Source organism: Anguilla anguilla, chromosome 5 (genome assembly GCF_013347855.1).
Source record: "Anguilla anguilla isolate fAngAng1 chromosome 5, fAngAng1.pri, whole genome shotgun sequence".
Classification (NCBI taxonomy): domain Eukaryota; kingdom Metazoa; phylum Chordata; class Actinopteri; order Anguilliformes; family Anguillidae; genus Anguilla; species Anguilla anguilla.
Window position 1 is genome coordinate 22,448,304 of NC_049205.1, and position 121,896 is coordinate 22,570,199.

General features: G+C 40.6%; 1 protein-coding gene across 1 annotated transcript; it reads left to right on the forward strand.

Moving 5' to 3' along the window:
* Positions 1-56,734: 56,734 nt before the first annotated feature.
* LOC118226735 (repulsive guidance molecule A-like) lies at positions 56,735-121,695 on the forward strand. The gene is made up of 4 exons (XM_035416570.1): positions 56,735-57,342; positions 65,606-65,721; positions 89,402-89,904; positions 120,842-121,695. Exons 1-4 carry the CDS (start codon positions 57,329-57,331, stop codon positions 121,538-121,540), a joined length of 1,332 nt encoding a protein of 443 aa, XP_035272461.1. The 5' UTR covers positions 56,735-57,328; the 3' UTR covers positions 121,541-121,695.
* Positions 121,696-121,896: the final 201 nt, after the last annotated feature.

A 121,896-nucleotide genomic window follows, 5' to 3' on the forward strand; every position in this document is an offset into this window, starting at 1 on the left:
AAAGAAATGCTGGTTCATGTGGAGTGCAAGGGAGTCGTGAAATGGGTACGAATACCAATGAAGGATGACAGCTACGATTACTTCCAATTCATTCAAGAAGGTAAATAAAGGGGCAGCCCACCGATTTTTCACATCACACCTATTGTTGCATATGAGGGAAGGACGTGTCAAAAAAACGTTTCCCATGTATTCTGTGTCAGAAGATTTTGGCGCTGACAGATGGGCACTTTTGCCCAATAGTGTCATATGATGCATTTTGCATCACTGTTGACACTCGGTCATTGGGCAGAAGTGGCCACCCTTCAGGCCCAGTATCTCCTGACACAGAATACATGGGAAACTTCTGCACATTTTTTTTGATATGTCCTTCCCTCATACACATAAATAGGCTTGCTGTGTAAAATAGCTAAAAACGCTTTGTATTGTCAAACCTTTTCTATTACATTTCTCTCATGAATGCAGTAAAAGCAAACGCATTGGGTGTCTTTTCATAGTTCACACATCTCAACTTAAAGGGGCAGGCCACTGATTTTACACATCAAGCTAATAGGAGAGCTAAAAGATGGCCAATGCTCGTATGGAGCATTTTGAATACCCCATGGTGCATTGCATGTATATTCCTGCTAGTATGAGTACGTGTTTTGGCTCTCAGTTTCAGCTAAATTCAACTTGCCAAATGGAACCGATGTGGACCTGAAGGACTCCTCAGGAGTTGATGTGGCTGCTGACATTTTTGATGAACTAGTGAGATCTGCTGCAGTATCTTTCAAGGTGTTCACTGAGGACTCTGGTAAGAAACAGAAACGGCCCTCTCATTGCATTTACATTTAGACGCTTTTATCCAAAGCGACTTACAAAAAGTACATTTGTCAGTAGGAAGAGAAACAACAATATATCACTATCGGTACAACTGTGGATGTTAGAGAGCAAAACTGCAGGATCGTGCCACTGCGGTGATGTTGCCTTATGCAAAATATATTAAGCAACTGAAGCTCTCTCTCTCTCTCTCTCTCTCTCCACCCCCCCTTCCTCTCCCTCCCCCCTTGTCCTCTTAGCTGAGAATGAGGTCTCTGAGGTCTCCTTCTGCTCAGATGAGGGGTCATTGTCAGCAATTGAGTCTGTGAGCTCCACGGCAAGTTCAGGCTCCACTGTACTTACAGAGTGCACCAAAGCACGGAGAAGGCAACTGGTAGAAGGACCACCTGACAGTAAGGTGGCAAAAGATGTGAGTTGTTCTTAGGTTGTTGGTAGAATGTTAAGCATTTTCAAAATGCACAGCAGGTTTTCATGTGATCTATATTGCAGATGGTCTACGTAGCTCTGCATCAAAAACCAGGGGGTGAAGACATTCAAAGAGTACAACAAAACCAAAGGCCTTTCTGATCAAACAAAAAAGAAACTCGTCAACATCTTGGTGGCGGATATGATAGAGAGTCATGGGTAAGTGACCAATAAAATATAGTCCACTTCATAAACTTTACTTTATTCAGTTTATTTTTACAGTGACAGTGCGCATTAATAAACATTTCTAAAATATTCATCCTCTGTTCTCAACCTTTTACACTGGTCATGTTAAACTTGTTTGAACTACATTTCAAACTGACCTTATCTTTAATCTGTGTCTTGTTATGGTGTAGGAGAGTCCCACCAGTCAATGTCCGCCTATTACCTATGCCCTTGGAATAGTCACCCTTTTCCCCAATTTGAAGGATAAGTTTTCACCAACTGGTTATGTGAGTATTACCCATAGCTTCACAATTAACTACACTGAAATGAGTTCTGCTGACTTGTCACATTTATGCTTTGATGGATTTTAATATTGACAGTGCGTCTTGTCTGTTTTCTTGTTTGACAGGAACAGTACTATGATCCTCACAGTTGGCCAGGGTTACCTGGCCTACAGATTGAAAACAGTTCAGCGCAACACCAGAAGTGACTCCAAGAGGAGCTCCTAGTCTGCTTATCAAGATGGCCCTAAGACTCGGTGTGAGACATCAACATCTGAGCAGCTGTCAGGTGATGAATGCAGAGAAGCGATGTCCGTGATTAAGCATTCAGCAGACCAACCAGTTGTCAAGGAGAAAATGAAGGCAACGTTCAAGCACCGACAGAATATGCTACACGATCCAGATGAGTCTTCACTCATCCTAGATCATTTCCCCCGTTTCTTGGATACACCAGGCTTGGTAAGAAAAATAGAGACTACACATTCATCCAAAAAACTGTGTATGGCATTGATGTGGGCACTGCAAAGGAGAGTCCAAGGGTCAAGGAAATCAGAGTGAGACTTCATAACATTGAGGTTTGGAAATGTTCACTTGCACAGCACTGAAATTGTTCAGCATTTTTTCAACATTTGAAGTTCAGTCATGCTTTGTACCCAGGGTGTACATTGCATTTGAAATGTGGCGAACATGGGTGTTCATCTGTTTTTTACACGTATTGTGGATTCAAGAAACATTTATTGAGAGTACATGGAGACTGTGTAGCTTCAGGTTCTGTTGATAATTTGGACAATGTTGACAATGTTTGTGTTCCTGATTCACTGCTAAGTGCAGATCCTCCCATCAGTTACCCAGCTCCTTTTGAAAAAAGGCAGTTACTGGATATGTGTAGCTCTATTATTGCTCAAGTACAAGCATCTGGAGTCTCTGAAAGTACTGTGCAACCCTTAGTTGGTTCAATGGAGGAACTTTTAAATGACGTCCGTATCAAGCACAGGACGCTGTTCTTAAATGTCTTTCATCAGAGGTAACTGAACAAGCCCTAGATAAAGTTAAAGACTGTTTTGAGCAGCTTGAAAATCCATTCTCACTCCTCAATACCGAAACTAAAAGGCAAAGACATTTTGAGAAAAAATGGAAAATCATTGAACCAGTAGAGCTTGTTCTTGGTGTGCGTTATGATGTGCGCAGAGATAGAACTACTGGTGTGTACAGTCAAATTCCAGTCAATGACAAATTCATGTATGTACCTATTTTGGGAACTCTTGAGTCAATGTTTACCAACCGGGAACTTAGCAGCTGTTTCCAGCAAGTAAAGCTTCATGAAGATGGCATTTTCAAAGACATTAATGATGGTTCATACTTCAGAAATCACACATTATTTGCACAGCAAGAACATGCGCTGCAGATTCAGCTTTACTATGATGATTTCGAAACGGCCAATCCGCTCGGATCTAAAAAGGGAATACACAAACTTGGCTGTATTTACTTTATTTTAAAAAATTTGCCAACCAAGCTAAATTCGGTTTTGATGAACATTCATCTTGTGGCGCTTTTTCATTCAGAGGACTTAAAGAAATATGGTTTTGGTGCAATCCTACAGCCTCTTGTTCATGACTTAAAAGTTTTGGAGACACAGGGAATCCAGGTGCCCTTTTCAGATACACCATTGAAGGGGTCTGTCATTCAGTGCAACTTACTGTTGCCAATTTTGTTTAACAGACAAAACAAGTTTGCAGACTGTCTTTAGTGAGGATGACCCAGACTTAATTATTTGCACAAAGGAGCTCTATTCAGAACATTGCAATTCCATGGCACAAAATCCCACTCTAGTCTACTCATTTGGTGTTAAGAGAACCTGTCCTCTAAATGAACTGCAGTTTTTTCATTCCTCAGACAATTATGCAGTGGATATTATGCACGACCTACTAGAAGGTGTTGTACAGTATGAGTTAAGTTATTTTTCAGTACTTGGTGAAGGATTCCATATGTTTAAACACCCTTTCACAAAGGATTCAGAGCTTTAACTATGGATATAGTGAGAGAAAGAACAGACTGAGTGCAGTCAAAGTTGATGACAGTAGCAAAGACCTTGGCCTCAATGCTATTCAGTCATGGTGCCTCCTGCGCAATACTCCTTTGATTTTTGGAGATCTAGTTGACCGGGACAACAGTTATTGGAATGTCATTCTACTTTTGATTTAGATCGTCAACATTGTATTCTCACCAATCATAACAGATGGTATGACTTATTATTTGAAGCACTTAATTTCTGACCATCACAAACTTTTTAAGTCGGTGTTTACAGATAAGAGGCTGATCCCAAAGCATCATCTGATGATTCATTATCCCAGATGTATTAGGAAAATAGGTCCACTTATACATATGTGGTGTATGAGGTTTGAAGGGAAACAACTTATTCAAGAAGTCTGTAACAAATTTTAAAAACATAAATAAAACACTGGTAAAGAAACATCAGAATCAGTTGGCTTTACATTGGGAGAATTGTTATTTTAAAAGATTTCAGTTTGGTCCTGTTAAACATGTCTTCACTAGCGATCTAGAGGGCAGTGAGGTCTTGAGGTCTTGTCAAACTTTGAATTTGTCTAGTGTCTCCACTACTTCCTGGGTGAAACACTATGGAACAGAGTACCAGATTGCAATGTTTGTTTGCGCTAGTATTGAAAGATTATCAATATCATTATCAAGGATGATGAAGCATTCCTTTTGATCCATCCAGGAGGTGGATGATGTGTTCCCTGTATTTGTGTGGCTGATCTGATATATTATAGACCTTATGACAGGCAGTTTTCACCTGACAATGATGAGAGAACGTATATTGTGCCCTACTGCAGTTTTGTCTGAGATGTGCATTGAATTGTCAAGTCTGAAATATTGAATATAAGAATGTATTTAATACAAAGTTCATTTTCTCTACCATTTCTGCCATTTGTCTTTTATTTAAGTTAGTGGGGTAGGGGGGGATTTTGCACCCAATAGTGTTATTGGTATTTACACCCAATAGTGTTACTGTTAGTAAATTGTCAACCCTGCGTTTTGTTGTATTCACACTACACTGGTGTTGGTGTTAAAAAAGCAGTGTTCCTTTTTAACATTTTATTTTAACACCAACACCAGTGTAGTGTAAATACAACACCTTAAAGTGTTGTGTAGTGTTGATTTTTAACAATGTAGAGTGTTGAATCAACTCAAATTGGGTGTTAACTTTTTAACACTTTCAAAAGTGTTCCTTTAACATGCTACAGTGTGGATGCATATAGACACTTTGCTGGTGTTAAAATTAACACTGTGGGTGTTAATTTAACACTAGCGATTTTGCTGTGCAGAATTAAGTTTGAAGGTGATCGCCAGGACGAAGACCTAGCCTTTTAGATGAGTGTCTCTGGTCAGATGAAACAAAAATTGAACTGTTTGGCCATAATGATCAGGGGAGGAAAAAGGGTGAGGCTTTTAATTTGAAGAACACCATCCCAACTGTGAAGCATGGGGGTGGCAGCATCATGTTATGGGGATGTTTTCCTAGAAAAGGAACTGGTGCACTTCAGAAAATAGATGGCATCATGAGGATGGAAGGAGGATTATCTAGAGATACTGAAGGAACACCTCAAGTCCTCAGCTAGAAAGTTAAAATTTGGTTGCAACTTGGTCTTCCAGCAAGACAGTGATCCTAAGCATACCTCCAAAGTTGTAACAAAATGGCTTAACCTCTTAGCATAAAGCCCCTAGTGGTCGGCCCGCCGGCGTGCCGAGATTAGTGAACTCAGACATTCAGTGCTACTGCAACCAAAGTATGAGTTAAAAACAGAAATGCCTTGTTTTAGTTTCATTAGTAGACGATAGGTGACAACTATACCGAATACGGAGTTTCGTAGCGCCACCGTTGTCGCTCTGGTCGTTCATTTAGCACAAACCCCCTGCCTACAGTCTCATCTGCAACTACACCCCCCACCCATGACATAATGGACAATATTCTCTATCTTGGCATTCATAAACATATTCTTTCACCACTAAAAAATCGTATTCCGTCATAGCAACAAGATAAACCCGACGATAGCCCTCAGATATGCCAACACAGCAGTAAAAACACGGCTCACTGAATAACGAAATAAACAAGAAAAAGTTTTAAAAAATGATACCATGTCATTCTACAGTCAATATCTGGGACTAAATATTGAATAAATATACAACCTTACCGTTGGTTTTACATGTAGAGATGTCCCTTCTGAGACCGAGTGGTCATATATTGTCTTGGACAATCCGTTTGTGAAATGTATGCGCATTTGTGATGCCTGGGTACCTTCCAAAATAGTTGTGCGTAATACCACACGTGTTGTTTACGGCATTGTCGCCCTTTTTAGTACAGTCTGGCTTGATTGACAATTCATTTATTCAGTAGGTGATGTTATACATCATTAGAAAGCCTATACTATGTCTACTTTTGCTTCTGGAATAGCGTTTTATAGGTCAGCGTAACCAAAATTTTTCTTATCGCACTCACTTACGCATTCACTCTGTGGTGCCGGAAAAGACGCTGCACCGAACGAAACGTGGTCAACGATTTTTCGTAATTTCTTGGAAAATACTATTATTATTGAGGACTTCTGGGCATAGCTAAGCTGTTTGCTGATAGATCTAGCTGACATTGTTTTCTGGAGCAAAACAGAAGCGAATAGAAAAGGATCATTGATTTACTGTCTCTGTCTCCATCTACCGAACATAGATAAGATTTCATCATTGCTATGTAAGTATTACTGCTCAAAATACTTTGGTTATATACGTTACTACTGAAATTGAGTGTCTTTAAATATGTTAGTGGTATTATATAATGTGGATATTTCACACTGTAATGGAAGTGTTATTTAGTAGTGTAATAGTTTTTGTGAAGCATGCAACAGTGATGACGTGAGAGTTGGAAAATTTCCAAAACGTGATGGACGGTTGAAAATTGTTTTCATGTCGTCCCATCCCCATACAAAAAAGCATACAAGAGTACAGAGTATAGAAATATATACAAGAGTTAATTATTACACATTTAGGTACTGTACCGTATTGTGTGACAATATTTTTGCATTATTTTTTAATCTGATAGCAATGTTTCATCTTAAACCTTCATAAGGGGCTCATTTATATGCTTTATAATGGACAAAAAGCATTTTATTAATTTTTGGAGAGATTTTGGATATGTTTCTGGACCCCTAGATATTTTAGACCACTGTACTGATGGAAAGCTTGTAATTCCCACTTGAAAATGATGCAACGGTGAGCTTATTGAGTCAAAACAGTTGATTTGTAGTGAAATACGTGAATATGTTGTGATTTACAGCAATGCATAATTTGGACATTTTGGATAGATTTGGAGATGCTGGGTACACTGCTTAGTTTTGGCTTCATAAATCTATAGTAGTTCTACATATCCATCCTTAGATTTTATGAACTTGTGGTCTAGAAGTTTTTGATCCAGCACATGTATAGTTTAACGCTCTGGGGTCGGGAGCTCCGCTGGGGGAGCTCGACAAGATAAAATGAACTTTCATTTCTATTTGGATGATTAACTTCACGAGCTGTTATCATACAGACGCAACAAATACATCGAAAGAAACCTTAGAATCGCGACTTTCCAATGCGCCCATTAGCAAATAATATGAATTGTTTTAAAAGTTTTAAATTTGATTAATTAGACCATGTATGCTTTGTTAGTCCTTACTCATTAATATGTGAATTTCACTGAGCAGGAAGTCCGCCCAAATCGCATTCACATGCTATGCGAGATCCATGTGAGAAATGCCAAGCCTGCGAAAGCGGGATAGAATGTCGAAGCATATAGCCTAATTCACTTCTTTTGAGGTAAACATTTCGTTTAATTTTGGAAAATGGCATGGACGACTGGACTTGACGTGCTTCATGCCTTGTTGGAGAGCGATGATGAAGACGCGAACAACTCATCAGGTCTGGTCCGCCCCGGACACTGAAGCCGACACTGATGAAGAGCGGTGTCATTTCGAACACCGAACTGATCCAGAGGATCAACTTCATGAGTAAGTATATTTCTTATGATCATATTGGTAAATATGTGTATTGTATTGCAACGTATCTCTGTGTTTGTAGGAATATCCAGCGATATGCACGTTTGTAAATCCCCACACTACGAACGATTCAAACTATTGTATCTCAAAATTATAGGCTAGGCTCTCTGCGTCTGGTTGTGTTAGAAGTAGCAGTGTCCCTCAGGCAAGCGGAGATGCGGGCAGGGACCTGTGTGTCCGATGGGGAGAAGGAGAGAAAGAGTTGCGTGTCGTCGGCATAGGAGTGATAGGACAAGCTATGGGCAGAGATCACAGGGCCAAGGGATCTGGTGTATAGGGAGAAGAGAAGGGGACCGAGGACTGAGCCTTGGGGAACTCCGGTGGCGAGGGGACGGGGTGGTGATACCTTACCCGCCCAGGCAACCTGGAAGGAACGGTCAGAGAGGTACGATTCAATCCAGTCAAGGACTGTGCCGCAGATCCCTGTTGCTGCCAGGGAGCACAGGAGGATAGAGTGCTCCACAGTGTCAAATGCAGCGGAGAGATCTAGAAGAATCAGGACAGAGGAGAGGGAGGCTGCTCGTGCGGCATGGAGTGACTCACTGACCGAGAGGAGTGCAGTCTCGGTCGAGTGGCCAGGCCAGAAGCCAGACTGGTGGGGGTCAAGCAGGTTGTTCTGAGAGAAGAAAGCAGAGAGTTGGTTAGATGCAGCACGTTCAAGTGTTTTGGATAGAAAAGGATAGTACTTTTACAATGGTACCTTGTAACCATTTGACCCCTTCCCCTCCACTAACACCCGTTGCTCAAGGAAGGAGGTTCCTAAGGTGTTTCAACCTCTCGGCTTGTTTGGCTTGCAGACTGTCCTGCTTTTGACGCATAGCCTGTGTAAAGTTTGGTCTGATTAATGATAATCTTCTCATTTCTCTTTTCAGGAATAAATAAACAGGTGTTTTACCGGTAGTGGACTGTGTCGTGCTCCTGGAGAAAAAGAGAAAATTCTGAATGCAGTGCTGTACACTAATGTTTTGACTCTTTCCTTTTTCTAGTGAACTTTTTAAGTTTTGGACTAAACGTTCTAGAGCTCTGTTTGAAGCTGGATGGTAACTGGAACTCTTAATGTGTTTTACACCATTATTCTGCAGGAATGTCTGAAACTCCCTTGAAATAAGCCGTGGCCCATTACCTGACACAAGCTCTTCAGGAAGACCATAAGAAGAGAAATAACCCCTTAGTACCTCAATTGTCTTCTCTGCAGTAGTGCTGGACATAAGTGCAATCTCAGGCCATCTGGAATGACAATCAGTTAACACCAGGAACCTGTGCTTCCCTTTTTTGGCAAAATCTATATTGACCCACTGCCATGGTCTATCAGGCCATCTCCACTTATGAACTGGTGCTGTGTCTGGATTGTTCCGAGCTAACTGACACAATTCACAGGTACTGACAAGTTCATCAATATCCCCATCAAGTTTGGCCACCATAAATGGCTACCTGCTGATGCTTTCATTTTTACCATACCCAAGTGGCTTCCATGCAGTTCTTTCAACATTTCTGGTCTTAACCCCTCTGGTATTACAACTCGAAATCCCCTCATCACACTCGTCACTTTCAACAGACAGTTCGTTTTTTTCATCCAGTAGTTTCAGTCCGTTGTCCGTTACATGGCTTTGTCATCCATTCAAGGTAAAGTGTTTCACTTTACTTAATACCGGATCATTCTTTGTATGTTTTGCCATCTCCTGTGCTGAGATTGGTACCATGTCTAAAAATGACACTCTGAAGTTTGGGTTGCTGTCAGGGCCTGCAACCAGTAACGGTAACCTGGACAATGCGTCCACATTTGCATGCTGGAGAGAGGGTTTGTAATGTATGTCGTATCTGATAGGCTGCAAGGATTAATGACCACCTCTGTAAACTAGCTGATGCTTGGGTAGGTATGCCAGTCTTAGGCCCTAGTATCTTAACTAGTGGTTTGTGGTCCGCAGATGATGTGAATTTATGACCGTACAAGTACTCATTGAATTTGGTAACACCAAATATGATACTGAGCGCTTACTTTTCAATCTGCACATAATTAATTTCTTGGTTAATGTGCGTGAAGCATAAGCTATTGACTTTTCACCTCCATCCAGTACTGTATGTGAAATTACTGCACCTACTCCATACAGAGAGATGTCACAAGCTAAAACCACTGGCAGTGTAGGATCATAGCGGCGCTGAAGACAACTGGGCTTTGGTATGCTCAAAGGCAGTCTGACACTTGTCCATACAAATCTATTCTTTGTCTTTTTGTAGCAAGGTTGTCACTGGCTTAATTACACTCGATAGGTTGGAAATGAATTTCCCATAGTAATTTACCATAGCTATGAATGATCTTAGTTCCATAACATTTTTTGGCACTGGTGCCTTTTCAATTGCTTCAGTTTTCTCCTTTTTTCAGTTTTTAGGATGTCATCCGTCTGCGTCAATTATGTGACCTAGGTAAGTAAAACTTTTCTGAAAGAATGCATATTTTTCTTTGTTCACCTTTAACCCATGCTCACTCACCTTTTCAACCCTTTCTTCAAATTTAGCAAATGCTCATTTGCGTAATTAAAATATAATTTAAGTAACACACAACTCCATTTAACCCTTGTAGGACTTGATCCATAGTGCACTGGAACAAAGAAGGTGCGCTGATGACCCCATAGGGTAGCCTGTGGTAGACATACAAGCCACGTTGCGTGTTAATAGTGAGAAATGGTTTGCTTTTCTTGTCTAATTCTAGCTGTTGATAAGCTTGGGTCAAATCCAGTTTTGTGAAATGTTTCCCCCCAGCATTGAAAACAGATCCTGTGTCTTGGGTAGCGGATATTGGTCAAATCTAACCATGGATTAACCATAACCTTATAATTGCTACAAAAATGCACCGTATTATCCTTCTTGGGCATGCAAACTAAAGGTGCAGCCCAATCGCTATGTTGCACCAGAGAAATTAACCCCTGCTGTTCTAGCTCCAGTAATTTCGCGTCTACGGGTCTCGTAATACATACGAAACCAATTGCATGGAATAATTTGGTTTAGCTTCTGGTGCTACCCGCAACTTGCTTTGATTCCCGTGGCACATCCTAGCCCTAGACTGAACACGTCCTTGAACTCTGCACACAATTTCTGCACTGGATCATCTATGTGATTCACTTTAGACCAATCTAGGTTAATTAGCTGGATCCAGTTATGACCTATTAGAACCTGGCCTTTGCCACAAGAAACAAGCAATGTCAACTATAACTGTTGCCTTCAACATTCACAATCATTTTACCCAGTTATTATAACGGCTGATCCTTGTATGTTTTCAGAATTACATTGCATGGCTGCAGCTTAGCATTACTGAATTTCGATCGATACATGCTCTCTGAGATTACCGACATTGCTTGATATCTACATCCATTTGTATTTAAATTCCATTACATATCACTATCACACTATATGGTTTTACATACTCACTGTCTGTTTTCACTGCATACGGTTCTAAATCAGTGTGGTCCATTTTCAACGGCACTGTACCCCAGAACGGCTCTTCTCCCTCGCCCATGAAGTTTAATTCTTGTCGCCCCCCCCCCAGGGGCGTTGGCTGGACTGTTAACCATCAGGGGCTGAGCCCAGATTCTTCTCCAAAAAACTTTTAAAAACGTACTTCTAAATAGACTGTTTCCATGCATTTTTTTCTTGCATGTGAGGGCTACGCATTGCTTAAAAAATGTGAAAATTGGAGAAGAAAGGAAGGGTTTGGATTTGATTTACCATATAATCTGAACATGAATATTCCAGCCACTCGAATGTCTCAAACCAAAATGAGCGTCATATCGGATACCTACTACCATTATTACTAGGCCTACATGATGGAAAACCCATAATACAATGGCAATTTCATGAATCTTTTGAAGCTTCAACTTTTCAGCTTTCGATAACGCTAATAAATTGAACAAACTTTTGTCTTCAGGTAACAATAGTTAACGCGTTAGCTCTCTGTGTCGCGTGACAGTGGAGTGCAGCGAACCAATTAACCAATTGAAAATCAGCATTAAAGGTAAGAATGTCGAGCTCACGATTGGTTAGAAGGGTCACTATCAGCTCACAAGGCACATACTGAGTGTACTAACTAGCGAATGTACAGAGAAAGAGACATTCGACTGGAAAAAGAAAAAAAGAAAAGAAGGTCGCACCAGAACAATTATTTGCACTCGCACAAATGCTCCCAATTATATTTCGAGGTTGCACAGATTAAATTTCGGGAGCATATGCGACCAAAATGGTCGCAATTTCGAGCCCTGCAGCCTACTTTGGGGCTGGTTAAGTGACCCTCAGCTTCTCCTCAGCCGCATCACCACCTCCGTCGTAGGCTACATTATTTTCCAATAACGGGACAGCCCGTCGTGGTTTATTCCTTACATAACTTATGCTCTGCTCATATCGTGTTCACGTAACTTGGAACTCATATGACATTTACACACCTTGTTTTCCTGGCTTAGCATGAGAGGATGGTTGTGCTTCAGTTTCATCAACCCCTTTACCGGTAAAAAATCTGCGTATCCTATGTCCATTTTTTCCTCACACTGACTGACTGTGTGAGCTAGCGTTTGGCATAGTAACCCCGACAGAGACCTGTCAGCCAATAAGACACGAGTATTTCCACGTATTTTCCTGTAAACCCTCTCTGATTGGTCTTGCCTCCGTTCATTGAGATACAAAATTACAACATTGCCATCTTCTTTTACTGACGTTCAGTTACGTAGTGACAAACCGCTCAAAGTGGAGAATTATTCGGGCTAAAGAAAAAATATTCGGGTGCCCAGGCCAGGCGACACCACTGCCCCCCCCTTGACGACGATGCTCGGGCTGGCGTCCTGTTGGCTGTCTGCTACTGAGGCTCCCTGGCATTGGGTTCTTTCCCCAGGCACCTGTAGCACTCTGTGGCGGCATGGTCGGTCCTTTCCTGTGCTCACTCCGGTCGTGCTCCTCTGGATCCACTCGATGCTCCAAGGCCCTGCAGGCCCACATGATCTGCTCATAGCTGCGGTGGGAGCTGGAACTGTTGCATGCTTCTGGTGGTGCACTTGAAAATGTTTGTCACCTCCACTAAATTTGTCCATGCTAAATTTCCATCCTTGGCCTTGTTCAACAGTTTGACTGCACAATTCCTTGCTAAATATGCTCCACACAAACTGGTCACGTAGATGCTCTTCTAGTGCTGTGCCAAAATTGCAAATGCTAGCTAATTCTTTTAAAACAGCAATGTACTTGGATAGCGACTCACCCGTATGCTGATTGCGGTTCCTGAACGTATAGCGTTCTGCTAGTATGTTCTTTTTTGGGAGTATGAATGTCTTTCAGTGCTTGTAGCAATTCTTCTAAGTCTGTTTCTTTGGCAGTACCAAGTCTTTTAATAATGCAAACATCTTTGCTCCAACCACCCACAGAAAAACCGATCTTCTTCTCCGTTCTCCTCCTGTGATGTTATTCGTTACTATTGTAAACACCTCACAGCTAGACCAATGAGGGTTTGTAGCTGGAGGGGAAGGCACCGCGTGTTCTCCCTTGGCTGGTGTGATTCAAAACCGGAGATGTTAGTTATTTTTCCTCTGTTCGTAAGAACAGGGCACAATTATAATTAAGAATGCACTGGTTCCGTTGCCACGGGTTAGATATGAAGGCGCTGCTTCATATCCCGCTTAAAACTGGCCCGTAACGGATCAGTAGCATTCAGGTTACTCTCCGTTCGCAAACGGGGCTATGCTGTCATCAGAGATATATCCGATCTGTCGCCGGACTGTCAATATCCCAATGGGAGCATCAGAATATTCACAAATGCGCGGAACAACACATCAAATATATCCATGACCACAGCAAGAAAGCATAACAGTTAATAGGTTTTACCCTCATGATAATCTGACTCCATATTAATTAATAAGTTATGTTCCAAATTAGAATTTAGGCTTGATTTAGAATGGAACTCAGTTCGTCTGAAGTTCTACACCGAGGGTCAACGCAGTTTCACCCGGTACGCACCGCGGATACGCCCGTAACGACAATTTAACTAGCTGTTTGCAGACGACACAGCGGTTGTGAGATTTCCCTCATGGGGAGTATAACCTAATTAGGGTTCAGGGACTCCGAAAGGGCCAATATTGGTCATCCCAGGATCAACTTGGTTCTGCTGACGGTCCCGCCTTAACTGAAAACTTGGTGATCAAACAAGTCCAACGGGCAGTTCCCTAGTCATAATTGGGGGAAACCGACTTAGAGGGCTGTTACAAGAACGAAACATTGACCAAGACCACACAAATCAAGTCATTAACAGTTTTAATGTCAGGTAGGTTATACACTTAAAATAGTCAATTTGTAGTTACAGAATTTAGAAAATAGTCTAACAATCAAAGATAAAGATGAGCATACCTGACAGCAGTCTACACACAGAAAGAGTCTTGTGTGGGAAGTCTGATTGCAGACTCCCCGAGGGCCCTGTTCCTCTCCTATAAGAACCCAGCGGAAGGCAGGTGGATGTCACCACAAAAGGCTCATAAAACCATAAATTTACTTGGAGGGGGAAGATTGGAATTTGGTTCCATCCTGAGGATCAGACAGATGGATTTACTAGGAGGAGTGTCCCAAAAATACAGTTGACTTCCAAATTTATTAAAAATAGATTTTCTATAGGTTTGCTGGTTTTCAAACCTAAACCAGAGCATCACTCGCGCAGAGACCATAAAAACCATACCAAATATGAATATTTGTTCTTGTGTTTGTCATGAAAACTCTGAAAAACATGAAATAACTGTACAATCACTTACATGAACCAACTGCCAACTCTCAATGTCTTTCCACAGGGTATCAAGATTGCATAGTGTAGTGTAGCAATGTATTCAACCCAAATCTGCATTTATTTCCTAACAAAAAGTGTGCTTGAGTAAATTTCTTTCCTTATGAAGGTAGGGAGACAAGTTACCCAGTGACACCAGGTGAGGGCACTTTGGCTGTCCCTCAACTGTCCTGAGTAATTTGCCCCATTTCTATCATGTGATTTTATTACTTGCAATCTGAAACCTCCAGGACGTTGGGGTAATTTTAGAATTGCTTTCCCGTAGAAAAGAGGTGTCACCTGTTAACTGTCGCAAAACCAGATGCCAAGGTCTTACGGGCCACTCTGTCCCGACAATATCAGACTCTGCCCCTGGCGAATTGCTTTACGACAGTCCGAGAGGAAATTCCACTCTATGCCTGTTCCCGTGGGCCTTACACTATAACCTGTCAAATGTCTCTCCGTTTTTGTCGAACACAAGACCCGTTTCACTGCGGTAAAGCGCCATGCTAGCTAACGGTACCTTCACGTTTTGCTAATGGCTCATGGTGGGAGCAACCCGTCGCATATAAATGAAGATCCCATCCTTGTCGCCAGAATTGTCATGTTTCTGGGTTAAAGAACACAAACAACTGTATAATAACAATAATCTTCTGTTATTTGATTAACTCATTGGTAAGTATTTAACATAATGACATAACAGGGTATACAGTAATCCAGCCAATTTGCAAGAGAGCAATCTCACGCGTACAGTCATTCTTATACTGTTGCCAACAGCCAGGCTGCAACACCTCCTGCTGTGTTAACCAATTACATTTGTATGGAGTGTAATACTGTTTAGTCTCATTTCATAAACTATACACACAACATATACAAGCCAAAAATCATTTTTTCTTAGAACCAGTATTATCAATTTATGTTATGCTATTACGTTTATTACATATTAGCCTATATTTACTATGCCAAAAAGAGACTCATGCTAAATATTGCATTAATCAATGATAAATGCACTCTATCCAGAATTTGTGACAGTACTGTAGCTATCATATTAACTAAAATGAAAAGAACTGCTCCTGCTGCTGACAGAAGACCATGGATTAATACTTTTCCCAGTAACAAAACTTTTTCCATCCGGGGAACAGATGCATGTTGTGCTCGGAATCCCAGGAAACTGGGAATGTTTTTAAGGAATGAGCCATCAGTAAAAACATGTTTCTCATGTTTCAAGAAGCAGGACTAAAAACAAATAAGGGGAAAAAATGCATGGGTTCCAGACCAGACAGCTTTAGTGTATTTTTTGTCATTACTAAGGCAAAAGAACACCATTTGAATGGTATATTAGAATGCACATAATATGAACTTCAGGTGCAGCTTGAACTTCACTAGCCAAGGTTCATTGCCTATGATCCCCTGCAAGAACAGCGAAGGTATGGTTGCCACCCGTCCTGTATAATATGGGATCGTCCCGGATTTCAAAGTAAAATGCTACGTCTCATATTGATTCAATATGGGACGCAGTTTGTCCCGTATTTTCATGCACGTCGTTTCATATATAACACTAGGTCTTCAACATTCAAACCAGTTTTACAAGCGGTGTTGAGAAGTGTAATTTTATTGGTGGTGACTGTGAGCTCCAGACAGATAGGCTCAGCCTCTGTGCGCTGCTGCGTGAGAGTGCACGTTACGTCAGTGTCATCATCGCTGCCTCACTGCCTCGGGAAGTTTTTTATATTTTGTTGTTGGAATGTTTGCAGTTACTGATGGTTTCCATTTGATAGGGATGAACAATATTTTATTGTGATGTTTCAGCCTGGTTTGTGTCAAACCAATCAGCATTACAAAGCCAAGCTATAATATGAAATATTTTTCTTACACTTGTAAATCATAGTGCTTTTGTTATTTTTTCCGTTGAATAAAGCAGTGTAAACCATGTGTGTTGTTGTAATGGATTGCTTTGAAGTCATTTCAGCACCGGGTGAAAAACGTTTTGCCCCCAATCCCCAATCCCCAATCCCCCCCCCATCGTGTCCCGTATTTTGCCAGAACAAATGTGGCAACCCTATCTGCAAGTGCGCCCCTGAAACGTAAGAGGCAATCAAGATATAGTTCTGAGTGGGAGACAGAATATCAGTGGGTCAGCCCTGTCCCTGGTGACAAATACAAAGCAAATGGCAGAGTTTGCCGTTGAGCTTTTTCGGTCGCCCATGGAGGGATGTCTGTGTAATGGTGGGGGGTGTCGGAGAACCAGAAGCCAGAAGCGCTGAATGCCGGTCAATCAACGCTTATAAAGGCGCTTCCCCAGGTGAAAATAATAGGAAATCAAAACACCTGAAACAAATGAAGCATTTCCCAGATGCCAGGTTCCCTCTAGTGGCAGCACAAGGCCACTGCACCCCAGACCCATGACCCAGTCTGGCCTCAAACAGCACGCTGCAGGTGTCCGAGCAGCTAAAGAGCAGAACACACAGACTGCAATCACTCATTTCTTCATACCTCAGACCTCCCCCGAAGCAGACGTGGTATATTCTTAAATTAATTGTGTGTTGCCAATGTAACCTAGCCTATATTATAGCTTACGTTTGCCTATATTATACAATCAGTAAGGATCTAGGCAATAATGAGTGCAAATCGATCATGCTTATTCCATCCATTCTCTTAGATTTTATTACAGTCTTTACCTTCAGTCACTTTATTATTAATAAATATGATGCACTATATTGTACATTGACATATTTAAATAATGTATCTAAATAAATACCAGTCTGTACAATCCATAAACTTGATACATATTTCAAAGTTGTTATTTTCTAAAAAAAAGATCAAACTATCTTTTTCTATTTAATAGCCTAGTTCATATACACGTTTTGTCTAATATAATGACTCCTCCTCTCCAGGTTACAGCTGCGGAGTTGACGCATGTATACCACACTGTTAAGCACAACCTCAGCTATAACAGCTGATTGTGCACAGAAGCTGAACCAGAAAATCCCGCAGGACTCAAAAATTGCCAAGAAAATTTGTTGTGGGAGAACAAAATCACAGACATTAGTAAAATATGTCCTTGCACCAAAGGCTGTGGAGGATGTGGTGAAAATTTTGACATCTGACAGACCTCCAGTTTTTTTCTGTTAAAACTGATGCCTCTAACAAGGGAAACAGAAAAATGTTTCCCCTTGCAGTGCAGTTCTTTACACCTGAAAGTGGAGTGATAAACAAAATGATTGATTTCATGGAGAGTCCCAATGAATCTGCAGAAGGAATTGTGGATTGCATACTGCACTCGTTTGAAAAACTTGGATTGTCATTGGGTCAACTTTCAGTGCTGACAACGCAAATGTAAACTTTGGTATACACAACTCAGTCTACACAATCTTGAAGAAAAAACAAAATAATCTTCTTCAGGGTAACTGCAATGCCCATATTGTGCATAAGACAGTCAAGCGTGCACTAGACAATCTGACCATAGATGTTCAGAATGTTGTTCTAAAAGTGTATAGTCATTTCTCTGCATCAGCCAAAAGAAGAGAGTCACTGAAAGAATTTTGTGAGTTCTGTGACATAGAGTTCCGAGAAGTTCTGCACCACGTCACAACAAGATGGCTTTCCCTCAATCCAACCAATTCTCGGCTCATGCAAAACTGGTCTGCATTGAAGTCATGCTTCATCTGCCTTGGGGTTGACTGTCCCAGACAAATCTGCACTTTGCTGAAGCTGAGCACTGATGTTGCTGGAGTGCAGGATGAAGAAGCCCACAATGTTGTGGAGGTTTGTCTCCTTTTTTGCAATAACATATTGTCCCTTTTTGAAGATGTCGTTAAGAAGCTTGAGGCCAATGATACCACCTGTGCAGAGCTGTATACCATTATGCATTCCTTTAGAGCCAAACTGACACAGAGACGAGATCACCAGTTCTATGGATACCTGACAAAAGTGAAGATGCAGTGTCTTTCTCCAGTTGATGCAGACAAGGCAAAGGGAGAATTCACTGCATTCATTGACACTGCCATTAGGTACATTGAAAAACGGTTTGATTTTTTCAACAGCAACTGGCTTTACTGTCTTCAGCCCCTCTCCCTCCAAGATGGCAAGATCACCTTCAGTGACCTTGAAAAGGTCTGTGAAAAGCTCAATGTCACAAGCAGACTGAAAATGGATGAGCTGTATGATGAGAGCACTACAGCCAACTGCCTTTTGGAGCAGCTTCAGAAGGATGATCAATGGAAGAGCAAAGGTGTGGCTGCAAGGTGGATGGCTGTATTTCAAGCATCTGATCTACCAAATATGCTGTCAGTCATCTCCTACATTCTGAGTATTCCAGCCTCAACAGGGTATGTGGAGAGGATCTTCTCCATGATGGCAAACAAATGGACTGATGTTCAGAACCGGTGCTCTGTAGAACTGATAAGGAGTGAGCTCCTGATCTCAATCAACTTTGACCTGTCCTGTGCCGACTTCCACTCAATCATTTTGAAGGACAAACCACTGCTTAATGCAGTAAGGTGTGACAAAAAATACTCATGGAAGGTCAAGTAGAGAGAGAGAAAGATTATTGGCTCAACGCAGAGTGACTTACTGACTGAACACTTTCAACAGAAACAAAGATGTTATTTTAGTTTTATTTCCTTTCAATATTGTTGTTGGAATGTTTGCAGCTTTTCTTACACTTCAATGTGTAAATCATAGTGCTTTTGTTATTTTTTCCATTGAATAAAGCACTGTAAAACATGTGTGTCATTGTAATGGATTTCTCTGAAGTCCTTTCTAGCTCTTGACTATGGTTCTGTGGTTGCACCATAGACCATATAAAAATAGCTAGGTTACTGACATAACATTAGTTAGTGTAACATTTTTCACTTGAAATTACCGCTGGTTTGTGTGGGTACCCTCAATACAAGTCAGCAAGATCTGGCTAAATATCAGCATTTCGGCACAGTTGTACTAGGAGGATCCTCTCGCCACAAGCTGTTGATTACGGTTCTGTGGTTGCATGGACACGCTTGTATTCCACACATGGGTGTGTCTAATTACCATGTAATATAGTCGGGGTGGAGTTTCCCGTAGTCATGGACTCCACTCTTTTGCTCCACTGTGCTTGCGTTGCAAGGGGCAATGGCTACACCCTAGTCTGGGCTTCATGCACCAGTGAGCACTAACCATAGCAAATCAGAGGGTGATGTCATGATCACTTTGTCCATATTTTTATACGGTCTACGGTATGTGGTCAGCTAAAAGCTTTTATGTTTCATTTGCAGGTAAGACCATATGAAGCACAAATTTTAAATAGTTTTAGTATGTGTACAAATTCCTGTTGACTTTTACATGCTTATACATGACAATGTTGTAAGATAATGTTGGCTAAACTGGTTAGTAATATTATTAGCTTCTGTGCAAGCCACAGCACAAATTTTCAATACTTTTAGTAAGTGTACAAATTCCTGTTGACTTTTACATGCTTATACATGAGAATGCTGTAAGATAATGTCAGCTAAACTGCTTTGAAACATAACTAGCATCTGTGCTAACCGCAGGCTATATTGTTTTTTACATAAAAAAATTTAGCTACTTACAGTGGGTTCTTCACGAACGTTGTTATAATGCTTATTAATGCATTGTAAAAACAGGGCTTCATTCTGTTAGAGAAAAATCTGCAATACAGAACAGTATTGTAACATGCTTGGTAGCAAGCTTTACTGGAATACTAGCAAGCTAAGCCAACTGAAAGCGAGTGTCTCTGTATGTGGTCAGCTAAAAGCTATGTTTTGTTTGCAGTGAAAAAGAACTGCTTCATTCCATTAAAATACGTGGCTCTGGAAGATGTGTCATCATTCTGTGAGTGCAACATGTGCATGTCTGTCATAGCCTACATTTATATATGAATTATTATTATCACATACTCATTACAAACACAGTGCAAAAAGAAATGATATGTAATTAAACACACGTTTTCCACATACTGTTACGGTCTATATTCCTAGGCCAGTGTGCACATGACTGATGCCCTCCAGCTTCATTATTATTATTATTGTTAGGATTAATAATTATTATTAAAAATCCAATATATCCATATTAGTGGTCCCGTATGGCTATCTTGGTTTGCTTGTGTAATGTGTGTGTGTTACTATAAATATTTATTTTGCGCTCCGGAGCTTCACCCCGGAAACAGTAACCGGGGGGTGAGGCTGGTTGCATAAGAGGCGGGGATTCCTCGTGGCGTGAAAAAGGAAGAAGAGATTAAATGAGGACCAAACGCGAGAACCAAACAGAGTAACCGAGCGGATTATTTCCACACACGCACACACCCAAACAAAAAGGGGACGATAGCACTACTGCACCTCAGCCCCCGCACGGCCCTCCAACCCTGAGCTGGGCTGAGCAGTGCGACCCAGACATGTTGGGCCTTCCCCTCTCCCTCTCCGGTACCCCTATACTGGAGGAAGAGGAGCCTGAGTCACAGCACGACAACATGCCAGTTGCGTGTAGTTCCTCAGGCGAGGAGGACACCATTCCTTCCGCCCAGTTAGCACCTGCTGTGGGGACGGCTAATGCCCTCCACATCGAATGGGCAGCTCTCCAGAACTCCGCCGACCAGGAGCGGGATGTTTATGACGGGAAATTCCTAGGCCCTTCCCCGGTCCCTCGGAAACAGCTTTTCCCAGTCCTTCCTGCCTGTGCTAAACACATGAGACACCACTAGAAGGACCCCCTTGACTTCAAGCACGGTTTTTCCGGCCTAGAAGTCAAAGACATGGCCGCCCACACCATGGGGGAACCCCAGGTTGTCGAACCCTCCATAGCTCGACACCTGAACCCCACACAGGGAGGCCTTTTGGCGCCACCAAAGCCCAAATGGACTGCATTTATATAGCGCTTTTATCCAAAGCGCTTTACAATTGATGCCTCTCATTCGCCAAAGCAGTTAGGGGTTAGGAGTTAGGTGTCTTGCTCAAGGACACTTCAACACTCCCAGGGCGGGGTTTGAACCGGCAACCCTCCGAATGCCAGACAATCGGTCTTACCTCCTGAGCTATGTAGCCCACCCTACCAAATAAGATTCACAGCCTCCATTCACCAGGCTTCCTACAGGTCCTCAGCCCTTGCTATTCAAGCCCTCAATGGCTCCTCTTTACTCTCAGTGTACCAAGCCGAGCTGATTGAGGAGATGGGGAAACAGCTTGAGAAGGGGAGCCCTTCCCCCATACTGTGGCAAGAGATTGTCACTGTTAATGACCTGATCCTGCGCAATGCTCGCCAGTGTGTCCAGGCCTGTGGTCGCTCCATGGCCCTGGCTGTAGCTGGTGAGCGAGCCCTGTGGCTTAATCTCTCTGGTCTGCCCGACAGTGAGAAGAGGCGCATCGCAGGTGCGCCTCTTCTCTCAGCCTATAAATGAGATAGAGTTCTTTTATTCTCGCTACTTCCTGGTTCCAAAGAAGGATGGCTCCCTACTTCTGATCTTGGATCTCAGGGTGCTGAACAAACATATGAGGCAATACAACTTCAAAATGTTAACGTCCAGCACTCTTCTACGCTCAATACGTCAGAACGATTAGTTCACATCAATCGATCTGAAAGATGCCTTTTTCCATGTAGGCATCTACCCCCTCACACAGACTTTCTCCGCGTCGCCCATCGCGGTGTTTGCTACGAATACACAGTTCTACCCTTCGGCTTCTCCCAAAGCCCACGGGTGTTCTGTCTTTGTGTAGAGGCGGGTCTGGCTCCGTTGAGACTAACGGGAGTCAGATTTCTGACATATCGACGATTGGGTCATCATCGCCAATTCGAAAGTCAGAGTTGTGTAGGACACACAGCTAGTTTTGACACATCTGTCGTCTCTTGGTTTCTGAGCGAACCTCTCCAAGAGCGATTTCTCGCCATCCCAGAATGTAACGTTCTTGGGATTGGACCTAAACTCTGTGCCGATGCGAGCTTAGCTATCAGCAAACCGCATTTTATCACTCAGAGTCTGTCTGTCTCAATTCATACAGGGCTCGAGAGTACAGTATCGCACATGCCTCAGGCTGCAAGGGCTGATGACTTCAGTCTCTCAGGTCCTCCTGCTAGGGCTATTAAGAATGAGGGGCTTTATGAGGTGGATTTCATCCCTCCCTCAGCCCCGTGGGCAATCTCCATCGCCGCCTCTCGGTGACACGCGAGTGCTACCAAACTCTGCTTCACTGGGACACACGGACTTTTACACTCAGGGAACCCCTCTCGGGATCGTTCTCATGAGGAAAGTCATGACAACAGACGCATTCCTCTCTGGGTGGGATGCCACTCAGGAGGGACGTATTGTGAATGGGATGTGGCCGATCCAGCTACGCTCAGCTCACATCAATTATCTGGAGCTACTATGCATTTGGATAGCTCTCAGATATTTTCTCCCCCGTCTAAGGGGACATCATGCGCTAATCTGCTGCGACAACACAACTGCGGTTGCATATGTAAATCGGCAAGGTGGCATGCGCTTCCTCCAGCTCCACTGTCTAGGCCACAGACTGCTGGTCTGGAGCAGCCATCACTTTCTGTTGTTACGTGCGACCCATGTTCAAGGCATTCTGAACACGGGCGCGGATCTGTTGTCAAGGGGAAACTCACTTTACGGGGAATGGCGGCTGCATCCCCGGATTGTGGAAATGCTGTGGCAGAGATTCAGCCATGTTCACCTTGCACGAAAACACCCACTGTCCTATGTATTTCTCGCTACGGGACAAGAACGCGCCTCTTGGCATGGACGCACTGGCCCACCCATGGCGCGATGTGCTCCTTTATGCATTTCCTCCCCTCGCTCTCATCTCTCCCACTCTAGACAGAGTGAGAGAACAGAGCTTGACACTGATCCTGGTAGCACCCAGGTGGCCGAAATCGCCGTGGCTGGCAGAGATTATCCCTCTCCTTTATGCACAGCCATGCGCACTCCGGTTACGCACAGACCTACTGTCTCAGGCGAACGGGGAAATACCCCACCCTCGCCTGGAGTGAATAGCTCTTTGGGCTTGGCCCAACTACACTCTGTTAGTATTTGGTAGCATTGGCTTTAAATTGTTTAACTTGGGTCAAACGTTTCTGGTAGCCTTCCACAAGCTCCTCACAATAAGTTTCTGGAATTTTGGCCCATTCCTCCTGACAGAACTGGTGTAACTTGAGTCAGGTTTGTAGGCCTCCTTGCTCGCACACGCTTTTTCAGTTCTGCCCACAAATTTTCGATTGGACTGAGGTCAGGACTTTGTGATGGCCACTCCAATACTTTTTTTTTTTGCCACAACTTTGGAAGTATGCTTTGGGTCATTGTCCATTTGGAAGAGCAATTTGCAATCAAGCTTTTAACTTCCTGGATGATGTCTTGAGATGTTGCTTCAATATATCCACATAATTTTCCTTCCTCTTGATGCCATCTATTTTATGAAGTGCACCAGTCCCCCCTGCAGCAAAGCACCCCCACAACATGATGCTTCCACCCCCGTGCTTCACGCTTGGGATGGTGTTCTTTGGCTTGCTAGCCTCACCCTTTTTCCTCCAAACATAACGATGGTCATTATGGCCAAACAGTTCAGAGGACATTTCTCCAAAAAGTAAGATCTTTGGCTTATAGGTATGCTCATTGGACACTTTTCCATTTTAGATTAGTATTCTAAGGTACAAATATGACCCAGTGAGGGAATTTTGTACCTTAGAGAACAAAAACGGACCTATCGGACCCTAACGGACCCTATTGTACCCTTTTTTCTGACAGTGTGAGTGTAGGTTTGAGATGTATTTCATTTGCCTGGAGCAGGGCATGGAGATTACAGGGTAGTGGTGAATAAACACTTGGCTAATAAAATGGCAGTGAAATGCCATAACAAGCCCCTTGCTGAATGCTAAAACTTACTGTGGCAAGTGAGTGCCACCCCTCCTGCCCGCCAACAGACTCACTTGAGACAAGGTTTCGTTTTGTAGCACTGCGTGCTCTTTTATTTCACCACCGGCTTCGCCTGGCTACAACTGAACACAGATACTTTTTGGTTTTCAGTAATTCAGTAAGGTTCCGTCTTCTTTCCGGCGTTCCGCCCCGAAGACTCCCGGTCTCCGCTTTTAAAAACCCCAGGCTCACTGTTGAAAACAATCAGAGGCAATCAGCGCAATGAAACAATTGATAATTATCGGCGCTGATTACCTCCACCTGACAGTTGTGACGAGGGATCCGAGAGCCGCTCCTCTCACTCTCTCTCTCTCTCTCTGCAGCCGACGCTCAAACCACGCCCACCCCACCACACTTACCCCTAAATACATTGCTTTATTATTGCACCATGCCCCTGGGAGCACATTTTGTAATGTAAGAATACTTTGAATATCAGACATATTTAAGTGCAAATACACTACAAATTCAGCTTCATTATTTTACATGTCTCTCTTAATATAGTACGCACTCCGCCTTGCAGACCACACATTTTTAAAGCACAGCAACGAGCTCATCAAAAACATGACGAGTCATTGCACTTCACACAAAACTCATTTTTTAAAAGTCCTTATTTCATTTTTCCCAACAGTACCATCTCTGGTCACATCTTTTGAATGGAAGACATGAACATTTCAAGGTTTGTGTCAGAGCATTCGCTTAGAGAGACATGTGAAGTAATGAAGCTGAATTTGTAGTGTATTCTTACTGAAATATGAAGTCTGATATTCAAAGTATTCTTAATTTCAAAATATGCTCATAGGGGCATGCTGCAGTAATAAAGCAATGTATTTAGGGGTAAGATAGCCAGATTTTAGCATTCAGCAAGGCAGAAGCTAATACAAAGCACTACTACAAACCTGTCCCTTTGCCCTTCAAAACGAATGAATTATGCAGGATGGCCTTCTGTAGCAGCCACAATGAGAGTGTGTGTGAATAAACTAAGCAATCATTAACTATTGGAATAATGATAGTGGTGCCATAAATGAAGTCATTGACTGCTGCAGTGAAAATCTATGACCTGGACACTTAATGACAAATGCAAGGAAGCTACTGCAGGCACAGTATCTCCAAAAATATGTAATCACACCTGCAAATCATGTGATGTATATTCCTTATGAATAAACCATTCCCAGTGACGTTTCTAAGCTAGCCATGGGAAGGGGAGGTGGGGGTGACAGGTTATTGCATTTCAATTATGATGGTCTCTATTGACTGTTTAATTCATAATACATCAAGCTGCTGACTCGAAATAATTTGTGAAATGTGTGTTCCTGAGGGGGCTGTTGGTTTTGTAAGGTAGCCCCAAGACAGTGATAAATCTTCTGAAATCCCACAACGAGTCATTATTATCATAATGGGGGGGGGGGGGGGCAGCAGGAGGTTGGTTTGGGCTCAAGAGCTAATGGTGCAGCCACGCTCTAACCTTTACTTCCTTTGAGTCTGAACTTTTGCACGTGCCTTAGATCGGCAAGATACATTTGGCAGATCACTGGAGAAAAATTGGACATTAAATTAATTTTTTTAAATGGGCGAGCGGTCTGGAGTGTCACAGACTTGTATAATCAGGGATTTTCTTACGATCTTTTAGTTGCTTGATTCTTGTGTTGACATAGGTGTTTGCTTTCACAGGGTATGTTTGCATTGGTCAGCTCTCCAATACAAAACAGTGATTTTTGAACCTTGATATGGCCATGTTTCAAAACAATCTAACATTTCTTAGGTGGACTACAATTGACATGGGATCGCCAAATAATGATTCTGGTATAGCTACACTATAATTACATTACAAATTTTAGCAGACGCTCTTAGACGCGACTTACAAAACTTGTTACGCAGCATTTACATTGCATCCTTTTGTACAGCTGGATATATACTGAAGCAATGCAGGTTAAGCACCTTGCTCAAGGTAACAACAGCAGTGTTACTCAGGAATCGAACCTGTGACCTTCAGGTTACAAGACCAGTTCCTTACCCATTACACTACACAGCCACCCATGGAATACAAAATTTCAAGTAACTTTTTGGCAGCAATTAGCTTGTAAGTTGCTGTAATACATGTAGCCAGGTGGTAAATAAAGTATATTCCCCATAGTGTCCGCTACCAATGAATGGTTGTTTTTGTTCAGCAAAAGGGTTAAACTACTTAAACAAGAATGTAATTTCATCAGTGATGCATGGGAATGTATTTTATTTCTGAAGTCAGTGCAAATTGTAATTCAAGCGATGTAATGGAGAACACCACAGCTGTCAGCGACTACTTTTGTCCAGTAGATGGCGTGTCCTGAAAATGGTTAAATTGGTGTGCCAGATGCATGTCGGTCTTTTCCTGTTCTGGTCGGATCTGGGAATGGATGCATGCGGTGAATGCGATCTTAAAGTGTGCGAAATATGCGGTAAATAACCCATAGTTTGTTAACATCTTACTAAAATATGGATTTGTAAATAACAATATCAATGTATATGACCATATTTTGAGTGGATGGTTTGTAAATTCATAGATTTCCAGTGGAAGCTAGGAGGTGCACATGTTGTAATAAGTGAAATAAAATGGCTTCCCAGGGTTGCTAGTTAGGTAGCTGGATAGCTGAACATGCGTTATATTTCCAATGTGTTTATTTTACCCATGGTAGTTTTCAAGAGAAACAAACATTTATGTTTCATTTCCAGCGAACCTCGGAATAAGTTAATTGCATTCTGTTGAAAGTTTCTGCTCTGTTTTACTTTCTCTTGTCTTTGTTATTTTAGCTTGTTGCTTTAGTTTATTGTTTTTGCCTGGAACCCGTGAGGGGGAATGGTGAAGGTGTCAGTTTTATTTTTTCCTGTTTGTGGCTGTACTTTCTTTCTCCATGCGACAGACAATGGTGTTGGCCGGTACTGCCGCATCTCCCTCCCTGGGGTGTTATACTTGGTGTGTGACAGTTTGCTGCTGAAACCTGGGAGGGAGCGTTCTCGGCGTAAGTCGAATTAGCCTTCTGCTGAATTCTCAGGTGGAAGGTGTGTAGCATTCGGTCCGCCAAAGAACTATTTCAGTTCCCCGCTCTGTAGCTGGACTACTTTCCAGCAGACCAGCTTCTCTGACATTTCAGTGGGGGTCTACTTTTTCCCCATCTTATTAAAAGAAACAAAACTGATTTAAAACGCAACTCAAATAAAGAAACTCGCTCTCAGTGTCAGCTCCTGGTCTCGGCCCCGAACTGAAGAGCAGCACACCTTTAAGCACCTGGGCTAATTAGCTAACACAGCCCAGGTGCATGTGCTCTTTCCACCAGCCGGTGCAGTCAAGACCAATCCACCTCTCCGGCGGACTGAATGCCACACTGCGATTCTACATAAATATATAACAACCTACTAAATATATAACATATCTAAATCAGATAAATATTTAAACTTTAAATAAATATTTTGTAAACCATTATATATTTAAATTAAATGCAATTTCTGAATTTATGACACAAATATTTATAAATTTATTAAATATTTATCTTAGGTTGAAAAATAAATATATAACTTAAATGCTAAATGTTGAACTTTACACTTGGCAGGATTTAACAAATCTGCTAAATATATGCAGAAGTACTCATTGGGTCAACAAGGCCCTCACAAAGTTTAATCTTCAAAAGTGCCTGCGAGAGAAGTTTAAAGGCTGACACTGATGATGATTAGCATATTGTTCTGTACATTCAGGTCGGAGTGTAGCACAGTGGGTAAGGAACTGGGCTTGTAACCGTAAGGTCGCAGGTTCGATTCCCGGGTAAGGACACTGCCGTTGTACCCTTGAGCAAGGTACTTAACCTGCATTGCTTCAGTATATATCCAGCTGTATAAATGGATACAATGTAAAATGCTATGTAAAAAGTTGTGTAAGTCGCTCTGGATAAGAGCGTCTGCTAAATGCCTGTAATGTAATGTAATGTAACATTCAGCTAAATGTTTCATAAATTTAGCTACATGTACCAAACATTTACACATCAATTTAAATGTACCAAACATTTAACTAAATATGTATTTTAATGTATAAATCACTTAAATGAACAAATTTTTTCTAACAAATTTATCTAAATGTTTGAAACATTTAGATAAATGTACCAAGCAATTATATAAATATTTATATAAATAAATGAAAGATTTAGCTAACAGTTCCAAACATTTAGCTAAATATTTATTTAAATGTATGAAACATTTAGCTAAACATTTATCTAAATGTACCAAACATTTAGCTAAATATTTCATTTATTAATATAAATATTTATCTAAATGTTTGGTACATTTAGCTAAATGTTTGGTACATTTAGCTAAATCTTTGAATTATTTATATAAATCTTGTTCTAAATGTATGAAACATTTAGCTAAATGTACTAAACATTTAGTTAAATATTTATTTAAATGTATGAAACATTTAGCTAAGTATTTATTTAGATGTATCAAACATTTAGTTAAATATTTATCTAAATATATGAAACATTTAGCTACATGTACCAAACATTTTGCTAAATATTTATCTAAATGTGTGAAACATTTAGCTAAATATTTATCTAAATGTATGAAATATTTAGCTAAATGTACCAAACATTTAGATAAATATTTATATAAATAAATGAAACATAAATCTAAATGTATAATACATTTAGCAAAATGTACCAAACATTTAGCTAAATATATATTTAACCTCTTAGCGCAAAGCCCCTAGTGGTCCGGATGCCAGCATGCCTAGATTGTTCAACTCAGACATTCATCGCTATGTATGTATTACTGCTCAAAATATTTCGGTTAAAATCGTTATTTTTGAAATTGAGTGTCTTTAACCCTCTGGGGTCGAGAGCTCCGCCGGCGGAGCTCGGCAAGATTAAATGAACTTTCGTTTCTATTTGGATGATTAACTTCACGAGTTGTTATCATACAGATGCAACAAAAACATTGACAGAAACCTTAGAATCGCGACTTTCCAATGTGCCCATTGACAAATGATATGAATTGTTTTAAAAGTTCTAAATTTGATTAATTAATTCATAAATCTTTAGTAGTTCTACATATCAACCTTTGGTCAAGAAGTTATTGATCCAGGACATGTATAGTTTAATGTATAGTTTAGCAAATTCTTTTTTTTAGTTTTTGCCTAGGCAATTGCATTTGTGGCACTTTATATTCATAATTTTGGAAGTAATAATGTAAGTTAGTATTGTAAATGGTACAAATGTCTTGCTTCATTTAAAGTTGGACTGAAATTGCTTTGCTTATATTTTGTACTACCCTTGGTGGTAAAATAGGCAGTGTCAGCTGTATTATCAAATCATTTACAATTTATAATGTTTTGTTTTGAATTATAAAAATTGGTGTTTTAAAAATCACTGTGCCACCTGTTGTGCTTTTTTTCCACATTTTCAAAATTGCCGCTTCGTGACATCAGGAAGTGGTCTCATTTGCATGCAGCCTATCACAGCATGTATTTGCTTATGATTGACATTGAGGGCTAGGCTGCATTTGCCACTGTCAAGTCTGGCAAACATGACACCTTGCAAGCGGCACTGTTGTGTTGAAGTATGCACAAATAGTGACTCACTACACGCAATCCCGAAGGGCACAAATGTAAAAAAAAACAAGTGGGTAGAATTTTTATCAGGTTCATTACTGTCAAAAAACACGAGTCTGCAGTCTGCATTTTAAACCAGACGACTTTTTGAATTGGACGCAAAAACAGAGTGAATTTTGCAAAGAACTGCGACTGAACCCTGGAGCATCCCCACAATTCGATCAAGCACAGTAGCCTACGGAGCAATACGGAGGATAACCACAAAGTAAGTTTCTTATATTATTATATATTATATATTTTGGATGTATAATTACTGAGTGTGTGAATTAGCTTTGCCTGGCTTACAAGGAGGATAGCTAACAGCTACATTCGCTAACGTTAGCTGGTATAGCTGAAAAGCAATCTTAGCAGCAACATAATTATCACATGAAAGAAAGCAACAATTCAGGAAAGCCGAATATTATTTATCTAGCTAGCTACGGAGATTTGTTGGCTTTGTGCAATATGACAACTCATTTAGCTTTTCTACTGAAATGTAGCCTGTCATCCTATTATTTTATCTTGATGGCTGTTACAATCAACATTTTCCCACCATCCGCACTTTTATTTTTTTCCCCCGCCATCGTAATTTGAGTTCGCCCGAGTTCATTGTACTAGCCTACTGGAAGGGAATGCTGACTTCAGTTGTCTACTTTTCTGTCATTTTAAAATGTATTTTTAAAGTATTTTTCTGTGCACCATGGGAAAAAACGGCGGTCACTCTAGCTGTAGTCTCAGCTTCAGACGGTCCATCCACTAGCTATGCTGCAGCACCCCCTGGTGGAGATGGGAAGATAAGACGATCAGGGGTGAGACTCGGGCAAAGATTTCTGGACTACACAAGCAAGCAAAGAAAGGGAGGACATATTTTGGCTTGGTGTGCTGCGAGGCTCTTTTCGGGCCTTGCGAAGCAGTGGCCAGAAGTCTTCAAAGCAAAACGTTGAGTGTTTTCCCGGCCCCGGAATGCGTCAAAGTCCTTCGACAATGCATCCTGGTACGGAGAACGGATCCGTAAATCAGCTCACGGACAAAGAGAACACCTGTGCAGCCTGGAGCAATCTTGAGGTGCCCCCTCGCCCCAGGGTGAGCAAAACCCCAGCTCGTCTTTGTAACACAACAGAACCCGAAGCTGTGGTGTGTGACGCACAGTGGAGGCGTCAATTCTATGAAGCCCTGGACTTAGTCAAAGCAGAGCTAGATCGAAGATTTGACCAAGAGGGGATGAGAGTGGCTGCCCAGAGAGAGACCACTCTCATCGGTGCTGCAAATGGAAACTTGTCGGGACTGAATGAGGTTCAACTTCCAAAACAGATCAACAGATCTCGCCTGCATATGCAGCTGATTTTAATGGGTGACTTGGCAAAGGAAAGAACATTCAGCTCTGCCTAAGAGGTTGCCAGATTTCTTGCAACGTTACATCCACAAACCAGGGGGCTGTTTAAAGAGGTTGAGACGTTTGTTGAATTGTGTTTGTGTCTCCTTGTGTCAGCTGCATCGTCAGAAAGGTCATTCTCCACCCTACGACGACTAAAAACTTGGCTGCGGAGTACCATGAGCCAGAAGAGGTTGACACACCTGGGTGTAATGCATGTTCACAGTAACATTTTGGACAGATTGGATATACCATCCCTAGTTAGGCTCTTCATCAGCACTACACCGGAACGCAAGGCCACGTTTGGTGCCCTGTAAATGCAGGTAAGACATATGTTTGTTAATAGCCTAACACTGCCGCCATGCGTTAGTATTTGTTTGTTTATTCAGTCACGGTGTGTGTGTAGGCTGAGTTATTACCGTCATACAGAACTACATAATTAAAATCGAGTGAAAAAACGGTGGTTTAAGTGTTTAAATTAGCTAGATTGCGTTGCTTTGAGCCATTCGCTAACAGGAAATAATACGTTAATTGCTTACAAAATAATACGTCAATTGCTTGCAAAAATAATAATGTTTAAATAATTTTGAATACTATTCATTGCCTGTCATTTTTTTAAGCATCTTTGGTAAATCAATGGTAAATTGATTTTTTAATGATAAGACATCACACTTTTAGATTCGTTTGGCAGCACCCCCTACTTAGAACATCTTCCGGCACCCCTGAGGGCACCCCCTAAATCGGCAAAGATTGGCCAGATTTGGCATGTGCACTAAGGGGTTACATGCATGAAACATTTAGCTAAACATTTATCAAAATGTTTGAACAATTTAGCTAAATGTACCAAACATTTAGACAAATATGTATATAAATAAATGAAACATCAATCTAAATGAATGAAACATTTAGCTAAATGTACCAAACATTTAACAAAATATTTAAATGTATGAAATATTTAGCTAAACATTTATCTAAATGTACCAAACGTACAAAAATGCCAAGTCACTCACACATACAAAACACTGTCTAGAAGTCATTAATTAAAACTTGCAATACCTAGGCCTGCGGTTAAAAGTATTGATATCAAAATGAGGCCAAGTCTCAACAAACAATATTGGCTATCTTAGCTCACAGAAATTAAACAAATTATCTTCCAAAGCAATGCTACCCAATGTTTCCTAAATTATTTAATGTAACATGGCCCTGTGTTTTTTCATCTTACCATCTGAACAGACTGTAGTCATTCAAACTTTGTCACATCACATCACTCTATTCTGGCTATGTGTTGAAATAGGTGCTATTTGTTGAAATAGCATGCCAAAACTTTTTGGTGATAATTCAGGGAAAAACCCAAATTCATATTTCAAAAACAGATTGCACATTTATTGTGTGATATTGTGATAACTGCTGCTTTTAAGACTTACATCAGTGCACATGTAGCCTATTGATAAACATCAGCAACAAAAATGCCACACAACCTCCTCCATGTGTCCAGTCCTGGTGCAATTCCAGCCTTAGGTGTGGCTCCTCCGGTAAGAAGCGAATTTGCCAGGCTATTACATTGCCACCATTAATTTTCAATGCAAGGACATTTTTGGGATAGACATTTTGCAATAGCTGGTTGCACAGGGCAAGCTAGCAAGCTCCGCTGGATGGGGAAGATGGCATGATAACCAATCAGATTAAAGATCTTACATGTAAATTCTCCCCATTTCAAATATAATTATATCTAATTGTGAGCAAAGCCAGGCAGTCTCCCCAGAGATTTCCCAGATCCAGTAAAGAAAGGGCAAAATCACATAAGCTAGGCATTCCTGTTAATGGTAGCTACCATATTATCTTTGCTAGCTGTACATTTAACAATTAAAACTGGGGTGAACTAACTTTATCTTTTTAGTAGGATCTTCACAACCAACACTCATGTCTAGCTAGCTAGAGAACTAATTAATTAATCTAACTAACTAATTAATCTAAGATGGCTATCACTAATGCTGAATGTTAATAAATTCTCTTTCACAATTTGTTTCGTGTAAATTGAGTTAAATTGCTCTGCAACTACCCATCTAATACCAATTTGTTAAATTCATTTAATTTGTGGTTGTGAGGCCTGTTGGACGAACTTCCAAAATCTCTGAAATGACGCTGCAGGCGGCTTATGGTGGATAAATGAACACCCATTACTCTGGCAACAGCTCTACTGGACATTCCTGCAATCAGCATGCCAATTGCATGATCTCTTAACTCTCTTGAGGCATCTGTGACATGGTGTTGAACAACAAAAAACTCAACATTTCCGGGTGGCCTTTTATTGACCCCATCATAAGGAACACCTGTGTAGTGATCATGGCTTTTAATCAGCACCTTGAAAAGCCACACCTGTGCAGGAGATGGATTATCTTGACAAAGGAGAAATGCTAGCTAACAGTGTTATAAACCAATTTGTGTGTAAAATTTGAGAGAATTAAGATCTTTGTGCACATAGAACAAATTTTTGAGGTATTATTTAAACGCATTAAAAATGGCTGCAAAAATAAAAGTGCATTTATATTTTTTTAGTGTATGTTAATAATATATGATAATAAGTTAATTATGTAAAATTGATTGACACCACACAAAGATGACAGTGTATGGTGGGATTCATACTGTTATACTGCCATTATTGATGTGGTTAATTAAAAACTGACATTGAGTACTGAAAGATGCTTGGGAAGAATGCAATGCCACTTTATCTTCAGAATTCAGAACACTTTTACGTCTCTAATAATTTAATAATATTTTTAATGATATCATTCCATACATCAAACTACATTCAACAGGGGCCTCGTTTATAAATGGTGTGTACGCAATAAAAAGATTCCACTTCCCAGCGCACTGGCATTTCCAGGATTTGGGATGGAAAAAACAGTTTTGACATCAAAACATGAACATTTGCACAAACTATGACCCATGCATATGCACATTTTGGAGGTTGTGGGAATTGCCAAATCTGATGGAAAATTAATAAAATACAGATAAATGTCCTACAGAACCATTTCATTCAGTTCCTTTCACTTTATACCGGGGTACACAGCCTTCTAATAATCATACCCCTTGACAGAGGAAAATGCAGGTCTAAGCAGTTTCTGGCTTTTTGGTGTTAGTTAGAAAACTGATAATATCGCCGGTGACGCCTCCTAAGTGTTACATTAAGAGTTCTGGCTTATGCCATTAGGGAAGTGGTATAGAGTCCCATAGTACAGATCAATAAGAAACGAGTGCTCTTTTAACCCAGAACCCAGAGCCCATTGTTGGACCTTGCTGAATGCAAAAGAAAAACAATACTCCTAAGGGAGAGTATCCCAAAGAAAAGCTCTAAACAACCCACATACAGGTGATAAAAACAAAAGCTTAAGGAGTATGAACTTTCTGAAAATAAAACAAACTGCCTGTGCAGAAAACGGGGTAACTCAAAGAAAACAGACCTCGAACCGAGGCTGAAATGCAACACCCTAAAAGAAGAATTCTGAGTTTAGGTTGTGGCACTAACTTGTTGACAACAACCCATTAACCTAAAGACTTTTGTGCTAACTTTGTAGCTACAACAATCCAATACCGCAAAAACTCAATCCTATATCTTTACCACACTTGACAGATTACCAGCTCTCATGTAACATAAGTGACACTAAAGCAAAGCTTAACGGTTTGCCAGGATTTCAAATAGAAAAGCCAGCAGGTGCAAATCATAAAATAAAATATGCATGCGTACGAATCAATCCGAAGAAAAAACCTGTGGCCGTAATCACTGAAAGAAAGGCGCCGGCAAAAGCCAATGGCCGTAACAAATGAAAGAATGACGCAGGATGGAAAAGAAATGGAACTACCACCCAAAACCATGACAGTGGCCACTTCTTTCCAAAGTGGTTTGGCTGTTGTAACATCCTGCCCTGCAATAGATTGGTGGCCTGTCCAGGATGTATTCCTGCCTCTTACCCAATGCAAGCTGGGATGGGCTCCAGCAACTCCTGCAACCCTGCCCTTGATAAGCAGGTATAGATAATAGATGGATGGATGAATGTTGTAACATGCTGCCACTACACCAAATTTATTTTATTGGTTATGCCAGAACTATTTCCAACAAGCAATATAGCTTAGCTGGCCTCTGCTTTCATAATAAGCATCTCGATTTCACACTTCCACAAAGTTTCCCTTCTTTATTTGCGATCTGACTTAATTTACTTTGACAATTTGTTGGAATGACAAGCTGATTTCTATGCATATCAATATTCACAATGGGTGTTCCATTCACCATTTATGGTTAATTGTAGGAGTCAATACAAGGCTTGACCACATTTACAAAATTTCAAGTTAATCGTAATTTGTAAAATTGTGTGTAGGCAAGCATGCAGAAGGTTTTATAAATCAGAATAAAGAATAAGTGCGTATAATCAAAAGATATCCTGATTAACCTTTTAGCGTAGAGCCTCTGCATAGCTTTATAAATGAGACTCCAGATGCTTGTTAATATGGATAAGGTTTGTGCATAGTGGATACAGTCTGTATAAATTGGTATTTTAGATAATAACTTATTGGGATGGCAGGTATGCCATCCCGCCAAGTTACGCCTTGGCAGGGGCATGCCCCATACCTATACAGCACCGAGAGTTTGGCACTTTTCAGGGTTCCCCACAGAAATAACCACAACAGCCACAGACACTCAGCCCTTAAAAACATTAAATTCTGTACATTCTGACCCCATTTTAACAGACAGATTTCATAAACAACTTCACATGTCCACACAATAAAGCCCCAAACTAAGGGGATTTTGCGTTTTCTCCTTCTTCTTCTCTTTCTTCTTCTTCTCATTCTTATTTTTCCTGTCGCCTATCCCACTAACAACATGTCTCCCCATTGGACATTTTGGGGACATTGGCCAAATCCTCATCCTCACGACCCAATCAAAAACTTGCATACACACGCAAAATATCCATACCTTTTTACTCTGAAACATTTCCAGTTTAAACAGCTAATCTGCCTGTGGCCTAGTGGGTAAGGACACAGTCTTGGGAACATGGAGTCGTAGGTTCAAGCCCAGCTAGGGACACGTTTCTTTAACCTGCTTTTACCCTCACTAATAATTGTCTACTACTTCTCAATTATTGCTTTTGCACCATATCTACCCGCCGTTCACCGAACATATACACTGCATTATGACGTACTGTCTGCATGTTCAGTTATTAACCGGCTACAATATTGCAAAGCATATGGATTTCAACGGGAGCTCTCTGTGCTTACTGGCCTGTGTTCTTCTTTAAAACCACGGACAGGTTTGCTAATGATATTCACGCATTGCATAGCTATGTCATGGTGCTGCACTAACAAAGTCACAGACTGGTTAAACCTCCAGTTGAAGGACTGAATCCCGCCTCGCCCTCAGGCAGATAATTTCCTCTTTTACGCTAACGTTTTCTTGCGCTTATATTTGCTTTACCAAAACTCACTCACGGCCACCCATATGCATTTCATGACGGCAAATGTATTCATTTTATTAAAAAGTTACACCAGTTCACCACTGTGCCATTTCTACTAACTATATTTCTTCACTTGGCTACCGTACAAAACCTTCTTATCAGCAAACGCCACGTTTCTCCATTCATGTTACCTCGCCCTGTTCTCTATCTAGCCACATACAAACAATTACTACATATGTACGTTCTGCAACTCCCCATTAAAACATTACATTTAAAATCATGACTCACTCATAAGTATAACTACTAGTACTGAACATGAGAAAAGCACATCAGTGCAATAGATTTCACATATTACTTAACCCTCCACTTTAACAGTTGATGCTTTACACCGACTATTATATATACCGTTCCATAAGGAAACTAAGCTCGCTCATGGTCACTTTATTTACTCCGCACTATAGTCTGTGATCATGTCAACCTTCACCTACATGCCCATTCTGCTAAAAACATATTGTTTCAACTACGCAATTTCATCATTTCATTCCTAATTTCTCTCACACTGTGTTATTTCTCATATGCAAATGCTGCCTGGGGACATAGGCGTCTGCTCCTATTCTCCACTATCAAGTTTCCGGTTCTAGCTTAGCCAAACAGCTCGAACAGGATTCCCACCTGCAGATAAGCCTATCAAAATGCCTTATAAACCTTACAAACACTAAAAGTGCATCTCCACAAAATAACAGACAACGGAGCAGGACAGCAGGGTACACAAGTTGCGACCTAGGCAGCTCTAATTCTACGGGCTTGCTGATTCTTTTCTCAATCAAGGCTCGTTGGATGGCCGTCAAATCCGTGAGTACATACACTGGCCCATATTTCACCTGCGTTCTGTTGCGTTTACACTTACGCCACCGCACCTCTTTGTCACAGCCACTGTTTTACATATATAGCAAACCGAAACTGCTTAAACAGTACACGCTCATCAGACTGTTACAAATTCACACAAGGAATCACCATAATCCACAAAACCGTTTCTTACAAGGTCACTTCGCATTTCTCACTCTCATAATAAAACGCTTTGCAAAAAGAACTGATATCTCATAAAAAACACGTTTTCAATGTACAAAAATGCCAAGTTACTCAAAAGTATTGATATCAAAATGACGTCAAGTTGCGATACTACAAATAATATAGGCTATCTTGCCTCACCGAAATTGCATAAGATGTATTTCAAAGCAATGCTACCCAATATTTCCTCAATTCTTTCAAGTCACTTGGCCCTGTGTTTTGTAATCTTACCATTTTACAATGTCATGCAAACTTTGTGTCAGATCAAAGAGTCAAATATTTCGAATTGCCCTCATGGAACACATTGAAATTCATGTACAAACTGCTGGTCTGAGTAACTACAGGAAGCATATTCTTCTCCGGAAACATGTTTATACGTGCTTCTGAACTGAATTTGAGTACATGTACAAGTTATTGTATATTTGCTACGTACAATAAATACTGCATGTAAAATACATATTGTAACATACATACAGAGAAACTTCCTTTATCCCCATGGGGACATTTCCCTCGCAGCATGGTTACATTACATTTACGAACACACACTTATACCAAGCAACATACTATCATTCACAGCAACAGAAAGGCTGAGCAGCGAAAATACATACATACCAATAAAATTGGACATATAGACGCCTATTCAATCAATCTCGACTGTGAGAGAGCCCATCCTACACATATGTTTGGCCTGTCCATGTAGTGCATGCTTATACACACAGGGCCAAGTGACTTGAAAGAATTGAGGAAATATTGGGTAGCATTGCTTTGAAATACATCTTATGTAATTTCGGTGAGGCAAGATAGCCTATATTGTTTGTAGTATTGTAACTTGGCGTCATTTTGATATCAATACTTTTGAGTAACTTGGCATTTTTGTACGTTGAAAACGTGTTTTTTATGAGATAATAACTTACAAATAAAACTTATTAAGTAGAGAATTTCAGAGAGTCAGACACCTTTGACACTCTCAAACAGTTCTGTCATATTGCTGTTGTCCATTTATGTATCTGTGCTGCAGAGTATAACATAACACACTGTACCGAAAACAAATTCCACCGGCCTTGGCCGTGTGGCTAATAAACAATCTATCTATCTAACCTCAGCAACATGACTAGCAGAAGGTTGCAGCTGTTAGAAACTGAAATTCTCTGAAAAAATCCTTTCCCCACCCCACACCAGCAATTTCCCATCTATTCTGTAAACAAAATTCTCAGTCAATGAGAAAGGATCAATGCTGATGTTCGACAAGATCATTAATATTAGTCAGAAATAAATTGGGAATATTACAATATGGTATGTCATGTAGCTCATGTTCTTTTTGTATTCATTCAAAATTTTTTGTTCTGTCTTCCTTCCCTAAGATTGGTATGACAATTGCAACCACATAAAATGTTTTGCTTTTCAAAAAAGAAATTATTTCTCATCAAATTTGTTGTAATCAGGTGCTGAACACAAGTGGCCTGACAACCAGAACATTTTCCCAAATGAGGCCTTAGAATGTAAACAGACCTAACTTTAAATATAGTCTGTCATCCTTAACCCAGATTTATGAGATTTGGGGCTCTATCAAGGTGTAATGATCAACTGACATAGGGGCGACATAGCTCAGGAGGTAAGAGCGGTTGTCTGGCAGGCGGAGGGTTTCCGGTTCGATCCCCGCCCTGGGCGTGTCAAAGTGTCCCTGAGCAAGACACCAAACCCCTAACTGCTCTGGTGAATGAGAGGCATCAATTGTAAAGCGCTTTGGATAAAAGCGCTATATAAATGCAGTCCATTTACCATTTACCAGATGAATTGAGAATTCTGTGCATATGGGAACTTTTTACATGACAGGAGATTTATAAAATGTATTGCTGCCTTCCCTGTTGTTATTATTCATTGATGTTGACTCAAGGACGTACAAAAATCTGCTTTTAATCCTAATGAAGTGAAATAATCAACAAATTCAAAAAGAAAAAACCAAGCCCTCATTTGTGGACCTCTATCTGTTTTTAAAGATAGTATGTTCAGCAACCATGTGATGTGTTCAGAAATACTATAATACAGAATTAATAAACTTCATTATACTTCTTTTCTGGTCCAACATTAACAAATGTATGCAAATGTGGTATGAAGATAAGCCAGGGTTTCTAGATGGAGAAATTAGGGTCAATTGGAACAGTGTGTTTGGAGTTTTCTATATGCTACACAAGCAGTTATGTCACCCCTGCTGTTTGAAACAGCTATAGAACCCTTGCAATCCATTAGACAGAACTATCTTATTAAAGGGTTCGAGATCGGAGAGCAGCATCATAAACTCGTGCTTTATGCAGATGATGTCATAATTACTGTAACAGACTAAATTCACTCAATACCTGCTGTAACTGACTATCGAGCAGTTTGGCCTTATTTCACGAAACAACAAGTCAGAAATAATGCCTCTGGGAGCTATTAGTACTGTAGAACCAAATTACATAAGACCTTTTAGATGGGCCCCTAATGCACAAAATTATTTATTTTGGGATACGTGTAGACCGCTAATCTCCCACTTTCATTTCTAGGGAGGATAAATCTTGTTAAAATGGTTGCTTTCCCATGGATCCTCTACCCACTGTCTATGCTCTTTACTCCCCTGACCAATCATGACATTAAGGAAATGAATCAAGTTATGTCCAACTTAATATGGCCAGGGAGAAAACCAAAGCTAAAACTGGATACACTCCAGCCACCCCAAGATAGGTGGCTGGGGTCTCCCGAATGTGAAATTTTATGGGTGGGCAATTCAGGCTTGTATCATCCTGGACTGGGTATATAACAGTGCGGACTCAATGTGGTATGGGATTGAATCAATAATAATAATAATAATAATAATAATAATAATAATAAAAAACCTTTATTTGACTAGGAAGTCACATTGAGATTAAAACCTCTTTTACAAGTGAAACCTAGCCAAGGCAGGACCAAAGCAAGACCAGGTTGTAACAAAGGTAACATGTTTAACCACCAGTAAACACAAGAGTGGTTCAGCTCCTACAGGTTCCCCAAGTACTCCTGAAAGCCTGTCACAGACCTCACCCCAGAATATCTGTATATGTACACATTCCCATTAACAATGGAATCAACCAAAAATGGAATGGTACCAACACCAGTTTTTACATTTTGGACATTTAAATTTACTAGAAATGTGTGGAGAAACATACATTATGCAGTATATTTTACTGCATTTCCCTAAACCTATTACAGACTGAATTTTTTTTTTAGGGTAATGAGACAATCCTATCCCATGTATTATCATCTATTATACAATTAATAGGCAGAAAACAGTGAACAGAAACAGTCAGGCAGAATACAGGCAGGGCAGAACACAAGCAGACGGAACACAAGCAGGCGGAACACATAGGCAGAAACACACACGCAGGCGGAAACACAAGCAGACAAGCTGGCAGATACATACAGTCACAAATAGACACAAAGATAACAAGACACAGGTGAACTCAAAACACAATCAAACCAGAGAGGGAAGGGATAACGAGAGAAACCCAAAAAACAATAATAGAATAATTGAAAACAATAATACAATTAAACACAGGGAAAAGCAATAAGGGAAAACAAACTGAACTACAAAACTGAAGTGCCACCATCTGCGGCCCAAAAAAGGAAAACCAGAAATAGAAATACAGAACCATGACAGGTCTAGGGTCACACTGTAACAGGGTGAATGATAAGGAAAAATGAGCGGGAAATGGGTAAGGGAAACGTACTGCAAACTGACCAGTAACTCCGGTCCTTATCTGCCTACCAAAATCTAATTGAAGTCTGGCTAGGCTTCGAAGGGTACTGAGCACGGGGCTTTGAATGCTGAACTTCGGACAGCTAGCTGATAGTCTGAAACCAAAAGTCCAAATAGCATACCCCCAACGGACTGTTAAATCTCCACCACAGTATCTTCAAAAATAATAAAGGAAAAATAACTATGCAAAATAACAAACTTTTGTCCCGATGGTGGAATTTGTAGCCCAGCTAGGAACACACTAATTAACCGGAGCACAACACAGTGAGCAAGGGCAAAACAAGAGTCGAGGTTGAGAATGAGTGAATAGTCAAACACAAAATCCAATCAGCAAACAAAGCAGAGCGGCACGGCATGAATCAGAGTCAAAGAGAACAAGTTAATGGTCATACACAAGATCTAATTCAAACAAGTCAAACAAAGCAATCACTATACACAACACACCAAGCTCGAGTTCGAAGAGCTAGTCTCCAGTGGTAAGTGCAAAACAGCGGCTTTTTCAAGCTGAATAACCGGAGACAAACACAGCCAATCAGATGATTAACCGGAAACACGAAACACACGCAGAGACAAATGTGAATACAGACTTATAGCAGGGGTTGTAACATCTTAGAAATGCATAAGAAACTTATTCAACCCCTTCTAATGCAAGGAAAGCAATAGTAATAAGGTGGGTCGGGAACCAGCCCTCCACTATTGACCTATGGGAGTCTTTGATTCGTGACCTCATATCTCTGGAGAAACTCGGATTTGTTATTAGAGTTGAATTAGAGTAATATACGGCATTGTGGAAGGAAGAGTTGACACTTGGGTCTCAATCCTGACCAGTGTACTTATCCTTGACCTGTCAATATGATAATTCCGATCTATGGATTACAAGTTTTGCTGCAGGTTATTTGTTGTATGTGATCACTGAATGTATCTATTATTGCTGTGATTTCCCCTTTGTGTGTTTTGTTTCATTTTGTTGTAACTAAAAACCAACCAATAAAATTAATTTGCAAAAAAAAGTGTTCAATATTCTAAAGCATATCTATGTTTTTGTATCTTCTGGCCCTTTCTCTAGTCACCTATACAAGGAATGAAAACAGATGCAGGCTAGTTGATCACGATCACGATCATCAATTGTTTTCAATATTAATCCAATAATCCAATAATTCAATGGGCCCAGCATCCCATTAGCAGTGGCCTTGAGTTATGCATATTTCCTTGTGCCATTTCCTTTGTAACTCTTCCAATTTGTTACCTTTTGGCAGGATTTAGTTTTCTGACCCAGCCAAGATGACACTAAACAGCAAACACTGTTCTTTATACCTGGCCAGCTTGATAGCGCCATAATGAACTTGCAGTGAATTCACCAGATAAAAATAGACAACAGTATTTAATGGCCCTTGTAGCGGGCCAGGTATAATCCACAAATACAGGCAATTGCTGATAAAGTCCATATTATCTGTAAAATAAAGGGGGGGGGATTGAGGAGAAGGCTGTAAATTATGCCAATCCTATCACTTATCTACCTATTTACACTCACTGCAAGAAAAACCTGATAAAGCTGTCTTTGAATGCTGGGCTATGGTTGCACCTATATCGCTGTATGTGGTTTCTCTCTCTCGCTGGTGGTTTATGAACAAAGCCACAGACAACAAATGTTGCTGCTTGCAGGCTGCAGTCTCTGCTATGTAAGATTAAATGACAGCTGAGTCTAAGGCAGACTCTTCTATCCGTTTTAATATCTGAAGGTTGCCCCATTCTCAAGTTTTTTTTATTTTAACCTAAGTGGGTTTTGCCCAGGTAAGGAACCATTGATCTCTTCTCATGGTGATAGCACTGAGTCCTCAGCACACCCCAGTTGCATCAAACCTTATCTTCACATATGTCAATTTTCACCTCAGATTTCCCTTATTTGCGATCCACACAACCCCAACCCTGAGAGATATAATATAATGGGCAGAAATGACTAATGATATGAACCATTTCAGTATGCTGGAGGGAAAAACTATAGTAAATTATTGAGGGATTTATTGATTTTTTCCCTTTACTTGGTGATTTCAGCAAAGCTGATTATATTTGATTTCTTGACAGTGATAATACCTCTAACACAGAGATTTTGAGCAGTCCATTCCCTTTTATTATATCCTAAATATAGTGGAGTCAACTGAAGCAATCAGCAGCTTTGGCTCTATGCAGCCAGCATCAAAAATATTACTGCATGTGCTTAATTATGTCTTCTGACTCTATATTTATTATAAAACAAAAAGTGATGGACATCAATGTTTCTGTTTTTTAGCACTCTATCAATGCTATGCACTGACATGCAATGACAGCAAAACCACAGTTAATCATGTCCTATCCTGTTCCTGAAGGGCCATGGCTGAGTAACATAGTTGTCATATCCCTCTCGTTTTTCGTGTTTTTTGTTAGCCTCATGTATCTTTTCTTTTCCTTTCACGATCTTTGTTTTCCTTGCAGCGTAGGAGGGTCTCGTTGCCAGCTGATTTCCTTCACCTGCCTCCTCAGCATTCCGTACGCTTCTGCAACTATTTACTCCAGCATATATTCTCTGTTCGCCCACCACTCTCCGCCAAATCGATGCCTCAGTTCGCTTGAAGCTTCTAGTCTCATTTAAAGTTATTTGTGGTCCCGTCTCGTACTCCGGTTTTTCCCTGCTTACCTGCTTTTTCCTTCCCCGTTTGTCGTTGCTCGTTTTTATGTTCTGGTGCCACTGTCATTGTCTCCCCAGTCGTTGTGGTTGTCTGGTCTTGTTTTTCGTGTTGTCCGCTTCCTGTCTGCATCTTCACCGTTTCCAGCCTGCCCTACGCCGGCCTCCCAGTCCAGCCCTGTCTCAGTTCAGTCCTGCTCCAGTCCGGTCCTGACTCCGGTCCAGCCTTGCTCCAGTCTGGTCCTGAACCCAGTCCTATTCCTGTTCTAAAGAGAGTTAAATAAACCAGTTGATCTCTTCCAGAAAGTCTGTGTCTGAGTTCTGCATTTGGGTCCACCTGCTCTGCTCAACATAACAATAGTGTTGCTTTGGAATACAGCTTCTTTAATTTCAGTGAGGCAAGATAGCCTATATTGTTTGTAGTACAGTAACTTGGCATTTTATATCAATACATTTAATGGCAGGCATAAATTTAGCTAGTTTGAATGAATAGACAGTGCTTTGTATATGTGAGTAACTTGGCATTTTTGTACGTTGAAAACGTGTTTTTATGAGATTCAATTTACATCTAAGGCAGTACATTCCAGACCAAAAAAAGCATACATAAGATGAGGTCCTGCTATTGTTCAGTGTAGAATCATATCAGGTTTATGGCACAACTAAAATAAAATCCAGTTCAGTTGCCAATTTACTTACTAATGCTAATGTGTTTTCAAAGCCTTTCTCTGCAACAGCCTGTCACAACCATCTTGTATGTGAGCATATAAGATGATTGCATACACCTAGGCTAAAAATATTCAAACTCAGTTTTTCGCAACTCCGCACATTTCATGTTACCGTACATTTACCATACAAGTCAATTAGGGCATCTACTTTCTTCACATCAGAGGTAATTTTAAAACAATCAATCAAAAAGACATCTTTATTTTAGCTTTAATTCTCTATATCAGAATTCCAGTGGTTCAAAAGTTTACATACATGATTGGCAAATTGTCATAATTAGGAGTTAATTGGGAGTTAATTGGCATCTGTGGCTGTATTTAAAGGCCTACCTTTAAAGCCACTGCCTTTTTGCCCTTGATACCATCGGAAAATCCAAGCAACTCAGCCAATACCTCTGAAAAAAAATTGTGGACCTCCACAAGCCCAGTCCCTTAGGACCAATTACCGAAACAACTGAAGGTACCACGAGCATCTGTACTAACAATTATATGCAAATATAAAAATCTTGGGATCACATAGACACTGCATCAGCCAGAAAGAGGCACAAATTAACTCCCAGGGCTGAATGAACTTTTGTCTGAAAGGTTCAACTGAACCCCAAGACAACAACAAAGGAACTAGTGAAGGAAGGAAGAAGCCCCTACTCCAAGACCGGCATAAAAAAGCTCAAATTAAGTTTGCAGGTGATCTCCAGGACGAAGAAATTTGAAGAAATAAATTCAACCGTTTGGCCATAATTATCAACGCTATGTATGGAGGAAAAAAAGGGTGAGGCTTTTAATCCGAAGAACACCATCCTAACTGTGAAGCATGGGGGTGGCAGCAACATGTTATAGGGGTCTTTTGCTGGAAAAGGGACTGGTGCACTTCAGAAAATAGATGGCATTATGAGGAAGGGGGATTATATAGAAATACTGAAGCAACACCTCACCTAGACATCAGCTAGAAAACTTAGTCACAACTGGGTCTTCCAGCAAGACACTGATTGTGAGCATACTCCACAGTTTTAACAATATGGCTTAAGGTAACAAAGTGTAAGTATTGGAGTGACCATCACAAAGCCCTGACCTGAATCCCATAGAAAAATTGTGAACTGAACTGAAAAAGCATGTCCGAGCAAGGAGGCCCACAAACCCGATTGAGTTACACCAGTCAGGAGGAATGGGCAAATAATTTTGGCAAAGCATTGTGAGAAGCTTGTGAAAGGCTACCCCAACTGTTTGATTCAGGTTATGTAATTAAAAGGCAATGCCACCAAATACTAACAAAGTGTAACTTTTGACCCACTGAAAATCTGATATAGTACATAAATCTGTCTCTTAGCTATTATTTTGAAATTACTTCTTATGGAAATAAAGTAGATACCCTAATTAACTTAAAGGAGTAACATGGTGGTTGAACGTGACACTTCCCAGTTGTCTTTAGGCAACAACAAAACAAATGTGCATAATTTTTTTATTATTCAGTCATTTCAATGTACTTTAAAACGTATTTTTCTAAGCCTAAATTTCCCACTATAAAAGTTCACCCGAACCGTCTGGGCGTGGTAATGAGAACTGTCAGTTAGCTGTGATTGACAGACCGTGCCCCGTTACCATAGCTACCCCCATGATAAGCGCTCTTTTTGGGAGACTTTTCACAAGCTAGCTAGCTTAGTAGTATATCAAGTATCAATAGATAGCTAAGGTAAGGACGTTGACTTGTATCCAATTATAATTTTTGCTATCTAGCTAGCCAAGATAAGATAAAAGCACAACCATAACGTCCTCATAAAAGCAAACTAGCTAGCTAATGTTATCGATAACATTGCCTTATGAAAGCAAACTACCTAGCTAGCTAACGTTAGCTAGCTAGCTAAATGAATATAATCAGAAATAATCTAATAGTCCTTAAAAGGCACTCTAATAAGTGAACCTAACGTTAGTCAAATATTTGCATTGTCTTGCCCGTAAGCCAGTGGCGCAAACTATGGGTCTCCAGTTATCCATGGGTTTACGGGGCGTGGAAAGGGGAGTGGTTACTGTGTTTGTGACGCACCAAGTTGACAACTTTCTCAACCGGTTGAAAATAGGACGATAAATTTAAAACGCATATTTCTCCAAAAATACAGAACGGACATATTTAATACTTTATTCATTGTGTTTCTTCAATGCCTCTTGTGCAAATAGCACATAAAACCGAGAAAGTGGTACTCCTTTAACACAGGAAATGTATGGTAACATGAAAAGTTGTGAAAGAAAGGTGTGGAGTTGTGAAAAATTGAGTTTGAATGTCTTTAGCCTAGGTGTATGTAAACATCTGGTCTCAACTGTAGCTACAGCTGACTGGATGCACCACTGGCAGTTCATTTAAAGGTTAGACCTCAGTAAAAAGATTCATATAGGGATGAAGGACACAACGATAGTCTTCAACTGTAATTTATGAGCCTAGCAAGAAATGTAGATAAAATGGCAGTTGCATAAATCATGATGGCTAATTAAATAAAGAACAGGATTAGATGTAAAATCCAGAAACAGATCTGGCCCTCCTAGAAGGGGTTCTCTTACGCTTACTTAAAATCTTACAAACGTAGAAGGATGAGGATCAGGTTCAGCTTGGATCCTGATGTTAAAACCCTCTGTGCCAGCTAGCCAAGTAGGAATAGCAGAGGTCTTGCCTGTATATGGATTACAATTTGCACTACACCACAGATGGAGCTTGGAAGCATGAAGTCATGAATCTGAACCCTGACAGTTTCACACAGGGAAATTAAATGCGTAAAATAACAATCATGCTAAAGTAAGAACAGTTAAAATTATAAACCATTTAATGTTATTTATAGGTTTGCTGAATGACTCTTTAAATGTTCAGTGTTAAATCTACTCTGATAAATGCACTCTATCAGTGAAAAGTATCTATCTCGTTTGAATTGTTATATGAACATTGGACATTTTACTGTGTATCATCAGTTGTCACACAAGTTTTATATTTCCAAAGACGTTTTTTAAACTATTGTAACCGTAAACAAAATTTTCCTTATAAAATCAATGCTGAAATTTTGGATTCATTTTTCATACACATTTCATTAATTTAACCATCAAAACAAAATTGTAGAATGATAAAAACCAAATAATGCAATCGAACATTAAATCTTCCTGTCAGAAAAAGAATGATCTTGACATGACAGTCCAATCCCTGTGCCCAGAGGTAGTAAATGAAAATTGTTGGTACATCCATTGAAGTCCCTGTGCAGCCTCCCTTTTCTTACATTTAAATTGTTGCTTTAGTTACTAAATTACAATATATATGTATTTTTTCTACTTATTAGACTTTAAAAAGACAAAAAACCTGCTTTGATGTAAAACCTGAATTTCTTAATATAGCAGACTCAATACTGGCTGGGCGTGTCAGTTCTGTCCTAATTATTTATGCATTCACTTTTGTTTGACAGCCCAGGCCGCTCACTCCCACTGACCTGGATCAGCGCTCACTCCACGTAACGTCAGTTGTTAGCTAACATTAGCTAGTCATCATATGACCGTAATAATGGATAACGAGTACAGCAATAACAGCATTAGAAATATTGAGCCATATATGTATGAGTCCATCGCTTACAGCCTACAATATAGGACTCTAACGTTATAGGATAACCTACGTTAGCACATAACATTATCGATTGTTTTTTTTTGCGGCAGTAACGTTATAACAGTCTGAAGAATAAAGTAACGTTACACTCGCCAGCTAACGTTAGCTATATTTACACAAGATAAGCACAGCTCATTGCTACATTAGCAAAATTATTGATAGCCAGACAGAAAGTAAATAGCCAGACAGCAAGTAAATTGGGGAGATGAGGTTAACAGTGACGTTATAGTTCGTAGGCTTGATTCGATTAATAGCAGAGCATCATCTAGCCCAAACGGATGCTTACCGGAACCGGTCCGTTCAACCGGCTTTGAACTTGGGAGCGAACACTACATAAATATTCATACTGGGTGAATGTTTTGGCCACTGCACATTGATCAATGCAAATTAGAAACATTTGTGATGTCACGAATTTGGTCTCAAAACCACCAATACCAAATACTCCGCCAGGCGGCAATGTCGAGCATTGTATAGTTTTTAGGAAAAAAAATCTAATTCATTACATACATGTATGAAATACTTTTAAAATCAATGTGTAAGTAAACTTATAGTCTTTGGTTATAATATAAGCATTTTAAAATCATGATTTTGACTGCACAGGGTTTAACCAACTAGTACAAAAAATAGAAACATTTAAATTTCATGTTGGGGAAGATACATTAATAGACTGCTTTTACAGAATGTAATTGTCAGGACTCGTGGGGGGTACGGACCCAAAAGCAGAGGGACAAAACTCACAAGTCCAAAATGGGAGGAGAACAAAAGACTTTACTAACAACAAGGCAAACAAGCAGGGAACAGAAAAGGCCACGATGGGCAAAAACACTCAAAAAATATCTAATAACACAGAAAACAAGAGGAACTCAAAAACACGGGCAGGGCAGAACACAGGCAGGCAGAGTACACGGGCAGGTACATATGGTCAGAACAAACATACGTAGGAAACAAACACAAGGAACCAGCACCCGAGTCAAGGGAACAAAGAACTTAAATAGACAGGGGGTAACAAGACACAGGTGAACTCAAAAAACAATCAACCTAGAAAAGGAGGGGATAACAAGACACAGGTGGGAACAATGATAGAATAACGAGACAACAATAATACAATTAACAGGGGGGAGCAGGACACAAAACAGAAGTGCCGCCATCTGGTGGCCCAACAAGGGAAACACAGACAGGAAAACACAGAACCATGACAGTAATTGGATTGATACATTACTATCAATCAGAAACATCCCCAAAAGGTCTTAATGAAGAATTTAAAATAAGACATTTCTTTAAATCTGGTACTGTCCTTTTTTATTTTTGTTATTCTAAATAATTTCTGTACTGCTTGCCTGATGTCCTGGGGCCTCATTTATAATAATGTTCTCAGATTTATACTTGAACTTAGTCTTAAGATCATTTTCGACATTTCACAAATTAGTTATTGTTTCATTACATTACATTATAGGCATTTAGCAGACGCTCTTATCCAGAGCGACGTACAACAAGTGCATAGGTTTCATGATGTAGAGGCGCAAAAGAAACACTAGAGTGAAGTAAGGATCGTAGTGCCAGAAGTGACCACATCGATCAGGACTCCAACCCTGTAGAGTAAGCTTGTTCAGCAAGCAAGAATCCTACCAAGTACAAACTAGCACTGGAATCACACCTAATCATACAAAAACAATCCTGCCAGATACACTAACATAATCAAATTATCCTAGCTAGATACAGTGAGCTGAACTATAGGCTAGAGAGGGGTGGGGAGAGGTGCAGCCTGAAGAGATGAGTCTTCAGTCTGCGTTTGAAAGTGGTGAGATTCTCTGCTGTTCTGACCGTCACGGGGAGGTCATTCCACCAACGAGGGGCCAGGACAGACAGCAGACGGGAGCGGGAAGTGCAGACGCGAAGAGGGGGAGGTGCCAAGCGTCCAGAGGTGGCCGAACGGAGAGGTCTGGCTGATGTGTAGGGTCTGATGATCCTCTGAATGTACTCTGGTGCTGACCCCTTAGCTGCCTGGTATGCAAGCACCAAGGACTTAAATTTGATGCGAGCCATAACAGGCAGCCAGTGGAGGTCAGTGAGCAGGGGGGTGACATGGGAATGTCTGGGGAGGTTGTAGACCAGACGCGCTGCAGCATTCTGGATGAGCTGCAGGGGTCTGATGGCGGATGCTGGCAGACCAGCCAGTAGCGAGTTGCAGTAGTCCAAGCGGGACAGGACCATCGCTTGAACCAGGAGCTGGGTTGCGTAGGTGGTGAGGAAGGGGCGGATTCTCCGGATGTTGTACAGGAAGAACCTGCACGTTCGACTCACCGCCGTGATGTTCTGGGAGAGGGACAGTCTGTTGTCCATCACCACTCCAAGGTTTTTTGCGGTGGGTGATGATGACACCACAGTGTCCCCCAGGGAAATAGAAAAGTCGAGAAGGTTAGAGGACGGAGCAGGGATGAAGATCATCTCCGTCTTGCCTGGGTTCAGCTTAAGATGGTGGTTATCCATCCAGCTCTGGATGTCCCTCAGGCAAGCAGAGATGCGAGCAGAGACCCGAGTGTCAGAGGGCGGGAAGGAGAGAAAGAGTTGGGTGTCATCGGCATAACAATGATAGGACAACCCATGGGCAGAGATTACAGGACCAAGAGATTGGGTGTACAGGGAGAATAGGAGGGGACCAAGGACAGAGCCCTGGGGAACTCCTGTGGCAAGGGGGCGAGGTGCTGATACTGCACCAGCCCAGGCGACTTGGAAGGAGCGACCGGAGAGGTAGGACTCAATCCAGTCAAGTGCTGTGCCACAGATCCCCATAGCTGCCAGGGAGGACAGGAGGATGGGATGGTTGACGGTGTCAAAGGCAGCAGAAAGGTCTAGGAGGATCAGGACAGACAAGACAGTTTCACTTTTAAGTTTACAGAAACTACATAGTGTCAACATTGCTATGGTATTTGGCTATACAGCTCTTTACAGGATAATATCTATATATAATTTTATAGGACACCTCCTTCACTTTAATCGTTAATAGGTATTAATTACTTAATGGCCAGACTGCATCCCATTGCACATAAGAAAAAGACTGAGACCAAAATGAGATACAAGCTGGCACTGTTTTTAAATACTTTTAAAATATTGCTCTTATCCATTTATTACAGGCATTTGGCAGATGCTCTTATCCAGAACAACTTACACAACCTTTTACATAGCATTTACATTGGATATACAGCTGGATATATACGGCATTAGCATTTACATTGGATATACAGCTGGATATATACTGAAGTAATGCAGGTTAAGTACCTTGGCTCAAGGGCACAATGGCAGCGCACCAAGGAATCAAACCTGTGACTTTCAGGTTACAAGACCAGCACATTACCCATTATACTACACAGCCACCATGATCAGTAGTATGATTTAATAAATAGTTTGTATGTCCAATAATTATGTGTTCTGAACTTACCAAAGGCACTGGGCAAAGTTTACCTATTGGAGCAGACAGTAGCATTTTTGCACAATGAGGGATGGTGTCAAAAACAACTGCTACTCCTTTGGAGTAATAAGGATTGAAAATTCTGATAAGAACTCAGTGTATGAAAATAATGCCCATTATCTGTTAAAAGCTGACTGGCCAACAAAATATTATTATTAAACCAGTATTTAAAAAATAAAGACTTGTTTTGACACATCAGTTTGACACATCATAATTACATCAGAGTAGAAAACTTGAGCCACTCAAATGAGTAAAAACATACAGTACGAGAGCATAAAATTCCACACAAGTAGGATTCTTCAAGAACTGCATAACCCATTTAATTTATGGTTTTGTTTAAGGTGGAGAAGTCTACATAGTTCAGACCCCCATGTTTTAGATTTTTTTAATAAGGTGGGTCAGATTTTTCCAAATAAAGTTTGTCATAAATTGATCTACATTTTCACTAATTTCTTTGGAGGCATCCAATTTCAGTGTTGTGTAGATTAGCCTAGCTAATCTTTCAGCTTTGGTTAATAAAATTCTTCCATTAATCGAGATATCTCTTCATAGCTACTAATGAATTTTTTTCTGAACACTAGCTATATGCAGCTGAAAATTCAGAGTGGCCTTCAAGTTTTAATTTTTAACAATAACAATCCCCAGATATTTTACTTTGTCTTTTACAGGTGTATATAGATACTGCTGTCTGTGCAAGATTTAACAGCAAATAGTTCACATTTATTAATATTCTACCATAAACCTGAGGCCTCTGAGAATATTTCTATAACACGAATGTTTTTTTTTTAAATTTGAGATTTGTCTTCTTTTTTTAATTTTGAGATGAGTCATCTGCTAACTGGCTAATATAGATGGATCTGCTCTCAAAGATAATATCCTTCAAATGAGAAGATAAAAGCTGCATGGCCAAGAGACATGAACAGGGAGAAAGAGGGCACCCTTGTTGGATGCCTCTAATTAACTGAAATGTTGAGTCGTTCCATGTTTAAGTTTAATAGAACAGTTTCCATCTGTGTAAAGAGTTTGAACTGCCCTGATGCCACTTCCAAAAAATCCCAAAAGTCTAATGTCTTAATAAAAATATTCGGCACATGTACTATTTTTTAACAGAGAATGTCTGTGTTCTTAAAAATATATATTTTACTGTTATTGTGGTTTTGTGTTTTATGTTTATGTATTGATGTTTATTGATTTAAAGGTTTTCCTGGGTTTTTCTTTGTCTTGATGTTAAAATTTTGTTTACAATTTTGTTCACAATGTTTTGTCTTAGGTGATTCTTCTTCATGAGATTTGATTTTTAAAGGAATGTGTTTCAATTGTTTTGGCAATTTTAAACCAATAAAGACACAATTATGCGGAGCTGTAGCAACAAATGAAAAATCATTGTGATATTGGATACACATATGCAGAATAATAGAAATTAGGTTATAATGTAGTTTTTGATCACAGCTATTGAGTTAGGTTACCTATAGTAAATTAAAACACATTGAAACAATGAGAACCGTTCTGGTGGAATTTATTACATTTACATTACAGGCATTTAGCAGACGCTCTTATCCACAGAAACGTGCACAGCATAGCATTTACATTGCAACCATTGATACAGCTGGACATATTCTGGAGCAATGTAGGTTCAGGAGCAAGTACTTTACTCAAGGAACAGCAGTGTCCCACCCGGGAATCAAACCTGCAACCTTTAGGTTACAAGACCATCTCTTTACGGCAACAGGGAAACTTTTTAAATTAGGATTTTTACAGTGCAAACCTGGTGAACATACTAAACAAATTCTAACCAACGAAACCAAGTTTACATGGATAATTAGTGAGATTGTACATACTCTGGCCCAGTACCACTACAGGTCTGTAAAAAGATTTATCTCCCGGGGGTAGCAACATCAACCCCCCAGGTAAAACCACAGCCAATTTTCTTTAACTTATATGCTCAAATGGGTAGACTGCCACACGTAACCTAGTCATCCAGAGCTCATTACAATCTACCCAAGAATAACACCCTGTTTAACCCCTTTACACAGACAAGCGTTTTGTTGACATTTATATATAATAAAACATATTCTAAAATAAAAATAGCCTACTCCAGCATTAACCTTCCTTACAATGAAGCACATTAGTATTTCAATAATTGATACGTTCTAATATTTCTTCAAATTAAAGTAACATATTTAAGAGGTCTTCTAGCAAGCTAAAGCTGATAGGTACGATCTGAGAGCTGGGAGCTGAGATCAGCGAGCTACGAGGTGGGAGCTCCGAGCAGTGAGGTGTGAGCTGGGAGCTACAATCTGCAAGGAGGGAGATGGGATGAGCGAGCTATGAGTTGGGAGCTCTGAGGTCCGAGCTCAAATCAGCAAACTGGGAGCGGGGAGCTGGGAGCTCGGCTATAGGTGCGAGCTGGGAGCTACAAGCTCGCAGCTGAGGATTCAATGTTTCCTGAAAAAATTAGGAGTAGGCCTACAATTATTTTGCTGTTACTCTGTGTAATGTCTAATGTTAGACTCCAATAAAGCACGATGAAATACAATCTGTTGTCTTAATTATCCACGTTTAATTCATTTCTAAGTCACTGCATGGTGCAGTTAAGAAATTACAGCAGATCAGTTCTCCACAATAGTCCTATAGTCTACAGGTAATTATGACAGCTAACTTGATGGACAGATAATTATGGCAGATCCCCTGATTATCTTACCTTTGTGTGTGATCAATCCGTAGGCCAAATGGGCAACTTATATATTTAGGTAGGCCTAGGTAATGACGTGCCGGTCTATAGACCACTTTTTTATTTTTTGTTATGTACGCACATCTGAATGAACTGACAGCATTCACTGTGACTTCTGCCAGTTCCCATATTTATTTTTGTTTGATGCAATACTCAGATCCCAAAACAGGATTTTTATTCCCTTACAAACTTCTTCAGTTAAATTTTCAGTCCCACAATTTGAAAAATGTTGCTTTTTTCACATTCTGTTCTGCCATTGTTTCTGAATTTCCACTTTATGGATATGAACAGGGATACATGCTAAACAGATTAATTTTTGGTGTTTTCTGACCATTTAAGGTGAATGTAGGAGTTGGCTAAATGCATTATGTGAGCAACATTTATGCTGATTTCATCTAGACACACTGACATCCCAAGAAAGAGGTCTACATGGTTTTTGGTAAATCAAAAAAAAACAACTTACATGCAGAGAAAAGCAGAAAGTGTTGGCATAAATTTATTGCGGATTCTACACAAATTTACATGCTACCTCTAGTTGGTACACAGTAAAATGTCCAGTGTTAATTCAGCTCTTATAACAGATAACATTTTGTCCCACTCTAGAATGTGTTGAATTAACACTGTTGGAGTTGAATTAACACTGGATGTTTTCCTGTGTAACATGTTCTGTTTCAGATTTACCTTTGTGCTGGCAGCAGTAGCTGAGCACTATTAACCATCACATTTGGCTACGAGGCTACCACAAGTGTGTGTATTCAGTGGTTATTTGGCCAACTGAGTGAGTTTGGTCTCAAGCGTGCTCTTAAACCATGGCATTTATTGGATTGCAGCGTGTATATGGTGACTTTGTCTATTCAAAATTTCATACGGAATTTTTCTGGAGTACAATTTTGGGGTCTGTATACCTTAGGATAGCAACATGGTAGCACTAGTACCGCCTTGGTTAGGCACATAGGCAGAACCTCTGCTAAAATGGCAAGAAAAAAAAGACTTGCCTCATTTCAACTAGACCTTACAAGCCGTTATTGTATGCATGTGGCTTATAGGCTATTTTATACAGCTAACTTAACCATAAATCTCCAGTTTTGCTGGTTTTGGTTTAAGACTGTTTCCCCACAAACAAGCCTGACTAAATTGTGAACTCGCTTCATGAAACCAAAAATCCTGAGTTTATCTCAAAATGTCAACAAACTAATCAGGTTAACCAAGTCAGCCAGATACTGTATATGAAACAGGACCCAGATGTGTGCATGGTACGGGATCTCTTTGTTCTATCATACCCACATTTCTGTGGCAATTCTGATTTCAGTGTGTTAGAAGGGGTAAGCACTACATCGATGTAGACCATGGGGAAATAATACCCACTCTCCAAATACAAGGTCCACGCTTTAATAACTGGCAACGGTGTGCTTTAATGGCACACATACTAGCGGGCGAGGGATACCGTCCCTTTAGTCCCATGTCTCATTAGCCTCTTGCGCTATGATGTGTCCTATTGTAGCAGTGTCCCCTGATGGATTGTCCCCATTCATTCTCCCTCACTGTGTGTGCATGTGTGTGTGTGTGTTTGCGCATCACTGTGCAAACAAGTGTTGCTGTTACTGACGCTTGTCACTGGTCTCATAATTGCTTCTGGCAGACCCCCCACCCCAAAGTATTTCGCACGGCTTACTGTGCCACTCCAGACTGTGGTGCGGGGTCCCAGAGGTGACACAGCGCGTGCAGCTCGTTGTTTCTGACACCTCTGGCTTCCCTACTATTTCACAATGCCGAAGAGATGAGGAAAAGAGAAAGCGACAGCAGTCTGCATTGAATAGGCAGCGGCCCCTGGGGGTGTTCCAATCTACATCGAAGAATCAGAACAGTTTAAAAGACGGGAAACTAAGAAAGTAAACAGGAGCGTAGTTAGACAGTATAGTTTATTGACTTGATTGGAAATTGACCAATGGCATTTTAAAAACAAACAAACAAACAACAAATAAACAAAAACAATAAAGACATATCTGGCCAACTGATAAGACAGAAGAAATAGAACCCAGATGAGAACTGTAACACCGTGCATCAGATCATAGTTGACAAGACCTGTTTATCATCTCATTCCGGTGAGAAATCACTTAGGCTAATATTTCACGCCCCATTTTATCTGGGGTGGCTGCTCGACTCTACAGAAACCATGCAGGGAAGAATGCAGTATTTTTCGTTCAGCTGAACAAAGGAGTACAAATTTAATTCGAAGGTTCAACACCACGCCACCTAGTCTTTTTTTCATCGGTCAGCCGGATTCGGGCTTTCCCTGGTCTGTGCACTTTCCCTTCGTTTCCGCGCCCAGCTCGGCACCTGAGCGTAGGCTACAAGACGGCTCCATGCAGCCGCAAAGGTAAGCATCAGAGTATGTAGCGCATTATGCAGACATTCGGATATTCATTTATGATTTTTATTTAACGCTATACAGTCATAAGAAAGCAACAGCCTTTTCAGCTCGATAACAGTCCGTATTTTTGCGCGGTTTACATTTTTAGAATTTTAAGAAGTTTCGCTGTTGTTGTAGGCTACCACACGTGGCTGTTGTCTGCAATCAATTATCTAGCCTATCTTATAGGCTAGATATTGCAGACAAAACAAAACAGCTATTGAGTAAAAGCCAACAAAAGACAAATCTTATTTTGAAGCATATATTTCACGTAGAAAATAAGCTTTAAAATAAGATTTGTCTTCTGTTGGCTTTTACTCAACAGCTATTTCATTTTTCGCACAAATACGTTAATCCTGTCGCTATCGTCTAGTCTTGGGCTAAGGAACCCGTGCGAAATAAATGTTGGAGAGATGTGTTCTTGGCGTTGAATAATGACAAATGCGACAACAGTAAAAAAAATAATAATAATAAAATAAAAATTAATTAATCAATAATAATAACAACAACAACAACAATAATAGCCTAATAATAATAATAAAAACCACGGAATGAACTTTCCAGTTGAATAAATAAAGATAGATTACTTATACATCATAATAGCCTACATCTTGTTAAAACCAGACAACAGACGGAAGGAAACTACAATTCTTGATTGTTAGTTTTGTTTCTATTATGTTCACGTTCGAACGCATCCACGCATCACCACGACATCCACGAAGTGTTTCAGAGATTGGTCGGGGTAAAATGCCCTTTTTAAATTAAAAATGGACATTAAAGTATAAATCCATATATGATAGAAAATACTATAAACCAGAGACGCTATTATGGAAGTGTTTCGTGAGATTGTGTTTGGCGCTTGTTGATTTAAGGGCAATACATGTTCACATTGTCCAGATTGAAATTTTAATGGCAGATTATTCGTCTTGGTTTCACTACACCATCTGGCACAGTGTGCGCTTGCAGTAATACACTTCTTCAGCCAACGGTACGCAGACGTGCAAGCGCCAACTATTGGAAAGCGATTTGTTACTAATTCCTCAACATGGATTTAATGGAACGAGACGGCTCCGTTTTTTTTTTTTTTTTTTTTTTTAAGATAGTCTATTGCCTGCAGTTCTTCGCTGACTTATTCGTTTTGTATGGATTTATGTTTAAATATATTTGTATCTTCTTATTCAGCTTCAAAAGCATGTTCAAATATTCATGCTTAATTAATCCTTTTCTCTATGCCCTTTCCTTTGGGAAATGTTACCAAACAGATATCCGTGTATAATTTCAGGAACAGTAAGGTTTGTCCATAATTTGATGTTCCTTTGTGCATCTGTAAATTGAAGAATGTCTCACTGAACGCGAATCTAGACGTCTAGAGGGGTAGAAAGGTTGCTAGACGTTTTGACATGAACAGAACACTCTTAACCACAATATAGCTCAGGTTTTACCCGGATATGGGCTGCCTACTTCTTAACGGTGATCCACACTATACGCGGCCCCGCCGCCTGCATTCATTTTGAATGAGAGGTGGCGGCCAGACCCCGCAAGTCATGTTGGGATTGCCGGCGGCGCGGCGAGAGGCGGCGAGGCCGCGGGGGAGATGGCAAAAATTCAACTTTGACCCCCTCGCCGCGTCGCGGTAACCAATCTGATTTGATCTAATGATCCGTCAAGTAAATTGTCCCTATTTTTTTCTAATTTTAGTTCCACATTCTATCGTTCCACAATGGAGGACCCAACTCGTAATTTCCGTATCGGGTTTCCCGACTTAATAAAATCTCCTACAGAGACATTGATAAGAGGAACGCAGGGTGGAGAAAAGTCTCTGGAATTGTCGGTGGCTCTGCAATGTAGTTATCGCCGTTAGCTACTATCACTGTCCAGTCTGAATAAAAATCATTTTTGCAGTAACCTAGCTCTGAAAAATGTTAATAAGCTGCCTACCTAGGCTGTCTAATGTCTAGCTATAGTTAGTAACAACAAACAATAACAAACAAAAAAAAATCTTCCTAATGTATTAGTTGCTAGTTGTTCGTTTCTACCAGCCACCTAGCTAGCTAACCAGATAGGCCTATAACTTTGAAGGCATTATCTGGCTAATTAGCCAGGCAGTGTTTTTGTTGTTGGTTGTAGACATTAAACAGCCTAGCTAGGCAGCCGACTAACATCTTTCAGATCTAGGTTACTGCAAAAATGATTTTTATTCAGACATGACAATGAATATGAAACACAATATTAAACCCGGTCAACATTTAACGAACACAACTGTCTGTCAAATATAGGTGACACGCCCACAAACAGCCGACTGTGGGGACGCGGCGCGGCGACAGTCGCCGCGTATAGTGTGGCTTCAGCCTAAGGCTTCAGCCTACTATCACTGTCCAGTCTAGAATAAAATCATTTTGCAGTAACCTAGCGCTGAAAAATGTTAATAAGCTGCCTAGCTAGGCTAACTAATGTGTAGCTATAGTGAGTAACAACAAACAATAACAAACAAAAAAATCTTCCTAATGTATTAGTTGCAAGTTGTTCGTTTCTACCAGCCACCTAGCTAGCTGACCAGATGTAACTCTGAAGGCATTATCTGGCTAATTAGCCAGACAATGTTTTTGTTGTTGGTTGTTACTCACTAGCTAGATATTAAACAGCCTAGCTAGGCAGATGACAAAAAATTCAGATCTAGGTTACTGCAAAAATGATTTTTATTCAGACAGGACAATGAACATTTAACAAACACAACTGTCTGTCAAAAATAGGTGACGCCCACAAACCGCCGACTGGGGACGCGGCACGGCCACAGGCGGCCGTCGCCGCGTATAGTGTGGCTTCAGCCTAAGCCGGACACCCACCGCACGCGTATCGACCGCGAGCGCATTACGCGTGTAACTGAAGCGTAGTTGAAGTACTGTTATTACAACGGCAGCGGGCGACGTCGTCTCTACCAGATGCGAACGCGTCGCGAACCGGCTTCGAAGCTTGCGCGACACAAGCGAACTGAAGCGAACTGAACCAATCTGATTTGATCTAATGATCCGTCAAGTAAATTGTCCCTATTGTCCCTATTTTTTTTAGAAAAAAATGGGGACAATTTACTTGACGGATCATTCTATCGCATCAGATTGGTTACCGCGACGCAGCGAGGGGGTCAAAGTTGAATTTTTGCCATCTCCACTGCGGCCTCGCCGCTCCCGCCGTGCCGCCGGCAATCCCAAAATGCCTTGCCCCTCATTTAAAATGAATGGAGGCAGCTCCGCCGCGCGGCGGGGCCGCGTATAGTGTGGTTTCAGCATTAGTCGGCTATAAAACTTTCACCTTTCAACCAAATGTAGTCGAGTTTTCACCTGAACGCCTAGACAGCGTTTTACCGACTTTTCACCACAAAAATGTTCACTGGCGTCGGTGAGGTTTCCATAGATCATTGTTCGGTGTCATTGTGGTTTAATCTATTCCAGTAGCAGTCATGATTTAGAAGTCTTCATCTTCTATTCTGGTATCACTGGTTGTATGTTGACCTGCCCTATCATTTGCCTCTGTAATACTGTACAGTGAAAATGCACTTTTAGGCAAGTGTTAAGTTAAAAAAAAATCGCACCCTCTCTTGAATAATTAATGATAAGACCAGTTACATAACATTTTGTGATGAGGTGAGCACCAATGGCTTGTCAGGGTGTTGGTGGTGTTTTCCTCTCTAATGTATCACACAAAATATACTGTGCTTTGTCTACTGAATGCACTCACTGCTTAACATATCTCTTTATTGTTTTTGTAACAGGGAAAAATAATTGCACTGTAACTACTGTGCTTTTCAGCCATTGTTTTGTGAACACTTTTAGTTGGCATGTGCTCTTTTAGAGTGATTTGCAAATGGGAAATCAGTGTTACAGTTATCATTGAGTTATTGCCATGTATCATTAGCATAAAAACATTCATATTGGGTGTAATTTCATGAAATAGTGTGTTATCCTGATACTGAATTCTGCACAGAATTGTTTGTGACTTTCCTTGCACATAATTAATAAATTCATTCAAATAACTGTTGATGTTGTTGAATAAACATTTTTCAAATGGCAGTGCATGTTGGGACTTATTTTATTAACATGTGGATTGAAAATTTACTGAGGATAAAACTTTAAATATATCCATTAACAAACAAAGCTGAAGAATACCATCCTTTTATTGCATTTGAATTTTCTGAAGACACTTTCATTTTCTGCTATTTCTAACAAGTTAAATAGCTAACTGTAAGATTGGAAGTACAACAGCCCTCACATGTAAATCTACAGGGTGCATTCATATTGCACATAAAATTGGATTTTTTCCCCAGCATTTTTCCATGCCCTTAGCAATGCATTGTGAGGAAAGTGTTTCTGACGTGTTATGACAAGTATATCATATGTAGGCCTCCAAGGGCATATACTGTATTAATTTAGGTTTATAATCTACAAAGTACTTTAATATCTCTGTTGATAAATAAAGAATACTTTCTCACTCAATGTTGTCTGTAGATAGACAGGGTTGTTATATTAAAGATAGCTTTAACAGACAACTTGCTGATAACATGGCCATGCAATCAGTGATCAGAGCATGTACAAATTTTCATTTGTAAGGATGTGTTCCATCCTGACCAGAGTTTGTGAGGTATATTTGTAAGGTTTGTTTTACATGTTTCATATTTGTCAACATGTTCTGTTGATTTTCAAGAGCCAATGAAACAATTCTTTATCAGAAAAAAAATCCTACATGTCCAACTTAATGCCAATTTAAGAAATTGATAGTCACAGAAATATTCCCATCTTGCACCAGGGGCATACTGAGCTATATGATATGTTCTGTGTAAGGACCCACACGCAGACCAGGGAAATCCAAAAAACGTTGTCTTTATTCAGTCCGAGGTTCGAAGCCAGGTAATCAGAGAGAGGACGGTGCCGAATCGAGTTTCCAAAAGAATAGTGAAAAAACAGGCAAAAAATCAAAAACCAGGAGATCAGAATGGCGAAGGTACAAAGGGACAGGCAAAAGAGAAGTCAAGGCAAAGCGAAGGTCAAACCAGAAGCAAACAAAACCAAAAGGGGCAGGCAAACTCGAAGTCGTACAAAGGGGTGTCGCAGGAATCTCGATAGACAAAGGCTTACTAACAATCGGCACAATGAATTCGATCAACGTTCTGACACTGAACAGGTGGAAAAGACTGACATTTATACACTGGGGAAGATAACAATCAAGGAGGGGTTAAGTGAGTGAGGGAGGAGTAACAAACAACATCCAGGTGAAGAACATTAGGAAAACTAATTAAGTGACAGGGGACTGACAAAACGCGGACTGGAATCACATAGACCACAATGATAATAGACGGTAATAGACCGGGTGAGCAGGTACAAACGCGTGCAGAGAGAGAGAGGTGCAGTCAGAGCAAGAGACAGGTGCAGGCAATTGCAGAACTCAGCGTTAGAGCAGGCTAGAAAGAAAAGGGGTGGAGCTACAGCGCAGCATGGAAAAGGGGAGACTGGTTAATGTATTAGTATAGTGATCTAAACTATCAAAAACCCAAAACTAGTGTGTGTTAGTCCATTAGTAATATTCACATGTTAGTATATTAATGAAGTTAGTATTTTACAATCTATAAATTAGTAAGGATTAGTAGAAATTAGTAAAACTAGAAATAAGTAGGAAGTAAGTAAAAACGAGACTGGAAGGAAGGGGGGGAAACCACGAAAACCCGGAACCACCCGAATAGTGAAATCACACAAGTACAGGGGAGTGAAGCAGCTCAGGGAACACAGACACAGAGACAGTACTGGGGAGACAAGTGACCGGGAATTACAGACTACAACACTATATCTGTTGCATATTACCAGTTAACACTTATTTTTGACATACATTCACAACATGCTCATTGCACAGAAGGTGCATCACACTTTGAGCACTTCCAGGGTAAGGTACTCTAGATGCACTTATGCCAGGGGATTTCAAATTTCAACTGTTTCTGATCCAGCGATCCCAACCAGGCTCAGAAGCATCCAGGGGAACCCTCGTAGGGGTTACATTTATTTTATTTTTACTTTATTTAGGATTAAGAGAAGAGAGATTGTGGCTGCAGACCGGGGGGCTGGGGGGGACCCTACACTACTACAGTACCTCTGGTTAAAAGCCCAGGACATATTGCAAAATGCACCATGTATCCTGAAATAACGAATACCATGAAACAGTTCATATGAATCATATGAATACCAAATAGACCAGTAGATCTCAATGACAGGATTGTGAGGTAAATTAGTAAACTGAGTTTTAAATATTTCCCGGAATAGAATAGTTTGTCTATTTTGCAAACATTATTTTTGTGTCAGAAAGCGGTTTCCCTCAACACAGACAACACAAAGTATTGCAAGTAAAAAAAATGTTGCAGTACAGATGATGGACAACTCAAATACAGTACAAACTCCACATACCACCCACCCATTCAAAAGTTGCATAACTATTATTGTTCATGTCCTATTATTCCATGTTACACCCATAAATGTACCAAACCATGTTACTGCATTTTTCTATTACAATTGCAACAAGCCCTACTATTTCCTTTCATATAGATATTCTTATACTAATATTGTAAACATATTTGCTGACTGAACAGTTTATGGAATGAAGGAATTTGTAAATGTATCATGTCTACAGTTTTGAGGTCTATATGCCTCATGGATGGCATGAATTGTCACTCTTCACAGAAGAAATCTTTTTAGACAATCTAATCAAACTTTTATTATCGGACAGGGATCAAACACCAGACCTGGAGGGGAAATGTGGTTGTGGATCTTTGTGTTTTCTTTTCAGCAACGAATTTAGACCTTGAAGACAAGGTGCATTGACTCATTAACCAATCAGTGGCTTAAGATAATCACTTATGTGTTGAAATGAACCAAAAGCAGCAGACAGGACTGGAGTCTGACACCGATGATGTGGAGACTTGAAAAGCCTTCTCAAGCTGATGGCCAGCCAATCTTGTAACATACCCTCATAACAGTCTTGATATATCAGTTTAAAGCTACACAGAGCTGTTATTGTACCAACCATGGTAAATGGACTGCATTTATATAGCGCTTTTATCCAAAGCGCTTTACAATTGATGCCTCTCATTCGCCAGAGCAGTTAGAGGTTAGGTGTCTTGCTCAAGGACACTTCGACATGCCCAGGGTGGGGTTTGAACCGGCAACCCTCCGACTGCCAGACAATCGGTCTTACCTCCTGAGCTATATCGCCCAACCATCAAACCATACCATTGATGGTTTGAGAGATAGAACAAAAACATAAAAGTAAGATTTGGCTGCATGCTCCAAAACGTTGTAACCTGCAAAGAAAGTACATTCATAGTTGTACTTGGTTGCAGTCATGTGTTTTTTGCAAGTCATAGTTGCTTCAATATATATTCCAAAATATGTATATGACATTCCTTGCTTAATCATCTTAATCATTATTTGGTTGATTTGTAGGCATGGTGTTTAGAATCAATGTGTTTTTGTCGAACCACTCAACAATATTGTTTGCTCTTTCCTGATATTAGTTATTATTGCTTATGTCACTCGGAGTCACTAAAGTAGAATTTGATTGATTGGACAATGCAGTTACACAGTCATTTATATAGGGAATGAAAACCGGTGGCTGACATCCCTGCAGTGCTTTACAATTAGTTGTTGTAAGGAAGGAGTATTCATTTCGTTTCAGAAAAGATTTTGATTCAGGTGGAAATGTAAAAAAAAAAAGAAGGAACACAATAATGAATAAATACTGAATAAATTATATTAATCCAGTACATGTACAAGATTCAGTGTTTATCAAACACTACTTCAACGAGTCGAAGTCTTTCGTCAAGGTCGGGGTGTAATCTGAAACTCTTTGGGGGTTGAGGCCAAAAATCACCGCTTCTCATTGGTTAAAAAAGGATTGTGGGCAGCACCTCCTTGACATCCCCCACACACACCGAAATGGGAGATCGATAGCCATTTCTGGCTGTTTTGCGGTGGAATCTGAAACATTGCTAATTCACGTTTAGAACGCGAGAGGAAATGAAAAGAAATAGCTAATGCTGGGGTTCGACCCATTTACGATCGGAAGAATGGTTTCACTTCTCTGCTCTGCTTGCTCTTATCCTCTTGCGCTCTTTATGCCGGATTTACTGCCGCTTCTAATGATACAATCAATCTAGTCGGCTAATTCTATTTTCCGACTCTTTTATTGACCTGACCAGGGAGAGGAGGGAAGTGCAACCCCGTGCTGGATGGATGGTTATGGGGAAAGGAGGAAGATCTTCGGCGCAAAAAGTCGGCAAGATCCTTGTGCTGCTTATCTGTCTCTTCCCCACAGGTAAGACTCTAGAATTCTCAGTTGTTTCCAATATATTTTTAAGTCACGCTTCCGATTCACGATGTGCGTTTTATCTTTGGAACATTTCCTTAAATTTAACCCCATTGTCGCGCAGGTAGGCTGTCGCAGGAGGCTACTAACTTGGAATTGCGTGCATCTAATGTGTGTGTATGTGTGTGTTGTGTTTTAAGTGACTCATTTTTAGTGGTTTTCTTGTTTGGTTCGACTTAATCTGTGTATTTTAGCAAATGTTGTTGTGTTCCTTTGCTATAGGCTATAGCCTATACCATAGCGACGCATTTGGCTATGCTCCAGGGTACATGAATATTTACATTGCGTTGGGGAAGAGTTCAATTACACAATGATAAACTACCGATATGTTTAGCAAAAATCACGACAACTTGTAGTAAGGACATATAAACGGAAAACTGAAAAGTGGAACCTTGCATAGTTGCTAGGTCCCTCCAAATAACTTTGATTAACATCCAAGAAAAGATAAAGGGACGTGCGTTTTGGAGTTCAAGTTACCTCATCTGTTTTAAATTAAACCACGCAGTTTTCACAATGCGTTTGGCAGAGTTGAATTTATGCATTCTTCCTAAACACATTCTGTTTTTTTGGGGGGAGGGGATACACGTTCAGCGCCACGTTAATTCATACTCGTGTTTTACCCAATTAAAAATAGTTTTGGGTATTTTAAACAGTGGGCACTGGGCATTGGACACTTGATATCTGACTTCACGTTCCCAAGTGAAATACCCTACCCTATCACATAAACCATGTTTCACCTCACTGAACACGTTTTAGTTGCGTAATACTTCATGGCACCATACTCATAAATCCAGAAAAAAAACCTGCGCGCGCACTTTTTCTTGGACCAAAATTAAGTGTGAGTTTTCAATTTGGATGCTCTGATGTGACACTTGGACTCTGCACCGTACGCCAAAAAACATTTTTTCTCTGTGGTACCATACATCACACGTATTTATTCCTCGTGACCTTTAAAAAGTGTAATATGTTAGGTTTTTATTCATCCATTACAAGGGATGTTGTTTCCTTTGGTTCCCCGTCGATATATCTATAGGACGGGATTTCGGTACTTCCCACCACCCAAACTTTATCTTCAAGTTTCGTTGTTTGCCAGATCTTAGTATATGTTGTCTTTAATGTCACTAAACGTTAAGCAAACAAGATAATGTACGTGTTAGCCGATATTTATTCATTCTGGAGATTCGTTTACGGCAGTTTATCAGATGGATGATAAATGCCTTTTTAGTTATGACGGGGGAAGGGCATGCGTCTTCATTTCACTGAGCTGAAGGGATTTTGTAGCGTTTAACTTTTTCCTCTGCCGAAACGCATGAATGTCACCTGTGTGTTACTGAACACCTTACAATTGTTTAGTAACACATTGGAGATATTGTTCTTATTGTCACGAGGAAGGTTGTTTGTTGAACAGTTTAGAAATCGATTCAACGTCGATTTCACTGCAATTAGTGTACTTGTACGGAGATAAACGTTGTTTATGTGCAAATTTAGAAGTTTACATAAGATTTCCCTGCATACTATTTGAGGAAATTGAACATTGCCATCTAAATGACTGATGTAAGAGAATTCCTCATCTCTGAGTGTCATTAGTTTGTACAAAAACTAAATTGACTACAGTGGTGTTTTCAGTGGGGTTGTAATTGCAGAAAGTGTTGACATCTCGCCACTGAAACTAAACCATTTGTGGAAAGGAAGAATTCAGTGACAGAACAGATAAGTAAACCTGTATTTTGTTAAAATAAAGTTAATGAAGCGTATGCAGGGCTTGGGGTATTATATCCACATTCTTGACAAACAGAATATATGACCTATTTTACCATCCTGTATGCTTCCAATTTAGCCATCTGTGTATTTGTTATTGTGGTCAGTATTTGTGGTAGATTTAGACTACTTATGAGTAGATTTGTCTATTTTATCTAGAGTAGTTTTCTCGACTGCCGTCAGTTTTCAGTTATCCCTCAGCAAGAGATTGATGGGTCCTTGTTTTCTATCAATTATCACATTGCCCCCCCCCCCCCCAGTAATCTACATCAATTGCCACTACTTAAGCCCAGACAATGGTTGACAGCAATGATTCCCGACTTTTGTGTGTAGAGCCACAGATATTTTTCGTAGTGTTCGGCGTAAGGGTGGGCGGTGTATCATTATTAACATGAATATCAGTATGACGCAGTGCCACAATATGGATTTTGCCATATTGTGGATATCATCAAAGTGTTCTGTCAAAAACTAGGCTGTGGTACTTTTGTGGTGGTATGCTTACTTAAAACACAGGATCATAGTGAAACCAAAGCCTGGAAATCGGAATTTTACACTGCATGAAAAGGAGCATTTAGGGGCGGACACAAATCTGAAAACATACACATTTTTTGCCGTGTTCGGCATGTGTCAGTGTCAAAAACATCAGTTCTGTGTGGAAACTGACATAATTTTGTGTAGGTGGGATGAAGGTGGGAGGTGTTTATTTATTTTATTTATTAGTATATTTGTCAGGGACAATGCATAAAACATTGTAACAGGTTACAATAACATGAAACAGATGTTGTATATAGGATTTATAGCCAAGGCTAATTTGCAACCCCTGTCCCTGGTTAGGCTTTTCTACTTAAAAATGGTCATTACATATCATCATTACCAAAAGTACATTAGTTAAAGTGAGCACATAGTAAGTAGTGACATTCTTTACATGATCATACAATGATTGCATCACATTACAGTCATTTTACATGTGTTGCGTATGTGTATGTGTGTGTGTGCGTACGCGTGCACATACGTGTGCACGTGTGTATGTTCACTAATTCATGGAAATTATGTGTATGTGCATATGTTTATAGGTGCGTGTGTCCGTGTGTCTTTATGAGTATGTATCTATGTTTGTCCATGTGTGTCTGTTCCTCTATCTGTGTGTATCATGTCCATGTGCATGTGTGCGTGCACAAGTGCATGATCAGTGATCAGTGATTGCAGGTTTGGTTTTGTTTCAGCCAGTGTTTCACCTTTTCATTAAATGTTTTCAGATCAGTTTGTGTTTTTATTTCAGTTGGTAGGGCATTCCAAAAATGTATCCCTTTTACTGAAAAAGATGACTGACCGAACGTGGTTTTGCACAGTGCCACTCTGCAGTTGCCATTTGCTGATCCCCTAGTGGCGATTCTGTTGGTGTTTGTTTTTGTCACATATGGACGAAGTACAGCTAGGGTGAGATTGTTCAGACATTCAAAAATCAATTTGATAAAAGAAAACTTGATTAAGCTGTCATAACTGACAAACTTGTACTTTTTCAGAATTATACAGTGGTGCCATTTAATTTGTTTTTGATCCATTATTTTCAGTGCTTGTTTGTATAGTGATGTAATTGGTTTGACAGTTGACTGTGAAGCCTGGCTCCATACAGTAACACAATAGGATAGTTGTGAAAATATCATGGCATGCATGAGCTGCCTTAAGAGGTATGTAATGTGTTATCATTCTAAAACAGTTCAGATTTGTCTTTACGGTCTTGCATAGCTTTTTAACATGTTTTTCAAATTTGAGTTGGGAGTCCAAAATGATACCTAAAAATTTAAAATCACTGACTTCCTGTATTTCCCTCTTGATCTATTTTAATTGTGAGCTTATCTTTTGCTTTCCTTCTCATGGAAAAACACATTGACACAGTCTTTTTAAGATTCAGGGTTAGATGATTGTTTTTGAGCCACTGGGATACACCCTCCATTTCATTTGTTTATGTCTCTGCTGCTACACAAGGGGTTTTAGCTGATACATAAATGATTGTGTCATCAGCGTACATTTGACAACCAGCTCTTTTACAGCATGTTGGTAAATCATTTATGTATAAGCTGAAAAGCAGAGGCCCCAAGATCTCTACATTCGAGGTATGATGTAAACCAGCCGGTTGCTTGCTCAGAAAAGTTAAAGGTGCTAAGTTTGTTCAGAAGTATTTCATGGTTCACAGTGTCAAAAGCCTTTTTATGGTCTAAAAACACTGCTCCCACTACATTACCCTTGTCTAGTGAGCTCTTGATGTTTTCAGTGAGGTAGCAGTTGGCCACTTTCGTTGAGTATCCTGACGTAAATCCGAATTGTTTAGGATAAAAAAGTTCATTGCTTTCAAGGTGGTCAACCAGTTGTTCTGCAATAACTTTTTCCAGGACCTTTGAGAAAACGGGTAGAATAGAAATTGGTCTATAGTTACCTACTTGGTCTGGTGCTCCAGCCTTAAAAATTGGCATTATGATCGCTGTTTTCCAACTTTATGGGAATTCACCAGTTCTAATGGAGAGGTTTATCAGATGCATTTGGTCAGGGTGGAGCTGTGTGTTTTGATAAGAGCAGTATTCAACCCAAATAGATCCTTTGCCTTTGAATTACTTAATTTATTGATGATTTTACCTACTTTCTCTTGATCAACCTCCTTAATATAGAAAGACTGCGATGAGTCTGTCATAGTCACCTGTGGTAATTTTACTGGTTCAAATTTTTTAGCAAGCTCCACTAATTGAATTAAGCCATTATCAAATTAATTTGCAATTTCTGTACTGTCAGTGCTAATCACTCCATTTACTTACAGCTCCATTATTGATTTTCATTGACTGGGCTTAGGTTTAGTAAGACTGTTTGGGTGTTTCCAGAGAGAGGTGCTATTTCCTTCAGATTTCGCAAAGTTGTGTAAAGTATGTAGTTTTTGCCTTGCACAGTTCCCTAACTACCATATTTCTCAGTCCCTTAAAGGTAAGGAAGTCCGTATTCGTTTTGGTGAACAGTGACTTTTTCAGTGCAAGATCTCTTTTTTTCATTAACTGGCGAGTATCATTATTCAGCCAGGGTAAAGAGACTGTTCGTCGCTTGCATTTAATGATTTGTGTATATTTCTCAATTGGTTCTGAGAGTGTTTTCATCAAAAGCCACCGCATGAACTTTACCCCGGAACTAGGATCCTTTTGAGGAACCTTTTCCACCGCAGGAACTAGGGTCTAAATAGGGTCTTAGTTCCGGGGGCTTTATTTTACCCCCCAAAAAGTTCCTGCTCGGGGGGTAGTACTTTCCGAAAGTACAGGAACCTTTTGGGTGGCGCTTGCAGCGCTGAACATTTCTGATTTTTTTGTGTTTGTTTTCAGCCGCCATGTTTAAAAATATGCAGCCGCAAACCAATTTATTTTCATAAAAACTTCAAATCAAACTTGTATGTTATGCGGCGCAGTAGCCTAGTTTTGGTTATAGCCTGCCAACGTCTTGGAATTATAACGTGTGCTCTTCTGTTCTTTTCTTGCTTTAGTATTCGTTTTATAAATTTTTTTTATAAAAAGCATTCGTGCTGGGACAGCATATTACGTACCAAAACATTCAAATGGATTAATTTGGTTGCTGAATATTTTCTTCCGGATTTTCTTTGTTAGCCCGTTGTAATTGACTCAAAACGTTTGATACAATTATGTGAGGTATGCCGTAGTTCTGCGTAATTCACATTGGTGATACAGTAAAAGCAAACTGGAAATCACCTTCCGCACTTTTTGTCAGGGTAAAATAACAGGTGAATAATAGTAATTGTCCCGTTAGCTTTTTCAGACTACCGTAATTTTACTCTGCCATGATTCCAGGTGATTAAATCGATAAAAAAAAAAAAATACAAAAGTAACCATATATAATCATTGTTGGTAACCCGTTGTATATAAGTGGAATAAACCCCTCTGGGCTGTCCCGGTTATTAGAAAATAATGTAGGCTACTTCGGTGGTAGTATGGGGTTACAGAAGAAATCATAGGACAGATGGACCGACGACAACGTCGTTTTTTCATACGTCAGTGGGCTAATTTGCCTAATCTTCGCGGGACTTTAGACCGCGGTGGAAACGCAGACAACCATGGGCTGAAGGAACCTTTTAGTTCCTTGAAAAGTAGTTCCTGGGACTAAAAGTTCCGGGTAATTTTGGTGGAAACGCGGCTAAAGTGTTACAACAGTTGTCTAAATCATTGGCTTGTAAAACGTCATTCCAGTCAATATTATTTAGTTCATTTTCAAATTGTGCCATTTTATTTTTGGGAATGACTGCATTCCCTGATTGATGTTCCTTCGTAAACATTGGTAGATGCTGTTTTGTTAGTTTTCTGTCAATCAGGGTCATGTTATGGTCAGAGAGGCCCATTAATACGTTATACGTCCTTGTGAATCATTCGGGTCTGTTTTTGACTATCAGATCAATCATGGTTTTACTCATTCGAGTGATTCTTGTTGGACCCTTTGCCATCTGTTGTTTAACAGTCCAATGTCATTATTTGGTGGTACTTAGCGTAAACTTGTCCAAAGGAAGGGACACATCAGCAGTTATTTTGGAGAGATAAATATCATTTTGCCTTTAGTGCAATATTTGGAATGATTTTTTATTCTCTGTTCCTGAACACCAACAGTGCCATGCAGTGCAGTTTTTTGTGTGCAAATAATTTGTAAGTGAAGAGTCCAGAAGACTTGTAATGGACTTCAGGATTCAGTAGGGGTCAGTAATCCTGAAAGCCTAGTTTTTCCACGAGTTGAAAGTAACACTGTTTCCTTTGGAGTGCATCAGGGTTGTATATGTGGTCAGCATAGGGTTATTTTTGGTGATGTCCATTTCCAGGTCCAGAAATCTGGAGTAGAAATTGAACAGGGAATTATACAGTAAAGCAGAATACCAATGGGCCATCTCATTTTATGGTCAAGTTTAAACCTTGGTGCTGTGCAGTGAGCTTGAAGAATGCTTGAAAATAATTTTGACTCTAACAAATTTGTAAACTTGTGTGAAATTGCTGGCTCAAATGCTTTTTGAGTGAGTGTCACAATGTGAGCATTATATGTAAAATGAGCTGCATTTGGCATCAAGCATTTGAGGGTTTCATTGTATTAATTCAACATATAATTTGTATCTGAGACAAATGCAGTTACATTTTTGAAATCAATGTTCTGTAAGTATTGTTTGATGCAAAACATAATTAGCCGATTTTCCACTGTAGGGCCGAACCGTTACCAGGGCCACTCCGTGCCGTTCCGTGCTGCTCTGTACTCGTGGGAACAGTTACCGTTTCTGTTTCCACCGTCGGGCTACTAAAACCAGGACTAGGAGGTATCTAGTGAGGACAGCAAGTGGGCCAGTGACAGCATCCCGTTGTGGATGTAATATGCGCCAGTTGTTGTCGTCGCTCCCCATAACTGTTTTGTTTTTGTTATGTTATGTTTCGTTGGCTCACGAAACGGACGAGCATTCTGTGTATTTTGGTCTGTTTTTGGTTTTTAGCGTATCCTCCACTGACCATCACTGTTGCATGCATTCAAAAAACTACTATCTAACGCTTACATTACAGTGTGAAATATCCACATTATATAATACCACTAACCTATTTAAAGACACTCAATCCAAAATTAACGTGTATAACCGAAATATTTTGAGCAGTAATACTTACATAGCAATGATGAAATTTTATCTGAAATTTTATTTTATCTGCAAATATATGGCTTGGCTATGTCCAGAAGTCCTCAATAATAATAGTATTTTCCAAGAAATTGCGAAAAATCGTTAACGTTTCATTAGGTGCAGCGTCTTAATGCATAAGTGAATGCGATGATTAGAAAATGTTCGGTTACGCTGACCTATAAAACGCTATTCCAAAAGCAAAATTAGACATGTTATACATCGTTAGAAAGCTTATACTCTCACCTACTGAATAAATGAATTGTCAATCAAGCCAGACTGTACTAAAAACGGCGACAATGCCGTAAACAATACGTTTGGTATTATGCACAGCTATTTTGAATGTACCCAGGCATCACAAATCCGCGAAATATATTTCATAAACGGATTGTCCAAGACAATATATGACCACTCGCTCTCAAAAGGGACATCTCTACGCGTAAAACCAATGATAAGATTATGTATTTATTCAATATTTAGTCCCAGACATTGACTGTAGAATGACATGGTAACATTTTTTTAAAACTTTGTCCCGTTTATTTTGTTATTCAGTGAGCAGCGTTTTCACTGCTGTATATCTTATGGCTATTGTCGGGTTTATCTTGTTGCTATGACGGAATACGATTTTTGATTGGTATTTTTATTTATATTAGCTTCTACACCGACCTAGCTTATGGAAGATGATGTGAAGAGACCGTATGCGGAGTCACAAAACTGACGTAATGTGAAACCAATCGTCATTAAGCCTGCCCACCCGAACAGTTCTGCTGCACTGAGCACGGTTGTCTAACCATGCCGAAAATATTGTGCTGGGCACGGTTTGTAATCGTTCCGCGCCAAACTGTTTCCAGGTGGAAACACCATTGGAACCGTTCCTCTCCGTGCTCAGAACCGTTCGGCCCTGCAGTGGAAAAGGGGCTATTGTCTGTGCCATCTGACTCATCTATGGCCATCTTTTCTTTGAGTCAGCAGTTTGCGGCCCATACTTTGGCCAAATCTGCTTTCAAGAAATATATCCACTGTGTCTTACATGCCTATTTAAAAATGTGCATAATTTAGAATTGTCAGGTTTTCCCAACCCTGTTGTTGATTTCAGACTACTATCGATGTTTTTGTCTATAAATGCTGGTCTGTTGTTTTTGGAGCCTGTGTGGATTTGTTGTAAACTGCAAAATGAACTTAGCATACCAGGAGGTTACTGTTACTGTTGACTTCTTTGTTTAACATTGTCACATTTCTTCCTCTCACATGTAATCATTAATCAGGTGATTGTAACAATCCAATGCCTGCAGGGATGTAGATGCCCCATGTCGATGGATATAGATGGTAATGCACGTTGAAATCATTTTGGTTCATGCGCCCAAGAAAAATTCCTGTCTGTATTTATGAGCAAAGCCATTGGACACTGCTTGCTAGTACACATGCATATATTTCAATATAGAGAGATGTTGCTTTTGCATGATATTACTGTTACACATTTGACTCTCAGAGCTTCGTATAGACTTTTTCTTCATATTTTTCTGCTTTTTTTCTTTGCTTTGTTTAAGATTTCTCAAACATAAATTGTTTGCCTTTCTGCTGTTTAAAAAAAAAGAGTTCAATTTATTCCACCGTACTTTTGTAAGTAGAAAAATAAATGCAGGCACGATTCAAAACAGGTAGTTTAATGTAGCAAAGGAACTAGTTGGTCTGTTACCCAAGTACAGATAAACAAAGAACCAACAAATGACGGAGACAGTTGTTACGTGCCAGGTTTGTTTTTTTGTTTCTGTCGGTCTCATTATTCCGTGAGGTCTGCTACGGGTCACTTCGTCATTGGTGAAGAAGAAGGAAGAGTGCGCCGTTTCCCCCCCAATCCTCTTCTGCGGACCTGCCTGGCGGCCAATGAGGAACAGACCCACACCTATAAAAACCTAACCTTGTCAGTTACACCTCGGTGCGTCTTGGATTTGAATGTTCGTTCACTTCTGTATACTCGTGACTTAGTGCTATTATTTTGACTTGTGTAAACGATCGAATTTCTGAAAAGACTTTGAGTTTGGATTTGCGTCTTTGGTTTGGTTGCTGGTTTTGTATATATATATTGGGAGTGGGATTTAAGTAGGTGTTTGTTTTCTTCACTGTCACTGTTCGTTTCACTTGTGTATATACATAGATACGGGCGTGTACCACCCTTGTATGTTTTTGTTCAGTTTAGAATAGAGTAGTTAGTTAGGTTCGGAAGATTTTCGGGTTTCAGTTAGTTAGTTTCTTTTATTTCTAGAATTGTTAATAGCTTATATTTCTGTTTGTTATCTTCTTTTGTTTGGTACCGCCCAGTGTTTCCCCTCCCGTTTGTTCACTGTGTAGATAATTGTGTAAATAAACTTTAATCTTTAATAATCAGTCATTTTGTTACTCCCCTGTACCCCTAGACCACAACGGGGACGTAACAAAATTGGGGGCTCGTCCGGGATAATTAATTACACTATTAATTATTTCCCGATAAATTGTCTGATTATTGTAGGTTAATATTTATTTGTGTCTTAGTTTTGGACGTTGCTTTGAGGTCCGCAGTTGCGGGGTGTGTTGTCTTGTCGCCCTCTTGTGGCGATAGGGACCGTTGGAAATGGCTCTCTTTGATTTGGTTGGGTTTCTCCAGAATCCTACGTTAGAACAGTTTGATAAGTGTCGCAAAGACGACCATTGGTATTGCGGTTTCTCGACAGGCGCTTAAAAAACACATTAAGGCCGTCGTATTAGAGGGGTTGGTTGAGCTGCGGGTCTTTGTGTTACCTGGTCTGCCCGATGCTGCTGCGTTTGAGGAGGATCCAGATGCATCTGTAGCTCCGCCAGCTAAATGCGAGGTGGAGGCTGAACCTGAAGCGGAGGCTGAGGGCAAACCTACACTGCCTGCATTTTCTCCCGTGTCAGCTGGGAGTGGGCAGTTCAGTGGTGCTGATCCCCGTTTGAAAGTGCGCCTCGTTCGTCTCCAACTAGAGGCTCAGGAAAAGGCGGCGGCAAGGCAGGCAGAACTCAATTTTAAATTGGAGATCCGCAGATTGGAGATTGAGGCTGAGACGGCGGTTAAGTTGCGGCAGCTTGAACTGGCGACCAAGCAAGTTGCGCCAGGTCCTGTCGCACAGTCTACCCCCTCAGTTTTCTCAAATGTTTCTCCTTTGTCCGATCCCCTGCAAACGACATTAGATGTCAGTAAGCACATTAGATTAGTACCGCAATTCCGAGAGACTGAAGTAGATTCCTACTTCAGAGCGTTTGAACGTATTGCAGCTTCGCTAAAATGGCCGAAGGATATCTGGCCTCTCTTATTGCAATGCAAATTTATTGGCAAGGCCCAGGAGGTATGCTCTGCACTGTCGCTGGAAGACAGTTTACATTATGACACGATTAAAACTGCTGTTTTGCGCGCCTATGAGCTTGTCCCCGAGGCTTATAGACAGAAGTTTAGGAATCACAAGAAATCCCTAAATCAGATATTCGTTGAGTTCGCTAGAGAGAAGGGGGTTCTCTTTGATAAATGGTGCTCAGCTACCAAAGTCACTGACCTTAACTCTCTTCGTGAGTTGGTTCTCATCGAGGACTTTAAGAACTCCTTGCCGGAGCGTGTTGTTGTGTATTTGAATGAGCAAAAGGTTACTTCGCTGTCACAAGCAGCTGTCCAAGCGGACGAGTTTGTGTTAACTCACAAAACTGTGTTCATGTCTTCTCCTCGTGCTGCGTCTCAAGGAGCCGAGAAAAGCTGTAGTATTTTGTCTTCTGTAAGACCTGACAATCGTCCTCGACCAGTTTCCCCATGGGCAACGGAGTGGAAATGTTTTTACTGCCATAAGCCTGGTCACATAATTGCTGATTGCTTGGTTTTAAAGCGAAAGCAGCAGCGGCAGAGTTCTGAACAGCCCAAGAGTGTTGGTTTAATTAAAACAGTCCCTAGTATTTCTGAACCTGTACTTAGCGCTGAGAATGTTCCTGACTCTGGTTATGAACCTTTCATTCTTAAGGGGTTTGTTTCGTTGTCCGGAGATCAGAAAGATCCGGTACCAATAACTATTCTAAGGGATACTGGAGCGGCTCAGTCCTTCATTCTCTCTGAAGTACTGCCTTTGTCCAGCGAGACTTTTAATGGTTCTCATGTTTTAGTGCAAGGCATTAACATGGGCTTTATGACGGTGCCGTTGCATACTATTCATTTGCAGTCAGAGCTAGTAAATGGCATTGTGAAAGTTGGAGTAAGAGCCTCTCTACCCGTAAAAGGTGTTACTTTTATATTGGGTAACGATCTTGCTGGTGGGAAGGTACTGCCGGTATTGGAAGTGTTGGACACACCAGACGCTAAGACTCACCCTGACGAGTTAACTCGTACATTCCCAACTGTGTTTCCTGCATGTGCTGTCACCCGTGCCCAGTCTCGTAAAGCTGGAGATGTTGACTTGTCTGATTCCTTCCTAGCCTCTCCAGATTTGGGGGAACAGTCCTCCTCACTCTCGCTGAAAACGGAGGTCCCTGTGAGTATGAGTGACGCAGAGACTGATGCATTGCATTTGCCTTTTACTCGAGAGCACATTATAGCTGCCCAGCAGGCTGATTCTTCTCTAGCAAAGTATTTGTCCTCGGAAAACAAAGAAAAACAATCTGCTTATTTCATGGAGAATGGGTTGTTAATGCGCAAGTGGTTTCCCGCTGTCTCTACAAGATTAGAGTGGAGTGCTATATATCAAATTGTTGTGCCTTCTGAATTTCGGAAGCACGTGTTATATTTGGCTCATGATCACGTGTTGTCAGGACATCTAGGCGTTACGAAAACGTACAATCGGATATTGAGACGTTTCTTCTGGCCTGGTCTAAAATCTTCTGTGGTCCGATATTGCCGTACTTGCTCCACTTGTCAGTATACGGGAAAACCGAGTCAGGTTATTCCGCCCGCACCTCTTCATCCAATACCAACTATGGGTGTACCTTTTGAGCGAGTGTTGGTTGATTGTGTTGGCCCATTACCCAAAACCAAGTCTGGACATCAGTATTTGCTAACCGTAATGTGCACAGCTACTAGGTATCCTGAGGCGATACCTCTTCGTAAAATTACGGCTCCGGTTATAGTGAAGGCATTGGTTCAGTTCTTTTCTACCTTTGGGTTGCCTAAGATTATCCAGACGGACCAAGGTTCAAACTTCATGTCGAAGCTGTTTGCCCAAGTAATGAAGACTCTGTCTGTTACCCACAAAATTTCCAGCGCTTATCACCCTGAATCGCAAAGTGCGCGATTTCACCAGACCCTGAAATCTATGTTACGCGCGTATTGCCTAGATACTGGGAATGACTGGGACGTAGGTATCCCATTGGTGTTATTTGCTGTCCGTGAAACTGTGCAGGAATCACTGAGGTTTAGCCCTGCTGAACTTGTTTTCGGGCATACTGTTAGAGGACCATTGAAGTTACTGAAAGAGAAGTTGTTGTGTGATGATTCCTGCTCTAATACAAATATTCTGGATTATGTTAGTGAGTTTCGTGAGCGATTACACACTGCGTGCGCTGTTGCTAACAAGGCTTTGTCTTCCTCTCAAGCGAAAATGAAGGTTCGCTATGACAGGAAAGCCGTGCCTCGTTCTTTCCAGCCAGGGGACAAGGTTCTTGTATTGTTGCCCAATCCTGGTTCTGTTCTGCATGCACGATTTTCTGGTCCTTACATCATTGACCGTAAACTGAGCGAGACGGATTACGTTGTCCGAACTCCCGATCGCAAACGCCAATCACGCGTCTGCCACCTTAATATGCTAAAGGCTTATCACGACCGAGGAAACTCTCAGGAAGAATCCAAGAGAGTGACGGTAGGGCCCACTGTCTCCTCTGTAGCCACTGCCTCTGCGCTGCATTCTGGTGATGACGTAGATGGTCTTGTTTTACGGAACACCCTTGATCAGTGTGCTCGGTTAAGGAATTCTGAGATGTTGCAGAATCTATCATCTGTTTTAACTCATTTAGATGAAAAACAACGAACAGACATTGTGCAATTAATAAAAGCGTATCTTGTTTTATTTTGTGATGTCCCGTCCCAAACCTCAGTGCTACAGCATGACATCAATGTAGATAACGCCAGACCAATAAAGCAACATGCATATCGTGTGAATCCCACCAAACGATCCATTATGCGGGAGGAAGTAGCCTATTTGTTGGAGAACGGTTTAGCCAAACCCAGCTCCAGTCCGTGGAGTTCTCCGTGTTTGCTGGTTCCCAAGCCTGATGGGACGTCTCGTTTTTGCACGGACTACCGTAAAGTTAATTCTTTGACTGTGCCAGATTCTTTCCCGTTGCCTCGTATGGAGGACTGTATAGATAATGTCGGCTCTGCTAAATATGTCACCAAGTTAGATTTGTTAAAGGGTTACTGGCAGGTACCGCTAACCCCTCGTGCATCTGACATATCTGCCTTCGTTACACCTGACAATTTCATGCAGTATACTGTCATGGCTTTCGGAATGCGAAACGCCCCCGCGACCTTTCAAAGGTTGATGAATTTTGTTTTGGAGGGGGTTTCACACTGCGAAGCTTATTTAGACGATCTAGTTGTCTATTCGTCTGATTGGACGGAACACGTAGCAACCCTCCGAACTGTGTTTGATCGTCTGAGTACAGCTTCTTTAACCCTTAATTTGGCAAAATGTGAATTCGGAAAGGCTACGGTCACATATCTAGGGAAACAAGTGGGTCAAGGAGAGGTGCGTCCCGTGGATGCGAAGGTCACTGCCATCAATGCGTTCCCAGTGCCCACCACTAAGCGTGAACTTCGTCGTTTTCTGGGCATGGCGGGTTATTACCGCAGTTTTTGTAAGAATTTTTCAACTGTGGTTTCCCCCCTTACAAGCTTGCTCAGTCCTTCTTGTGCCTTTGTCTGGTCCCCCGCGTGTCAACTAGCTTTCGAGAGCGTAAAGGCGCTCTTGTGTAGCGCTCCTGTGCTTGCTGCCCCAGACTTCTCGTTACCATTTAAGCTGGAGGTGGATGCGAGTGCCTCCGGTGCTGGAGCAGTGCTTCTGCAGGAGGATATCAATGGCATCGACCATCCCATATGCTACTTGTCCCGAAAGTTTAACAGGCATCAGGTAAATTATTCCACAATTGAACAGGAGACACTAGCATTGCTACTGGCGCTTCAATATTTTGAAGTATACGTCGGGTCTAGCTCTCTACCTGTTACTGTGTTTACCGACCATAATCCGTTGGTATTTTTGGCCCGCATGCGCAACAATAACCAACGATTGATGAGGTGGTCCTTGTTGGTTCAAAACTACCATCTGAATATAAAGCACAAAAAGGGGTCAGAGAACGTATTGGCGGACGCCCTGTCACGCACTTAATTTTAAATTGTATATATTGTAACTAGCCTTACTAGGTGTTTTGATTTTATGGGTGGGAGTGTTACGTGCCAGGTTTGTTTTTTGTTTCTGTCGGTCTCATTATTCCGTGAGGTCTGCTACGGGTCACTCCGTCATTGGTGAAGAAGAAGGAAGAGTGCGCCGTTTCCCCCCCAATCCTCTTCTGCGGACCTGCCTGGCGGCCAATGAGGAACAGACCCACACCTATAAAAACCTAACCTTGTCAGTTACACCTCGGTGCGTCTTGGATTTGAATGTTCGTTCACTTCTGTATACTCGTGACTTAGTGCTATTATTTTGACTTGTGTAAACGATCGAATTTCTGAAAAGACTTTGAGTTTGGATTTGCGTCTTTGGTTTGGTTGCTGGTTTTGTATATATATATTGGGAGTGGGATTTAAGTAGGTGTTTGTTTTCTTCACTGTCACTGTTCGTTTCACTTGTGTATATACATAGATACGGGCGTGTACCACCCTTGTATGTTTTTGTTCAGTTTAGAATAGAGTAGTTAGTTAGGTTCGGAAGATTTTCGGGTTTCAGTTAGTTAGTTTCTTTTATTTCTAGAATTGTTAATAGCTTATATTTCTGTTTGTTATCTTCTTTTGTTTGGTACCGCCCAGTGTTTCCCCTCCCGTTTGTTCACTGTGTAGATAATTGTGTAAATAAACTTTAATCTTTAATAATCAGTCATTTTGTTACTCCCCTGTACCCCTAGACCACAACGGGGACGTAACACAGTGAATACTTATAATACCCTGTTCCTTCAAGGAAACAAAGGGTCATTGCCTTAAATAAATATGCATCACAGGAAAAGGGGGGGTAATCAGACTTTTGGGGGGAAGAAACAAGGTGTGGGGGAATCGGACTGAAGTAGGGGGTAGGGGATATCAAACAAAAGCCGCGTTTCCACCGCAGGAACTATACCCCGGAACTAGGAACCTTTTGAGGAACTCAGTGCGTTTCCACCGCAGGAACTAGGTTCTAAATTTAGTTCTGGGGGCTTTGTTTTACCCCCCAAAAGGTTCCTGCTCGGGGGGTAGTACTTTCCGAAAGTACAGGAACCTTTTGGGTGGAGCTTGCAGCGCTGAACATTTCTGATTGGTCGAGTACTCACGGGATTTTTTGTGTGTCTATTTTCAGGCGCCATGTTTGAAAATATGCAGGCGCAAACCAATTTATTTTCATAATAACTTCAAATCAAACTTGTATGTTATGCGGCGCAGTAGCCTACTTTTGGTTATAGCCTGCCAACGTCTTGGAATTATAACGTGTGCTCTTCTGTTCTTTTCTTGCTTTAGTATTCGTTTTATAAAATGCTAAGCATTCGTGCTGGGACAGCATATTACGTACTAAAACATTCAAACGGATTAATTCGGTTGCTGAATATTTTTTTCCGGATTTTCTTAGCCCGTTGTAATTGACTCAAAACGTTTGATACAGTTATGTGAGGTATGCGGTAGTTCTGCGTAATTCACATTGGTGATACAGTAAAAGCAAACTGGAAATCACCTTCCGCACTTTTTGTCAGGGTAAAATAACAGGTTAATTCTAGTAATCGTACCTTTAGCTTTTCAGACTGCCGTAATTTTACTCTGCCATTCTTCAATTCCACAAAAAGACCAGGAAGACTATGGACTAATTTATGGTGCATGGTTCGCATCTGGAGGGCACACTTCGCTGCTCGGCTAGCAGTAACTTCGAAGGAAAACAAACGGTGGCTGTACCACTACTAATTTAAATTTTCATGCAAGTCCGAGTTTTCGTTCTATTCTTGTCATTTTGCGATTAGCCTATATGGAATTGACGATGAGAAAGTAATCAAACAGCAAATTGTTTACAACGTGTGCATGTTTTCTGCTGTTGTTGCCAGTTAGCCTATATTGGAAATGTGAATGCATTCTGTCGCTTCGGATGTCAAGACATGAAAGCGAATGTTCGCATAAAAACATAATGAATGTGTTTGAGAGGATATATAAAACAGTTACAATCTGACTATTGGCCTGTTATATCCTATTTGTTGCATAACGGTCCAAGTTCAACTACCACGACAGTTTTGCTTGACAGCGGTAAAATATGCCCAAACGGCTGCAGAAGAATATTTCAATTCCATGTGATTAAATCGATAAAAATCAATAAATACAAAAGTAACCATATATAGTCATTGTTGGTAACCCGTTGTATATAAGTGGAATAAACCCCTCCGGGCTGTCCCGGTTATTAGAAAATAATGTAGGCTACTTCGGTGGTAGTATGGGGTTACAGAAGAAATCATGACAGATGGACCGACGACAACGCCGCTTTTTCATACGTCAGTGGGCTAATTTGCCTAATCTTCGCGGGACTTTAGACCCCGGTGGAAACGCAGACAACCATTGGCTGAAGGAACCTTTTAGTTCCTGGTAAAGTAGTTCCTGGGACTGAAAGTTCCGGGTAATTTTGGTGGAAACGCGGCTAAAGGTACTACATAACAAAGGGAGTGAATTTAATTGGATTAGGTGGTAGGCAAGCAATGTAATCTGCAACTGGCCCACTACAAGGTGAGACACCTCGGGGGGGGGGGGGGTAAACTGTGGCTCCCATGTGGCTACCAAAGTTTGTGGTGAAATAAAGAGAAAGTGAGGACCAATGAGCAGAAAGTTTACTAACAAGCACGAAACCATGCAGACCCACAGCGCACCTGTACAAAGTGTCATGAGTAAAACTTGGCTAACAATATAGCTAGCTAGCTATGGCATGTCCTTACCTCTGTAACATTATTTGTTGTCCTCTGTGTGTCCATACATCTGTATCGGTGGTACATGCTAAGTATGTTAACTAAAGTAGGTGAAACGCTAACATGTTAGGGTTAGCTAAAGTAATGTTAGGCGATAAAGCTGTGCTTAAATATGTCATGCCGTTCGAAGTGGTGATTTTGGGAGATGCACCTACGCATGAATTCTATTAAATGAAGCACCACCTGCGCATGCGTCCTACAGGTCGTCCATGAGTGAGTGAGTGAGTGGGAAAAAGGGATTTACTTTTGGGACTTTGGGGATTTTTATTGTCTGTTCAGGTAACATGAGTTTCAAGGAACATCTGAAAGTTGCACTTTGTTTCAGCAGCAACTGTGGCAGATATCAGGGAAATATCATCTGGTTGTAATCCAAGTGGGTGGAATTGTGAAACCCTCCTCTCAGTGCGGTACCTTGAGGGGCAGTAAAAGAGCCTGCAGCCTTCTCCTCTCCCTCAATGTATGGCAGCTGAAACTCAGCCTAATCCCTTTATGCTGGGGTCATCTACTGCGTTGTTGGTCTCAAAGGGAAATTATACTTCATTTTCAAATCAAATCAACATTTTATTGAATTCTTGGAAGACACATTGAGAAAACAAGCCCTCATTTACAATGTTGTGGAGAATACAAAATACAATTAAAACAACAAAAATAAAGAAATAAAAATAATCATAAAATAATAATAAAAAATAATAACGTAACAGTAGTAACAGTAATACTACATATAAAATAAATGCTGTAAATAATAAATGTTCAGGACAATTATTAAAAACAGAATTATAAAAACAATTATGCTCCATTGTAACTAAGTTTGAGATTAGAGACCTAAATGACCAAGAGTTAACTATTGAGCATCATTTGGAGACTTTCCCCCTCTCCTCCTGTGTATGTATATCTCATAAAAAACACGTTTTCAATGTACAAATGCCAAGTTACTCACACATACAAGACATACACCATCTATAACTCATTCATTCAGACTTCCAAAATCCAGGCCTGCCATTAAAAGTATTGATATCAAAATGACGCCATGTTACGGTACTACAAACAATATAGGCTATCTTGCCTCACTGAAATTAAATAAGATATATTCCAAAGCAATGCTACCCAATATTTCCTCAATTCTTTCAAGTCACTTGGCCCTGTGTGTATAAGCATGCAGTACATGGACAGGCCAGACATATGTGTGGATGGCTTTCTCACAGTCAAGATTGATTGAATAGGCGTCTATATGTCCAATTTGTATTGGTATGTATGTATTTCGCTGCCCAGCCTTTCTGTTGCGTGAATGATTGTACGTTTCTTGGTATAAATGTCTGTTCGTAAATGTGAATGTAACATGCTGCGAGGGAAATGTCCCCATGGGGATATAGAAGTTCTCTGTATGTATGTACAATATGTATTTTACATGCAGTATTTATTGTACATAGCAAATATACAATCACTTGTACATTTACTCAAATTCAGTACAGAAGCAAGTATAAACATATGTTTTCTGGAGAAATATGCTTCCTGTAGTTACTCACCAGCAGTTTTCTACATGAATTTCGATGTGTTCCATGAGGCAATTCGAAATATTTGACACTTTGATCTGACACAAAGTTTGCATGACATTGTAAAATGGTAAGATTACAAAACACAGGGCCAAGTGATTTGAAAGAATTGAGGAAATATTGGGTAGCATTGCTTTGAAATACATCTTATTCAAATTCCACAGTTAATTCTCCCGAGTCATAACCTCCTTGGTGAGCCAGTGAAATTTATTTGGCTTTAGAACGATAAATAGTGTGTTTTTTCATTTCACTTTCTGAATGAAACCCTAGTATTATTAGACTTTATTAGTATTATCAATTAAATGCAAGCGACGGCAAACCGTGTTTTGTCGACGGATTATTTAGTTCATTACCGTAATAACGCAAGTGTACGCGCAGGAGGAAATAGCGTGGCGGCTGGCTTTACTGTGATTTCCGAAGTGGCGGCTGGCTTGACCGCAGTATTTTTATCTAGTGGCCATCCACAATGATATGAATCGATTTGAAGAAACATAATGGCTGACGCATAGAACTTAGGCTATTTATTAAACGTTTTGCAGCGCAGTGGCTCAAAGTTTGTTGGTGTGTGTAACTGGTGCCCCCCCCCTCCCCCCCCCATCTCTCTCTCTCTGCCCGTGTAACGTTAGATAGAGGCTATGAGAACTTTTTTTTTTTTTCGAATCCGAACGAGCAACTTCGGGTAGAAGAAATATCTGTTTCCATCGCATTATTCATGCTTTCCCGAATACACTATTCGGATTCGGATACTTTATTTATTTGCACAATCAAAACAAGTTACAAAAATATATAGAAGGAAAGAGAAATGGGCAGGAGAGGCAAAAAAGGTCTTGCACAAAGACCTCCCACTAGAAAAATAAATGTTAGCTAACAGAAAACTGAAAACCACAATTAAGAATGTAAATAACTTTAGTAAAATTACAAACAGTAACAACATAATAGACAACACATGCACACGTAAACCTCATTCTTGATTGTACTCTTACACACTTGCAGGCACACAAAGCTTCAAGCTCACTTAAGGCTGCTTCATACTTTCCGCGTCCGCGTGTCCGCGAGGGTCCGCTTTGGTCCGCATGACGTAAATGTCATCATCCGCCCATGTCCGGAGGGTCGCAAAATTTGTGACCGCGCGGACTGTACGCATAGCAAGCGCGCCAACTGCGCATGCTCCAGATAACAAAATTTAATGGATGCTTGTTTTGAAGAGAGTTCTGCAAGGAGATCCGCCATTACCCACATTTATATTGTCTATATGGGCATTCATAAAAATATTCTTTCACCACTCAAAAATCGTACTCCGTCATAGCAACAAGATAAACCCGACAATAGCCCTAAGATATGCTAATACAGCAGTGAAATGAATGACGAAATAAACAAGACAAAGTTTTAAAAAATGATACCATGTCATTCTACAGTCAAAATCTGGGACTAAATATTGAATAAATATACAACCTTCCCATTTGTTTTACACATAGAGATGTCCCTTTTGAGACTGAGTGGTCATATATTGTCTTGGACAATCCGTTTGTGAAATAAACGTGCATTTGTGATGCCTGGGTACCTTCCAAAATAGCTGTGCGTAATACCACACCTGTGGTTTACAGCGTTGTCATCCTTTTTGGTTCAGTCTAGGTGAGAGTATAAGCTTTCTAACGATGTATAGCATGTCTAATTTTGGTTTTGGAATAGCGTTTTATACGTTTGCGTAACCAAAAATTTTCTTATCATTGCATTCACTTCCGCATTCACTCTGAGGTAATGGAACTGGAATGGAGTGTAGATCGGGAAGTGCGCATGCGTGGAACGCCAGACCGATACGGACCCTCAATTGTAGTATGAATGGACCCGTATGCGCGTCCGCACGACCGGTACAAGTCCGCAGCTGTCCGCGGACGCGGAAGGCGGAACGCGGAAAGTATGAAGCAGCCTTTAAGCATTCACTCTTGCATATACAAACTCCTGCTTTCATAAGCCTTCTCTCTCTGACTCATTCAGTCAGTCGTTTATACACACACACACACAAGCATGCGTACAAATGCACACCTGCTTACACTTTCATGGACATACTCTGTTTCTCTCTCCTCCACCCCTTTTCTTTTCCTTAAATGAGTTTTTTCTACCCTTTTGAGGAGAGTTCTTTCACACCACTTAGCAACCATATAAAGTTGTTCAGATCGGTCCTTTCTTTTGCAAAGGAGAAAATGATATTATTGCATGGCTGTTATTTACTAAGTGTTTATTTACTGAGATATTTACTAAGCGTTTTCTTGCCCTTATGTGTGATAATTTATATTATAATGAATAATCATTTGTGTAAGACTTCCATGGTCTAATGGTATTTCTTTCCTCTTGTGTGTCTGTGCATGCATGCATTCGTGTGTGTGTGTGTGTGTGTGTGTGTGGACATGGATATGCACATGCATGCATTTATGCATGTGTGCATATGAACATACTTGTACATGTGGGTGAGAAGGCATTCTGTGTATTTTAAATTGGTTTGAAGATGACTCATCCAAATATCCAATTCAATGTTGTATTTCTTCCACTAGGTTCTTTTTCCCCAGTCAGGAGGTAATGATTCCATAAGGATGGTGGTAATACTTACCATTATTGCACAAGGGTTAAAGGTCCTAAGTGTGGTGGATTTAAAAAATAAGAATTTGGAGATTGTATCTGGAAGATTCTGAAATGTAACATTCTTGCTGAGGTCTGTGTGGCTACTTATAGTAAGTGTATTTTTGGTAATATGTATGTTTGCTTTTTGGTGAATTGTCTTTGTGTGTGTGTTTAAATCCCTTGAATAAATGATAAATGATGTGTGTTCTGTGCCGGACTGAAACAGCCCTCTCCTGACACAAAATGTCCCGAAACAGTGGGTTTCAGTGAATTATGCTTTTATACTGATTAACTTTCATCCTCACAGGCCACAAGGAATTGTGGTCTAAATTCCACTGACAATAGCTGTGTAATTATTTAACTGAAATAATTGCTCAATTTGTCTACAGTCAATGAAAAATTATAGGAGCTTACAGGAACTCATTTCAGCCTCTTGAACGCAAGGTTCTGTTTTGTGCTTAAATTCTTCTTAGGATGGTGTCTCGCACAATGCCCAGATGTCGTAATCAAGGGAATTCAAAATAACCTGACTGAATATATCTTGAATCTGTAAGCCAGCTTCCGATGCAATTAACTTCAGTAGAGTGGAAACAAAGAGCATTAAGGATTAGGGAAGACAAATAAAGTGAGCTTCATAATGTTTTGGACAAAAACATTTTTTTCTTGATTTGGCTCTGTTCTCCACAATTTTAGATTTGCAATAAAACAAGTTGCATGTGGTTAAAGTGCAGATTCTCAGCTTTTATTAATTGGTATTTTAATAAAATTTAGAAATGACAGTACTTTTTGTAAATGGTCCCTCCATTTCAAGGCACCATAATGTTTGGGACAAATGGCTTCGCAGAGATTTCTGATTAGTCAGGTGTGTTCAATTGCTTCCTTAGTGCAGGTATAAGAGAGCTTTCAGCGTCTAGTCTTGATTCAAGGCTATTTATTGCCTTTGGAGTCCATTATTGGCGTTTTCAACATAAGGACCATAGATGTGCCAATGAAAGTCAAGGAAGCTAAAAGTCAAGGCTTGCTAAAATCAACTGTTTGAAACATCATTAAGAAGAAAGAAAGCACTGGTGAGTTCAGTCATCACAAAGGGCTTGGTAGGTCAAGAAAGACCTCTACAGCTGAGGATTGAATAATTCTCGCCATAATGAAGAAAAAAAACCCTGATCTGTCCGGCAGATCAGAAACACTCTTCAGGAAACAGGTGTGAATGTGACAGTGACTTCTGTCCACAGAAACGTTCACCAACAGAACTACAGAGGCAACTAGCCTCCGAAACAAGCAGGATCTGAGTGGCTACAGTACAGGCCTGGCACAGCATCACCAGAGATGATACTCAGCACCTGGTGCCATCTCTGGGTCACAGACTTCAAGCAGTCATTGCATGCAAAGGATATGCAACAGTACTAAAAATGACTACTTTCATTTAAATAACATTAATATTTCCTAAACATTATGGTGCCCTGAAATGTAAGGACTGTGTGTAAAAAGTGCTGTAATTTCAAAATGTTGAAACCATTTAATAAAAGCTGAGAATGCACTTTCAACCATGTGAATTCTTTGATTGCAAATCTAATATTGTGGAGTGTTTGTCCCAACATTATGGAGCTCACTGTATATAGTAGTGGATTTAATAGTGGATTTGACCTTTCCTGTGCGAGGACAGTCTGAACTGACCTAATTGGTGGCTATCTGGCTGTATTGCTTTGGTACCATGTGGTGTAGTGCTCAGTAACAATGCAGTGTAAGGTTCTCAGGTATGTGTTTATCTGCATTGTGGGATGCTGAGACGTGTGCATGAGTGTGTGAGTGTTCATTTGTGTTGTTAGATGAAAAGGTGTGTGTATTTATGCCTAGTTTAAAGGCTGAGTGTGTTTGTGTTTTTCCCACATAGTGGCACTGCAGTGTAAGATCCTCAGGTGTAACTCCGAGTTCTGGGCCGCCACTTCCAGCCTGGATCCCGAGGAGGAGTTCTGTCCTGCACTGCGAGCCTACAACGCCTGCATTCACCGTACAGCCCGGGCCTGCAGAGGTGACCTGGCCTACCATTCTGCCCAGCACGGCATCGAGGACCTGATGGGCCAGCACAACTGCTCCCATGAGGGCCCCACCTCCCAGCCTCGCCCCCAGACCCCACCCCAGCCTGGCCTCGACAGCCAGGATCGCTCGAATGGCCCTGAGATCTGCCACTACGAACGTGGATTCACACGTCACTCCATGCCCCCAAACTATACCCACTGCGGCTTCTTTGGAGACCCGCACCTCCGCACCTTCACCGACGACTTCCAGACCTGCAAGGTCAAGGGGGCGTGGCCTCTCATCCACAACAAGTACCTGTCCGTGCAGGTGACCAACATGCCTGTGCTGCCTGGCTCCTCTGCCACGGCCACCAGCAAGGTAAGCGAGTGGCTCCTTCATGCTGTACTGTTGGTCAGTGTTCCTACAATGGGTGGAGCTTAGATCCAGTGTAGTCAGGGTTTTTTCTAGCTCAAAATAGGGCTTACTTACAGTCCGGCTTTACTGCGTTCATCAACTCGATGCTTTGTCTCCCTATATTTGGCTACATTTGGAATGTAAAGTTCTGGTCTTCAAGACAGCACCGCAATGCATTGAGAAAAAATTAAACGTGTGACAAAAATAAAAAATTGGAACAATTTAATTAAATATTTATTGAAGGGTTACATATTGTGCCCAAATTGGGGGGGAAGGGGATATAGCCTATACTGAAGGATTTACACATTGTAAGGTGGTCATTCTACAGGAATAATGATATTTGAAATTTCAATATGTCTTGAAATACATTTGTTTTGTCACTGAAAACGTAGGGTACAATATCAATTACCCATATTACTTTATGAATCCACATTTGCCAGCTTACTGTACTTTATTACTTTATTTTCATACATTCTCAAAGAATGCTTGTGCCATCATTTTTGTCAGTGCTGTTACTTGTGCCTTAAACAATATTAAGATTTTTATTTCTCAGTTAAATCTGCACAGGTAAGCAAAAACAGTGTAGGTTAATGATAATACAGTCAAACTTAATTGCACATTATTCCACTTAATTGCATAACGGATGATCACATAATTCGGGTATGTTAACAGAGTTGCCAAATGCTGAACCATTTCCCATTCATTCCATTGTAAAAAGATTGCATGTTTACATACATTAAGTTGGCAGGTGTGGCCTAAATGAACCCTATAAAGACCGCAAAAATTTACAATGGTAGCCGATTTCTGTTGAAAATCATGTCATCGGCGGACTCTGTCTCATTCTTTTATGCAATCAAGTGTATTGTACCGTTGTTAATTTAAACTTTAACATGTAAACTAAAACATTTCTAATTGTTTTAGGGGGGGGATTTGTCCTATAGACAGCTTAGGCAGCCCACCGAATACATTTCAATGCAGGAAAACCCTGGTAGTGTAATTGTTCGGAAACTGGAAAAGGAGGATGCAGGTTCAAATGGGGCCCTGCCATACCCTTGAGCAAAGGTACATGACCTGCATTGCTTCAGTAAAATGTCACGCTGTATAAATGGATAATGTCCATTTATATGAGGTGCTCTTCCAAATTCTGGACAATATCCCCAATGTGCCATGACATGGCATTGTCACTAAGAGGAATTTGTTTTGGCTTTTCAGCAGCCTTTTTACATACAGGACTGTATGGCCTTGCTCCTGTTTTCTGCTTTTTCTTTGCTGGCCAAGAAGTAATGTTACTGACCCGCTGTTCACTGGCATTGACATCTTCTCTCCTGCCTTCTCCTGGTTGCTGAGTGCTGAGGTTAACGTTAATACATCCAGCTGATTCATTTTGCACGGTCACCTCTCAGGCCTACTTTTTCTTGTAAAGAACCAATTGATAGTGCCGCCTGTCTTTAACCTGCTAATTTTTAACTTAATGTAAAAGTAGGCCTATCTGACAAACAAAAGGTAGGATAGTAATAACTTTGGTTTGTAAAGTAACTCTTAGCTAGATAAATCAGAATGGTGTCTCAGCTTTGCTCCCAGCAAAAGAAAATTGTTGCTTCAACGTCACCTGCCTAGAGGATGGAAGCGTAGTCCTAAGAGAGGCAGACTGTAAAGTGCTTAAGTGATAAAACTCAGCAAACTTATAAACTACCCTGACAAACATGAGAAACTAGTTATTCAAACAAAAAGTGAAAAAAACTTTCAGTAACCAGTAAAAGATCCGAAAAACTGCTATGAGAATATCCTGGTGTGTTGGATATACACTCTTCTGCATACCTCGGCTGTAACGAGTGGTTATTTGAGTTACTGTTGCCTTTCTATCAGCTCGAACCAGTCTGGCCATTCTCCTCTGACCTCTGCCATCAACAAGGCATTTTCGCCCAGAGAACTTCTGCTCACTGGATATTTTCTCTTTTTTCGGACCATTCTCTGTAAACCCTAGAGATGGTTGTGCGTGAAAATCCCAGTAGATCAGCAGTTTCTGAAATACTCAAACCAGCCCGTCTGGCACCAACAACCATGCCACATTCAAAGTCACTTAAATCACCTTTCTTCCCCATTCTGATGCTTGGTTTGAACAGCAGATCGTCTTGACCATGTCTACATGCACTGAGTTGTTGCCACACGATTAGCTGATTAGATATTTGCGTTAACGGGTGCAGTTTGCTGTTGAACAGGTGTACCTAATAAAATTGCTGGTAAGTGTATATGCCAAGTCAGCAAGGACTTCTCATTTGCCTACTACATGCTGCATTGATTCCTCCATCCTAGTATCTGATCATTGCATCTCTTCTTTTCATCCTCCATTGGGTGGAGCTAAGGAGCGAGGAAAGGATGCATTTAGTTAAAAAAAAGCAATTGGAATGACCCCTAAATTACCTGTAGGTATGGATGTGTGAGTGAGTGATATATTGGCCCTGTGATGGATTGGTGACCTGTCCGGGGTGTATTCTTGCCTCTTGCACACAGCATGCTTGGATAGGCTGGGATAGGGATAGATAGGTGTTCTGCAGAATGTGGAGGTGGACTCCAAAAAACACCCAGACCTGGCAACCTGCACGCATTTTGTGTACCAACTACGCAATTCTTGGTCAAAATACGCAAGTACGAAATGCCAGCTCAAACTACGCAAAACAAAATAAATTAAAAAAATAAATAAATTGTAATTTCATTACGGAAAACAATCAATTAATACAAAACAATACCGTACATTTATTCGGTATTTAAACTACATCCCTCGGATTGAACCAGATGCTACGACCTCTTGCTTGTGGTTCTATAACCCCTCCCCGACCCACTCAACATCCCCTGATACGCAGCGGTACTTTATTATCCACCGAGGCGTAACGCTGCATTGCTGAGGTAAAATGGGAAGTGGGGAGTAATAATCAAGCACAAAAATGTGACCGTAATGTTAACATATAAAACGTTAAAACATGTTCAACAACTTTACGAGATGATGCATTTCAAGGGGTATATCCTAATGAGATAAATTTGTGTATATATTTAGCCGTAGTAGTAGCTTGCATATGATTTAGCCTCGTTACGAGACGTGTGAATAAGTGATTGAGTAATTTAGCTGCAGTAACTCAAATGCTACGGAGACTCTGTTCAAACTTTGAATCGCACACGCTCTGTTTGAGCAAAGTGACCATTGCAAAGGTGTTTGACTATAGACTGCTAACGTAGCAAATAATTCCTATTATTGCAGCCAGTCACCCGACCAGCCTTGCAGTTAGAAAATAATCATGACGCCAGATGACGAGGATACTAACAAGGAGAGAGAGAGACCATTGTACATATTTATTGATTTACTTCTGTTGCTGTCAATGCTGTTATTGTTATATATTGTTACATTTATCATTATTATTTTAATATTATTATTATTTTACATATTATATATATAATTGAGAGCAGCAGACCTACTAAAAAGAAGCGAGTCCATGCCCCCCAGAGGTTCCTCGCAAAATATCAGGAGCAATGGCCGTGACTCCGCCCCTCAAAACTTCCGCACCATGCATTTTGCACATTGTGCAATAATGATTTTGACATTAGCCACCAAGGAGCTTCAGGTAATAATTTAGCTAAACCTTTAGTTACGAAAGCCTACATTATTAGATAATTTTTCAATTGAATATTTTTTTTTTCATTAGGCCTATATGATGTGTGCCTATATAAGCTGATTCAATTATTTAATTATTAAATAAAAATGGAAATCATGAACAGAAACTTGATTTTATTCATAATTGACTGTTGTACATCGCAACATAAGTTTCTGTAAATACTTGAAAATTACAACATATGTTACAATATACAAAATAAATTATTTCCATTTTTATGAAATAATTGAATGCGATTCACTTATGGTTATCAGTTTGTATAAGCACACGTATCATATAATGAAATATTAATCATGAAAAAATTGTTTTAAGCAGGTGTACTCAAACTTTTGACTTGCAAGTATATCATAATATAGCCCATTGCAGTGCAAGTGATATTTTAGAATCAGGTCAAATTCTACAATTATGCCTGATCACTTCAACAGTCAAAACTAGAATTATGAAGAAAGGCTTGTGTGTGCGTGTGTGCGTGCAAAGCGAAGTGGTGCGAAAGCATGTGAACTAAGCATTACACTGACTGTTGTGGTACTCAAAATATTTTCCTAAGGTTGGCAGATCTGAAACACCCATTCATAGTGACAGTGGATATGGGAGACGGTACCAACATGATCCAGCTGTCTGTGGCTGTGGCTATGGTGCAGTGCTTGACATGTCAACACAGAGATAATCATATGGGTGGGGATGGGGGTAACTAGCTGTGTCACCCTCCCTTACAAACACACGCACACACAATTTGAATCTGTGATTTTTTTCTCTTTTTTTTACCAAAAGGCTCATTATTCTTCCAAATTACCACAAATGGTTGATTTTAAAAAAACATATAAAATTTACTGCCTCCAATTAACCTAAATTTTGACTCCCAGTATATTCTGTCTTTCTGAATCACATCACATAAAGATACCCGGAAGAGACTAATATTGAAGCGGTTCTTCTTTTTACCACTTCCATTCCATCTTCCAACAGATGTCATGAGAGAGAGAAGTCCTAATGTACTCTATGTCACTGCAGCTACATCTCACTGGCCTGAGGCCAAATTATTTGTGTCAGTGTTCTCCATACATTGACTTTATTTGGGCGGACTGCGCAAATGGATTTGCCTCGGTCCGAAAAGATTTTTTTGTATTTGGTTATTTATTTCAAGCAATGCCCAATAATTGCCAACCCCCCTCTGGTTTACCACAATGCAAATGCAGTTCAAAATGAAAATGCATATATGAAACAAAAGCTCACTTTACTTTAGCATCGAATTATAGGTATCTATGAGAATAATCTGTAGCTCCGTGCTCGGATGTCATGTCAGGTTATGGTGTTCACTGGACCACAACATGTTATGTTTTAAATTCCTTGCTGGTTGCCATATTCATCTGAAAAATATCTAGACCAATATAGCGAAAATGGACGAAAGTAGTAGCGATAGTGAGATACTTGCTGTGTAGCAGCAGTGCTGCTGATAAAAGTAAGGCTTCATTAGAGCCAAACATCCGGTCCTTTGGAGGCAGCCATAGTTCTTCAGCAGCCAGTACACAGAGCGTACACACAGTTGTGCAAGTACCTAGATTTACCATAATTTCTTAATTTTACCCATCTTTTCACTAAGCAGTATGCTCGCCAAAGAGCTGGTGTCACTGCTGATTCAGGACGAGACTACTTGTGTACAGTGCGCTCTTTAATTACCACAATGAATTTAAAAAAAATGTTTGTTGTCACCAGTGCATACACCCTCACCCCCTGTGCCTACCCCTCATTTGCCCCTGTCCACACCTCCGCCCACTAATAAAATTTTCTACGTAAATTATTGACGGTATATTTGTTTGGCTTTTGCAGGTTACACATAATAAAAATCATATCTGGAATGTGATTTCTCACTCACTCAGTCAAACTTGGTCTGCAGCTGTTTGGGGTTCACTGAGGGGTCTTAACCCAGTCTGAATTAACTTACCTCTGTCTCCATCAAAAGAGGCACAGTTCTAATGATTCTTATTCTCTTGTTCGTTTACCTTGGCTCCAGTGGGTAGACATGCAGTGGTACAAAAAATGACTTTTTTATTTCTATTTTTTAGTGTATTATATCCACTTAACATCAGACTGATGCTTAACGATGTGAGGTGACCCTGTCAGTTCCAAAGCTGTTGCAGTTACTTTTCTGAGTGAAAAGACCAAAGTTATGACTCAGTTAAAATCAGGTGTGTGTGTTTTTTTTTTTTACAAGTAAATCCAATCTGGCAAGTGGCGATTCAGGGCTAATTCACAACTGTGTTCATTCAAGCCTCTATTTGCCAAGGTTAAGCTGGCACAGAAGCAGATTTGTGTGCGAGATGAAACAAGACCAGGTCAAAACCTAGTATATGGCTGGACCTCTCCAATGATCCAATGGAATGGTGTAACTTCATAACTCAGTCACTCAGTCACTCAGTCAGTCACAGACATTTGCGTTTGTAGGGCTGGCCCCCTGTTGCGGTCCAGCCAAAAAGGCTAGGAGGCAGTGTCAGGTTGTTCACTGACCACCCTCACGTTAATTCAAATGGCTTCTTATTACTTTTTTAGGATGAGCTAAAGCTGCACAACTAAAGTGAAGAAAACTGGAAACAGCACAGGTAATGTTAATGAGGCAATGCTAATGCTTTTCATTTCAATTCTTTCTCATGCAAGTTCACATTTGTCAACATGTTTATTGGCTCACTCCTCTGAATTAATGTTGGCATCTTGTTGGTTGGCTACTAGTCATTGATCTGTCTATTGAAATTAGCTAGCTGGTAGATGGTAACTTCAGCTAATTGTTTCTGTTTTAACCTGCCAAGGGATTACAGATGAAAATTTTCTCAGTAGCTTACTCAATTGCGAAAACCGAAGTGATGATCCTGCATTGTCCCTATTAAATAAACTGCATAAATAAATTTACTGAACGTGAAGTGGAACAAATACATTTTGAACTTTCCCATTTGTTATGCTGAGTGTAATCACCATTCTGAGGTACAGTGCCTTCGGAAAGTATTCAGACCCCTTAACTTTTTCCACATTTATGTTACGTTACTGCCTTATTATAAAATGGATTAAATTCATTTTTATTCACATCAATCTGCACACAAATACCCCATAATGACAAAGCAAAAACAGGTTTTTTGAAATTATTGCAAATTTATTAAAAATAAAAAACTGAAATATGACATTTACATAAGTATTCAGACGCTTTACTCAGTACTTTGTTGAGGCACCTATGATAGAGATTACAGCCTTGAGTCTTTTGGGTGTGACGCTACAAGTTTGGCACACCTGTATTTGGGGTATTTCTCCCATTCTTCACTGCAGATCCTCTCAAGCTCTGTCAGGTTGGATGGGGAGTGTTGCTGCACAGCTATTTTCAGGGATGCATCTCTTCAGAAATGTTCGATCGGGTTCAAGTGCGGGCTCTGGCTGGGCCACTCAAGAACATTCACAGACTTGTCCCGAAGCCGCTCCTGCATGTGCTTAGGGTCGTTGCCTTTGCCCCAATCTGAGGTCCTGAGCGCTCTGGCACAACCAGCATTTTGTTGCTGTGGGCCATCTTTTTGAGAGAGAATCCAGAATTAATGTTGACACTTCAGATTTGTCTGAGCCTACATCCAAAGGAACCCATGATTCTCCAAATACTGCTCCTAATATTGCTGTTACCAGGGACAGAGTTGCCCATTTTTCTTTTTCTCCATTCACTTTGTGTGAGGTACTTAGTGCTCTCCTGATACAAAAAACGTCCACTGGAGAAGATCAACTTGACCCATATTTTATTAGGCTTTATACTCCTCTGATTGCCCTTAACTCATATTTTTAATCTCACTATTCTCTCTGGTGTTATCCCTAAAGTATGGAAAGCTGTGCATGTGCTACCGATATAAGGGTGGTGATCCTAGCGACCAGGGGCGTGTCTACGGGTGGGCTGGGGTGGGCATTGCCCACCCAGAGATAAGCCTTGCCCACCCAGAGGAATCATCTGCCCATCCAATGAAAACTGAAAAAAATCACCGTTATAGCTGTTTTTTAGCGTCCATAGTTTTCTGTAATTTTGTCATTGGTCATGAAAAATGCACTGCTTTCCTATTGGCCATTTTGAAGGTGTGGGTGTGCTTAGTCAGTGCTGCTCCTTTACATTATCGCCAAACCACGCCACTTCTTCACACATGCGGTACAGACATGGTTAAGTGAACTGCAAAACCTGTAGTAGCTGCTATCAGCAATCCAATTAAAACTGTTAATTTCTTTTAAAATTTCTTTCTTTTAAAAAAAACCTTTTTTCTTTCTTGTTTATTCTTTTCTCTGATTCTTATAAGTTATATTAGTAGTCTTATATAGTTTTACAGTTGAGTTTGCACGTTTTGCGTGTTTATTTTAAGTTACCAGCTCACTTGGTGGCAATTAGTTTAGTGATTAGGCAGCTAGCTAGCCAGCATTTTTGTATAGCCGTTTCCGTGGATAAAATCGCATTTATAATTGTTATTTTCTGTTAAAACATTTCATTCATATTCAGGGAAATAGCCAACTACTCGCAAGCTAGATGACACGTGTAGCCGTTTACTAATACCATCACACCGTTTCAGGCTTGGTAAAAACCCGTTAAACCAGAGAAATTGCCGAGTTATCTTAGAATCTTTATCGCCGCAGAATGCAGTAGGGCTCCCCCTAGTGTTCCCACACCCCCTAGTGGCCGTGCTCCACCTAGTGTTCTCGTGCCCCCTAGTGTGTCCAAGCCGTCACTGCCCCTACCCAGTGCCTAGAGACCTCGCCCTATCCACGTTCCCCACCGTGGGTCTGTCTGTTCACCTGCCCCCTTGTCTATCTGTCTGCCCGCTTGCCTGTCTACCTGTTTGCCCATGTGTTTGTCGGCCAGTATGTTGGCCTGTTTGTCTGCCCCCCAGGCCGTCGGCCCGTCGGCCAATCTGTTCTCTCGCCTGTCTTCCTGTCTGTCGGTGTCAGTCTGCCTGTTTTTTGTCCTGTCTGCCCGTTTGTCAGGTTGTGTGTCAGTCTTTGAGTTCACCCCTCTCCTTCCCTCTCTGTCTGTCCCTTAGTGTGTCAGTCGGTCTTGCCGTGTGCCTCCCCGCCTGCTTGTCCCTTTGTCTGTCCTTGTAGGTCTCCCGGTGTTGTTCCTGGGTCTGTGTCAGTCCGTTTCTTTGTCAGTCTCAGTCCAGTCCGGTGTGTCTGCCTCGTCCCAGTCCAGGCTGGTGTGTCTGCCTCGTCCCAGTCCAGTCTGGTGTGTCTGCCTCGTCTCGTTCCAGTCCAGTGTAGTGTCCATGTCCAGTTTCATGTAGTGTTGTGAGTCCGCTCCGTGTCTGTGTGTTAGTCCAGTCTGAGTCCTGTTCCCCGTCCGAGTCCAGTCTGAGTCCTGTTCCCCATCTGAGTCCTGTTCCCCGTCCCGAGTCCTGTCTCCAGTGTGCTCCAGTCCCGAGTTCTGTCCTGTCTCCAGCTCCCACCCTCTGTTTCACTCCCTCCCCAGGCCGGCCTTCTGGGACGTCAGGAGCCGTCCCTTGGGGGGGGGGGGGGGGGGGGGGTACTGTCATGGTTCTGTGTTTCCGTCTCTGTCTTTCCTTGTAGGGCCGCCAGATGGCGGCACTTCTGTTTTGTGTCCTGCTCCCCCTGTTTAATTGTATTATTGCTTTCAATTATTCTATTATTGTTTTTGGGTTGTCTCGTTTTCCCTTCCCTCTCTGTGGCCTGATTGTTCATGGTGCCCTCCTGTGTCTCGTCAGCGTCTGGTCTATTTAAGTTCCCTTCTTCCTTGACTCAGGTGCTGGATCCTTGGTTGTTTGATTGTGTGTGCTTCTGCCCATGTTTCTGCCCTGCGTGTTTCCTCCTGAGAATACCTCCCCGTGTGTTTCTGCCCACGTTCCATTTTTACGTGCTTTTGGATTTTTGGTTTTTCTTTGTGTTTTTTTGAGAGTTGCCTTGCGAGGCCTTTTGTTCCCTGCTTTAGTTCCTGTTTTGTTTTTGTTTCAATTACCGTTTGGAGTTTTGAGTTTTTTTCCCCTCACTCTGCGTTTGGGTCCTAACCCCCCACGCACGTGACAGTTATCAGCCCAGTCTTGCCTGGTCCAATATGGTGGCGACGTTGACGTACGATCCAAAGGCCAATGCGGCGTCTATGTATATATGTCTATGTTTTCACGGTTGGGAAAACTTTTATGACAACGTCAGCTAAAGTCAGTGACTCACAGCGGTTGGAATGAATGGTAACAGTAATCTTATATTTGTAACGTTACCTATCATTATGCCAGCTAACGCCAATGTTAGCTAGCTAGTTGCAGTGGCGATTTTAGCATAGTATTTCTGGTGGGGTAGTTTTGTATAACGTCACCATCACAAAAAATAAAGATAGCCAATTAGTCTACGATAAGTGCCAGGGAGCAGAAAGATTTACAAACTGATTAATAAAATAAAGACTCGTTCAAACTTGAACTTAAGAAAGTTCAAAAATTTAAATAAAATCACACTTGACTTGAAATTGAAAAGTTTATCTACCTGGAGTGCTGATATTAAGAGAACTTATTATCGACCAACCGGGGGGGGGAGAACTGGACATCGTTAACTATTAAAATGTAAGTCCTGTAAAAATACACATAATAAACTGTCTAAATGTAAAAAACCAACTTCATACATATACATTTAATTATATTAATACAGCCTTATTTACAACTTTAAGATAAGCAACACGCTTGGAATTATCTCATCGCGACCCATTAAATGCAATGGCGCAGAGGTTGCTTCATAATTTCAAACTACTTTCCTAACCGCTATTTTGTGTCCTGCGACTTGGGTTACAACAGTGAATATGCACGGATTTCTAGATGTGCTGATAGTTACCACCCTTGCTCATATTAACCTCAAATACGCAAGATAGGACACTTATACAGTATTAGCAAATTTATGTCAAGTTCCATTCATTTATATGGGGTAGTCGATACACGTCCCCATAGCTAGCGCTGGACCACCTCTGACTTATTTGCTGGCACAGAAAAAAATTGCGAAAGTACTGAAAAAATAACCACTGTAGTATAACAAGGACATTTTTTCCTACATAACTAGGTACAGGTTGTTACCGATATTTCGCCTATTTCATATATAGTTCAAATCTATTTACGTTTTCTTGACTGTAAAAGATAATAGGTGCTCTCACTCTAGCATTAGCGATAGACGTACATCAACCGATTAACGGTTACGTTTATCACCTGTTGCTAGGCAGAATTCGTAGGGGCGGAAACATTTCTGCCCCTCCGCCCAACATAATTTGCGGGAGGTTTCCCTGCTTACGCAAATCACGCTCACGTTGTTCCCCTAGCAACGATAGGGCAGAGTGCTCCGCTGCCCCACAGCAGAGAGATAGGAAATAGAAACAGGAACGCAGCGCAGTCCGCAGCGCAAGCACACACATGCACACAAAGGAAATTACTCCAAAACAGCACTATAAGGAGTCAAGTTTATTATATTTATACATGCCAATTTCACCACTGAATCAATATTTTGTATTAAATATAAAATACATTATGCCACAACGTTCAGATGTTACGAGAATCTTGCACCACAGCGCCATATTTGGTGGGGCACTGCCCCACATGCCCCTAATGTAAAAACGCCCCTGGCTAGTTGTCAATGAATGAATGATATCTGATAGTATGATAAGTAGCTAGCTAGTTAATAGCTGTCGGTACACTGTCTGAATGTGATGTTCACTTAACTTAGAAAACTACCTGGCGATAGCTGCACTCGGTTGCTAAGCAGGGAATTAACGTGACTCCCCATGTTGCAGTGTTAGTATTTTAGCCAATGTTTTGTGTAACGTTATGGACATGTTTTGTAAAATTACAAGTTTGTTTTAGCTATCGATATCTCTTTTTAACGTTAGGTCCCCCTCAATATTTAGAACATGTGCATTTGTCCCCCTGAATTTTGTGTTTTCCTTTACGTTTCCACCATAAATTGATGCAGAAAAGGCACAAATTGGTGCATAAAAATTCACCAGAATGCTGGAAATGAAGTGTTTGACGCTCAAAATTTCCTGGGGGAGGACCCCCACACCCCCATGCTTAATGTCCCCCCCCCAATGTTCAAACGAAACCTACACCACTGGACATTTGTTTAGTGTTACAGAGTTTAATTATTATTTTTTCATGGGGTAATGGCCCCCGGACCGCCCTACAAAAAGTGGATGCTATAATTGAATCCTTTTGACCCCCCCCCCCCCCCCTTCTCAAAAATAAACATCTTGTTTACATATCCTATAGGAAAAGCAACATTTTTGTTGTTGCCCACCCAAATAATCCAAATGCCCACCCAAAGATGACATCCTGGTAACACCTCTGCTAGCGACCTTAATAATTATCGCCCTATTTCTAAATTGTCCTGCTTGGCTAAAGTTCTGGAATCTCTCGTCAACAAGCGGCTTAAAGCCTTTCTCACTAGGTACTCCATTCTGAGCAATCGCGAATCAGGATTCAATCTTCCTGCCCCCCCCCCCCCCCCTTATTATAGTGTTTGTGGTCAAATTTGGTCGGTCTGTTTTAACTGCTCTTATATTAACACAAAAAACAGGTATCATCACCAAATTGTGTTGTGACATCTTTCTCTATCTCTGGTTCAATTTCAATCTCCTCTCCATCATCATTTAGTTCAAAAATATGGCCCAGAGCCTCTCTGACAGACAATCGCCTACTCAGTCGCCTACTCATTGTGTTCACAAAGTAAAATGAGAGCAAGCCAGGCACAAAGAAAGCTTTATACCGGTGGTCTCCAACCCTGGTCCTGGGGAGCTACAGGGTCTGCTGGTTTTTGTTTTCACCTTAAAATCATTACCCAATTGAGACCCAAGACACTAGGTGAGGAGAGTTAACTGTAATCAACTGCTCTAATTGATTCATGAAGTGCAGAGTCACTATGAAAACCAGCAGACCCTGTAGCTCTCCAGGACCAGGGTTGGAGACCACTGCTTTATACACTGCCTGGCCAAAAAAAAAAAGTCGCCGCTTGGATTTTTTTGGACAGTGCCCACTGTACAACCTCTGGAGGCAGTGTTATGATCTGGGGTTGCTTCAATTGGTCAGGTCTAGGCTCAGCAACGTTATGCGGCAATAAAATGAAGTCAGCTGAGTACCTGAATGTACTGAATGACCAGGATATCCCATTAATGGATTTTTTCTTCCCTGACGGCACGGGCATATTCCAGGACGACAATGCCAAGATTCATCGGGCTCAAATTGTGAAAGAGTGGTTCTGGGAGCATGAGGAATCATTTTCACACATGAATTGGCCACCACAGAGTCCTGACCTTAACCCCATTGAAAGTCTTTGGGATGTGCTGGAGAATACTTTATAGAATAGTTCAATACAAGATCTCTGCCAAAAATTAATGCAATTCTGGACGGAAATAAATGTTGTGACGTTGCATAAGGTTGTCGAAACAATGCCGTAATCAAGGCTAAAGGGAGTCCAACGAAATATTAGAATTGTGACTTTTTTTGCCTAAGCAGTGTATATGGGGTCTGTGAGAAGATATGATACATTGTTTAGTCTGGAAGGTGTGATTCACGTAGTGGGATGGGCTCATAAGCACGAGAAAGAGATAGGTTACCATAACTAGCACCAAATTGTTTTGTCTGGAAGGTGTGGTTCACCTGGGGGGATGGGCTCACAAGTGCATTGACAAGCAACTCCCCTCTGTGTGTGGTGCAGGAAGGAGGGGGTGGCGGTGAATGTGTGTGGGGGGGTGGGGTGTGGCAGTGGGGGGCGGGGGGGATGGATGAAAGGGTGGGGGGAGGATGGGGGTTGTGGTTGTGGGTGAGTGGGTGTGTGTATGGGGATGTTTTCCATCTGCTGGATGAACATAATATAGTCTTACCCATTCATTTCCTATGGCGGTCATTTTAGACCCGGAACACCACAGGTGTGACAAAGTTGACTAAACCACTCAAAATTCAATGAAAACAGTGATCAGCAATTTTATATGTTCAAATGCCTAACATGGAGGAAAACATAAGGTATTGAGGCAATCAGATGAAAAACACAATATTTATGATTTAGGAAAATTGTAAATTGGTCAGATTTGACCCGAACACTGGAGGAAGGCTAGATAATGGACAACATTGTGCTGCTCCTTTTGTGATCTGTCTAAAGCATTCGATACCGGTGATCAATCCACATTGTTGCGTAGGCTATCCTCTATTGGATTGGATCCAACTGCCTGCAATTGGTTTGAAAACTACCCATCTGACAGGTCTCAATGTATATTATATAAATAATGTTGTTTCTTATGTAAAGAGTTGCAATCTGCATCTTTATGCAGAGGACACTGTACTTTACAGTTCTACTTCTACTGTATCCCAAGCTGTTGAAAATCTGCGGCTCAGCTTCAGTGTCTTGCAGAAGGCCCTCTTAGATCTCAAACTAGTTTTAAATTCAGACTAAACTAAATACATGTTATTTACCAGATCAGATTTTACTGAGCTACAGATGTGTACACTCAATAGCCGCTTTTCCACTGCAGGGCCGAATCGTTACCAGGGCCACTCCGTGCCGTTCCGCGCTGCTCAGTACTCGTGGGAATGGTTACGGTTTCTGTTTCCACCGTCGGGCTGCTAAAACCAGGACTAGGAAGTATCTAGTGAGGACAGCAAGTGGACCAGTGACTGCATCCCGTTGTGGATGTAATATGCGCCAGTTGTTGTCGTCGCTCCCCATAACTGTTTTGTTTTTGATATGTTATGTTTCGTTGGCTGACAAAACGGACGAGGATTCTGTGTATTTTGGTCTGTTTTTGGTTTTTCTTTTTAGCGTATCCTCCACTGACCATCACTGTTGCATGCATTCAAAAAACTACTAACTAACGCTTACGTTACAGTGTGAAATATCCACATTATATAATACCACTAACCTATTTAAAGACTCTCAATCCAAAAATAACATGTATAATCGAAATATTTTGAGCAGTAATACTTACATAGCAATGATGAAATTTTATCTGTGTTCTGACAGAGACAGTAAATCAACGAGTTCAATCCGTTTCTGTTTTGCTCCAGAAAACGATGTCAGATAGGTCTATCAGCAAATATACAGCTTAGCTATGACCAGAAGTGCTCAATAATAATAGTATTTTCCAAGAAATTACGAAAAATCGTTAACAGCGTTTCGTTAGGTGCAGCGTCTTAATGCGTAAGTGAATTCGATGATAATAAAATTTTCGGTTACGCTGACCTATAAAACACTATTCCAAAAGCAAAATTAGACATGTTATACATTGTTAGAAAGCTTATACTCTCACCTACTGAATAAATGAATTGTCAATCAAGCCAGACTGTACTAAAAATGGCAACAACGCCGAAAACGATACATGTGGTATTATGCACAGCTATTTTGAATGTACCCAGGCATCACAAATGCGCAAAATATATTTCATAAACGGATTGTCCAAGACAATATATGACCACTCGCTCTCAAAAGGGACATCTCTACGCGTAAAACCAATGGTAAGGTTATGTAGGCTATTTATTCAATATTTAGTCCCAGATATTGACTGTAGAATGACATGGTATGATTTTTTAAAACTTTGTCCCGTTTATTTCGTTATTCAGTGAGCAGCGTTTTCACTTATCTACTATATCTTATGGCTATTGTCAGGTTTATCTTGTTGCTATGACGGAATACGATTTTGGATTGGCATTTTTATTTATATTAGCTTCTCCATTGACCTAGCTTACGGAAGAGGACGTGAAGAGACCGTATGCGGAGTCACAAAAATGACGTAATGTGAAACCAATCAGTGAATACGTCATTAAGCCTGCCCACCCGAACGGTTCTGCTGCACTGAGCACGGTTGTCTAACCGTGCCGAAAATATCATGCTGGGCACGGTTTGTAATCGTTCCGCTCCAAACCGTTTCCAGATGGAAACACCATTGGATCCGTTCCTCTCCATGCTCAGAACCATACGGCCCTGCAGTGGAAAAGGGGCTAATGGTGGCCATATTGAGAGAGTCTCACACTGTAAATATCTGGGAATGTGTATTGATGGAAACCTGACTTTTAAGGCTCATATTGATGAATTAATTTCAAAACTACAAGTGAGACTTGGTTTCCTTTACAGAAATTGATATTGTTTCTCATTTGACAGTAGAAGGAGGATTGTTGAGGCAACATTCCTTCCAGTACTTGATTACTGTGATATAATATATAAACACTGCTGCTTCCGCCTTAAAGCCTTTAGACTCCATCTATCATTCAGCCCTACGTTACATCACTGGAGATAGGTAACATACTCACCATTGTGTGCTGTATCAGAAGGTGGGCAGGCCCTCCCTATCTCAGAGAGGAGACCAACATTGGTTCCTGTTTCTATATAAAGCACTTCTTCTAAAGCTACCTCCATATATTTTATCTCTTATTGAATGGAGAGTTGGAGCCTATCAGACTGGTTCTCAGGACTGGTTGATTCTCTAGGTGCCTCAGGTCTTCTCTGAACAGGATAAAACTGCATTTATATATAGTGCTCCTCATGCTTGGAATGAGTTGCAGTACGCATTAAAGCTGAACTCTTTGATTACCATGGGCCAATTCAGGACCCTGATTAAACTAGCTACCTTTCAATCTAAATGTTCTGACTGAATTCAACTGTTTAATTGTTTTTATTCATTTTATTTTATTTTATTCTATTTTATTATTGATTTATTTATTTTACATTTTTTAAAGTTAATTTTCATATATTAATTTTATCTATTGGAACCTTTAGCTTTTGTCTGTTAGACTTTTTTTTATTGTCATCAGGGCTCCATTGAAAAAGAGACCTAGTGTCTCAATGTGATTTCCCTGTATAAATAAAGGTTAATAAATAATGTTTTCATCAAGGATCTCTCTGTACTTTGCTCTGTTCATCTTTCCCTCGATCCTGACTAGTCTCCCAGTTCCTGCTGCTGATAAACATCCCCACAGCATGATGCTGCCACCAACATGCTTCACCGTAGGGATGGCATTGACCAGGTGATGAGCTGTGTCTGGTTTCCTCTAGATATGACACTTGGCATTGTGGCCAGAGAGTTCAATCCTCGTTTCATCAGACCAGAGAATAATTGTTTCTCATGGTCAGAGAGTCCTTTTGGTACCTTTTGGCAAACTCCAAGTGGGCTGCCATGTGCCTTTTACTGAGGAGTGTTTTCGTCTGGCCACTCTACCATAAAAGACTGATTGGTGGAGTGCTGCAGAGATGGTTGTCCTTCTGGAATGTTCTCCCATCACCACAGAGGAACTCTGAAGCTCTGTCAAGGTGGCCATCAGGTTCTTGGTCACCTCCCTGACCAAGGCCCTTCTGCCCCGATTGCTCAGTTTGGCCTGGCGGCCAGCTCTAGGAAGAGTCCTGGTGGTTCCAAACTTCTTCCATTTACGAACGATGGAGGCCATTGTGTTCTTCGGGACCTTCAATGCTGCAGAAATTTTTTTGTACCCTTCCCCAGATTTGTACCCCAACACAATCCTGTCTCGGAGGTCAAGGTCTTTGTTTTGTCATTATGGGGTATTGTGTGTAGATTGATGAGAATAAATATAAATTTAATCAATTTTAGAATACAGTTGAGGTCAAAATCTTACATACACCAAGGCTAAAGACATTCAAACTCAATTTCACAACATTTCATGTTACCATACCTGTGTTAAGTCAATTAGGGTATCTACTTTATTTCCATAAGTGGTAATTTCAAAAATAATAGCTAAGAGCCAGATTGATTTAATCTTTTATGTACTATATCCAAATTTTAGTAGGTCAAAATTTTACTTACACTTTGTCAGTATTTGGAGGCATTGGCTTTTAATTACTTAACTTAACCCCCCCCCCCCCCGCAGTTTCATCTGTAACTACACACCCCACGCAGGACACACTGGACAATATTGTCGATCTGGGCATATTAGGAGGAGATCATAAACATAGCAGGAGATCAGGCTTAGGGTCATTCAGATCACTGACCTCAGCTTATACCTAGGGGAAATCACAGATTCAGAGGGCGATACTGTATCCTCAGACACAGACGACACATCACACAAAAAGGAGTCCGAGACGCTCGCTGTAAAAACATTCGGAACTAATGCACCTGTACTGTCTTCAGGGATGTCAGTAACCTCAGGCAAGGGAAACACTTTGCCTCTCGCAAAGTTATTACCCAGGATAAAGGATACCCCTTTAATAGGCAATTCAGGGTGTACTGCTACTCTTACCAGTCCGGACATAACATCCGTCTTCAGGTACACTTTATGTAACGGGGCTTTAACAACGCTCAATTCAATTCCTTGAACCAATACTTCGGATCCACAAAATGAATGGTCAGAAAATGGCAAAACACTCTCCAACACAAATGATTGCACCGCACCGGTATCTCTCAGAACACGAACAGGGGTTTGGATAGAGTCTGTATCCGAAAACAAGACAGTTTGTTTTAAAGTTGGACATACAGATATAAGGTGTCCAATTTCATGACAGTAGAAACATTCACAACCCTCAGGAGCTACATTGAAAGTCTGACTGACAACACGCAATGAAGGCGAAAATACACTTTTTGTGTAAGCACAAATTCCTCGGCTAGCACGGCTGCCTCACTTAATGAGGAAATCTTTCGCTCATTTGAGTGCATAACGATTCTATCTGGTATACAACTTTTGAAATCGTCCATAAGCATCAACTCTTTCAGTTGCTCGAAAGACTTAACTTCATTAGCCAAACACCACTTATCAAAAAGAGTAGTCTTATCCCAAGCAAACTCCACGAAAGTTTGACTTGCGGTTTTTACATGCTACCAAAACTTTTGTCGGTAAGCTTCAGGGACCAGCTTGTATGCATGCAACACAGTTGCTTTCACAACATCATAGTCCAAACTTTCTTCTAGTGACAAGGTGGAACACACCTCCTGCGCTTTACTTGCATTGCAGTAGTAAAGACCACACCATTTTTGGCCAATGCAAAGTGCTAGCGATGCGCTCGAAAACAGGGAAGTATTTGTCCACTTCGTTCCCTCTAAACAGAGGAACTAAACAAATTTTCCGACTGACATCAAAATCGACCGAATTCACCAAAGAGGTGCCTTGCGAAGCCACACAAAGTGTCTGCACAGTAGACTAATAATTGACGGGCACAGGAGAGGCAGCAGTAGGAAAACCAACCAGAGACTTTCGTGGCATTGGAGTGGGCCTCCAATCTGTTGCACGGAGCTCCAGCTTCTTCAACTTGACCTCCCGGTCAGTCTCAAGCTCGAAAGCTTGGAGTTTCAGCAACTGATTCTGGTATCACTGTCTACTTAGCTCTAGCTCCAGTCCTTTTAAACGAAGAGCGAGCATCGGATCCTCCAAAAACGAGTGTGAAACACCGGGATTTATGCCTGGAGTCGCAGACACGGCCTCAGCTTCCGCTGTAGCCAGAGTTTGCGGTTCATCCATTTGAGAAGCAACACCCGTAAGCTTGTCTTCATCAGGTAGGATCTTCTGCACCACCAAATCCTCATACAGCACCAACTTTATCTCCCGTTTGGTTCTACTCTGTGGCACCGACACACTAAAGAAGTCTGCTATAAGTAGCAGATCATCCTTCCGGCAAAGGTCTAATTGTTCCACAGTCTGGAAAATAACAAATTCATCCAAATCAAATTTAGCCATGTTTTCAGTTTAGACGAGCCCCCAATTCTGTTACGACCTGGTCTAGGGTCAAGTTGTGACAGGGTAAAGATTAAGGAAATGGCAGTGCGGAATGGGAAGGGGAAAACAAAAACAAAACTGCCGACCAACTAATAACCCCTGTCCTATCTGTCTACCAAAACTAAATAACCCTCGGCTAGTCTTCAAAGGTTTACCGGGCTCAAAGTGGCGTGTAGCCTACCCCCAACAGATCTCCGCCCAGGATCACCTTCACAAACAATAAAGGAAAAATAACAAAACAAAATAACAAATAATGTCTCGAGGGAAGGATACAATCCAGCTGGAACACTCTAAATAACCGGAGTCACTATACAGCAAGCAGAGGGGCAAACCAAAAGTCGAAGTCAGGGTGGGCGAACAGGGTCAAGCACAAGTAGTACACTGGGGCAAACAAATCAAAAGGGCTAGGCAATAACCAGAGTCGAATAGGATGAGGCAAGAGTCATACACAAAATCCGATAAACAAACAAATCAAAAGGGGCTGAGCAAGAATCAACATAAATACGGTCATACACTGGTCAAATAAGCAATCAATAATCAACAATCCAAACACTCAAGTTCCCAGAGCTGGTCTGTCTACCTTGATCAAAACAAACGACGGTCTTTTAAATAAACGAACCGGAAACTGAAATTGCCAATTTGGGGCAAACCGGAAGTGAATCAAAGATAACTGAGGACAGAACAAAGATTGTAACAAATGTAAACTGAAATCCAAAATCTTACGACAGGTGTCGTAACACCATCCCCATACAAGAAATCATACGACAGTACAGAGTATAGAAATACATACAAGCATTAATTATTACACATTTAGGTACTGTACCACATTGTGTGAAAACATTTTTGCATTATGTTTTAATCTGATATCAATTTTAAACCTTCATGAAAGGGGCTCATTTATATGCTTTATAATGGACAAAAAGCATTTTATTCATTTTTGGAGAGATTTTGGATATGTTTCTGGAACCCTAGTTATATACTTTATTGAACCCCATGGGGTAATTTGTCCTCTGCATTTTGTCCCATCCTAGTTACTTAGGAGCAGTGGGCAGCCACAGTGCAGTGCCCGGGGACCAACTCCAGTTCTGAGGCCAGTGCCTTGGTCAAGGGCAACTGCAGGAGTGCACCTAACATGCATGTCTTTGAGTGTGGGAGGAAACCGATGTACCCGGAACCCACGCGAACACGAGGAGAACATGCAAACACCGCACAGAAAGGCCCCAAGCCGAGATTCGAACCCACGACTTTCTTAGACCACTGTACTGATGGAAAGCTTGTAATTCCCACTTGAAAATGATGCAACAGTGAGTCTCTTGAGTCAAAACAGTTGATTTGCAGTGAAATACATGAATATGTTGTGATTTACAGCAATTCATAATTTAGACATTTTGGATATATTTGGAGATGCTGGGTACACTGTTTAGTTTTTGCTTCATGGATCTATAGTAGTTCTACATATCCACCCTTATATTTTATGAACTTGTGGTCAAGAAGTTTTTGATCCAGGACATGTATAGTTTAACCTGCTGTATAGACGCTTTCATCGGACGCACGCGCGTTGCCGAGGTTATGCGCTTGGCCCTAAGTTAACTTCCGCTCTGTTTGTTTATTATTGGGTTTGTGTTTAATATGACACCGATTACAAACGGAGTGAAAGTTAAACTGATGAGCAGACTGATGTTGGGCTCAGGTTGTTGTTCTGTGTAGTGCCACCTGATCTCAGGAACAAACTACATTTAGAAAATTTGTAAAAATACATAATTCAACTCTGTAACCCTTAGGGAATTGTGAAACTGATGCTTGAATCCCTGCGATTATTATAGCTGGTGCTTGCCCGTTGTTACTTCGTATTTTTGAGAAATAACTGGACATTGTTACCTATTAAAATGTAAGTCCAATAAAAATACACATAATAAACTGTATTTAAAAAATCGCCTTCACACATTTAGTAATACTAATACAGCCTTATTTACTATATGAACTTAAGACAAGCAACCCGCTCGTAATCATCTCATCGCGACCCATAAAACCAATGGCGCAGACGCTCCTTCATAATTTCAAACTACTTTCCTAATGGCTATTTTGCGTCCTGCGACTTGGGTTACAACAGTGAATATATGTACGGATTCCCAGACATGCTGATAGAGACCACTCTTTCTCATATTAACCTCAAATACACACGACAGGATACTAGCAAATTTATGTAAAGTTCCATTCATTTATATGGGGTGGTCGATACACGTCCCATTAGGAACCAAAAGCTAGGGCTGGACCACCTCTGGCTTATTTGCCAGGACATTAAAAAAATCATGAAAGTACTGAAAAAATAACCACAGGAAGATACAAGGAGATTTTTTCCTACATAACTAGGTACAGTTTGTTACCGATATTTCACCTATGTCATATATAGTTGCAAATCAGTTTACGCTTTCCTGTCTGTTGAGCAAAGGTGGTCGAATAGGTGCTCTCACTCTAGCACTGACTTCGTTTCAGGTAACAAACTCATGATAAGCGATAGCTAATGGCTAGCTGACCAGTAATAAGCCTGCAATAGTTATGAATTAGCTAACTAAATTGATTGTAGCTAGCTAGCTAAACACAGCTAACATTGTATAAATTATGAACAGTAACGTTATATCAATTCTAGTAGTTGATACGCTTTAGCTACGTTTTGAACTAACGTTATGATACCTGTTTCCAATGACTTGACAATGTTACATTGCCTGATCATTTTTTTGTTGTGGTAACCGGGCAAGATGACCCAAACTATTAAGAGCCACGATGTTTTTCCAGCAATGCATGCTATACAAATAAATAACCTATAGTAATTGCATTGGCTACACGCTGCCCACTAATAGCCCCAGTTTGTGTCTCTAATCATCGTTTTTAAGCAATATCATAGAAAGAGTGCACTTTTTACACAGGAATGTGCATGTAACCCAGAATGTATTATTATGATGTATGATGCTCAGGAAGGTGCAATACTATCAACAGTTATCTGTTTCTGTCACTTGTTTTTGAGTTTGGCCAAGTAACGGTTCTTTTCTTCGACTGGTAACCTCAAATAATACTGGCTAGACATAGATTTAACTAATAACCAGCTAGCTAGCGTAATTTACTTATTTATTTTGCTTGTTATCAGAAATAGTCTAGAGGGACTCTGTTGTTATTGATTGTTTGCGGAAGTCTGCTGGAAGTTAAGTTAGGGCCACAACAACGCAGATGCGCAGTAGCGTTTGTTTATGTTGTTACCGTTGAAATCATCTATATATGCAATCTCTCAGTATTTCATTGTAAACGAAAAAAGAGCAAATTCATTTTTGATTTTTTGCCTAGACAATTGCATTTGTGGTACTTTATTACTTACAAAATTATGAATATAAACTAATCTATTGTAAATGGTAAAAATGTCTTGCTTCATTTAAGCCATTTTTCAAGTCTCTGTGGTGTTCACATCTGGAGTTATAAAGCTTTAAATAGGGTGCCCCCTAAATGGGCAAGGATTGGCCAGATTTGGCATGTGCGCTAAGGGGTTAAGCCATTTTTTTACAACTTTGGAGGTATGCTTAGGATCACTGTCCTGCTGGAACTGCCAGTTGCGACCAAGTTTTAACTTTCTATCTGATGTCTTCAGGTGTTGCTTCAGTATTTCTAGATAATCCTCCTTCCTCATCTATTTTCTGAAGTGCACTAGTCCCTTTTCCAGCAAAACACCTCCACAACATGATGCTGCCACCCATGCTTCACAGTTGGGTTGGTGTTCTTCAGATTAAAAGCCTCCATACACAGCGCTGACCATTATGGCTAACAGTTGAATTTTTGTTTCATCTGACCCGAGAACACTCCTCCAAAAGCCTTGGTCTTTGTCCTGGTGATCACCTGCAAACTTCATTCTGGCTTTTATTGGAGTAGGGGCTTCTTCCTTGCGCAACAGCCTTTCAGGCTATGGCGATATAGGATTCTCTTAATGGTGGATGTAGATACTTTGGTACCTGATGCCTCCAGCTCCTTCACCAGTACCTTTGTTGTTGTCTTGGGGTTCTGTTGAACCTTTCGGTCCAAAGATGGTTCAGACCTGGGAGTTAATTTGTGCCTCCTTCCTGAGCAATTCAGTGTCTGTGTGGTCCCTAGATTTTTATATTTTCATACAATTGTTTTTACTGATGCAACCTTCAGTTGTTTGGAAATCGCTCCTAAGAAGGAACCGGACTTGTGGAGGTCCACAATTTTTTTCTGAGGTCTTGGCTGTGTTGCTTAGATTTTTCCATGGTATCAAGGGCCAGAGGGCAGTGGCTCTAAAGGTAGGCCCTTAAATACAGCCACAGGTGCCAAATAACTCTAATTATGACAATTGGCCAATCAGAAGCTTGTAAAAAGTCATTACACTAATTTCTGGAATCTGCCAGACTTTTTAACGAGACAGTCAACTTGGTGTATGTAAACTTTTGACCACCTGGAATTCTGATATAGTGAATTAAAGCTGAAACAAATCTGTCTCTAGCGATTGTTTTAAAATTACCTCTGATGTGAAGAAAGTAGATGCCCTAATTGACTTGACAAAATAAATGGTAACATGAAATGTGCAGAGTTGTGAAAAACTGAGTTTGAATATCTTTAGTCTAGGTGTATGTAAACTTATGGCCTCAACTGTATGTAAGGCTGTAACGTAACAAAAAATGTGGAAAAGTGCAGGGGCCTGAATACTTTCCAAAGGCACTGTAAGTAGCCATTTGCAGTAATAAATGATTTCTAATATTTTCAATATCTGATGATATCAAATAAATTAAATGTTAAAATAATACGTTAAGTGTTATTAAAGAGGCTTTGTTTTTTTTAAATTAATTTCATGTCCAAGTAATCTTTGCTGTATTAAGGCAAGTATAAATTAAGTTTTGAAAAGTAGATTCCTTAACTAGGTGAGTGTGAAGAAACCTTAATGTTGAACCCTGGGCTCTCAATAAGGCAGGCATTTACTTCACAGTGTTAGTGTTTGAAGGGAAGGGTCTGAGTGAGAATCGGATGCTGTGTGTCTGTTTTAGATGGTGTGCACCTGTATATATTTTTTAAACTGTCTAGCAAGTTTTTGTTTAAAAGTACAGTTGATCCCCTTCTCAAGTGCCCCCTTCTTTCACACAGGCCTGAAAATGGCATACCAAAAGTAAAATGATTTCTGCTCTTGAACTTCTTTGATGACCGGCATAATCCTGGTCTCTTTTGAAAGGTAACCCTTGGCAGTATTACAAAAAATATACGGAAACAAAGTAACAGAAACTCCAACCCAGTGCATATGGATGTTTTTTCCCATCGCCTAAAATATTTTTTTTTGTTTGAGTGAATGCAGATGCTTGTGGCTGTTCCTGGTTTGCTTAGAAACAATGGAGCCACAATAACAAGGCTGGACAAATTCTAGTTCAGATTTGATGATAAATACCATCAAAAATTTGTATTCTGCATTGTAATTTCTAAGCTGTGTCTAGGCCAGTTTCCAAAAAGGCCATTTGTAGAGTCCAAATAGACACTTGGTACACAAATGATATTATGTGTCTTTAGGGGTTTAACATACTTCATATTGTCTACTATATGCAGGTGGAAGCAGAATGCAGAAATCGGCTCCCTTTCCACTCCCTCTCATTTCTCTTCCCTCACCACCTCTGGCAGCAGCGGGTCTGGAAGATTGTAGAAAACAACCACATTAGCCATTTGGTTTACTAATCCATTGATTGAGGTAGTGATTGAAGTTTGAGTCATATACCCCACCCCAATCAACATGTCAAACACTGTGGCAAATCTTCAGCCACCGCGGGTTCTTAATCAGCACAAACCGACCACTGACACAGGAGTACAGGAATAACTCCTTTTATTTCACAGGCGCACACACAGAAACTTAAACCATTGCGTTTAAACAAAACAAAATGCCCAGTTTGGCTCTCACGAAAATGTGCTGCTGCTCTCCGCACGGCGTGTGTTTCTTCCCTCGCGCCGGCCCAGCTGCTACTGCATATATAGGGAGAGAGTAATTAGTTACCAGGAACACCTGCACTAATTGACTCATTCCTGGCAGAGTAACTAGTTACCAGGAACACCTGTGCTAATTAACTCTCTCCCAGCTCTGTTCCCGTAAGCCACTCCCCCCTGCCTCTCCCCTCAGCTGAGCCACACCCACACTCCCCTACAAACACATCTCAGTTTCACATGCCACATGTATTATTCAAAATTAGGCTTATGCATTATTTATAAACATACTGAATAATAATACAAATATTTTGAGAATGTATTGTATTGAATGAATTTTGAATGTATTTAGATGCTCACCGATCTAAAATGGAATCAGATCCTTCATTAAACATGCCCCTCTGCTGTGGAGTCAAAGTTTTTTTCACTGTCCTCAGAAATGTTTACGACAAGTGATTTCTTCAAAACTCCAAATGCTGAGCCTTTTGTTCAGACTCAGCCATTGCAAAATAAATTCTAGTTGAGAAACAGTAGTCATTTTAGGTACTTTCAAGATCTCAAATCTCGATAACCTCTTTGCCTGTGTGTAATGTTCTCGGTGTATGTACTGAAGGATCATGATTTGTTTACACAGCGACAATACATATTTTATATAAGCCTAACAATCTATACAATGTCGGAATCATAATTTAATTGGCTAAAATGCTTATTCATCATCACTATAATAGTTTGCCGTTGGCTGGCTGTGTACTGGGGAGAAATTAGGGTGTCCATGTCAAGTTGTTGCTTGTGCACATTGGTGTACATTGTCCCAATGGTTACGTTGAGAGACTGCTTGGCCAGTATTGGTCAGAGAACCTTGTTGGTCGAAGCATCTTGTTCCAGAGAGTATTTATAAACTGGAGATTATTTATAAACATTTTCTATGTACACAGTACCTTCTGCATGTATTTCTTGGATAAATGGACAATAATGATAATTCCTCTGGAGAATTGCTACGTAAACAATATACGTTCTAATGATTTTTCTCTGAGTTCGCATTGTATTGATAAAAAATATTATTTTGTTTTGTTTGTTGGACCCTTGCCGTTATAAGGATACCATCTTTATCACGATTTGTGTCCTTTGTGGATTGACAAAATGCATATATGGTGAAGCTTTTTTGTGTCCACACATTACAAAGTAATAAACTGTTGTCACTATAACAATGAGATCATAAAACAGTTTACAGAGCTAGAACCATGAGTTTTAACACTTTCAAACAATATATTGTGTTCGCAGACTGATTGAAATTGTCACCGTAAAAAAAAAAAAACAATGAAAGCAAATAAACCCACTTTGGCCTGAATACGGTTAATTTGAATAAAATAAAAAAAGGGCTTAAATTGTGATGTATTTGTTGTAGTTTTTCTCAGTGTTGTAGCAAGGGCATCTTTTTGTGTGACAGAGAAGTCCACTATGCAATTTTCCGCTACAGTCATGCTGGTTTACTGTCCAATTGAGCTGAGTTCCTTGAGATGTGTCTCCAGCATTCACACTAAGAGTTCTAGCAGGTTTTGGGGCTATCCTGATGTGAATGGCCCAGGTGTACGTTCCAGTATTGAGACTGTAAATCACTGCAGGCCTGCACTAATGGCTTTTTGATTATCCCCTGTTAATGGTGTTTTTTGCTTGTTCTAATGAGGTTTAAAATAACTGGACCTTGTTAATCAATACTCGCAAGGATTCACATCTTTTTTCACCCACAGCCGGGAAACCCATTGTGGTTGCATAGCAGAGAACATAATTCAATTTCCATTGAAATGTTTTTCACATTTATTTTTTGTTAGAATAAATTCTATTCTATTTTGTCATTATTTCTTTCTCATGATGGGAACTTGAGATGACTGAAACATTGGTTGTCCTACCTGTATATGTGCATGTTTGCAGTTTAATTAGAAGAAAATAAATAAATAAATAATGATGTAACGTTATTGTATATATAGGATGTGGATCAATAATAACGTTACGATATGAGCTTAAACCCGTGATAATAGCCTACCTCCTTTAAATCCATAATCCTTAAATGATAACACATGCTGATACACTAAGATGTTTATTGAATCCACCCTATTCACAGATATCCCATGTATCACAACACACACTAATTCTGTGGCATTGTATTGATATTTTTCACTATTAATAACCGTAACTGCTGAGTTAACCTCCGGTGCAACCATTTTACATCATCTACCCAAAGTGCACTGCGTGTCTAAAATAATGGTGATCTTCATTGGTCTTTTGTGTGGTTTTTACAACACATTTCCATAGTTGTAAGCATTCATTTAACAAGCACCCCCTCCCTGCAGTCTCATCTGCAACTACACCCCCCACCCATGACATAATGGACAATATTGTCTATCTGGGTATTCATAAAAATATTTTTTCACCACTCAAAATTGTATTCTGTCATAGCAACAAGATAAATCCAACAATAGCCCTAAGATATACCACTACAGCAGTGAAAACGCTGCTCACTGAATAACAAAATAAACAAGACAAAGTTTTCAAAAATGATACCATGTCATTGTACAGTCAATATCTTGGACTAAATATTGAATAAATATACAACCTTACCATTTACGCGTAGAGATGTCCCTTTTCAGACTGAGTGGTCAAATATTGTTTTGGATAATCCATTTGTGAAATATACGGGCATTTGTGATGGCACAAATAGATGATAGAATAAGCTTTCTGACAATGTATGATATGTCTAATTTTGCATTTGGAATAGTGTTTTATAGCTCAGTGTAACTGAAAGTGTTCTCATCATCGTATTCACTCGCACATTCACTCTGTGGTAGCAGTAAAAGACACTGCACCCGATGAAACCTTATCAGTGATTTTCGCAGATTCTCTGAAAATATTATTATTCAGGACTTCTGAGCATAGCTAAGCCATAGGATTGCTGATTGACCTAGCTGACATCGTTTTCTGAAGTAAGAGAAGAGGAGAGGATGACAGGATTGATTTACTGTCTCTGTCTCTATCTACTAAACACAGATAACATTTCATCATCCCCCCCTGTGGAGGTCAGAACAGCTGAGACACTGACGTCAAGTGACGACTGAAGACTCACCTCTTCAGGCTGCACCTCTCCCCATCCCTCCCTACCTCCCTGTAATCTCTTAATTGACTGTAAGCTTAGGGTTGTAACTAGGTAGCTGTTTCGTAGGTGACTTAGTTAATGCACTTGTCTTAACTACTGCTTGTATTTTTGCATAGACTGCGTTGTTGCTGTTCTCATTTGTGTTAGTGTTAATCAGTTTAACCTTCAGGGTCCAAGTTGAACTATGCGGTTGTTCCCTGCACTTGGAACGGTACTTCTCTCTAGGGTTTTTGACATACTTGTTCCTGGTTATGGTTATACACTTTGTTGCACGTCGCTCTGGATAAGAGCATCTGCCAAATGCCTGTAATGTAATGTCTATAGGCCTCAGAAGTCATTATTCCCTTCAGGTTCGTTAGCATTTTCGAGACTTCCAGTTCAAAAAATAGACACCCCTATGGAACAAATTTCCGAATTCCTTTAAAATAAATTATGACATTTGGACATTTTTTTGTTTATGAAAAAATTATGCTTTTCACCCATTTTTTATAATCTAAAAAAATTCTGTGTCAGTTTAAAAAGCCAATTGCTAAGTGGTTAGCCACCCAAGATGACCCGTCGCACAATTACAACATCACACATGGAGCTGTTTCGATACACACACGAAAATCGTTTTCTTCCCGTTGTTTCCCGTTAGTGTAATAAATGATACATTTTTCTATTTTTTATAGTTGTATAAATCGTTGTAAGCATCTTAATATAACTAGGCTACTTGTGCTTCACAAGTGTTGCCAGGGAACCGCAAGAGCTGTGACGTAAATAACATGCGTTAGCTTTTTGTTGGCAAAATTATTGTTTTGGTTGAAAAACGACATCGGAATTCAGTGGATCCAGTTCCATTTAGAACTGTGTCCGGATAAAAACGCCCAAGTTTTAAATGCCAGCTTAAATCACAGACTGTGACAGGGACGGTTATGTGAAAATCCATTCATTTTTTCTATAGAGAAATTTCCCTTTGAACCAGAATTCCATATATGGGCAAGGTTTTTGCTCTGCATTACTCAGACTTCTGAGGCCCTATTACTGCTCAAAATATTTTGGTTATATACGTTATTTTTGAAATTGAGTGTCTTTAAATAGGTTAGTGGTATTTTATAATGAGGTTATTTCACACTGTTGTGTAACTGTTCGTTAGCAGCTTAATAGTTTTTGTGTTTCATGCACTAGATATGACGTGAAAGTTGGAACATTGCCAAAATATGGTGGATGGTTGAATATTGTTTTCATGCCCCATACAAGAAAACATTACATACTGTAGAGTACAGAAATACACACAAGAGTTCATTATTACACATTTAGATACTGTACCGCATTGTATGAAATGTTTTTTGCATTATTTTTTAATCCGATATGAATGTTTCATCTTAAACCTTCACAAGGGGCTCATTTATATGCTTTATAATGGAAAAAACATTTTTTCCATTTTTGGAGAGACTTTGGATATGTTTCTGGACCCCTAGAAATTTTTGATCATTGTACTGATGGAAAGTTTGTAATTCCAACTTGAAAATTATGCTACAGTGAGTTTCTTGAGTCAAATCAGTTGATTTGTATTGAAATACGTGAATTGTTGTGATTTACATCAATGCATAATTTAGACATTTTGGATAGATTTGGAGACACTGGGTACACTGATTATTTTTTGCTTCATAGAACTTTAGTAGTTCTACATATCTACCCTTAGATTTTATTAACTTGTGGTCAAGGAGCTTTTGATCCAGGACATGTTTAGTTTAACCTGCTGTATATATGGGATCTCTCAGTATTTCATTGCACACTAAAAAAGAGCAAATTCATTTTTGCTTTTTTGCCTAGACAATTGCTTCCAAAATTCTGAATATAAACAAATCTAATCTGTTTCTGTCACTTGTTTTTGAGTTTGGCCAAGTAACGGTTCTTTTCTTCGACTGGTAACCTCAAATAATACTGGCTAGACATAGATTTAACTAATAACCAGCTAGCTAGCGTAATTTACTTGTTATTTATTTTGCTTGTTATCAGAAATAGTCTAGAGGGACTCTGTTGTTATTGATTGTTTGCGGAAGTCTGCTGGAAGTTAAGTTAGGGCCACAACAACGCAGATGCGCAGTAGCGTTTGTTTATGTTGTTACCGTTGAAATCATCTATATATGCAATCTCTCAGTATTTCATTGTAAACGAAAAAAGAGCAAATTCATTTTTGATTTTTTGCCTAGACAGTTGCATTTGTGGTACTTTATTACTTACAAAATTATGAATATAAACTAATCTATTGTAAATGGTACAAATGTCTTGTTTCATTTAAGCCGTTTTTCAAGTCTCTGTGGTGTTCACATCTGGAGTTATAAAGCTTTAAATAGGGTACCCCCTAAATGGGCAAGGATAGGCCAGATTTGGCATGTGTTCTAAAGGGTTATGTTAAAATTCAAAATGCTTTAGAACATGAATGTAGCCTTTCTCTCTGTCTTTTTCTTTCTATCATACAGCTGACCATCATCTTTAAGAACTTCCAGGAATGTGTGGATCAGAAGATGTACCATGCTGAGACAGGTGAACTTCCTGCAGCGTTCGCAGACGGCTCACGGAACAGCGGGGAGCGCCATGGGGCTAGCGCCCTGCGTGTTGTGGAAAAGGTTCCGGGTCAGCAAGTGGAGATCCAGGCACGCCACATTGGCACCACCATGGTGGTGCGCCAGGTGGGTCGCTACCTGACCTTCGCTGTGCGCATGCCCCAGGAGGTGGTGACCGCGGTCGAAGAAGGAGACAGTCAGGACAGTTTGTACCTGTGCCTGCACGGCTGCCCACTCAACCAGCGCATTGACTTTCAGGCCTTCAGAGCTCGCACGGTTGCTGAGAGCTATGCCCCTGGGCGGGGTCGACAGCATGGGTTCACCTACCAGACGGCAGTGGCCAAGTGCCGAGAGCGCCTCTCTGTGGAGGACCTGTACTTCCACTCCTGTGTCTTTGACCTGTTGACGTCCGGAGACATCAACTTCATGCTAGCTGCATATTACGCATTTGAGGACGCCAAGATGCTCCACTCCAACAAGGACAAGCATCACATCTTCGACAGGGCTATCGGAGGTGGAGCCCCTGGTGTGGGTCTTTGCTCTGCCTCCTTACCTATGTGGCTCCACCTTCCTGCCATGCTGCTGTGGTTCCAGTGCTGCTCGGTGCTTCTGTAGTCATCCGTTATTTATTTTCTCAGTTTTCTTGTGTATGTGCACATACTGTTGTTGGCTATTGAGGTTTCCCCCTGCAGTTGCAATATCATTCTCACCCCACCCACCTCAATTCTGTTCATGTCACTCAATCCCACCCATTAAAGAGTGGAGTTCTCCCTCTGTGTTCATTCATCTGTCTGACCATTGGCCAGCCTTTTTCCTATCAAGGTGGAAATGGGTGCCATTGTGATTTGAGAGGCTGCCAGAACTCATCCATCAGCCATTGTCTGTATTGTTGTTTGGTTGTCATCATATGTGGATTCATTCAGAATGTACTGGCTGGGGCTCTCCCCCTGCTGCCAGCTTGGACACTTGTG

What these genes read in the sequence shown, in the direction of transcription:
- LOC118226735 (XM_035416570.1), top strand. An exon ending in TATCTGTCTCTTCCCCACAG is followed by an intron (nt 65,722 to 89,401) that starts GTAAGACTCTAG and finishes TTTCCCACATAG; the next exon opens with TGGCACTGCAGTGTAAGATC. An exon ending in CTGCCACGGCCACCAGCAAG is followed by an intron (nt 89,905 to 120,841) that starts GTAAGCGAGTGG and finishes TCTATCATACAG; the next exon opens with CTGACCATCATCTTTAAGAA.